Consider the following 106,949-nt stretch of genomic DNA (forward strand, 5'->3'; position numbering starts at 1 on the left):
TTTGGGCAAGTCACTGCTCTCTGAACCTGTTTTCTCATCTAGAAAATAGAAAGAATTATCTCAAGTAAAAATGGGGTAATGTCTTTAGAGAGCCAGGTGCATTGAACGTTTTGTTCTCTCCTTTCTTCTCACCCGCAAATGTGGTCTCTGACCCTTTCCAGCAGGTGCTGGAGGGTGAGGTGTTTAGGAATAGCCCAGGGTCGGCCCTTGGTCCTGGGAATCATCTGGGGAGGGCCTGTGGGGAGCAGCAGAGCTGTGTTCAGATCCTGGCTTATTTGCTGTGTGACCTCAGAGAAGTTACTCGACTTCCCTGACTCTTGTATTGTCATCTGTAAAATGAGGTCCCTTCTGTACCTTGCTCAGAGGGTCATGGAGAGAGTTATGTTGGGATGCTTGTCACAGAGACAGTGCCTGTGTTTGTTGTCAGGCCTAGGCAGGATGGGAGGGAGGCAGGGCCTGGGGACGTGGGTGTGGCTCAGAAGGTCTGCCCTGGTGTCCTGGCTGGGCTGAAGCAGCAGTAAGGGTCTGGGATGGGGCAGGGGCAGATGGGGGCCTGGGGCTGCCTCGGAGACACCTCCTCCGTGGGCTACAGCACCAGCCAGGGCTGCCGCCTCTTCTTTCTGTTATTCACTAGTAATTACCCTAAATGCTACATCTGTTGTCATGGCAACATATTACCCATCCTTAGGTAAAAGCCCTGTTTGTAGGGGAGTCAGGCTGTCTCCAGCTCCCAGGGCTCCACCACTGTCCCCAACAGCCCCCACTCCGGGTTCCCCAGCTGGTCGCCCTCCCCCCTCCATCCCTCCCTCCCATTTGGGCTTTTTAGAGAGGCCACTCCTGGTTTCTGAATTTCCAGAATTTCTCTGTTGCTTTTGTTTTCTTGGTCTCACTTTGTGTCTCTGGGTCTCCCTCGCCTCATTCTCTCTCTCATCTCTCCTTCCTTCTCGCCGCCTTTTCCCTTTTCCCTGGGTCCTGAGCCTCTTTCTTATTTTCCCTGTCTCCTCTCCTCCTGTCTCTGTCTCTCTCTCCCTCCTTCTCCCCCACCATTGGGTGCAGTGGGATAGCATGAAAGTAGGTGGGGACAGGCAGGGCCTGCTGGCTGGGGTGGCTCTGCTGTGCAGGGGCTCAGGATCCTGTGGGGCTCTCTGCCATGGGGCAAGTGAGCCCAGGGTAGGCACCCCCCAAGCCTGTCTGGTGTGTGGCCAGGAATGCTTCCACCTGCTCCTGAAGAACCATGGGCCACGGGAGCTGCCTTAACCCCTTCACCCCGACCCCTGCCTGTTCCTCTCTGGAGCTCCAGCTTGGATGATCTGACTGGGGCCTTGCACACTTCTCGAGTGCTCACTACATGCTCAGCACCATCCTAAGAGCATCCACACAAGAAGCCTTGCAACAGCTCCAGGAGGTAAGTAGCATTGTTCCATTTTACAGGCCAGGAAATGAAACATCAGAGGGGTCAAGCAACTTGCTCAAGGCCACACAGCTGGTCAACAGAGGAGGCAAGACTTGAAATTCTGTTCCATAACCAATGCTCTTACCCATGGCGCTCTAATAATAATACTACTTCTTGAGTGCTCACCACGTGTCAGGCATGTGCATCTAGTCCTAGTTAGAACAGTATAGCCCTCATAGCAACCCTACTAGCTGGGCCCATGAGCATCTGTTTTACCAATGAGAGAATCGGGGCACAGAGAGGTTAAGTATCTTTCTCAAGGTCACACTGCAGTCAGGAGTATGCCAGGATTTGAACCCAGGTTTTTCTGCCTCCAGAGCCCAGACCCTTAACCCTGAGTGCTGTTGCCACTCTCTTTCTCTCCTTTGGGGAGGGGCCATAGAAGAGAGGGACAAAGACATGGGCTTCACATGCCCTTCTTCTCCCTGATTCCCTGTAAAGTCCTCTCTGGGCCCAGGCAGGGACATTTTTGAGACTCAGAGGAGGAAGCCCCATGGTGATAAGCAGTGTCCTCTTCTTTGCTGGGTCCCATACAAGCAGGGAGGGAGTTCCAGGTCACCAGGAGAGGCCCACAGATCCTATAGCTCTTTGCGTGTCTCCGCGGCAACCGCAGCACCCCACAAGCACCCCCAGGGCTCTCATCACTGGACCCGACCCCTGGGATCTGGGGAGGCAGGAGGGCTGATGTGTGGCTGGGAGCCTGAACTGAGTCATGAGCCTGTGGGGTCGCAGGCTCTCCTGGCCTGGGTCGGCCAGGAACATCCACGGCCCTCCTTGCCCTGTTGCTCCAGTCCCTGGAGAGCAGTTCCGGGCCTCGGAACACGCTGTCCCGGAGTAGGGCTGTCGGCATGATGGAGAGGCGGGTTATTTTTAACAGCCAAGACTTATGGACAGAGCCTCTTCCAGGCCAGGGGAAGAGACTTCCACGGAGAGTGAGACCACAACTCCAGGTCCTCCTACCCTCTCCCCGCCCTCCCTGCTCCTTCCTCCTTGCTCCCATGCCTGAGAGCCCCATAGGCTTCGCGGCCGGCCCTGGGGTTGGCAGGATCTTTGGGCAGAGGCGGCTGCCTCCTGGCTGTCAACTCCGAGGGAGGGCCTGGCAGCAGTGGGAGCCTCAGAAGTGGGCCCCCCTTTCTCTAGAAGCTGCAAGCCTGGGAGCTGATCAGGACTAACGTGCCACACCAGGACTGCAGGGAGCCCAGGCCCACGACTGGCCTGCTGGGTCCAGCTCCTGCCAACCCTGGACCCCCTCTCTGTCTGTGCCTCTGAGGGAAGTAGCTCATTCTCCAAGCTCCCCAGGCCCTTCTCTTCTTGAGCTGGAACCTCGGTATGGTGGAGCGTGGGCCCCATCGGGTCCCCAACTTCTTTGGACAGCTCAGAGCTCACTCCTACTGGTCCTCTCCTACTGACACCCCGTTTATTAGGTCTTCCAGGGAGCCAGGCGTGTGCTGAGCGCTGGCCTGCATTCCTTTCTCTCTGGGAGGTGTTCCCCTGCTGAGGATGGGTGGAAATGCCTTACCCACCCCCATCTGGATTCCGAATTTTTCAGTCCGTGGAATGACCCTCTCCTGCCCTCCTGTGTCCCTACGTGGGAGTGTCCTTCCAGGACTTTCAAAGGGCACACCATCACCTCTCACTAGAGCGTCATAGGATGGCAGCCTGCTGCTGGGAGTGAGCACTGGGCTGAGGGGCCAGGACCTGGCTTCTGCTCTGCTCTGCTGCCCCGTGCGCGGGGCAAGCCTCTCCTCCGCTCCTCTCTGGGCCCGAGTCTTATCACCTAGGCCGGGGCAGTGTGGGAGAAAATGCTCCCCAAGGCCCTTCTTGTCTGAGGCCCTGCTGGCTCCACTCCGGGGTTCAGGCCTGACCAGCCAGGTCAGGGAGATGCTTGCCGGATGAACGTGCCGGTTTTAACACACCCTCCACTTCTGACCTTGCCTCCTCCAAGCCTCTCTCCACTCTGCACTGGGACAGGCCTTTTTATTTTTTATTTTTCGGTTATTTTATTGAGGTCATGTTGGTTTATAACACTGTATAATTTCAGGTGTACATTATTATATATCAGTTTCTGTATAGACTGCATTGTGCTCACCGCCAATAGTCTAGTTTTTATCTGTCACCATATATACGTGCCCTTTTACCCCTTTCGCCAATGCCCCCACACCCTTTCCCTCTGGTAAGCACTAACCTGTTCTCTTTGTCCATATGTTTGTTTATCTTCCACATATGAGTGAAACCATACGGTGTTTGTCTTTGTCTGGCTTATTTTGCTTAACATCATACCCTCAAGGTCCATCCACATTGTTGCAAATGGGATGATTTTGTTTTTTTTTTTATGGCTGAGTAGTATTCCATTGTATCTATATACCACATCTTCTTTATTCACTTATTCATAGAAGGGCACTTGGGTTGCTTCCACGTCTTGGCTATTGTGAATAATGCTATAATGAACATAGGGATGCATAAGTCTCTTTGAGTTGTTGATTTCAAGTTCTTTGGATAAATACCCAGTAGTGGGATAGCTGGGTTGTATGGTATTTTGATTTTTAATTTTGTGAGAATTCTCCATAGTTTTCCATAGTGGCTGCACCAGTTTGCATTCCCACCAGCAGTATGTAAGGGTTCCCTTTTCTCCACATCCTCTCCAACGTTTGTTGTTATTTTTTTTCTTGGTGGTTATAGCCATTCTAATGAGTGTAAGGTGATACCTCATTGTAGTTTTGATTTGCATTTCCCTGATGATTAGTGATGTTGAACATCTTTTCATGTGCCTGTTGGCCATCTGTATATCTTCTTTGGAAAAAATGTCTGTTCACATCCTCTGCCCATTTTTTGATCGGGTTGTTGTTGTTCTTTTCTTTTACTATGTAACTTACTTTTTATTGAAAATAGCTTGCATTTGTGATTGATGCTTTCTGGGTTTGCCGCACGTTTTAATGTTCAAGGTTAAATTATGTTTTACATGCAAGTAGTATGAATAGTTTTCCCCATGTGGCATCACTGATTATAAAAGGATGACATACCACATGAGTTAAGTTTCTTTTTTAATTGAAAAGCTAACAAGCTGTCCTTATATTTCCCCCCAAACCATAAACTGAGTAGTAACTGGGTCTCTAGCCAACATATTCAAAGCTGAGAGGATTAAAAATGCAAAAACAAGTCCTCAGATCCAATTAAGGGAGCCCTGCTCCATACAGGCTAATCAATACCAGTGGCGCTCCTCGACTCCAGGAAGCTGGAAGACATCCTAATAACCCCACTCAGAACATTTACCTCAAGTCACCTTTTTCCAGTTTCCAACTCATGACTAAAGATAATACATTGTTAATTCTATTTCAGAAAAGTTTTTGCAAGTTGTTTTATTTACAGTGCCAACTTGTATTTAAAAGATCGCTAAACTAGGGGCCGGCCCGGTGGCGCAAGCGGTTGAGTGTGCGCGCTCCGCTGCGGCGGCCCGGGGTTTGCTGGTTCGGATCCCGGGCGCGCACCGCCGCACTGCTTGGCAAGCCATGCTGTGGCGGCGTCCCATATAAAGTGGAGGAAGATGGGCACAGATGTTAGCCCAGGGCCGTCTTCCTCAGCAAAAAAAGAGGAGGATTGGTGGATGTTAGCACAGGGCTGATCTCCTCACACACACACAAAAAAAAAAGATCGCTAAACTAAAGTTAACTGGACAATAAACTAGGCAGAAATCACTTTACAAAAAGAGAGAAAGCCCAAAATGCCACTGTCTGTAGAGAACCCGCAGTTTAGTTTTATTCAGAGCAAAGAAAAAAGAAACTTTTGATCACACTAGAAGAAACTCAGCTGTAGTTTGGAATCTGTACTCAAACTACACATGCAATGAGGGCGATATTCTGCTCATACAGTCGACTTGCTGCTGCATTTGTCTACTGTTTGTCTAGTATTAACAGTTATAAACAGAGCAGTGCAACTAGTATTTGGAACAATCCTTGCAGTGTCGCAGTGTCCGGCACAACATTTCACTTCTCTTCACACCACTGGTTCTCTGTGCGTGCCTGGGCTTCCTCTTCTCTAGTGAAGTCATTTTTGATATTGAAGGTCTTGCGAATTTCCTCAGGAGCTTTCCCCTTGATCATAGTGGCAACAGTCTTGCATGTAACATCAAGCAAACCTTTGATGTGTAATGTTTGCAGCCAGAATAAGTTCAAAAAGTGTTCCTTGGTCAACTTTCAGGGATTCTTGGTCTCAAACAGGGATATCATCTGCTCACTTTTCTTCGTTCTCATCATCCTCAGGAGGAGGAGGGTCCTCCTTGTGCTGGGTGCACCATTGAATGACCTTTTTTAATATTGCTGCATTAACATTTAGTAGAGGAACTGGGTCATCATCTCCTTTAGCCTCCATTCCCCAATCTTCCAACATGGTCTTGATAATCACAGATTGTTTGGCAATTCCCACATCAACTTCAAATATCTCTCCGTCAGAAGCCTGCAACTTAATTGAAGGCGTAGTGTTGGCTCTCAAGGAGACTGCGGGCCAGAGGTTGACGCGAGCAGGGCGGTGTCAGCACACAGAAGAGAAAGGCCGAGAACAAGGTCACTACTGGGTTGTTTGTGTTTTTGTTGTTGAGTTGTATGAGTTCTTTATGTATTTTGGAAATTAACCCCTTGTCGGATATATGATTTGCAAATATTTTCTCCCACTTGGAGGGTTGTCTTTTCATTTTGTTCATGGTTTCCTTTCCCTTGCAGAGGATTTTTAGTCTGATGTAGTCCCATTTGTTTATTTTTTATTTTGTTTCCCTTGCCTGAGTAGACATGGCATTTGAAAAAATGCTGCTAAGACCGATGTCAAAAAGTGTACTGCCTATATTTTCTTCTAGGAGTTTTATGGTTTCAAGTTTTACATTCAAGTCTTTAATCCATTTTGAGTTAATTTTTGTATATGGCGTAAGATAATCATCTACTCTCATTCTTTTGCATGTGGCTGTCCAGTTTTCCCAGCATCATTTATTGAAGAGACTTTCCTTTCTCCATTGTATGTTCTTGGCTCTTTTGTCAGAGATTAGCTGTCCATAGATGTGTGGTTTTATTTCTGGGCTTTCAATTCTGTTCCTTTGATCTGTGTGTCTGTTTTTGTGCCAGTACCATGCTGTTTTCATTACTATAGCTTTGAGGTATATTTTGAAGTCAGGGACTGTGATGCCTCCAGCTTTATTCTTTTTTCTCAAGACTGCTTTTGCTATTTGGGGTCTTTTGTTGTTCCATATAAATTTTAGGATTCTTTGTTCTATTTCCGTGAAGAGTGTCGTTTTGATTCTGATTGGGATTGCATTGAATCTGTAGGTTGCTTTTGGTAATAGGACATTTTAACTATGTTTATTCTTCCAATTCATGAGCCTGGAATATCTTTCCATTCCTTTATGTCTTCTTTGATTTCTTTCAATAACGTCTTATAGTTTTTGGTGTATAGATCTTTCACCTCCTTGGTTAAATTTATTCCTAGATATTTTATTCTTTTTGTTGTGATTGTAAATGGGATTATATTCTTGACTTCTCTTTCTGCTAGTTTGTTATTAGTGTATAGAAATGCAACTGATTTTTGTAAGTTGATTTTATACCCTGCAACTTTGCTGTAGTTGTTGATTATTTCTAACAGTTTTCTGGTAGATTCTTTAGGGTTTTCTATGTATAGAATCTGCAAACAGTGAGAGTTTCACTTCTTCCTTTCCAATTTGAGTACCTTTTACTTCTTTTTCTTGCCTAGTTGCTCTGGCCAAAACCTCTAGTACTATGTTGAATAAGAGTGGCAAGAGCAGGCACCCTTGTTTTGTTGCTGTTCTCAGAGGTATGGCTTTCAGATTTTTTACCATTAAGTATGATGTTGGCTGTGGGTTTGTCATATATGGCCTTTATTTTGTTGAGGTACTTTCCTTCTATACCCATTTTATTGAGAATTTTTATCATAAATGGATATTGGATCTTGTCAAATGCTTTTGCTGCATCTATTGAGATGATCATATGATTTTTATTCCTCATTTTGTTAACGTGGTGTATCACATTGATTGATTTGCAGATGTTGAACCATCCCTGCATCCCTGGCATAAGTCCCAGTTGATCATGGTATATGATCCTTTTAATGTATTGCTGTATTTGGTTTGCCAATATTTTGTTGAGGATTTTTGCATCTATGTTCATCAACGATATTAGTCTGTAATTTTCCTTCTTTGTGTTGTCCTTGCCTGGTTTTGGTATCAAGGTAATGTTGGCCTCATAGAATGAGTTAGGAAACGTTTCGTCTTCTTCAATTGTTTGGAATAGCTTGGGAAGGATAGATATTAAATCTTCTTTGAATGTTTGGTATAATTCTCCAGTGAAGCCATCTGGTCCTGGACTTCTGTTTTTGGGAGGTTTTGATTACTGTTTCAATCTGTTTACTTGTGATTTGTGTGTTAAGATTCTCTACTTCTTCTTGATTCAGTTTTGGGAGGTTGTATGAGTCTAAGAATTTATCCATTTCTTTTAGGTTATCCAATTTGTTGGCATATAGCTTTTCATAGTATTCTCTTACAATCCTTTGTATTTCTGTGGTATCTGTTGTAATTTCTCCTCTTTAATTTTTAAATTTTATTTATTTGAGCCTTCTCTCTTTCTTTCTTGGTGAGTCTGGCTAAGTTTTTGTCAATTTTATTTATCTTCTCAAAGAACCAGCTCTTAGTTTCATTGATCCTTTCTACTGTTTTTTTTTAGCCTCTATTTTGTTTATTTCTGCTCTAATTTTTATTATTTCCCTCCTGCTAACTTTGGGCTTTGTTTGTTCTTCTTTTTCTAGTTCTGGTAGGTGTAGGTTAAGATTACTTATTTGAGATTTTTCTTGTTTGTTGAGGTGGGCCTGTGTTGCTATAAATTTCCCTCTTAGAGCTGCTTTTGCTGCATCCTATAACAGTTGCTATGTTGTATTTTCATTTTCATTTGTCTCCAGGTATTTTTTTATTTTTCCTTTGATTTCTTCATTGATCCAATGGTTGTTCAGTAGCATGTTGTTTAGTCTCCACATACCTGTGACTTTCCCAGCTTTTTTCTTGTAGATGATTTCTAGTTTCATAGCATTGTGGTTGGAAAAGATTCTTGATATGATTTCAATATTCTTAAATTTATTGAGGCTTGCCTTGTTTCCCAACATATGGTCTATCTTTGAGAATGTTCCATGTGCACTTGAGAAGAATGTGTATTCTGCTGCTTTTGGATGGAATGTTCTGTATATACCTATTAAGTCCATCTGGTCCAGCATGTCATTTAAGTCCACTATTTTGTTGTTGATTTTCTGTCTGGATAATTATCCATTGATGTAGGTGGGGTGTTGAGGTCTCTAGAAGGGCTTTTTAAAAGATTACTCAAGTCAGACAGAGAAGCACATCCCCCTACACGTACAGCTCAATGACTGTTTACACATGTATATCCCACCCAGATCAAGGTGCGGAGAATTTGGTTCACCCCAGAAGGTCTCTTGTCCCCCTTCCCAGTCAATATTCCCCAGGGGAGAACATCATTCTTATTTCTATCACCATAGATTAATTTTGCTTGTTTTAGAACGTTCATATAAATGTAATCAAAACATATATACTCTTTTGTGTCTGGCTTCTTTTGCTCAATATACTGTCTGAGAGAGCTGTCCATGCTGTCTCAGTATTGGTTCATTCCTTCTCATTGCTGAATAGTATTCTGTTTATGGATGTACCACAATTTATTTATCCATTCCCTGTTGATGGACATGTGGATGGTTTCCAGTTTTGGGCAACTATGAATAAAACTGATATGAATGTCCATGGATATGTCTTTTGGTGGACACATGCACTCATTTCTTTTGGGTAAATATCTAGGAGTGGAATTACTGGGTCATAAATAGGCAAATATTTAGCTTTAGTGGATATTGCCAAACAGTTTTCTGAAATGATTCTACCAATTACACTTCTATCAGCAGTGTATGAGAGCTCCAGCTGCTCCACATCCTCATTAGCACTTGGTGTTATCAGTCTTTTTGCCAGCCTGGTGAGTGTGTAGTGGTATCTCCTTGGTTTAATTTGCATTTTCCTATTGACCAATGATGTTGAGCATCTTGTCATGTGCTTATTGGCCATTTGGATAACTTCTTTTGTGAAATGCCTGTTCAAGTCTTTTGCCCATTTAAAAAATTGGGTTGTTTGTCTTTTTCTTATTGGTTTATAGGAGTTCTTTGTGTACTCTGAATATAAATATTTTGTCAGAAAGTGTATTTTTTTGTTGAGATAAAATTCACATAACATAACATTAACCATTTAAAAGTGTACAATTCAGTGGCACTTAGTACGTTCACAATGTTGTGTGACCATCACCTCTATCTTGTTCCAGAATATTTCTTCACTCTGAAAGGAAACCTCATCCCCATTAAGCAGTTGTTCCCCATATTCCCCTTCTGCCAGTCCCTGACAACCCTAATCTACTCTCTGTCTCTATGGCTTTCCCTATTCTGGACATTTCATATAAATGGAATCATACAATATGTGACCCTTTGTGTCTGATATCTTTCACTTAGCATAATTTTTTCCAGGTTCATCTACGATGCAGCAGGTATCAGAATTTCATTCCTTTTTGTGGCTAATTGTTATTCCATTGTATGGATATACCACATTTTATTTGTCCATTCAGCAGGTGATGGGCATTTGAATTGTTTCCACCTTTTCTCTATCGTATATAGTACTTTTATGAACATTGGTGTACCTGTTTTCAATTATTTTGGGTATATACCTAGGAGTTGAATTGCTGGCTCATATGGTAATTCCATGTTTAGAATTTTGAGGAACTGCCAAACGATTTCTAAAGCAAACTGCACCATTTTACATTCCCACCAGTAATGTATGAAGGTTCCAATTTCTCCACATCCTCAACAACACTTTTTATTGTTTGTTTTAAAAATTCTGGCCATTCTAGTGGATGTGAAGTGGTATCTCATTGTGGTTTTGATCTGTATTTCCCTGATGACTAGTCACATTGAACATCTTTTCATATGCTTGTTGGCCATTTATATATATTCTTTGGAGAAATGCCTGTTCAGATCCTTTGTCCATTTTTTAGTTGGGCTATTTAACTTTTCGTTATTGAATTGTAAGTGTTCTTTGTATATTCCGGGAAACTAGACTCTTGTCAGATCTATATGTATTTGATTTGCAAACACTTTTCCTCATTTTGTAGGTTTTCTTTTCACTTTTTCTTTCTTTCTTGTTCTTTGATGCTCAAAAGTTTTTAAATTTTCATGAAGTCCAATTTATCTTCTGTTGCTTGTGCTTTTGGTGTCATAGCTAAGAACCCATTGCCAAATCCAAAGTCATGAATATTTATCCCTATGTTTTCTTCCAAGAGTTTTTTAGGTTTAGCCCTTACATTGGGATATTTGATCCATTTTGAGTTGATTTTTGCATGTGAGGTAGAGGACTACGTTCATTCTTTGGCATGTGGGTATCCAGTTGTCCCAGCACTGTTTGTGAAAAAGACTATTCTTTTCTCATTAAATGGTCATGGCACCCTTGTTGAAAATCAGTTAACTATAGGTATATGGGTTTATTTCTGGACTCTTAGTTCTATCCCATCAGTCTATATGGCTATCCTGTTTGGATTGTAAAAAGTATTTTTGTTCCCTGAAGAAGCTTGTCTTCTTTGCACTTGCTGTTCTCTTTGGCTGGAGTGTTCTTCCCTCCAGTTTCACGTGGCTCCTTTTTATCATTAAGATCTTCTGGAAATGTCTCCTTAGAGATCCTTCCACTTGTCACTCTGCACCACATACTCTGTTTTATTTTCTTCATAAGAATTATTGTGTTTGAATTTATGAACTCCACGAGAGCAGTTTTCTGTCCTAGTTACTGGGCATAAGGTGCCAGCACAAAACAGGCACTTAAAATATTATCGAGTGGACAGTCACTGTTCCCTACCCTGGTATGCCCTTCCTCACCTTCTGCACTGATTTAAATACTCCCCATCTTTTAAGATGCCATTCAAATGCCACCTCCTCCTTGAAGACTTCCTAGTCTGTCTTTGTCAGCGGAGCTGTTGGCTCCTCTCCTCTGTCATTGGGAGGGTCGGACAAGCCGACCTCCTGCATTTGATTGGAAGCTCCCTGAGGGCAGGGACCCAACCTCTGCAGCCCCACCTGCATCCCATAGCTCACACAGAATGGGCCCTTGCCATGGACAGGCTCTGGTCCTGACCTTGTCTGAGTAGAGAGCACTGGAGTGAAGGCGAATTTGAGTGAGGGACTTACCAGAGCTTGGTGACCATTGAGTAGAAGGATTTAAACCAAGAGACAAAGTCAAAGATGGTTTCACAGCTTTTAGCCTCAGCACCTGGGGTGATCATCATTCTAAGGTCAGAAAGTGGAAGGTAAGTGGGGGACCCGGTGTGGAGACCAACAATGAGTTCAGTTTTCCATAAGTTGATTTGGAGGCCATGGCAAGATGGACAGACAGAAGTGCCCTGAGGTGGCTGGGATCCTGGGCAATCAGAGTGGGAGATGACAGAGCTAGTTCCCAAGGACTGTGAGCCCAGGTCTGTGCCATAGGCGTGGGATCCTAACAACCCTGCAAGTTAGGCTCTATTTGCCTATTTATACACCAGGAAACTGAAGCTCAGAGAGGTGAAGCGACCTTCCCAGGGGCACCCAGCCCCTAAATTAGAGGGCCAGAATGCACACCCAGGTCTCTGACTCTGCCTGCCCTGGCAGGGCTAGTGCTACAGGGTTACCTCTGCCAGAGAACTGCCCTGGGCCTCTGCCCCTGGACGCACCAACTGAAGACAGACGAGGTGGGACAAGGCTCAGATATGGAGGAGGTGGTGAAGCCACACTTCAGACACCTGCAGAAGCTGTTTGTGAGGGAATTAGAATATCAGTAATTTTCATTTAGGCACAAGCTTGAAGATGAAACCTCGTTAGACTAAGTGGCTGAAGTGAGTAGAGATCCTAGACTAAGACAGCACTGGGCTTCCCTTTGGCCTTTTCACCTCTTTCCTGTCCTCTTCTGAAGTCCTTCCCAGCCTTCACCTTCCACTTTTCCACTGCGGGCAGAGTGCCCTGGGCCCTCTTGCGGGTAAATCTCTCAGCTGCCAGCCTTCTCTGCTTCCCTTCGGAGATTCTCTCTGGTTGCGTCTGCCAGTAGAAGGCAGACATCTGGTTTCCCAGTGTTTCTGGGCCATCAGGGAGGTGTGTGTGTGGGGAGGTTATAACATCCTTGGCTCTCCAGGCACCAGCCCACTGTGTGCAGCTCCCTTAGATGGAGGCTGGTTTCCTTAAAGTTACTGCTGCCGTCTCCCTCCTCCTGTGCAGTGGGATGGAGCCCTGAGGCCACCCATCTGCTGGTTTCTCTGCTCCCAGACCTGAGGGGGAGGCTCTGTCCACACACATTGCTGTACCCACCAAGGAGCCTGAGCTCTCCTCCCCAGGGAAGGAATGAGGGGTGGCTGGAGTGGGAGAGAACCCACAGAGGGCTGACGAAGGGGCAGGGGCAGGAGGGGAAGGGGTAGCAATTCTGGCTCTACCCCCTGTTGCTGTGTGACCTCAGGGAAGCTCCCTCCCCTCCCTGGGCAGCAGTCATCCTCTGTGGATCGGGGAAGCACAGTGCGCACAAGATTGTTTGTGAAGATAAGGTGAGACAATGCAAGTCAAACCTGAGCACAGGTTTGCCCGTGGCCAGCTCTGGGGAACGGGGGTGGTTGTTATGGCAGCCACTGTGGTTAGCTGGGAGGCCCGTGATGGGGAGTGAGGACCAGAGAGGCGAAGAGCCAGCAGCCGTGGTCAGGGTCAAGGGGCTGGGGAGAATCCTGTGCTCCCACCTCTCCTGCGAAGCCTGGAAGGGGCTGTGGAGAGGAGAGGGTGTAGAGAGGGCAGAGGAGGGAGAGGTGTTGTCACCAGGTCGTGCAGGGGCAGGAAGAGGTGTAAGGAGGTTTACAGGAGCTGGCATGTATCTGGGCACCAGGTGGCCCCTACACATCAGGAGACAGAGACACCTCCCCTTCTCCCCAGTCAATGAAGAGCTGAGACCCAGGGCCAGATTATCCACCTACCCCACAGACACTTCCCTCCTGGGGAGGGGCGCCTCCCCCCCACCAGCCTCCCCAGTGGCCACATCACACCCATCCTCCCTGTCCATCTCCACTGCAAGGCCCTGCCCTGCTGAGGCTGCTGGGAGATGGTTTCCCTGCAGGCACACTCAGTCTGGGCTAATGGCTCCTCCCTGGGCCTGAGGGATGTCCCTGGTACCTGCAATGAACAAAATGTGGTTCTTGGTCCCTCTGACCCTGGCAGCTCCCAGACGCTTGCAATAAAATTGCAGCCTCACATCTGCCCTCCCCTGCCCTCAGCTGTTCCCTGGGGTGGGGTTGGGGTGTCCTACCTAGGGCCCCTGCAGACACCATGTGGCTGAGGATGAGGAGGATGAGCCCTGGAGCAGGGGTCCAGAGACTCAGCTCTGGGTCACCAGGGACCCTGGGCCGCTCACATGACCTCCTGGCCTGGTTTCCTTACCCCTTGCCTCCTCCACATCCCACTCCTCAGCAGTCTTATCTCTTTGGAACCCAGACTTGCCCACAGCACTTCCCTGCTTACAGCCTGTCAGTGGCTCCTTGCTGCCCAAGGACAGAGTCCAGACACCTTGGCTGGAGCTGGGAACCCTCACATTCGGCCCCATAGCCCTGTGGGGGCTATTTCTTCTCCACCCCTGTGTTGGAGCTATACCGGCTGCTTGCCATGCCCCCAAGGTGTCCAGATCCTATAGGGTGTGTGGGTGGTAGTAGCCTATGCTTAAGGATGTGGGCTCAGGGCCAATTGCTCAGGGATGAGCCATCCAGTGCCCCTGACATCCTCGGTCTCCTCTTCGCCCTGAGCACCTGTTAGACCACATTTCCCAGCCTCCTTGACCTAGGGATGAGTTGGGCCAGTGGGAAAGGGACAGAAGAGACATGTGTCACTTCCACTTGGCCCAGAAAAGTCTCCCATGTGCAATCCTCCACTCAGTTTCCCGTCTGCAGCAACCTCAAAGGCAATGGGCTAAAGATGGCGGCAGCAGAGGATGAATGGAGCCTGGGTCCTGAGTCACCGCTTGGAGGAGAGCTGCCTGACTCACAGGGGACTGTGATATGAGCAAGAAATCAGTTTGTGCTAAGCCGTGGAGATTTGGGCCTTCTTCGTGATAGCAGTCCTGTAGGAGTAACTGGGCAAGTCACGTAACATAAGACTCAGTTTTCTCATCTGTGAAACGAGGCAATAATACCTAGCTCACTGAATTACAGAACGAGGTGACGTCAGGCGCCCGGCACTGAGTAAGCTCTCTGTAACCAAAACTATTTGACATTATCACTAGGCCTTTGCACGGGCCAGCGCCCGGCCTTTTCTTCCCAGCCTTCTCCATTCTGGGCCTCCTTCCAGGCCCCTGCTCTGGGGGCCTTTCTGAGCCCCCAGCTAAGGGCTTCCATGCCTGGGCTCTGCAGCCTGAGGACAGCCTCTGCTGGGCACTTTCCTGGCTGCACTATTCTCCGTTGTCTGTCTGTCTCTCCCTGGACTGGGCACCACCAGCAGCCGGTGCGGAGCTTGGCACAAAGCAGGACCCACAGATGGCTGTTTTGTTTGTAAAACGAGGCTTGTCCCACCTGTCCCTTGGCTAGGGGCACTGAGGCCTTGCGTGTGAAACTGCTTTGGAAAATGGGGAAGCCTCTTCAAGACTCACAGGGCCGGTTCTTGACCCAGAGCACCCCACCCCCTGCCCTCGCCCCGGCTCCACTCCCCCGAGTGCCGTCCACTGAAGTTCCTCTGCTTGCCTCGGCTCTGTCTGTCTCTGAGGCCTAAGGACAGCAGTTGCCAAGGCAACTGGCCCCAAGCAGAACTCAGGTGAGGCCTGTAATCGGGCCAGGGCCCTGCCCTCTTCCCCAGCCCAGCCATGCTCCAGCCCTGGCCAGCTGGCCAGATGTGGCTAAGAACAGCCGAATTTGATGAACAGAGGCCACCAGACTGCTTGGGGGCTCTCACAACCAGAGCCCGGCCATAAGCCAGCCCAGGGGCTCCTAGGACAGCGGCCGTGCTTGGCCCTCCCTCACTTCCTTCATCTCCTGGCTCTCTCCTTTCTCCCATGTGCAGGGGGTCAGGAGTGTGGGTGAGAGGGGTGTGGCCAGCCTCCTTTGTCCCTGTGAAGTATGGGGTGGGGGTGAGGGCCCCAAGGGCTTGTAGGGAGCCACCCCCTGGAGGCACGGGGTTGGGGGAGGGGAGAGAGGTGGGAACTTGGCCGAGGTGAGGAGAACCTCTGCCCACCGGGCCCCAGGGTTCTGGTTCAGTTGTGACCTGGCCTGTGAAAGGACAGGAGGAGAGCTCTGCTGAGTGGGCACTGGGCCAGGCCCGGCATGGCTGGAGAAGATGCCCAGCCAGTCCCTCCACGCCACTGCCCCTGTTGCCAGGTGAGTCTGGGAGGGGGAGCCCCCGCCTGGGGCAGTGGGGACATGGGGTGGACCACAAGCCTACATTTCCCACCCGCATTTCCTCCTCGCCCCTTCACTGATGCTTCGGTGACAGGTAGAGCCAGAGTGGAGGGGCAAGGACACAGAATGAGCCACCAGGGTCTTTGTCCAGGAGACGTTCTCAGTTTGGTACGGGGCAACGGTTCACCCCAGATGGAGCCCCAGTTTCTCCTAGGGGGCTAATCCAGCTGGGTGAGGCTGCTCTGCAGGGTGTGCAGGCAGGATTCGCCCACCAGAGCTCACTGTGGTCTGAGGGAGCTGCTCCCTCGGGGAGCCCTGCTCATGGGGGACCCTGTCTTTGAGGCAGCCCGGGAAGTGGCCATGAGCCACCTGGCTTCCTTGCCCCCAAGTCCACCTGCCCCAGTGGGCAGCTACGGTAACCTGTCCCACAGATCGCTCACCGAGGAACCGATTTCCAACCTGCAGTCACACAAACATGGTTACAGTGACATTGATGGGCTTCTAAATAGAAGAGGGAGACGTGCTCGGTGTCCCCATCACCCCAGCTCCACTCTGTCCCTGTTCCTCTCTGGTAACATTTAAGTGGCCCACAGCCCACTGTTCTCACTCAGTTCCGTGTCCTGCTTTTCCACCAAATGTGACAGCAGCGGCATTTCCCCCGTCAGAGTGTTTCCCGGCACCGTTTTAAAGGGCACAACTGCAGTTTATGTAACTGTTCTCTTGTTGTTGGAAACTTAAGTGGCTTCCAGTTTTACAGCACTGCAGAAAATGCTGCGCTGAATATTTTTGAGCACAGAGCTTTCTCCTGCATGAGGACAGCTCTCCAGGCAAGATTTCCAGAACTGGGGCCGCCGGCTCAAAGGGCTCGGCCGTTTTGAGTCATCGCACATCAGCAGGGAGACAGGCCCTCAGAAATGACCTGGTCCTTCCGTCTTGAGATGAGGAGATGAGGTCCAGGGAGGGGAGGTGCCTGGTGAGGGTGACCCGGCAGGTGTGTGGTGCTGCTGGGGTCTGAACCCAGAATCTGCTGCTCCTTCCTCTCCTTGAAGCCTTGTGGCTTGGGAAAGAGGAGTGAGCTGCTGCAAATGCTCCTCCAAGGAGATTTTTTAAAAAATGTCTTCAATGAGATATAGTCTGCATACCATATAATTCACTCATTTAAAGTACACACTTCAATGGCATTCACAGAGTTGTGCGATCACCACCACAAACAATATTAGAACATTTTCATCACCAACAAAAGAAACCCTGTACACTTTATCTGTCATCTCCTAACCTCCCACTCCACTTCCTACTCCTAGCCCCTGGCAACCACTAATCTACTTTCTGTCTCTATGAATTTGCCTATTCTGGACATTTCATATAAATGGAGTCATACAACATGTGGCCTTTTGTGCCTGGCTTCCTTCACTTAGCATAATGTTGTCAAGGGTCATCCGTGTTGTACGAGGTGTCAGTACTTCATTTCCTTTTATGGCTGAATGATATTCTGTTGTGTGGATATACCGCCTTTTATTTCTCCATTCATCAGTTGCTGAACATTTGGGTTGCTTTTACCTTTTGGCTATTATGAATAATGCTGCCATGAACATGTGCAAGTTTTTGGGGGGCCATACGTTTTCATTTCTTTTGGGTATATACCCAGGAGTGGAATTGCTGGGTCATATGTTGTAGCTCTACATTTAACATTTTGAGAAACTGCCAGACTGTTTTTCAAAGTACTGCACCATTTTACATTCCCACCAGTCGCGTGTGAGGGTTCCAATTCTTCCACATCCTTGCCAACCCTTGTTATCACCTAGTTTTTTATTCTAGCCATACTAATGGGTGCGATTTGGTATCCTATTGTGGTTTTGATTTGCATGTCCCTGGTGGCTAATGATATTGAGCATCTTTTCATGGGCTTAGTGCCCATTTGTATGTCTTCTTTGGAGAAACGTCAATTCAGAACCTTTGCCCATGTTTTAACTGGGTTATTTGTCTTTTTGTTATTGAGTTGTAAGTGTTCTTACATACTCTAGGTAAAAGTCTCATCAGATAAATGATTTGCAAATATTTTCTCCCACTCAGTGGATTGTCTTTTCACTTTCTTGATAATGTCTTTTCAAGCAAAAACGTTTTTAATTTTCGAGAGGGCACACAGCAGCTGTGGACTTCTCTCTGTGAGGAAGGACAGAGGCAGAGTTAAGGGAAGGGCTCTGTTTGCTTGTCTGAGTTGAAAAGAGCAGGCCTGCTTGAGATGAGGAGAAAGGCATCCACGGAGAAATGGAGGGCAAGAGAGACAGGAGATAGCTCATGGGGAAGGCAGAGTGGTTAGGACCAGAGGACAGAGGGCCAAGGCCTCCCCAGGTGCTGGGTAGACCACTGGCAGGGCTTCCTCTCCTTATGTGCTGGCCCACCTCCCTCTCCCTTCACTCGGCTCCACTTCCAATGAACCCTCCCCTCCACAGCCTGCAGGGAAGTGCCAGGAAGCTGCCTCTCATGGCTTCATTTCCCTGGAGTGTGGGTGGAGGGCAGAAGTACCTCCAGGGAAGGTACAAGACAGGTAGGGACTCAGCTGCAGAGCTCTGGGAGCAGCTGCACCAAACATGCAGAATCCAGCACTAAGTATGGGTTAATTTGGCAGTCTGTTTACTCATTCATTCATTTATTCACTCATTCATCTGTTCATCATTCCCTAGATGAGCAGCCCTGTGCACTGGACCCTGTGCTGGCATGAGGCCCTTGAGGAGCCATGGTCTGGTGGGGACACAGGCCTGTAACCAAACCCTGGCCACATAGTGTGATGCTGCTGGAAACCGGGGTGGCTCATGGCCACATCCCAGAGAGGAGAGACCAAACAACAGGAGAGGAGGAGGGCACCAGAATCTCCTTGGAAATCTATACACTTGCTGACAGTGAAATTAAGAAAACAATTCCACTTACGATAGCATCAAAGGATAAAATACTTAGGAATAAATGTAACAAAAGAAGTGAAGAACTTATACTCTGAAAACTACAAAACACTGCTGAAAGAATTTAAAGAAGATCTAAATAAATGAAAAGACATCCCATGTTCATGGATCAGAAGATTTAATATTGTTAACATGGCAATACTCCCCAAATTGACCTACAGACTCAATGCAATCTCCATCAGAATTACAGCTGGCTTCTCCAAAAAATTGAAAAGCTGATCCTGATATTCATATGGAAATGTAAGGGCCCCAGAATAGCCAACACAATACTGAAAAAGAACAAAGTTGGAGGATTTCTGATTTCAGAACTTACTGCAAAGTGACATTAACTAAGACCGTGTGGTACTGCCATAAGGTTACATTCTGATCAAAGCAATAGAATTTAGAATCTAGAAATAAACTCTCATATTTACAGCCAGTTGATTTTTGACAAGGGTGCCAGGACAACTCAAAAATAGTCTTTCCAACGCATGCTGTTGCGACACTGAATATTTATATGCAAAAGAATGAATTTGGATCCCTACCTCATGCCACATATGAAATTAACTCAAAATGGATCAAAGATTTTAAAGTAAGAGCTAAAATGACAAAACTCTTACAAGAAAACAGAAATAAATCTCATGACATTGGATTAGGCAATGATTTCTTAGGTACAACACTGAGAACACAAGCAACCAAAGAAAAAAATGGATATATTGGACTTCTTCAAGATTAAAAAGTTTGTGCTTCAAAAGACCCCCATCAGGAAAGTGAAAAGACAACCTAAGAACCCAGAGGGAGGTGGACACCCAGAGGCCCCCTGTGACATCCTGCACACTCGTGAGAGATGGCCTTGAAGGTGGCCTTGGGAAACCTGATTAGTGACACCATGTACAATTCATTAGCTCAAAACAGAGTGAGGCTCAGGAACAGCACAGGTAACAATGGGGCAGAGGGCGGTTTCTCCCGAGAGTCCTCGGCGGGCACTCTGTGATGTGGGAAGCAATATCCTCAACAACGCCCACACCTGCCATGTGGCATCACCCAGGCTTCAGGAGCACATCCCTGCCCTTGGGGTCTAGAAAAGATCACCATGAACCTCAAATCCCATGGTCTGTGGGGGCCTGAAGCCCTCTTGGAGGTCTTTGTTACTACCAGGGCAGAGCTCATGAACCCCCATTCTTCCCAATTTGGCTCCCACACTGGTGTCTGGTCCACACCACAGCTACCCTCTGCAGGTGCCTAAAAAGTCCCCTCACACAAAGCATCATGGGAACAGTGGATGCTTCTGAGCAGCTGATTGTCCTGAGGAGGTGTCTCACCAGACCCTACAGAGCAAATAACTTTAAAACGACGTTTGGACAACCCCAGATTTGCCCATGGGACTCTTCACTTGGCCTCCCCCCATAGCAGCTCAGCTCATACCCCCGCTGTCTCCTTCCTTCCTTCTCCCTCATTCTCACCTTCTCTTTGGAGACACCACCACAGCCTCTCCTGTCTCCTCATCCTAAGCCTGCCTTCTTTCAAACTTCAGCTCCTGCCTCGGCAGGTAGCAAAGACTTTTTCAAACAGGTGTGTCCTTTCTCCTCTCATCACACGAGCTGGTGAGAGTGTAGACTGGTGTGGTCACTCTGGGAGCAATCTGCCAGCCCCCAGGATATTAACTATTCATATCTCCACAAGCCACCATTCCACTGCTGGGTATTTCTCCCAGGAAGCTGCCACAAAGGTCTGCAGGAATCTGCACGAGGATGTTTCTTGTAGCGTTATTTATGGCAGTGAAGAGTAGGATTAAATTAGTGGTCCAACATTTGGAGAATGGATAAGTGGGAGCCACACAGCTGTCAGGAGCCACGAACAAGGTGACACGCAGTCACCGGGAGATTCTAAAAATACAGTGCTGAGTAAAACCGTGTGATGGATAGAGGCTCTACCATGAACCCACTCCTGTAAACTGAAAATACAAGCACACGTGAATCATACTAGATGGTTCTAAGGATACATGGGTATTTTAGGACAGCCATGGAAGGATAGGAGGAGGAAGGGGGATGAAGGGAAAATGGAAATAAATCTTATGAGTGACACCTCACAGGGCCTGCAGGTGAGGGTGGGCCGTGAATGGAGGCATGTGCCTACCTCGGGCACTCAGAATGGAGGAGGCTGGAGTGGGGAGGGCACTGTGGCTGCAGAGAGACGGAGAGCTGCAGCAGGGCTGAGAAACAGTCACATGTGGACCTGCAGGGAGGGGAAGTGCAGGGGAGCCCAGAGGGGCAGCAGCCTTAAGGGTCAGGATTCAACCATGCAGGCCCCTGGCTGTGCTCGCTTGGGACGGGGCAGAGTCCGGAGGGCTTGGAAGATATGGGCTTCTACGTGCCTCTCTGCTGAGATTGGGGCGTGAGGCTGAGGCAGCCAGAATTCTTGGGCCACCTCTGCTGAGCGCAGAAGGCAGCTGTCCCCAGTGGAGGGGTGGGGGCCTTGGCCCCTGGAAGCAAGCCAAGGGATGTGGATGCTCAGCAATGTGCGGACGTGAGCAGCTCTGCAGCCCCTGGCCTCTGGCTGGCCAGCCGGGAGCCAGGCCTGGACTCTTCCTCCCCCACTTCCCAACATCCAGCACCCTGGAGGCCAACGGCTCTGCATGGGCTGGGCTGGAGCAGGAGGGACCTCCAGGGCAGAAGGGAGGGGAAGTCACTGTGAATGCCTTGGCATCTTGACCTCATCTGCCTCCTAGTTGGAGTGACACTGCACAGTGTGTGCCTGAGCTCATTGGGCACTGGCTCCAGGATGTGGCAGCCTTGCCAGGGCTGGGGGAAGAGGCAGGTGGGCTTCCCACGTGCCTACTGGCAGCACAAGAACTAGCCCATGAGTGGGGTGGGAGGGAGGGCAGCTGTGGTGCACTGGGCTCTGAGAGACAGGTGATGTGGGTCCACGTCCCTTCTGTCTCTCACCAGTGATGTGGCCTTGGGCCGGTTGCTTCCGTCCTCTCTAAGGAAATTGTGAGGTCAGATACACTCCCGGAGGTGGAGAAACTTTCTCCCTAAACTGTGAAGTGCTGCCTGAGTGGGAGATGGAGTGGAGAGCTGGCCTTTGAGCCCATGATTCAGTGACCTCAGCTGGGCAAGCAGAGTGGTCCCAGGAGCAGGCAGGTATCTGAGCTGCAGGCTGAGCCCTTCTCTTTCACGTCCCCTCCGAGACCAGCACCTGGGCTGGGGTGAGTGTGAGTCCAAGACTGGATCCCTGCTCCAGCCAGGACACGGGGTTGGAGCCTGTAGAGGCTCTGTCAGTTTGCATTTTGCAAACTGGAAAGGACTATCCTCATGAGAAGGGTTATTACAGTGGCAAGATGGGCCTGATAGCTTTGGGAAGCAAATCAGCAATGAGAGAGCAGCCAATCTCTCTACATAGCAGGCTCACCATAGGAGTGTGGCTTCACTGGAACAGCCTGCTCAGCGGTGAGGCCCTGAGTGGGTCGTGGGACCTGCACCGGTCGGCTGGCCAATGCTCTTACCGCGTGGCTGTGGCAGATGCACTAGAGACATGGAGATGCAGGCCAGGCCCAGCTGCTTGAGTTGCTTGCAAGCGCACTAGTTCACCACCCCCTCTCCTGCAGCTAGGCCCCTTGCCCAAGGTCACAGGGAGGGTCAGTAATAGTCTTGGCCAGTATTCAAGGTCTCAGAGCCCTGGGCACCTGCCCAAGGCTGGAGGGTTTCCGCCTCACAGCCTCTCCCAGAAAGCTTGCTTGTTTGGAAACCTTGTGATGCAGCAGCTCAGCTGATACTCTGTGCTGGTGATGGCCAGAGGGAGCTCCCTCCGAAGGGTACTCTAGGGGGAGCCACACTCTGGTCTGACCTCACCCTCCCAATGCAGGGGATCCATCTACAGCACTGTCACATGGCCATCCAGGCTCTGCTTACATCCTTCCAGGAACAGGGAACTCACTGCTTTGTGGGCAGCTGGGCCCAGTGTTTTCAGGCGGATAGGGAGGGTGGAGTGCAATAATATCTTCCAGTGCTGGGCCCATGGAGGTGCCCAGGTAATGTGTGCCCTCCTTGATCCCCATTGCTGGGCAGTCCTTCTTGTTAGAAAAGCTTCCTGTGGTGACCCAAAGCCAGTCACTCCCAGACATTGGAAATACCCTCAGGCTACCCTCTAGAGCTGTGCAGAGGAAGTCTCATCCTGTTTCCCTTCAAGTGTCTGAAGAAAACCATCATGTCATCCTTCAGCCTCCTCTCCCCCTGTCCACTCACCTTTCCCAGACCTCACACCATCCTGATGGAGTCCTTGGGGTAGAGCAGATCACTGGTGACCATAATCTGCTGTACCTCTCCCTGCAGGAGGATGGGGCATCCACGTCCAGCTGACTCACAGTGTAACCATGTTACTTGTTTTGGCCAATGATATGTGGGCAGAAGCATCATACGTTCTTTTCAGGCAGAGCCTGTAAGAGTCAGCCTGTGGTTTGCCACGTGTCTTTTCCATCTGTCACCAGATAGAGACACTGTGCCATACAAAGACTACTTGGTCAGCTTGAGTCCCAGAGCAAAGACAACATGGATCGGAGCCACAACCAACCCACAGTGGATGTGGAACATGCGAGAGAAGCCACGGAGATTTGGGGATCTTTTGTGACTGCAGTAGAATGCAGCCTATCCTGACTGATATACACTCATTGCTAATGTTTCTTTGAAAGTGGGCTCTCCAGTCTCAAGGGGATGTGAGCAGTGTGGAGTAAGATGGGACGCCCTCCATGAGCAGGGATTATGGAAACATTAGTTCAGCATCTCTTACAGCAGCAGCACATGTGCTCATAAGAAACTAGGATTCAACCCATCCCTAGTGAACCTGAACAGCTGGGAAACCAGGGCTTTCTCATTCCCTGCTTAAGCGAAGGAGCATCTACACCTGCGGAGACCACGTGCCCTTCACTGGCATTCATTTTCACCCTCTCAGCCATCTCTCTATCCTGTTGGGTTAATTTTTTTAAACATGTTTTTATGAAATTGTCAAACACGCAAAAAAGTTGAAAGAATTGTACAGTGAACACCTGTAAACTCACCACCTAGGTTCTACAATTTACATTTTACTGTGCTTGCTTTATCACCTCTCTCTCTAGCTATGCGTTGTTCTACCCATCTATCAATCCATCTTATCTTTTGATGACTTACTTTTTTAAAAAATTTTGTTTATTTATTTTTTTTCCCCCAAAGCCCCAGTAGGTAGTTGTGTGTCATAGCTGCACATCCTTCTAGTTGCTGTATGTGGGATGCGGCCTCAGCATGGCCAGAGAAGCGGTAGTGTCGGTGCGCGCCCGGGATCCGAACCCGGGCCGCCAGCAGCGGAGCGCGCGCACTTAACTGCTAAGCCACGGGGCTGGCCCTTGATGACTTTCACAGCAAGTTGCAGATATCAGAACACTTCCTCCACCCCCCAAACATATCAGTATGCGTACAGTGACTAGAGATCAATATTTCTTTATGTTTTTTTAGGTATATACAATGAAATGCATATCATAAGTTTTGACAAATGCAAACATCTGTGTAACCCAAGCTGCTCTCAAGATAGAGAACGTTACCATCATCATGCCCTGTCCCAGGCCATCTCCATCTCAACCTTCCGGAGGCAAGCACTGTTTTGATGGGTTTTGCCTATTCTAGAAATTCATATAAATGGAATTTTTCAGTGTCAGACGTCTTTTAATCAGCATAATATTTTTGAGATTCACCCAGATTGTTGCATGTATCTGTGCTTTGTTCCTTCTTGTCGCTGAGTAGTGTTCTGTGGTCTGATTGCACCACAATGTGTTTATCTGTTGTCCTGCTAATGGGGCACCTGGGCCATTTCCAGCTGTTGGCTATTATGAATAAACCTGCTAAGAACATTTGCTTACGAGCCTTTGTGTGGACACAGGTCTTCATTTCTCTTGGGTCAATACGTAATATTGGAATTGCTGGCTCATAGGTAGATGTATCTTTAATTTTATATATAAAATATATAATATATAACAGTATAAGAAACTGACAGATCTTTTCCCAAAGTGGCTGTAATCTTTTCACTCCCACCAGCAATGTCTGAGAGTGCACCCACTGCTCCACATTCTTGGGTTAATTTTGAATCTGGATCCCATCATTCAATGATCCCATCATCCTTTCCAGCTAGTATGATCCTTGAGGTTCGTTAATATGCATACTATGGCCCATCCAACTCACTGCCTAGATTTTTTGACAGGATGGAGCCCTGTGGCTGAATATCAGAGACTCACTCTGTGAATAATTAGTTGTTCAGTCATCTATAAAAACGCACCACTGCGCTATAATCTGTCTACATCACCTCTAGGTATCATGAGATGGTTTGTCAAATGGAGACATGCTGTGCTTCTAACATCCTCCTCCTAATTGCCGGTCAAATATCAAAGGGGGAAGGGGCAGGTTGGCATGAGCAGCGGAGGAGCCCTGATGGTTGGTGCATTGCTTCCTCTAGAAGAGCATGCAGATGCTGTTTCTCAGTTCTTATAAATAAAGCTGTTGAATAATTTAAGAATCTTGCTAGAGATAAAATTCAAGCGTTATCCGTGTGCAGGTTCCTGAATCTCTGCTTTGAAAACAGGTACAAAATTTCCCCATCACTTATCTGTTGCCACTTTTCATCTCCCTGATTTTTCAAAGGTCACTGAAGGTGGGTGCTTGATCATGTCTGCAGGTTTCTGTAGTTCCTTGGGCCTGGGGGAGGGGAGAGAAAGGAGGGAGGCAGACAATGGACGCTATTGAATACCTGTTTGTGCATTGTGTGTGCATTATACATGCACTGTGTCATCTCAGGTGTCATCATCATCCCCATTTTCAGATGAGGAAACTGAGCCCCACAGAGACTAAGTGATTGTTCAAGGCCACAGGGCTGATAAGTGGCAGAGCTGGCATTTGCACAAGATCACATGACCCCAAAGCTTTCTCATACATACTGGTAAAGAGCCCTCTGGTGGCCTTGAGCACTGGTTGTGAACTTCAAACCTGTGTTTGTGGGGAGGGGAGCTGTTCCAACAGAACAGCAGGACAGCTTTCCCATCACTGAGGAGCAGTGCCCGGGGCCATCTTGGACCTGTCTGAGGTCAGTGGGGGATGTGGGGACTGGAATTGATCCCTCTTTTCATTACTGGGGCATCTGCTGCCCATGCCCCGGTCTGTCCTCACTGGGGGGCCGGGAAAGTAGGAAGCAAACACCCAGCTCACCAGTCAACAAGTGGGGCGACTGGGATCCAATCCAGGCTTCTCTACTCCAAAGCACCTATTGAACTCACGCATTCTGCCCATGATGTGAATTCTTTAGGGTCATGGCAGGCCCAGGTATCTGATGTTGGGACCCCACAATCAGTCCCATTGGGAGCACAACAGGCTTGCCTGAGGGAGGCATCCCAGGATGCTCCAGGGAAGAGGTGGAGGTGATGCTCCGTCCTGGGAGATGGGATCATTCATTGGATTTCAAGGTTGTCAGTCACCACCACCCTGCAAATCAGGGAGGATCTTGAGGCATCCTTCATTTCCAAATCTGTAAGGGGAGGTGGAATTTGGGAGGGTAGGGCTGGACCATGTCAAGAATTAATTTTGGGAAAGTGACCTTCTATATCTAGAAGGACAGGCTCCAGGTGCCCAGAGGACAAATGGCCCTGGAGATAGCATGTCCAAGGGACTGGGACTGGGAGGGAGAATGTTTGCAGGCATTTCAGGACAGACATTTGCAGAGTTTGGCCAGCTTGCATATTAAGATGAAGGATTGAGGCATTACTGCCCAAAGCCTGGCATACAGCAGGCACTTAATAAGACACTTAAGATCAAAATTGTATATGTTATAAATGGAGCGATTTTCTGTGGGGTGTTACATTTCTTGGAAGGAAAGGTACAGCAGATGAGGACTCAGTCACCAGAGAGTGTCCCCTGGTCCAACTATGATGCCTATGTGGAAGTAGCTGTGAGCTGAGCTCTTGGCCCTGGGAAACTGGGTTTAGAGGGTTTAACTTAAGTGCTTGAGGATGAAGATGCAGGGCTATTTGGAGCCTTGATGGGACCAGAGTACAAGTTGTGCATGTGTCTTGAAGGATGAGCCAGGCAAGAGTACAAAGGATACATATAGCCTGCCCCTATGGTTTCTGAGGAGGTCCTGTAGGCTCCTTCAGTTTGGGGGCATCCAATCTTTGCTGGCTTGAGCCTTCCTTTCAATCTGAGAGAGAAGCAGTGGGCACAGGGACTGGGCAGGGCCCAGCTCTGTGCGATGGTTGATAACCCGCACGGACCTGGGAGGACAAGGAGCCTAGTTACATGAGCAGAAGCCCCATGGCAGGGAAGGGTGCTGGGCTGGGGGACTGTGGTTCTAGGCAGGCTTCAGTATATCTTCTGAGCATTCATGAACCTTCTGGTCCTTTGTGACCTCAGCTGTGAAATGGGGATGAGTATGCCAATTCCTGACCTGACCAATTCACAGAGCTGATGGGAGGCTGAAAAGAGGTAATAGATATACAGCTCTGGTAGGATGTAGAAGATTATGAAAGACCGTTGTTCTTGCCATAGCAACAAAGATCAGTGAATTCAAAGGCAGACTGAAATAAATTATCCAAACCGAAGAGCACAGCAGACAAAAATTTTTAAATGTTTTCTTTAAAGCCATAGGAAAGCTGTGGACACACACACAGAGCCTAAATGAACTAAATTACAGAGAAGATCAAGCCCTTCTGGGGGAGAGGAGACTGGCAGTTGCTTTCATACTGCCTAGCAGGGGTGTTGGCCTACACAGGGTAGTGGAGGAGCTGGCCTGACATAGGCGAAGGGACTTTGCTGGGAAAGGAGAAAACATCCAAACTTTCAACAACCAGGTGAACTTGTGTGGTAGATTGGAATCTAGAGGAGCCCCAAATATAGAGCTATCCCCTAGTAGCTAGCTTTCCAGTTCTCCTTCATGGGGCTTTGGCTGCATAAGCATCAACTGGGGGCAGGGCTGGAAAACAGAGAGAGAAAGAGAGAACAATCTATGGTCTCACAGCATTTAGATCCAAAGCCTTGCTGGAGGGGAGGGTGCTGAAATTACTCTTGAAATATTGAAACCTCAGTGAAATGAAACTAACTCAGCTTCTATCTAGCTCAACTCTTGGTAAGATTAATGAGATAACCCCCTTCATGCTAGCAATCTGAAGAGGAAACGGTGTGGCCTCTTCTGGTGGGGGGCTATACCTACTTCAGCGTCTATTATTCTTTTGTATACAATGTCTGGCGTGTAATACAAAATTATGAGACATACAAAGAAGCAGGAAAATGTTAACTCGTAATCAAGAGAAAGAGTAACCAGTAGAAGCAGATCCACAAATGACCTAGATGTTGGAATTAACAGGCAAGGACGTTAAAAGAACAATTATAAATATGTCAAAGCATTTAGAAATAAGATGAACAAACAACAGAGAAATGGAAATGCTAAAAAACATAAGCAGATGGGACTTCTGTTTTCCAATCTGGCACGTAAGGAGCTTGGAAATTGTCATTCCATTCTAACAACAAACAAAAAATGGAACAAACGGAAAAATCAACAACTCTTCATAGGTCGGTCAGCAAAGTGAGGCCACAGGGCAAACTGCTACCCCCCAAATTGGAGAGACAGAGAGGCAAGTACGATGAATCACAACATACAGGAGCAGAAACCTCTGAGCAGAAATCTCCACGGGAACCAGTGTTGGGGTAGGAAAACCTACACGATAATTAGTGAATTGCTGGAGGCTCAATGTGGACAAGTCTGACAGACAAAAACTCCAGGGGAACCCAGTCATAGGGGGCGCCCACACTTTTGTGAAGTTTACCTCCAGGAGCTCGGCCAAGTTCTCACAGAAAATATCAGAGAAAAATCCTCTTGTGCCTCTAGCAGAAGGAGTTAACGGGAAGCATTTTGAAATACACCAGAGCACTCTGTTCTTTTTAACAAGGTCTGCCCTCCAAAGAAACTATTTTACCAAAGCCTAAACTATTATGGTTTTATCAGAGCCTAACAGACCTGGAGGATTCAAAAAGAAATGCTAGAAATAAAAAACACTCTAACAGAAATGAAGAATGCCTTTGAGGGACCCATTAGTAGACTGGACATGGCTGAAAAAACAATCTCTGAGCTTGAGGATATGTTAACAGACACTTCCAAAATGGAAAAGCAAAGAGCAAAAAGACTTTAAAAAAAGTACAGAATATCTAACAACTGTGGGACAACTACGAAAGGTGTAGTGTACACATAATGGGAATACCAGAAAGAGAAGAAAGGAAGAGAAATAAAGAGAAAAAATATTTGAATCAATAATGACTGAGAATTCCTCCAAATTAATGTCAACTACCAAACGACAGATCCAGGAAGGTCAATGTCTTAGTTGGTTTGGGCTGTGATATAACAAAATACCACAGACTGGGTGGCTTACAAACAGCAGAAATTTATTTCTCACAGTTCTGGAGGCTGGAAGTCAGAGATCAGAGTGTTAGCATGGTCAGGGTCTGTGTCTGGTAAGGGCCTGCTTCCCCGTTCATGAACAGCTGTCTTCTTGCTGTAAACTCACATGGAGGAAGGGGTAAGGGATCTTTCTAGACCTCTTTTTACAAGGGCACTAATCCTATTCATGAGAGCTCTGCCCTCATGATAATCAAAGCCCCTACCTCCTAATACTATCACATTGGGCATTAAGTTTCAACATACGAATTCTGGGAAGACACAGACATTCAGACCATAGCACTCAACACCAAGCAGGATAAATGCCAAAAAAAGAAAAAAAAAAAAAAAAGCAACCAACCCAGGTATATCATGTTCAAACTGCAGAAAATCGAAGATAAAAATTCTGAGAAGAAGTCAGAGGAAAAAAAAACACCTTACCTATAGAGGAGCAAAGATAAAAATTGTGGCTGACTTCTCTTCAGAAATCATGCAAGCAAGAATAGAGTGGAGTGAAATATTCAAAGTGTTGAGAAAAAAACTCCACAAACCTAGAATTCTATGAAATTATCCTTCAAAAGTGAGGGAGCAATAAAGACTTTCTCAGACAAACAAAAAATTGAGGGAATTTTGTTGCCAGTAAACCTGCCTTGCAAGAAATGTTAAAAGAAATTCTTCAGAGAGAAGGAAAATGATATAGGTCGGAAACTTGGATCTACATAAAGAAAGGAAGAGTATCAGAGAAGGAATAAGTGTAGGTAAAACAAAAACTTTTCTTTTATTCTTAATGATCCAACAGGTAACAGTTTTTTTTTCAAAATAATAGCAATAATGTATTTGAATATCACTTATGTATAAGTGAAATGAATAACAGCAATGATACATGGATGGGAGGGAGAAATTAGAATTATTTTGTTATTATAAGGTACTTGCACTGCCCATGAATTGCTATAGTGGTATTTGAAAGTGGACTTGGGTTATTTGTAAATGTATATTGCAAACTCTAGAGCAACTACTAAGTGTATATATATATATATATATATATATATATATATATATATATATAACTGATATGTTAAGAGAGGCGAGAAAATGGAATCAAATAAAATACTCAGCTAAAACCACAAAAGGCAGAAAAAGAGTGGAAGAAGAAATAGGAACCAAGAACGAGGGCAACAAATAGAAAACAGTAACAAATATGGTAGATATTGATCCAACTATATCAATAATTACTTTAAATGTAAATGGTCTAAATACACCAATTAAAAGATAAAGATTGTCAGAGTGGATCAAAAAACAGGACCCAACTACATGTTGTCTACAAGAAATGCTCTTTAAATATAAAGACACATATAGATTAAAGGTAAATGGATGGAGAAAGATATACCATGCTAACATTAATCAAAAGAAAGTGGGAATAGCTATATTAATTTCAGACAAAGCAGACTTCAGAGCAAGGAAAGATGTCAAGGATAAGGAGAGGGATTATATAACGATAAAGGAGTCAATTTTCCAAGAAACCTTAACAATCCTTAAGGTGTATGTGCTTAACAACAGATTATCAAAATATGTGAGGCAAAAATTGATAGAATGGGAGGAGAAATAGATGAATCTACTATTTTAGTTGGAGGCGTCAACATTTCTCCATCAGAAATGAACAGATTCATCAAGCAGAAAATTTATATACTATTCCATTCAACAGCAGAATGCATATTTTTCTCAAGCTCACATAGAACATTCACCAAGATAGATCACATTCTGGGCCATAAAATACACCTTAAACTTAAAATAATAGAAATCATACAATATCTGCTCTCAGACCAAAACCAAATTAAACTAGAAATCAGTAACAGAAAGATAGCTGGAAAACCCGAGAATTAAACAACACACTTCTAAATAATGCATGGGTCAAAAAAGAAATCTCAAGAGAAATTTAAAAATATTTTTAACTAGATGAAAGTGAAAATATAACATCAAAATTTGTAGGATGCAGTGAAAGCAGTTCTTAGAGGAAAATTTATAGTATTGGATGCATCTATTAGAAAAGAAGAAAGATCTAAAATCAATCATCTAAGCTTCTATCTTAGGAAACCATAAAAAGAAGAGTAAATTAAATCCAAATTAAGCAGAAGGAAAGAAATAATAAAAATTAGAGCAGAATCAATAAAGTTAAAACCAAAAAAATCAATAGAGAATGAAAACAAAAGCTGGTTCTTTGAAAAGATCAATAAAATTGATAAGACTCTAGTCAGTCTAACTAAGAAAAAAAAGAGAAAAGGCACAAATTACTAGTATCAAAAATGAAAGAGGGGACATCACTGCAGGTCTTTTATTAAAAGGATAAAAAAGGAACAACTCTATGCCCACAAATTTGATAACCTAGATGAAATGAACCATTGTGTCTTTCCTTGAAAGACACAATCTGCCAAGCCTTACACAAGAAGAAATAGACAATCTGAATAGTCCTATATCTATTAAAGAAATTGATTCAATAATTAGTAACCTTCCAAAACTGAAAGCACCAGGCCCAGTTGGGTTCACTGGTGAATTCTACCTGACATTTAAGGAAGAAATTATTCCAATTCTCTACAATGTCTTGCAGAAGATAGAAGCAGAGGGAATACTTCCCTAACTCATTCTGTGAGGCCAGCATTATCCTAATACCAAAATTGGACAAAGACATTACAAGAAAAGAGAACTACAGACCAATATCTTTCATGAACATAGATGCAAAAATCTTCAATAAAATATTAGCAAATTGAATGTGATGATGTATAGAAAGAATTATACACCACAACCAAGTGGGACTTATCCCAGGTATTCAAGTCTGGTTCAACATTCAAAAACCAATTAATGTAATCCATCACATCAACAGGCTAAAGAAGAAAAATCATATGATCATATCAATAGATGCAGAAAAAGCATTGACAAAATCAACACCCATTCATGATAAAAACTCTCAGCAAAGTACGAATAGAGAGGAACTTCCTCAATTTGATAAAGAACATCTACAAAAAACCTACAGCTAACATCATACTTCATGGTGAGAACCTAGAAGATTTTCCACCAAGATCAGGAAGAGGGCAAAGATGTCCCCTCACACCACTCCTTTTCAACATTGTACTGTTTTTTGTGAGGAAGATTGTTGCTGAGCTAACATCTGTGCCAATCTTCCTCTATTTTGTACACGGGACGCTGCCACAGCATGGCTTGATGAGTGGCGTGTAGGTCCGCACCTGGGATCCAAACCTATGAACCTGGGGCTGCTGAAGTGGAGTGTGCGAACTTAACCACTACGCCACTGTGCCAGCCCCATCCAAGTGGAATTTGAAATTAAAAATACAATACCATTTACATTAGCACCCCCCAAAATAAAATACTTAAGTATAAAGCTAACAAAATATGTACAAGATATATATGAGGAAAACTACAAAACGCTGATGAAAGAAATCAAAGGAGAACTAAATAAATGGAGAGGTATTCCTTGCTCATGGATAAGAAAACTCATTATTGTCAAGATGTTAGTTCTTCCCAACATGATCTGTAGATTCAATGCAATTTCAATCAAAATCCCAGTGAGTTATTTTGTGGATATTGACAAACTGATTCTAAAGTTTATATGGAGAGCCAAAAGACCCAGAATAGCCAACACAATATTGAGGAAGAACAACAAAGTCAGAGGACTAACACTATCTGACTTCAGACTTATTATAAAGGTACAGTAATGAAGACCGTGTGGTATTGGTGAAAGATCAGACAAACAGATCAAGGGAACAGAATGGAGAACCCAGAAATAGACCCGCACAAATAGAGCCAACTGATTTTTAACAAAGGAGCAAAGGCAATACAATGGAGAAAAGATAGTCTTTTCAACAAATGGTGCTGGAACAATTGGACAGCTACATGCAAAACGAAACAACAGCAAAAAAACGAGTCTAGACACAGACTTTACACCCTTCATAAAAATTAACTCAAAATGGATCAAAGACATAAATGTAAAATGCAAAATGATTAAACTCCTAGAAGAAAATATAGGAGAAAATCTAGATGACTTTGAGTAAGGTGATGGCTTTTTAGATGTAACACCAAAGACATGATCCATGAAAGAAATATTTGATAAACTGGACTTCATTAAAATTGAAAAATTCTGCTCCATGAAAGACACTGTCAAGAGAATAAGATAAGCCACAGAATGGGAGAAAATATTTGCAAAAGGCATATCTGATAAATAATTGTTATCCAAAATATAGAAAAAACTCTTAAAACTCAACAATAAGAAAATAAACAACCCAATTTTTAAAAATGGACAAACGACATGAACAGACACCTCACCAAAGAAGATATACAGATGGCCAATAAGCATTTGAAAAAGATTCTCAACATCATAAGTCATCAGGGAATTGCAAATTAAAACAACAATGAGCTACTACTACACACCTATTAGAATGGTCAAAATCTAAAACACTGACAACACCAAATGCTGGTGAGGTTGTGGAGAAATAGGAATTCTCATTCATTGCTGGTGGGAATGCAAAATGGTATGGCCACTTTGCAAGACACTTTGACAGTTTGCTACAAAACTAAATATATTGTTACCATATAGTCCAGCAATTGTGCACTTTGATTTTAACCTAAATGAGTTGAAAACTTATGTCTACACAAAAACCTGCACATGTAGGGGCCAGCCTGGTGGCACAGCGGTTATGTTAGCGCACTTTGCTTCAGAGGCCCGGGGTTTGCAGGTTCGGATCCCGGGCGCAGACAGATGCACTGCTTATCAAGCCATGCTGTGGAAGCATCCCATATAAAGTAGAGGAAGATGGGCACGGATGTTAGCCCAGGGCCAATCTTCCTCAGCAAGACGTTTTCAGACAAATAAAAGCTTGGAGAACTCATTGCTAGGAGACTTACACCACAAGCAATACTAAAGGAAGTCCTTCAGGCCAAGAGAAAGAATCCCAGACAGAAGTCCAGACTACCGGAAAGAAATAGAGAGCACAGAACTTGTAGACACGTGGACAAATATAAGAGACTAATTCTCTTTTTTTACTTTTTAAAAAGACTTTTGGGGCCAGCCCCATGGCTTAGCGGTTAAGTGCACGCGCTCTGCTACTGGCGGCCCGGGTTCGGATCCCGGGCGTGCACTGACGCACCGCTTCTCCGGCCATGCTGAGGCCGCGTCCCACATACAGCAACTAGAAGGATGTGCAGCTATGACATACAACTATCTACTGGGGCTTTGGGGGGAAAAAAAAGGAGGAGGATTGGCAATAGATGTTAGCTCAGAGCCGGTCTTCCTCAGCAAAAAGAGGAGGATTAGCATGGATGTTAGCTCAGGGCTGATCTTCCTTACAAAAAAAAAAAAAGACTTTTGACTGTTTAGAGCAAAAATAATAAGTGAATTATATGGTAACACTAGCACAAAAGACAGAGAGGGATAAATAAATTATCCTTTTGCAAAGGTCATTTATTACTTTGATGTGCGCAATGGCTCCGGGGTGTACACATTTGTAGAGATCCATTGGGCCGTACACTTAAGATCTCGGTACTTCATCGTATGTTAATTATACTGTACTTCAACAAAGTCCTGTTCACACAAGCAGAAATAACGCACATGACAGAGCTCTGTAAGCTGTGCGAAACTCACAAGTAGAAGGGATGTTTATCTTTGCCACAGGGGAGTCAGGTCCCGCTCCCTGGAAGAGGCTAAAGACTGAGTTGGGCCGAGGCTTCGCTCCACTTCCTGCTGGCGGACAAGGCAGGAATTTCCTGTGCGACTGACCCCTGCTGGAGCCTGTCTTCCCGACTTCACAGAGCACGGTAGCAGGACTTGGTCCATGAGGTGAAGGGCCTCGAGGCCTGGCCTTCCTGTCCTGGGCCTGGCAGGGGGCTGGAAGACTGCTCACCCCCCTCCCGGGACCCTCTCCTCGCGGTGGGGAAAACTAGAAAGCCAGCCCGGAGGGGCCTTCTGATTCACTCACTGCACTACTGCCATTTGACAGAGACGGCACTCGCGGCTCGGAGCAAATAGATTCAAGAAACTGGACTTGAAATCAGGCCTCCTTTTTGTACCCATTTAAGCTTGTCCTTCCTGAACAAAGCTCGAGGATCCACAATTACCTCTTTCTCTGCCCCTTTCTTAAAAATCTTCATCTCACCAATGCCCTTGCTTTGTTAGTTCTGGGGAAAGCAGCTGACAAAACTAATTGATACTAACGTGTGAGTGACTGATACCCATTTAAAGCCTGCCTAAAAGGGCATGCATATTAACCACCTCCAAGAAACAGTCCTAGTGGTGTGATTCCATTCAGCATGGCAGGCTGAGGAGAAATATTTTGGGGCAGGGGCAGGCAAAGAAGGTGAGAAAAGAGTGGCCAGCCTGGAGACGGCCTGGTGCAGGAGGGAAGGCACGGCTCTGTCTCTGCCCTAACTCACTGGCTCATCTTAGGTACGTGATAGAACCTCCATGGGCCTATTTCCTCCTCTGTAAAAGTGCAGGCTAGACACGAGAATAGCTAGAGGCCCCCCGTCGCTGACATCCTACCTTTACACTTACCTCCTTCTCGTGCGTTCACTTCACAAGAGTGAGCTTGTTATCATCTTGGGCTCTCATGACGACCGAGGGAGATTAGAGCCTCCCTCTAATGGTGTGGGGGTCTCCATTTTACAGGTGAGGGAATGGGGCGGAGAGGGAAGGCCACTCTGTGGGATGGCCTCTGAATTCCTCCCTCTCCCCCAGGCTGCCTCAGGAAAGGGGCTGGAAAAGTCTTCTATTCACACGAGAACACTGGTGCTTCTCTGGCCAGCCCAGGGCAGCAGCACCCTCTCTGGACAGGGGTAGGAGTGGAGAGCCAGCCCCACCTGAGGCCCCAGAGGGAAGTAGGGGCCCCCTGCCAGACGGGCTCTCCCTCTCAGCTCCTCCCCAACATCAGGCATCAGAGCCGCCTCCAATGCCCTCACCAACTCCCAATGCCCTTCACCCTCTGCACCTTTGCCCCAGCGTCCCCTCAGCCTTGGCTGCCCTTTTCTCCTCTGCTTGCCACGCCCTCGCTGAAGTGGCTCCCCGTGGCAGGGTGCAGTTCACCATCACTGTGGAGGACAGCCATTTCGAACTCACTCGAGGCTCTTCCTTGCTCCCAGGGAACTCCCTGGCGGAAGGACCACGTCTTGCCCTCTTGTCCACCCACTCCCCAATGCACGGGGCCTGCACACAGTCGGGGCTCAGCACGTGCATTCTGATCACCTCCGTGGGCTGGTGCAGCACAGTGTCCCTGAGCGCTGGCCTGGCCTGGCCCAGGCACACTCTGGGGAGACTGAGGAAAGGACAGACTGAGAAGCTACAAACGCAGACAAATCTGGGTTCAAATCCCAGCTCGTCACATAAGAGCCGGTGAACTGGGACACTGCCTAAGGCCGCTGAGCCTCACCATAAAATGACAGACTGGCGCCTCCATCGCAGCCGTGGTGATGAAGAAGCGAAACGGCATACATGAAGAAAACACTCAAGTAATGACCATTCTTATTCTTACCGTTAATGTTGCTGTTACCACCTGAGAGCCCCGGGGCAGGCCACCGAACGTCCTCTGTGTTCTCACTGTGAAGGGGAATAGGGTCCCGGCAGTGCCCCCTCGCCAGGCCGTGGCGCAGGTTAGAGGTGGTGGGGTGATGACGATTGCGGGGCCAGCAGGAGTGAGGAGGGCCAGACGGGCCACGGCAACTTCCCAACCTCACACGGGGGCCGGAGACAGCCGGCCCTGCTGCTCCCCCTGCTCTGCACCCACCGGGTCAACAGGAGCCTCAGCCCGCACCTGCACGTCCCTGGTGAGAGCCCCAAGTTGGTGTGCTCCTCCCTTGCTTTAGGGATTTAAAACTGTTTTATTTCCAAAATAAAAAGAACAAAGCCGCTCTAATGGTGATAATTATGTGGTTTTAATAAAAGGAGGCTTAATGGGCTCTCACTAAGAGGTGCGCTTGGGGAATGAGACGTGACAGCTCTGACAGCTGCCAGTGGCGACTGCCACAGATTCACAGGTGCCACTCCCTAAGGGACCAGGAGGAGGGGAGGTGACCATGGGAGACAGCCTGGAAGGCACGCCTGCCTGGCCCCTTCCCCTGGGCTGCAGATTCTCCTCCAGGGAACGGGATTCCAGGAAACAAGGCTCGGGTGCAGACCCCTGGGGCCACCAGCTCCTCCTCTGGTCTCTCAGAGTGGTCTCTGGCAGCCTGTGGCCACGTTTGTGGCACTTGGCATGCGATCAGAGACGCAATGAACATGTGCCAGGACAGGATCTTAGACGCTATCTGGACTAGGTCTGGCAAATCCTTGACCACATGTAACAACTCCTGTGCCCATCATGCATCTTTTCCTGCTGGGCCTAGAGACAGCCTCAGGACTCTTCCTAAAACAGTGCTCCAGACTGCCACGGCCAGCTGGCCTGTGAGTGGAGGCCCGAAGAGCCGCAGCCAGATCTGGAATGTCCTCGAACCCTCCCGTAGTTGGATCCATTTCCTCAGCTCAGTTGTTCACGGGGGAAAGCAGTGACTTAGGCCTAAGCGAGAGACCTGGACATCTACTTAACATATTCGTCCTGAGCCCTGTCTCTCCTAGCTCAGGCAAGGAGTCTGCATTGAACCCTCGCGTCTCCACGAGTCCGCGGAAGCCCACGTCAGAGTTAGCTGGAGCTCCAGCCTTGTTCTAATGGAACATCTCTTCCAAAAGTTTCCTGGGAAAAGGCGCAGAAGAGGAAGGAAGGTCTGAAAATGTCTTCAGTTCGCTGTCACACTTAATGGACAGTTTGGCCAGCATCTTCATCCAGGTTCTCGCAGCAGATGGCCGGGTCCACGGAGGAGGCGACCTCCCTGCTGGCTGACCCTTTCAGCTCCCAGCTGCCGGGGCAGCTCCTCCTGACCTTGTGGACACACGTCCCTCTCCCGACCTCCCCTGTAACATCTTGTCACTCAGAAACCCCCAGCAGCGATTACAGACCAACAAAAAGGCCCATAGGAAGAAGAAACACTAACAAATAGCAACTTTAATTACCAGCAAGGCACCTGGAGACCACATTCCAGGAACGTATTTTAACTAGAGGCACCTCCTGGGGAAAAATTGAAAATACTAATAAGAAAAAAAGCCCACTCCGGCCTCTGACAAACTCGGCTCTGGCAGCAGCTGCCTCCTGTTTGAGAAAACCTACATCCCAGGAGTATTAAATTTGTAATTAATTTATTTATTTTTGGTGGAGAGTGTGTTTATTTCTTGAACTAGTAGCAGCAGCAGTAGAGGGAGAAATGGGGGCACAGCAAAGCTGGCTCAAGGTGTCATTCTGCCTTGGCTAGGGGTGGTGTGTGTGTGACACCCAAGCCCCCTTTGCTGGGCCCCTCTGGCCACGCAGACTCCCCATCTCTGACATGGCTTCTGACTCGTGGTATTAGAAAGAATGGAGAAGAAAAGCGAAGGGGGGGTGGGTGCAGTGGTGCCCCAACCAGGATTCTGGCTGGGGGGTTTCTGGAGCCAAGCAAACAGGGCTGGTGGGCCCACATTGTGATGGAGGGGCCATCTGCTGGGAAGGGCACAGGGAAGGAGAGGTGACTCCTTGACCAGCCTTGGGGAGGCTGGAAAGGGCTGGATGGTCTCCACCCCCACCCCCACCCCCCAACTCCAGTGGAGGAACTCGAGGCTGGCGGCTGGCCTGAGGTCACCAGCAGCGAAGCGGTGGCGGGACCAGCCCAGGGCTGCTTCAGGTCCCCACAAAGGCCACCTGCCTGCCTAGCCACCCCGGCCCCTCTGAGTGCCCATCGTGGACGCACAGCCAGAGCGCTGACCGCGCCTGCCCACAGGGCGCCGGGAACTAGCGTCCCTCGGCTCCTCCCGGGAGACGGGCAGCACCTCGGTGGTCCCCCCAACAAGAGAGAGGGTTAAGCACTCCCAGCAGGCGCAGAGGCGGGGGCGCTTGGTGTGCGAGGAGAAACAGCTGAGCGCATGCGTGACAACGCCAAGGGGCAGGACCGCGTGCAGAATATGACCCTATTTGAGTTGAAAAGCGAGTATATATTTTAAGAGGAAACCACGAATATCTTATGCCTGTATGTGAATTTTAAAAGATCCAGAGCAGTACCCAAAAAATTGTTAGTAATGATTATTTGGGGGAGGGAGACGGTTCCTCTTAGACATTTGGTGTTTGCTGGAATTGTTTACCATGAACATGTGTATCGTTTTACATGTGTTATTTTTATTAAAAAGAAATACTAGCTGAAATAGTTACCTCTGGGAACGGAAACTGGTTTTGGGGAGGGGGAGTAGTTAAGAGACACATTAACATTGTCTGGAATATTTTAAGTTTATTTCGTTTTTGATTTTACAAAGAGATGTTCTTGCAATTTTCAAAAATGCTAAAAACCTGGCAAATAAATAAAAAATAAAACTCCTGGCTGCAGCTTCTTAGCTTCCACTTACCCACCCACTGCCTCCACTTCCACCCTGCCTGGGAGGCCCAGGTCTTAGGCAGGCGAACCCCTGTCTGCACCTGGAGGAAGGCCTGCAGAGCCCCGCTGACTGGATCCAGCAGGGGCCGGGCCCAGAGAGGCTGTGTGCTGCGGCCAGGGCAGCTCAGCGCTCAGGATCCTGGCTCCATGGGGCTCTAGGGGGGCTCCGAGGTCTGCACTTACCCAGTCCTGCAGTCAGCTTCAGAGGAGCGGGCTGGACCTAGCTCCCCAGAAATGGATGGTGCTCTTGACACTGATCCCAGCCCGCCACATGAGCAAAGCACCGTGCCAGTCTCCGAAGCCCTCTGAGCCCCTCTCTTTGCGTCCCAAAGGGGTCCTGGTGGGTCCTGAGCCCACCAGCCTGAGGATCCACACCTTTGCCCAGTGTGAGGCTTGACCCAGCATGGCCTGAGGGAGGCGTGTGTACTTGGGGGAGGAGGTCTCAGGCCCCTCCCAGCACCAAGCTCCCTTCCCTCCCCACCCCTCTGCTCCTCTCAGTGGCTGGCAGGCGGCATTGCTCAGCACCTGACAGCCCCCTCACCTCCCTCAGCTCCTGCCTCCTGCACTGTCATGTCAGTTTGAACAGCTGTCATGCCAGCTCTGAAACACACCCCGTTTTCCCCACTTGGTTCTAGAAAGTGCCCTGGACAGGAGCCAGGAAACCCAGCCTGGAGTCCTCCCTTTGCCCCAACCAGTCTGGTGACCTCGGGCATCCTTCCCCCTGGGGAGTGAGAGCTGCACCACCTTCCTGTGATAGCTGGGCAAGGACATCAGGAGAGCCGAGGGCTGGAGGAGGCAGAGGGAGCAGGGTTTTCATTCACTCAGTATTCAGCGTTTACTGAGCACTTGCAGCACAACAGGTGCAATGCTAGGGGAGACCTGGATAGAGGAGAAAGGGTCTTTACCACTGAGGAGCTCACAGTGGAGTGGGGTGGCCAGCCGACAAGTGAACAGAGAATTATGTGGCAATTTCACAGTGAAGGCATTCAGAGGAGCCAGACAGGGCCTTGAGTTCTGCCTGGGGGAGCTCAGAAGCTTTGCAGAGGAGGGGGCATTTGATCTGGGCTTTGAGGGATGGCTAAGAGTTCATCAATTAGAAGAGACCAGAGGGGCCTTGTAGGCAGCAGGTAAAACAAAGAGAAAGCAAATCATATTTCACCTAGAGATGCATTAGAAGGGCAGTGATGGAAGATGAGACTGAAAAGGCACGTGGGCACCAGATAGTGCTGGGCCTTTGTGTTAGAGTGCTTTTGGCCACAGGTAAGAGAATCGCCCAATTAAATTGTGTAAACACATATAATGTTTTATATAATGTTTTAAAACAGAGGCAGGGCATGGCCAGGGCTGGCTAATTTAGCAGCTCAATGGTGTGATTACGGACCATTCTTTCCACTTTGGGCTTGTCTCCTCATGGTCACAAGATGGCTGCCACAGCGCTAGGCAACGTGACCTCACACATTGGGGCAAAGGGGCAATTTCCCCAGAAGCCTCAGCAGACTTCCCCTTCAGTTCTGCTTATCTAGGATTGGTCACATGACAAGGCCTTAGCTATAAAGGGGGGCTGGAAAAGCAAGCGCTTGGCATTTTCTCTCTCTAACGGAAGGCTGAGTGGGCCAGTATGGAAGGAGTACGGAAGTAGAGGACCTGCGAACGGCCGTTGTCAGATAACCAGCAGTGCCTGCCAGGGTCTTGAATGCCAAGCTTACGAGTAAGGACACCATCGTGAAGCAGTGAGGCAGCCATCAGAAGCCTGCGGCTGGGGTGGTGGTGGTGTAGCCTGAGTGCTGGGAAGCTCACACGACACACAGAGCCGTTCTCACATTATCCCCCAGAGGGAGGAAGGAAGGGTAACTGGCAGGGGGTCACCCTGTTCCGGAAGAGCAGTGACCCAACTTGCTCATGATTCCCTGAAGGCCGGTGGCCTATGTGAGGAGTCTGCAGATGGCAGTGGAGAAGGCAGGGGCCTTGGAGCGTGGACAGGCTCGGGACACATGATGGGGCAGGGCCACCAGGCTGAACTCTTCCCCACCAACGCCTGAAATCCCCGTTAGAGCTTCGTTCCTTTGGGTCAAGCACCGCCCTCTTCTATTTTACAATGCAAACACCCACAGCAAGCAGAGACACTCGGGCCACAGTGCGAGTAAGTGGACAGAACCATCAGTAGCCCAGAAAGGGCCCAGGGCCCAGGGCCCAGGGCATCTGGATGGGGAAGAGGCTCTAAGAGTGAGGGAAGAGGCCATCCAAGGCTAGCTCTGCTGAAGTCCCCGGGTGCTCCCAGCACTTCCTCTTAGAGTCCTCACTCTGCCATTGAGGAAGAAGCAGCAGACCCCTGTCACAGTTGTGGCCCCGGAGGCGCAGGCTGGGGATGGGTCTTTCAGGGGAGCAGTGGGGCCAGAGGCAAAGCCTTGTGGTCCCCAGCCTTCCCTGAGTCCCTGTGAGAGGGGACCGTGCTCCCTGATGTATGGGTGCTGTCATTCCGTCCTCTATACAGAAAAGGCCACTGATGCTCGGTGATGCTGGGCACACAGCTGATCAGTGCAAGCAGAGGAGGGAAGGCAGGACTTCTACACACGCCTCCTCTCACCTGGGACTGTGGGTTGGGGTAGGGGCCCTCCCAACCTCTGAGACCCCCTCCCTCGCAGGGCAGAGCCGCTAAGTTGGAGAGATGGAGAGATGGATGGGTGGGTGGGTGGGTGGATGGATGGATGGGTGGATGGAGAGATGGATGGATGGATGGATGGGGAAGGAAAGAAGTGGGACCCCCTGCTCTACTCCTGTGAATGGATTTCCATCTCATGACAGAGTTGACTGGATGGCCAGTTCCCCACAGACAGATGTGAGAGAGAAATAAACTTCCATCTTGTTCAAGAGCTGTCACTCACAGCAGAAACGAATCCCAACAGACACAAGCCCCTCACTCTTTGGTGTCCTGCTAGGTGGTCACCAGCATCGTCTCCCATGGGACTTGCCCACCCCCTGGGATTCTCTGAGTGCCCCTGTTTGGCAGGGCAGTGAGGTGCCCTGCCCAGAGTTAGACCCACAGGGCGGCTCCAGCCATGGGCCCTTTGCAGTCACTCAGCCCTGTTTTCCCAAATGACTGAGCAGCAGAGTTGTGAACTCACGTTCCTCAGCCCTCCACAGACATGTTGGACGAGAGTCTCTAGTGACAGGTCTAAGAATGTGCATTTGCAGCATTTCTGGGTGATTCTGAAAAGCAGTTCTAGCCCAATACCCTTGTTTAACTCAGGGAACAGAGAGGGGAAGTGACCTGTCCAGGGCAACACAGCCGGCCAGTGTCAGAGTCAAGATCAGAGCTAGGTCGGCCTGGCTCCCAGACCGTGCTGGCTGAAGGGGGAGGGGCAGAAAGGCCTGAGGTCCGTGGCTGGGCTTGGAGTGCTGCCCAGTTGGTGGTTAAAGGCCAGAGCCTGCCCATGCTCTCTGTGGCCACGTTGTGATGCCAGCTGAAGACTTGACACTCCCCTGGGAAGATGGGACAGCTTTGCCATCCAGTGCCTACTCTTTCCTATTGCCAGGCGTTTCCAAACCCACCTCAGGCAGGCCCAGCTCAGAGCAGGTTTCTGCAGCATCCTCCTGGTGCAGCCTGGCTGTACCTCTCCTCTGCGGGCCCCTGGCCCCAGCCCCCAAGTTTGTGCCCCTGACTCTGACTTCTGGCTCACCCCCAGGGCACTAGGCTCCTGCTGCTCTGACCTCAAGCACAGCGTCTGGCACAGGACTGGGCATGCAGGAGGCTCTCAATGGTTAGTGAGGAGAGCACTGATCTGGGAGAGGAGTCCCTGGCAGGAGACCAGGCCCTGCTCTTAGCTCCATAGATGGCCTTGGGCAAGTCACAGCCCTTCCCTGGGACTGGGGCTCTACCTCTGCATGGCCAGGGAGCTGACCTGGATCATCCAGAGTTGTAGATGAGGGCTGGGGGCCCTTCTCCCATTCTCCAGGTGAAGAATCTATCCATTCATTCTTTCATTCGTTTGACATTCAACAAATATGTATTATACACTGACTTTGCGCTGACTTCTAAGCACGGGGGATACCACAGAGAACAAACCAGACAGCAATCCCTGCCCATGTGGAGCTGATGTTCCAGGAGACGCACATGCACAGCGTGACATCATCAAACATTTTGAGGTACTACTGGATTGATGGATCGTTGGATGGATGGATGGATGGATGGATGGATGGATGGATGGATGGATGGAGAGACGGATGGAGAGATGATTGGATGAAGAGATGGGTGGAGAGATAGATGGAGAGATGGATGGATGGATGGGGAGGGAAAGAAGTGTGAGCCCCTGCTATAATCCCTGTGAATGGATTTGCATCTCAGGATGGAGTTGACTGGACAGCTCTGTCTCCCAGATGGGGAGTGAAGGGGGCAGTGGCATGGACGGAGGCAGGGCTGGGTGGGGGGTAGTAGTAAGGTTGGGAGGAGACTTGGTGATGGCTGGATGAGAGGAGGGTGTGGAGGATGGGGCTGAGCCCTATGGCTGGGGACAGGGGATAGGGAAGGCACAGGCTGAGGCCAATATTCAGCCACATCAGCCTGCCTCTCTCCTGCCTCCACCTGGGTGGGAGCCTCTCTTTGTGGCTTGAGATCCCACAGTCCGAGCTGTGGCTGAACTCCTGTGCCCCACCAGGGCCAAGTGCTGTAGCATTCTGGGGATACAGGGTGTCGGTGAGGATGAGTCAGGCAACCACAGCCACGGAGCGCAGCACAAGGCATGGGTGAAGACGGTGCCAGGGAGCAAGAGGGCCCAGAGGTGCGGCATTTACTGTTCATGCGAGGTGGTCTCAGAGGGGGTGTGCAGTGGGTTGGGCTTGCCTGCAGCAACCCTCCAGTCTTCAGCAAGTCTGCAGTGAGAGCCTGCCAGAAGCTTTGCTGTAGGATGGGCAATTGGCCCTGTGAGTCGGGGTCTCTGCTCCAGAGCCAGGCAGCAGGGGCGAGATGGGAAGTCACTCACCATGCCATGTGCCAGCGGCCGCTGAGAAGCTGAGAGCAGAGGCTGCCCCATAGCAGAGCAGCTCTGGGGAGCAGGAGGGAGACGTAAGGCAGATCACTCCACGTGCACAGTGCTGGGCGCAGACAATAGCGGCTTCCAGGGGTGAGCTCTCTCCCCTCACACCCCCTCCCCAATTGTCCTTGAGTCACCAGCACCCTTCCCTTCCACTTGGTTCTCTGAGACGCTTCCTGTCCCCCACTGTCCTGTGAGTCACCTCCCCCCACTCAGTGTCCCTCCCACACAGTGCGATCATCATCCCTGCCTCCCCAGCCTGCTCTCCCTGCATGCACGAGTGCTTTCAAAGGCTGACTTGAGGTGGGGGTGGGCAGGTGGGCAGGGCGCTCTGCTTCTCACCTCCCAGTCCATCTCCCAGGTGGTCTCCCCTGGTCTAGGGGCTCTCCTCCGTCAGGTGCGGAGACTGGGCAAGTTGGAGGGGTGAGGGCAGGGGCAGGGTTGGGGGAAGGTGCTGGGCTCCCAAGGATCTCAGACAGAGCATGAGGATTCGGAGGGGTGTGACCTGCCATGGCGCCTGGGCAGGCCCTTTAACCCTCCACATTTCCACCATTAGAGGTGTATTCCTCCAGGCCACAGCATTGGCTCTCCAAGAGAGCCCCTCTGAGATGAAGAAACCCTGGTAGGGCTTCTGGGGTCAATCTTCACTTCTCTGCTGTGAGTTCATTCCTCAGTTGCTGCGGCCAGCCGCCCCCAGCTGAGGACAAGGCCCCACTGGGCAGCAGTCTGGGAACTGCGCCCGGCGGGAGCGGGCAGAGCTGGTCATCAGTGCTGTCTGCTCTCCATCCTGCTCTGTGGCCACCTTCCTGGACCTCGGGTCCCCTTTTACAGCATGAGGTGGATGTCCTTTGAGCTTCCTCCTGTCTCCAACGTTGGAAACTGACACCTACTTCTGTTTGCAGCTGTGTGACTTGGTCAAATCGTTTGACCTCCCTAAGCCTCAATTTCATCCTGTGTGCATGAGACGGATAGTGAGAGGCCCTGAAGATTAGATTTTTGATGGAAGAATCGTAACAGCAGTGACCCCATAGCCCTTTACCATTTGCAAGGTGCTTTCACACAAAATGTCTCGGTGGACCCTCCCAACAACCCTGCGAGGTGGGGTTACTTTCATCCCCAGCTTACAGTTTGAGAAACAAAGGCCCAACTACAGGGGTCAGGAGCAGAGGCGGGCCTCTGCTCCAGGTCCACTGTCACCAGATGAAAGGCCGGGTCCTTGGGGGAAAGCCCAAGTACAGCTTGAGCAAGTGGTGGTCCAGAATGTTCTGCCTCCTCCCCTTTCTCTCCCGGGTTGGGCATCTCTCTGGGAAGGCAGATGAGCGGCAGCCCCTCTCCACGTGTGGGCACGAGGGGGCAGGGAGAGACTTCTGACAGCTGTGCAGATAATCGGCACTTCTCCGTCGCTGCTAATAGCATGTTTAGCTTGCCGACTCCTCTGTTTGCCTGGCGCCTCCCACGGGCCTGGAGCTGGGAGTCGCTTAGCTCCTGCTTGGGGTGGGACAGCTGTGGCAGAGAGGGCCTCCCTGCTCCTCAGCCCTGGCCACAGCCAGCGGCTCCATGTAGGACCCTGGACCTGGGGGGGTGGGAACCCCTGCAATTCCATGCCTCGGCTCCTTCTACCCCAGGGAGCTCCCTCCTGGCTCTGGGAAAGTGGAAAGGGCCTCCTGTCCCTGGAGACCTGAGTGCCCCATTCCTCTGAGCTCCAGTGCTTTATGAATCTCTTGCCTCTACACAGGACCAAGTGAGGGAAGGTTCTGGGTCCAAGTGGGTTCCTTCTGCAAGGAGAGGGCCTCATGGAGCGGGCAGGACTGGGGCCAGTCCACCTTCAGATTACATTTCCACCCCTCCCTCTGACCCCCTCACCTCGCCATGGGACACCATGGGACACATCCTATGCACAGGTCTGGCTGTGCTGGGGGCAGAATGGACCCCCAGCCCCTCAACAGGCACCATCACTCCTGAGCCCACTCACCAGGTTAGTAGAAAACCCAGCTCACACTCTCAGGGGCTGCTTCTCCCCTAGCTCATCCACAAATCCCCAAGGGTTCATGGGCTTCCCACAAGTGGCTGGCTGGATTTCCCTCCTGGGGGGAGATGACCCTTAGGGCTGGCTGTGCCCACTGTCCTTGGCCTGGTGCCACATTGCCACACGGTGGCCCTGGCTTCCTTGCTCCTGGGCCCAGCTCCTGCCTGACGAAAGGCTTCTCCCTTAGGAGTCACTCCCTGGTGACCCACCAGCCCAGACAGGACGGACCCCACAGTGGGCAGCTGAAGGAAGCCAGGGGTAAAGAACACTTGTCTGTCTGTCCGACTCCCGTCTTAGGGAGGCATTGACCTAACAAAGCGATGACTCATTGTTTACCACATGGCTCACCACTGGAATGTTCCCCCCAGGAGGGCAGGGGCTTGCTCGCATCCACAGGGGGTCCCTCCAGTGCCTAGAGCAGTCGAGGGCCCAGACGGTGCTCAGTCACCATTTGCAGACTGAATATGTACAAGTTTGTGTTCTCTTTTCCCTTAACCTTATTTCATGAAGACTTTTCCAAGTTTACCATTTTTCTTGGCTGTGTAATAAATATTCTGCCTTATTGAGACATCAACCCCTCCCCTCCACGACTTGCAGAGCATTTTGGCTCATTCCAGTTTTGTACTATTATAAATAATGTTGCTATAAACAGCTGTGTACATATAGCTATTTTTCTCTTGCAATTATGTCTTTGGGAGGAATTCCAAACAGTGGGATTACTGGGTCAAAGAGCATGGCATATTTATGGCCCTGGATATGGTGGGACTATCTAATTCTCAGCTCCCAGGCTGGCCCTGTTGTCCTCAAGGTTTGTCTCTGAGTGAACGCCCACAAAGGCCCCTTCCCCTTGGAGCCCATGCTCTCTATGGCTCCTGATGGATGGCTTTGGGGCCAGGCACAGTGGCAGGGGAGCTGGTATGGGGTTTGAGGTGGGGGTCAGGAGCAGGTAGCCGTGGGAGTGGTGGAGATGAGACGTGTCCCCCAGTTCCTGGGGCCAGGAGCCCTGTTCTGGGAGCACAGGAAGGCCGCTTCCTCTCCCAGACGCCTTCCTTCTCTAGGATCAGCTCTCTCTGTCCTGGAGCACCCACACCCAAGTCTCTGAGAGGGGAGTGGGATCCTCCAGGGAGCTCTAAGAAGGAAGGAGGAGACCCTGGTGCCTCAGCTGTGTCTGACTCCCCTCCTCAAGGCCCTTTGGTGGAGGGCCGTGTCTGGGGAGAAACAGGATGTGTGGAAACTGGTTTTGAGCAAAAGCATTGCGTCACTGTAGCAAATGGGTCTGAGATCCAGTCTCCCCCAAGGGGCTCTATTTGCCTTCTGCCCTCTCCCCAGCCTCCAACCCTCACTTCCTCAGCTACCTGAGCCCGTTTAACCCACCCTCAGCCTCCAGGCCCAGGGGCCCCTTTTGGTCCCCGCCAGAGTGCACCCTCTCCTTGGGACACCTTCCCCCGGGGAGGCTCATTCACAGTTTGGGGAGCTGGCCTGCTCAGCTGATACCTGCATTTAACTGGGACCCCAAGGTGATGGAGTTGTGCATTGTACAGAGGAGTGGGGTGGGAGGAGGGGCCTGCTGTTTCCAAGATCTGGCTGAGTGCTGGCCCAACAGTGATGGGCAGCAGAGGCTGGTGAGGCCAGTGCTGGGAGGGAGGAGTCAGGGCTCCCTGTGTCCCACTGGCTGTCTCCTCCGGAGCAGGGAGCAGGCTTTCTCTGTCCCTCCTTCCCTGGCCTTTCTGGATTTTGGGACTTCAGTGGCAAGAAGTTCTGGGAAGCAGTGCAGAAGAAGCAGAGGAGTTGGGAGTTCTTGTCCCGTCTCTGCCACTAACTAGCTGTGTGACCCAGGCCCTTGCCCTCTCAATCCTCAGCGGGGACGCTGACACTCCCTCCTGCCTCGTGTGGCTCCTGCAGCAGCTTGGATCAAGGACCCGGCAGGGTGGGCCTCGGGTGGCAGATCTGACACAGAGCTAGCCATGTGGCTGGACACCAGATGGGGTGGGAATCTGGAAGAAGCCTGGTTCCTGCCTCCTGATGTCAGCTCTTGGCCTGGCGCTAGAAGCCTCTCTACGGTTAGGGGTGTCAGCCCCCCTTTCTCCAGCTTCCCCCTCCTCTTCCCATGCCTCACTCTGCTTCTCAGAGATGGGGAGCTTTTTGCTGGCTGATGAGAGAGACAATGGCTGTGGGAGCGTGTGGGTGCACATGGGGGGGCTGTGTGGGTTGCGTGATTTTCCCGGACAGGCGGGCGTGAGACGGAGAAGAAATTATTCTGTCTAAAAGCTCAGAGATGAGCCCTTCTCCAGAGCTGGCAGAGCGAGAGTGTCATGGCACTCATGGTGGGGAGGCACGAGACAGGATGGGCCATTCCCAGGGGCAGGAGCGAGGTGGGGCAGGGCCAGTCCCCAGTGAGGATCCCGGGAAGGCCAGAACAACAAAGATGATCTTTTATGTTTGCCCAGGTGTCACCCCTTACAAAGAGCCGTGACACCCACCGAAACAGCCAGTCCTCACAAGAATCCGGAGGGACCGTCAGGTGGGCAGACATTATAATTAACCCAGTTTACAGATGAGGAAACCGAGGCTCCAAGGGGTTAACTGACTGGCCCAGGTCACAGAGCCAGTTGGTGGTAGAGCCAGGGCTTGAAACCAGGCCTTTGGATCCTGAAGTCCACATCTGCCTGTCACTTCCTCCTAAATGACCCCGTGGAGGCAATGCTTCTGAAGGTGAGGCATGGAGGGACCCCCAAAGCAAACAATGGCTGCAGTTTATTTCCAAAGGTCCCCTCATCACCCCCCAACCTCACTCCCACAGAGCCTCCACCTTCAGAAGTGCGTCTCTCCTGCTGGAGGAGGAGAACGGTTGGACTGGGGAGAAGGCTGTCCTACTGGGACCCCAAGTCCCAGGGGGTGGGCTTGGCAACTCTCTGGGATTCACAGGGAATCTCCAGGGATCTGTTGGATTCCTACCTCTCTGCCATGATGATTTTTGTTTTTCACCGTAAAAAAGGAGCTAGCTAACAATGGCTAAAAACTGCATCTTCCCCAGGAATCTCTACATCCTTCCCTGGCAACATTTCATTTACATAGTGGGAATTGCTGTGATGGGCCAGGTAGAAGGAGAGCGGGCAGGGACTCTTGGTAACAGGTCATTATGGTAGTCATTGGGGCCGTTCACAAATGTTCGAGTCTCTTTTACCCCACGCCCATCATACACGTTAACTTCTCCATCCACTTCAACTCACACTTGGCCATCTGATTAGCTTTTACCAATAAAATGAAATGGAAAATGAGTAGAAGTGATGTGCATGTGACTTCCGGCAGCTTTAAGAGCCCATGTATGGTCCACTGTGTTCTCTTTGTCTCTGAGGTCCTGGACACACCTGTTGAGATGAAGCCTCCGTCAAACTGGGTCACTGAGTGACTATGCCCATGGTGGACATGTTGCACGTGCAAGAAATAAATTTTATTGCTTTAAACTGTTGTGATCAGTTTGTTTGTTACAACAGCATAACCCAGCCTATTGGGACTGATACAGTCACCAAGCTGGCCAATAACACCCTTGCCTAGGACTTTAGAATTAGGACTTGGGTCTTTCTAGTGGGCTGGGCCCATATTGTGTAAACCTGGCTGCTATGTTTTCTACCATGGGAATGTGGACGCAGAACACTCATTTTTTAGAGAGAGAGAAGAAAGCAGGCACACAGTAAGGAGAGATGGAGAGACATCCCCAGCATTCTATTTCCTGCCTAAGACCTGGATTCATAAAAATCCCGTGTCCCTTCTCTTATCCAAGCTTGGGCTGGTTTAGGTTGCTTCCAACCCAAAGTCCTAATACAGAGTGAAAGGGGATTTGGGACAAGCCCCCGTCGTACTGATGAGGCTGCTGAGGCTCAGAGAGGTCAAGTGACTTGTCCAAGGTCGTAGAGCCATCAAGGACAAATGTTCACTTGCTCCCTTTCTTGGTAAAATAATTCAAACAGTAAAGATAAACATCTTAGCCTTCCCTTCTCGCTCTCCCAACCCCACTCTCCAGAAACAACTACTGTTTTCAGTTTGGTGGGCATTTACCCAGACCTTTTAAAAAAATGTATGTACCAACACATATGTTTGCCCACACTCAAAGAGTTTTATTAGAAAATGGGGTCGTATTACACCCATTTTTCTGAAATTTGCTTTTTTCACACATCAGATTGTTGATACTTCCAAATTCTATCTGCGCCTGGCCAATCTGGTGACATGCCAGGGAGAGAAGTGGTGCATGAGGTCAGGGCCCAGACTCAAAGGACTGATGTCAGAAAGCCCTCCAGGCGGGGGAGAGACTTGGCAGGCCCCAGGCGCAGCCCCTTTTGAGGCTCCAACAGCCCTTCCAGTCTGTGCCTCCTCCGGCTGGCTCTGCACGATGAGCAGTTTGGCCTTTTGTTTAAGTTGAAACCTGCTCTCCCAGTGGGTCCTCCCGCTGGCCCAGTGCCTCTCCATTAGTTCCTGGGGCACGTTGCGTTAACCGCCTCCTGCCTCCCACAGTAGATCAGGCGGGCGTGAGGCGTCTCCTGCCGGCTGTGGGTGCCACTCCCCGACTCTCACAGCGGGGCCTCAGCAGCCCCAGTGACCAGCTCTGTAGAAGGCGGTAACAAGCGCCACTGTCAATCAGGAAGAAATCAGGAGCCCAAAGGTAGAGAACCAAGGACCCAAGGGAATGGTGGGAACCCAGAGGGAGCTGAGACAGCCGGAAGGCGGGCGGGCAATTAAAGGAGGGGGCTGAGCTTTCAATTAACAGGCTCCTCCACCGGCAGTGGATAATTAACCCATTAGTAAGGCTGTTAGCAAGGCTGTTGCCAGCGAAGTCTGGGGCAGGCACCTGGGGGCAGGGAGGATGGGGGCTCCAGATTCCGCAGGAATGGACTGGAACCTGAGGGCAGCTGAAGGTCGTGGGACTGAGCAGGGACATAGCGTGCAGGCTGGAGGGTGGGAGGGCAGGCCCAGAAGGGCAGGGGTAGTGTCATTGGACTGTCCCCTGGCCTGAAAGGGACCTTGGTTTGCAGAGCCCTCTTTGCCTGGGGACGGGCTAAGGAGGCAGTTTATGAGAATATCTGGGGGTCATGGTGTTGACACTCCTTGAATTTGCATATCACCATACAGCTCACAACAAGCTTTCACAGTCATTTGAGGTGAAGCTGCATAATGTAGGGGTGAGAGCAAGGACTTGGACATTAGACACTCCTGAGTGAAAACCTTACTCCCGCTTCCTAATTGGGTGAGGCTCATCAGACATCCCAGATGCTCTCCCAGAATTCTCAGCTTCTTTCTACTTAGGCGAGATCACACTAAAGCATAAAAGAGCCCGTGTGTGACCCTCCAGCTGTGTCTTCCCCTGCCACGGAGTTTGAAGGCCACTGTTCCAGAGAGCAGAGCCTTAATCAGCCTGAATCCCTGAGTGACCCACGTGGAGCAGATCCCCTAGCCTGCCCCTGGGGGACATGAAGTGGGAGTGAGAAGTAAACCATTGTGTTAAGTCATGAGATTTTGGAGCTGTTTGTTACAGCAGCATAACCGGGCCTACCCCGGCTATTACACAGGATGACCTTCACCTCCCTGAGCCTCTGTTTCCTCATCCATAAAGCAGGTAAGATTGGTACTCACCTTGAATGATTATTGCGAGATTCAGTGAGATGATATATATATTGTCTGAAGGGTACTCTCAGCTCCTGGATCCCACACCCCCTCTAAAAAAACAGAACACTGCCATGGCCAAGGTCAAAGCCAAGGACGTTTGCTTGGCCACTGCTAGTGGTTGGAACTTTTACAATGCTGAGCAAAAAGCTTAAAGGTTGAGCCCACATAGGGATGGGCAAGGTCCATGGGATGCTGGGGGCCAGGCCAGCTCCCTCCCTCTCTAACTTCTCCAGCTGTCTTCTGTCTGCAATGTGGGGAGAGAGGCTGAGGGCTGCTACCCTTGAGCTTGCCTGGGGAGGGCTGGCTGGACCAGAATTGCTTCTCCCAGAGCTGCTGGGCTCAGGCGGACTTCCCTTGGTTCTTGAAGGCCCCAGGCTATAAGTGACTCTTGTGACCTGTCAGCAGCAGGCTTTCCCTCTGCCCCTCTTCTGTGTAGCCCCAGCTGTGCATTCTCTCCTGCCACCCCCTTACCTACCACCTCTCCGTCATAACCTTCAGCCCACTCCTCAGCTGGTCCCACTTTCCTCCATAGAACAGGAGCAGAGTCACAGCCATGCAAGCATCTGATTATTCTCCTCCACTCCATTTTTGGCCTGTTCCCCACTGCTCCTGTTTGGTCTACAAGATCAAACCCATTTTTTTTTTTTTTGAGCTGATCTCATTCTTCCTGGAGTTTCTGATGCTCTGCGTCCAAAGCCTGAGTAACCGTTTCTGTTCACTTTGCAAATATGCAGCCCCCTCACCCTCTCTCTCTAGTTGGCTCCCTGCTCTGAGCTCACTCGATTCTTTACAGGCAGAATGTTCCCAGCACAGGCTTGTAAAATTTTCTTCTTAGCCTGTGCACATTCCATCGGGACTCTTCCCCACTCAACCCAAGAAGCTGCCATGTCCCCCCAAAGCCGGCAGCCACAACCCCTCTTCTCTAGGCCGTCCTGCCCACAATGACTGAGCGCACAGCTCTGGGCTCTGAGATACACAAACACGGTCAGGAGTGACCTCATGTCCACTGAGGATCCCCGATTAGGAAAGAACTCGACTCTCAGATGTCTTACTTGTAGCCACAGACCAGCAGGGGTTGGCGATTTCCCTTGTCTCTCACAAATGAATCCCTGTTCCTGCCAATGCCAGCTGCTGCCACTCTAACCACCAGAGGCACAGCCACTAGGCCTGTGCCGTCCAACACAGCAGCCATTGGCCACGCGTGACCACTGAGCACTTGAAATGTGATCAGAAAAATGAAGATGTGCTGTGAGTGTAAAACACACACTGGATTCTGAAGACTTAGGTTGAGAAATGAACATAAAATCTCATTACTATCTAATACTGTAAATTATCTAGTATCATAAAATATCTCATTAATTTATATTGGTTACATGTTGAAATGATAGTATTTTAAATATATTGAGTTAAAATATATTATTGAAACTAATTTCACCTGTTCTTTTTAAAGTGGCTACTAGGAATTTAGAGCGACATTCACTGCGTGCATCACATGTCTGTTGCACACGCTGCACGGCTGTCCCTCCATCGTGCCTGCCTGTGGCAGGCTGCCCCTGAAACGCCATGGATCAGTCCCCTATTACTGCAGTAATACCTTCCCACCAGCTCAGTGGATTAAAACAACAAAATTATCTTACAGTTCTAGGGGTCAGAAGTCTGCTTCTGGGTTAAAATCAGGGTGTCACCAGGGCTGTGTGCCTTTCTCAAGGCTGTAGAGGAGAATCTGTTTTTTTGCCTTTTCCAGCTTCTGTGAGCTGCCTGCATTCCTAGGCTCACGGCCCCTTCCATCTCCAAAGCCAGCAATGGCCAGTCAAGTCTCAGATCACATTGTTCTGATACTGACTCTTCTCCCCCCTCTTCCACGTTTAAAGGACTCTCGTGGTTACCTTGGGACCACCTGGATAATCAGGATAACCTCATTAAGGACACCTGATTAGCAACCTTATTTCCACCTGCAACCGTCATCCCCCCCCTTGCCGTGTAACCTAAGACAGTCACAGGTTATGGGGATTAGGATGTGCACATCTTTGGGGGCCATTCCTCTGCCTCCCATATGCCAGTACCCCGTACATTTGTTTTCTTGTCGTGTTCAAACTGGTGAGATTTTGGAGATGACTGGTGTGGAGACACTTGCCTCATTTTCCCCTTTTCCTTTCCTATAGCCCCCTGATATCTGTTTGGGGATCATGTGACCCCAAAGAAGGTGATTCTTCCCTGAAGGGGCTGGGGATAGGGAGCATGTGACTTGACTGGGCCAATCAGCAAATTACCCCCATCTGCTCCCTACACACACAGGAATTGATTTGTTCAGGTGGGGGCATGTGGCCCAAGCCAGGCCAATCAGAGCAAATCTCAGGACTTCATTGAAATACTGGAATAAAAAAGCTCCCTCTGAGATAGAGATCGAGTCCAGCTGGAAGCTTTGGAACAGCTGGAGCCATTTTTGCCACAAGGGGAAAGTCAGCCTGAAATGATGCTGATCTGCAGAGAATTGCATGGAAATGGTGCCGTCTTGAACCTCTGGATGAAGCCATGCCTGAGGCTCTCTCTAGCTCTAACTTTTCAGTTAGGTGAATCAACAACTTTCCTTTATGGGCCAAGCCATGTGAATTAGATTTTCTGCTATTTACAAAATAAAGATTTGAGGTGACACGGAGTAAGGTTAAAGTAGTATTTGATGAGGACACATAAGGACACCTAAAGTCTGTCCTCAACTAGCCACCCTTCCCACGGGGGCCTGAGGCATAGGTCCACAACGGAACACCCCCCTCCCTCCCTCAGATTTCTGAGAGGACTCTGCCTCTGCTTCTCCCCAGTCCTGGAGTTGTTGTTTTGGGTGTGTTGGTCAGCCTCGTCCAATCCCTTTTTTCTGGCAACAGCTCTAATCCTATGGCTGGATTGATGGGGCAAGAGATGGGCACGAGGATGAACTGGACCATCAGACGTTCTCTCCCAGGAATTCGAAATAAGAATTCAGAGGTGTCAACAGTTCATTGTCTGTGGGAACTCAGGAGCTGTGGGCTGAGAGAGCTTCCCTTCATCCAGAGGGAAAGAGGTGCAGATGGGCGCGGGGAGAAGAGCAGAAGCAGGCGACCCCGAGGCCAGGAGAGCCAGAGGGAGCAGCTGCTTCTGTCTCCAAGGGCCTGTGGCTCGGGGGCCAGTCCTTCCTGAAGTCTGACTGCTTCTCTTGCCCGTTGGATCTGAGATGTACCACACATCCTCAAAATAAATCCCCGCCCACCCCTTTTTCCCTGAAGATAAGTTGGATGAATTTCCGTCACTTGAAATCAAAAAGCCTTGAATAAGCCACCTTCCCAATCTCACACCTGCCCTAGGTCCACAAACGAGCGCTCTGGGCTTCTGGGGACCCTCGTGCAGGCAGAGGAGGCTGCCAAGCTTGAGGCATTGACCGAACTGCCAGCGTCACAGAGGGCAGTGGGGAGCATTGCTGGACTGAGTCCCAGGTCTTCTGACCCAAACCTGGTGGCCCATGTGGCTAGTTATCCACCCAATAGCATTGTCCCCTTCCTTTCGCTCAAAGCCCAGGATGGCCACACAACACAGTACTACCGATGACAGGTGTCCCCCGAGTGGGGCTTCTGGGACGACGACTGCTCTCCCGTCAGACCCAGTGGCTCTCCACCTTTGCCCTTCCCCTTCCCTTTATTCCTCTCTGGGGCCAGGTGCTCTGCCTGAAGGGGCATCAGCCATCTTGTGACCCTGAGGACGAAGGCACCTGCTGAGGATGGCAAAGCAGGAAGCTGAGAGGACAGTGGTCCCTGAGAACCTTGCGCCAGCCCCAGAAGCTTGACCACCATTGTCTCCTCCTGTCTCTGGACTTCCTTTTACTTGAGGGGAAAAAAACCCCCCAAATCCTATTTGCTTAAGGCACTGTTGTCAGGTTTCTGTGTTTGTGTCATATGGAATTGTAACTGATCGTCACCCGTGTCCTTTGGGAATTTTCGTCATGGACGGAGTTTCCTGGTGGGAAAGGATAGGGCTCAGGGACTCGCTCATCTCACCATTTTGTCGTCTCAAGTTTTCAAGGACAGATGGAAGGTCAGCAGGAACTGGTCTTCCCCAGTGCCCTGGTGGGTGAATTCTAGGAGGATTCCCTCATCATAGAGGACAAGAACCCAAAGGAGGATGGCCACCATTGGAGCCATTCTTGTCATTTTACTGATGAAGAAACTGAGCTCTGTGTCAGTTAGCATATGTTCAGCTGCAAGTAAGAAAAATCAACTAATGGGAGCTTAATTGAACAGGAGTTTATTTTACTCACATAACAAATCTCTGTGGTCCCAGAAGTGTCTCACAGCCTAATCAAGTGAAAGCATGAGGTTGGCAAATCTGAGATTTTCTTGGTATTTCCCTCATTGTTGGAAGATGGCTGCCATAGCTCCAAACATCACATCCTCACTTAATGGTGAAGAAAACTGAAAAGAAGGGAAAAGGACAGAGGGGAGAAAAGGAGAGGGAGTTTTCCTTATAGAAGGAAATCTTTCCCAGAAGGACCCCAGTGGAGTCCCTTCTTTCTCATTGCCTGGGAATAGGTCACATGGTTACCCCTACTTGCAGTGGAGGCTTCCAGGCAAGTATTTAACAAAGGGCAGAGGTGTTGGCACAACTGTTTGTAAAGTCATGATCCATCCCCAGGCTGGTCACAGCGCCACCAAGCCAAATCAGCGTTGTGTTGGCAAGATGTGAAGAGAGAATGCCTGCCAGGTGGGTGACTGGGAGGGGACCTGACTTGTCCAGGGCCAGACAGTGACTGGTGGAGAAAGCAAGACTAGGACCCCAATCCTCTCTCCACTGATCTCTGAGTGAGGAGAACCTGTGCGTCCTGGTGCAGCAGATGCTGCCAGGACATCTGCTGGACTATCAGAATCCTGTGCTATTGGAGGAGTCCACGCCCTTTAAGCGAGTCATGGTTTTCCTGTGTCCTCTGCTGGAGACTGACCAAGAATGGGTGCATGATGCAATTCTGGCCAGTGATAAATGACAGAAGCTGCTAGGGGGATTGTGGGAAAAGTTCCCTCATTCTTAAAAAGACATATCCACGAAAAGGTGGTCTCCTCTGCTGGGTGTTGTCGTGTCTGGATGTGATGCCTGGAACTGTGGTAGCCATCTTGTGATCATGAGGGAAGCTGGCCTGAGAACAGAGCTGGCCCAATGGGGAGGGCAGCATGGAAAGGTTGAAGCAACCTGGGTCTCTATCCATGTCACTACAGCGCTAAATTAACCAGCCCTGAGCTGTTGCACCTAGGGGCTTCTTTGTGTAGGAGGCACATCTCCCTTATTGTTTAAGTCCCTTTGAGTTGGGCCTCCTGTACCTGGTAGCTGAAAGTGCTCTAATCCACACATTCCCCTCTGCTTGATTTCCTGCTCCAGAGGCAGGTGCAGATGAGCACCAAGCGGCCCCACTCTGGGGAAGAGCAACACTGCCCGTTCTTTGCCCACACAGTCGGAGCTCAGCCTCGTGCAGCTGGCTGCTCATTACATAACCACGCTGCCCAGCACAGCCAGGGAGAGGCTGAGAACTGTGTTCAAAACCACAGGTAGTGGGGAGGAGTGGTTTAGGGGGAGGTGTTGTGGGGGCCACATAAAGGAAGGCCATTCTCAACCCTCAGAGCCCCCGCGCCGCCCAGCCCAGCATGGCCCCCAGAAGCCCCGGGGACAATGCCAGCAGCCACCCACCAGCTGCTCGTGGGCAGGGTGGGGCAGAAAGGCTGGTGGTTAAGTGGCAGAGACTCCCCAGGCCCTGGGGCTGGCCCAGGGTGTGTTTTTGTTGAGCGAGTGTGACCATTCTGTCTCTCCGCCGCTCGCCTGGTGCAGGATGAATACAGGCCAGTTGAGTCCTTTTCTGGCAACTGATTACGTAGATTTGCTTCCACTGGGGCGCTCTCTTGCGGTGGCCCAGGACCCCGAGAGGGCCCCCCAGCCGTTTGTGTTGAGGACACTCTGAATATGCTGGCCTCTTTGCTCTCTGGAAAGGGATTCTTTGGCAGGGAGAAGGGCCTAGAGGGAGACACTTCTTGAGGCATTTTTCTTCTTGGAGGAAATGCTAGAGAGCCTGAGTGTCACTGCTCTCCCCAGGCCTCCCGCCACTAGCTGCCCAGTGACGTCTGCAGAGTGCAGATCCAATCAGCCCAGTCTCCCACCCAGAGACTCCGATGGGGCTGCTGCCCTGGGATTGCCAGGCCTGAGCCGGCAGCAGGGAGCTTCATGTTCCGCTGTTCTGGCTTCACGTGGCTGAGCTCCTGCCAGAATCCCCTTACTGTCCCAGGCGGCTATGCCACCCTGGTGTGGCCACCAGAGTCACAGGGGTTGGTTCGGGCATGGGCATGTGACTCTTTCTGGGCTAACGTGTGTCAGTCCTGGGGCTTCGGGGGACCCTCTGGAAAAGGGCTTCCCACACTTCTGGGTTGGTTAGCTGGAGAGGATACAACTGGCATTGCTGGGGACCATCTTTGTCATCCAAGGGGGTCAGCCTAAGAATGAAACCGACCCAGAGGAAAGCAGATTGGAAAGGCATCAAGGGCCATCTGGGTGACATTACTTGAGCACCAGAATCAAGCTATGCCTGAAACCCACCTCTGGACTTTTCCATCATTTGAGTCAATAAATTCCCTTTGTTTAAAACAAACAAAGAAACAATTTGAGTGGGGCTTTCTGTCACTCACATTAAAAGTCATTACTAACATAAGGCATAACTCCCTGTCAGGCAGAATTAATCTCTCTTCTGTTGCTCTCTCTATGCTGCTCTTACTGCGAATCCCCTTCTTTAGTAGCATTTGCCGATTCTTTCTCTACCTGCCCAGCTGAAGCGCCCCCTTCTGCAGGAGGGGACATGGTTGCGGCCTCAGCCTCCACTGGCTACCTCAGGTGCAGTTCATTCTTCTCAAGTTGAGTTCAACTCCTTGGTGCATTATCATCTTTGGTCCACATAACCCCCTCTCTGGTTTTATTCTCTTTTATCTCTCTACCCCACTCCCGTTCCCTTCCTCTGCGTAGGCAATGTGCTCATGGCTTTTTTTCCCCCACTGTATGTGTTCTTGAAAATGGATATTGTCTTTCTGTATTTTTTATTTCTGCAAATGGTAGTGTTTTGGTTCTCACATTGTTTCTTACTTTTTTGGCTCTCATATTGTTTCTTACTTTTTAAACTCAGCATTTTTTTGTGTGAGGAAGATTGGCCCTGAGCTAACATCCGATGCCAATCCTCCTCTTTTCGCTGAGGGAGACTGGCCCTGGACTAGCATCTCTGCCCACCTTCCTCTACTTTATATGGGACGCCGCCACAGCATGGCTTGATGAGTGGTGTGTTGGTCCGTGCCCAGGATCTGAACCTGCAAACCACAGGCTGCTGAAGTGGAGCGCACGAACTTAACTGCTATGCCACCGGGCTGGCCCCAAAACTCAGCATTGTTTTAAGGCCCATGCAGGTTGCTTTGTGTGCACTGAATCTCTCCTAGCTGCTGCATAGTTCTCCACAGTGTGAATCATTCCCATGTTTCTTTCCATTCTCCCTGAGATGGAAAGAGGATTGCTTCTAGCAATCCTTGCTTCCCACACCACCACAAAGAACTCTGCAGTGAACATCATGATATGCATGTCCATGGACCCCTATCCGTTTCTTTTGCATCTATACCTGGAGATGGCAGAATTGTAGGGGATGCGTACCATTGACTAAAATACCTGCACAGTGGCTGCCCTCCCACAAGCAGCACCCTCACCAACATCCCCATGTGTCCACCCAACACCAACTCGTGTCTTATCCAGCTAAGTTTGGCCTGTCTAATAGATTGCATTAGTTCTCTACTGCCGTGTAACTACTTACCACAAACTTCATGGCTTAAAATAACACACATTTTTGATCTCCCATTTTCTATGGGCCAGGAGTCTGCGCGTGGCTTAGCTGGCTCCTCTGCTCAGGCTGCAATCAATGTATCTGCCAGGCTGCATTCTCATTAGAGGCTCACCTGGAGAAACAGCAGCTTCCAAGCTGCCTTAGGTTGTTGGCAGAATTCATCCCTTCGTGAATGTAGCACTCAGAGTGACTTTCTTCTTCAAGGTCAGCAGGAGAGAGAGTCTCTGACCTATACATCCTTTTCTAAAGGGCTCACCTGATTAGATTTGACCCATCTAGGATAATCTCCCTGTTGATTAACTTAAAGTCAACTGATTAGGGACTTTAATTACATCAGCAAATTCCTTCACCTTTCCATATAGCATAACCTAATCAGGGGTTGACAGCCATCACCTTTGTTGTGTTAGATGCAAGCTACAGACCCTGCCCATACTCAAGAGGAAAGGATTATATAAGGGCTTGCGCACTGGGGCTCATCTTGGAATTCTGCCTACCAATAGGTGTAATGTGGTGTTTTATTGTTGTTGTTGTTTTAAATTGCGGGAAAATACACATAACGTAAACTTTACCATCTTAACCATTTTTTAAGTACAGTTCAGTAATGTTAAGTACATTCACACCACCACCATCCATCTCAAGAATGCTTTTCATCATGCTAAACTGAAATTCTGTACCCGTTAAACACTGACTTCCCATTTCCCCCTTCCTCCAGCCCCTGGAAATCACCATCCTACTTTTTGTCTCTATGATTTTGACTACTCTAAGTATCTCATATAAGTAGAATCATACTGTATTTGTCTTTTTTTGGCTGGCTTATTTCACTTGACATAATATCCTCAAGTTTCATCCATGTTGTAGCATGTGTCATAATTTCCTTCCTGTTTAAGGCTGAATAATATTCAGTTGTATGTATAGACCATGTTTTGTTTATCCATTCATCTGTCAATGGACACTTAAGTTACGTCCCTTTTCTTTTGCTTTTGTGAATAATGCTGTGACAAACATGGGGACACAAATATCTCTGAGATCCTGCTTTCAATTCTTTTGGGTATGTATCCTTAATCTTTTGAGGAACTGTTATACAGTTTTCCTAGTGTCTGCACCATTTTACATTTCCACCAACAGTGCATGAGTGTTCCAATTTCTCCACGTCCTCCCCAACATGTTGTTTTCTGGGTTTTTTTGGTAGTAGCTATCCTCATGGGTACAAGATGGTATCTCATTGTGGTTTTCATTTGCATTTCCCTAATGATTAGCAATGCTGAGCATCTTTTCGTGTGCTTATTGGCCATTTGCATGTCTTCTCTGGGAAAAAGTCTGTTGGGTTATCTTATTATTATAATCTGCATTTCTCTACTAATGATTTTGGCCATCTCCTCATACGTTTCTTGGTTTTTGGGGTTTCCGCTTCCAAAACTTGCCTGCTCATATCCTTTGTCCATTTATTTTTCTTGTTAATTTGCATGAGTTCCTAGCATATGGAGGCTCTACTAATCTTGTAAATTTTAGGCTTCGCACATATCTTCTCTCATTTTCTCATGTGTCATTTGGAACAGATATCTTTAAATTTTGACATAATAAAGTCCCCTCTCTTTTTGTGGCTTACAGACTGTGCTTTGTAATTTTGTCTAAGAAATCTTTCTGTCCTTCTGGGTCTCAAACATGCTCCCCTCCATGTTTTTTCCATCAATGTTATAACTTGGCCGTTCATATTGACTCTTTAATCCACCATCTGAGCTTCTACCTTCTATGGGATAACATCATTTTTCTCTATAAAGAGAGTCAGGGTTTTCCCAATAAGAACAACTCTTTCCCCACTGGCTTATGATGCATCTTTTGTCATATATCAAGCTCCCCTACAACCAGGGAACCATCTCTGAACTCTCCATACTGTCCCAATAGGCTGTCTATTCTTTCACTAACACCATACTGGATTTTGGTTAATGTTATTGTAGCATGTCTGAGTATCTGGCAGAGCGAGTTTCCTGCTCACCCTCCTTTTACTTAGGCATCTGTAGACTTGTATTCTTCCTCACACATTTTAGAGTAAGTTGACATAGCTGGAATTTTTATTGGGATTACAGTGCAGTTACAGATTAATTTGGGGACATCGTCACATATTAGGCCACCCCTCCCATGAGCACGAGATGACTCTAGTTGGGGAGTGTCTACATCCCCAATTTGCTCCCTCCCAGCAATTAGCAGGCAATGGATGGAGTTTGCTAAATCAGTGCCAAGGAGGAAATCTCCAAGGAGGAAAGAAGGATGGGCCTAGAATGTTCCTCAGCACCACTCCCTCCATTCCCAGCCAAGTTGGGCAGTAGAGAGTAGACACCCTGTTATAGAACCTATGTTTTCTAGGTAGGCAAAACCCAAGTACGATGGAGGAAATGCATACAGTGGGAAGTTGGGTCCCCCTGAGGTGGGGGCAAAGGGCAAGGGGACCACAGAGCAACAGAACAACTCCTGGCTTTCCCCAGGTGGCCTAACCCTCCTGGTCAGGATCACATGGTGGCAGTGGCTGGTTCACCATCATCCCTGATGTTTGGAGGATCAGTCGTGCTTTTCCAAGGCCATCTATTCCATAATCTTACTGAGCCACACCCCAACCATTCAAAGTAAGTAGACAGATTATCACCCCCATTCAACAGAAGAGAACTAAGGTCCACAGAGAAGGAAGTTCATTCATCATTCAACAAATGTTTATCAAGAGTCCATAGAGCTGGACCCTGGGACACAGCAGAGACCACACAAATGGCCCCAGCCTGGTGTTGGTAAGTCAGCGGGAGACCCCACAGTGGACATGTTGTTTTTGTCAGTCAGCACCCCTTCCCTGAGGAAACCAACCCCTCCATACCCCATTCCTGCTGAGGTGGTCAATCATGGTGTCCCACCCACTGCACACTGTCAGGGAAAGGGGGCAGTGGTCTGGGTGGAGCCAATATGTCACCATACCCCCTAGACACAATGACTGGTCCAGAGGGTAGGCAGATGATCCTAGCAGAACCAATCAGAGTCTTCCCTGGGGTTTTCATATGGATGCTGGGGGACAGAGATTTCTTTTTACTAAGGTTGCTAAGGTGGACAGATGTAAGTCTTGGGCTGCTCGCAGTCATCTTGGTATAGGATAGAGCTTTCAGGAAGAACAAAACCAAGCAGAGACAAGTACTGCAGACACATGACAGAGAATTAGAGACCTGACAATGTTGTTTGAGCACTGGATCTAGCCATGCCTGAAGCTCACATGCCTACATTTTCCAGTTATGTGCGCCAACCCGTTATCTTTTGGCTTAAGTTTATTTGAGTTGGAATCAGGGGAAAAGAAAAGAGTCCCATTGGACAGAGACCCCCAAAACAAGCCCAGCTTTCTGCCCACTCTACTGCCCTGTCATCCCTCAGGTATCACCAGACACTTTTAGCTTGGGGCTCATTTTGGTCCTAATTCCCCTTTTCTCAAAATCTCTTCGAATCCTAATTTTGTCAGCAAAAATCCTTTATTCCTTATTGTTTTACGCCATCTGCTAGAAGGCTACACCTGCCTTACGGATCAACATCCAAGTTGTTGATAAAGACGTTGGGGTGAAGGACAGAGCCCTGTAGCAGGAAACACCCTCCTCCCTCAGGCCATCAACCTATTAATTTTTCACACCATCCCTGGCCTTCAGAGAATCCCAGATTCCCATTATTATAAAGGACCTCACATTCCCCACATCCCACACCCCCTGTCCCTGCATCTTCTTGGCTCAAGTTTTCGTCCTTATAGCTGTCAACTTTGGCCAGGAAGAAAGTGGCCTGGGTGGTGAGTATCTGTTGGCAGCTTCCCAGCATCCGTTTTCCCACTCTCCTGCCACTAGCACCCAGACTTCACTTCTCCATTCTCAGCTGTGTGGTTTGCTGCAATATTTAACAAGACTTTACGAAAGGTCCTGGAATAGTGGAAGGGAACTACAACACAGAATAACCAATGGTTATCTCTAAAAGTGACTGTGCTGAGCTCTCGGACCTGGCGTGTATCTCAGAAAGAGGCCCTTTCCTCAACCCCCCTGGTGAGCCCCAGAGAGAGGGGCCAGAGCCCCCCAACCCAGATGAATGCCAGCCTAAGTCCTCTTTTCCAGATGCTGTACAGCAGGAAGGCCCATCGCATTCAGGGAACACCGAACCCCAACCACAGGGAGGGCCTTTGTCCCTCTGCGCCCAGGGAGTCAGTTACATGCCTCACGGCATTCTGGGTGATGCAGTCTGGCCTGAGCTCAGGGTGAGCCTCCCGAAGTCCAGTCCAGGTTGGGTGGGGCCAAATCCAAATGAGTTTCTCTGTTTCCCCCAAGGTGAAGTCAGCGGTAGTCAGTCTTCACTGCAGCCAGCCTGCAGCTCTTGCTGCACGGCAGCGCAGTGTTTTCTGCGCGCTGCTTGAAGAAGAACACACTGAATCCTCTGTACCTCAACTAAGTTCCACGCCTGAGAGGTGATGCTTCCTTTTAAATGTTCAAATTGCAGCAAACAGCAAAAACAAAACATTTCTTCCAAAGGAGCAACATGACTGAGGACAAAACTCTGCTATATGACAGACCCGGTCTCTGCCGTCACAATCTGTGTAACTTTCCAGTCCGAAGCATCTGTTTTGGGTTACTTCTCAGCATTAAATCTCCCTGAGAAGGAGAGGTGGGGACCTAATGAAAACTGCGAAACTCAACTGTCTATACAGCTCGTGTTCCCAGAAAAAAGGGGCATCAGGTAAATTCAAGTCTATACTCTTAGGAGGCAACTTACAACTTCTAAATAAAGATGGGTTTTTTTTTTTTTTTTTTCAAATCTCAGGGTCTAGTTGTGGCCCGTGTACCCTGATACAACACAAAGGTAAGATGGGGGGACAAAATGGATTCTGCAAGTGCTGAAAGGGCAGTGCAAACCTGTAAGGTGAGCGGACATCATAAACATACGGCCTGGGTAGATGGACACAGAGTGGCACAAAGAAGGTAGAGAGATGGCTACATCCTGGAGAGGAGGGTGGGGGCAGTCACATCAGGGGTGTTGAGTCAGGGAGAAGGGAAAGATGTGAACCAGTCTTCTGTTCTTGGGCCCAGCCAGACTCCAATGTGGCTTTGCTCATGCAGTCAGCATGATGTGTCACAATGTTCTGAAACTGTGGAATTCTCCGGCGTGTCAAGTGGGCTCATTACACGGGGAGCTGTGCAGGAACAAAGCACAGTCATTCCATCCTTCATTTATTCTACATGGCCTGCCTACTACTTGCTAGGCCCCTGCTGGATGCTGGGATCAGTCAAAAGATGAAGGAACCAATAAGGTCTTAGTTCACCTGGAGCTTAGGGCCGAGACAGCAGTTGCCTATTAATCAAATAACCACACGAATAAACAAACACACTGGTCACAGGGCCAGCTGAAACCCAGGTACTTTATGACTGCAGCACGTCCCTGACTATGGTCTAGAGGTCTTATCAACAGAGGAAAGGACACTGGGGAGACCTGACTTGTTTTTCATGACCCCAAACTGGCTTCTGGTGATTCTCTTTCTTTTCTAAGTGTTCCCAACTCAGAATCTGGCAGGACCCTAAACTCTAACATGGCACCGTGTGTACCCTGGGAACCTCTTTCATTAGAACCTTCCTGCGCACGAGTCCTTGTCCGACCTCTGGTACCCCCGGGTCTCGCGGACATCACCAGGGACCCCCACGTATCTGTGGGGGCTGCCTGGATGGCGAGCAGGGGCCAGCACACACCGACGTGGCGAGGGACACGCCACATGCTGCCACGTGGAGTGCACATCACCCCGCCCACACAGGAAGGCCAGCCAGCCCCATGGCGTGGGTCACGTGTTCACGCAACGCGCACCGCGGCGTGGGGCGGGGCGCCACGGGGGCGGGGCTTCGGGCCCAGCGCGCGTCCCAATTGGCTATCAGGGCTGCCTTCCGAACGGGCGCGTTTAAGTTGCCGGTCCGCGCCTTCCGGCCTGGCGACTGGGCGGCAGCTTTGGCGCGAGGTGGCGGCAGGTGTGAGGTGAGGCCCGCGCAGGGCGCTCCCGTGCAGGGCCAGGTCAGACCAGGCCCAGGATGGGCGAGGGGCCGCCCCGCTTTGGGAGCCGCCCGGACGGCCTTTGTGGGAGCTGGCGGGGACTGGACGCAGCAGCGGCCCTGTCGCCTCGTTGCGGGCCTGCCGCTTCAGTGGGCCCCTCTGAGGGGTCGGTGGTCTGGGGGGCAGCTTTGCTTGGTCCTTGGCCTCTGTCACCCTAGACCCGGGGCGGGTGTCCAGGACGACGTCTGACCCTGCCGCTGGGGCCGGCGCCCTGTCGTCGGTCTTGGGGCCGCTCATGGAACCTTTGCTGTGGTCTGCTGAGGGACGGAGTTCTGAGGGCCCCGGCTGGGGCCCAGGGGTGAAGAGGTCACGCTCAAGCTGTGGTTCTTCGTGGGAGCGGACATTCCAGACAGGGGAGCGGGTGTGGCTGGTGTCCTCTGATCGAGGGCTGTGAACTCAGATGTGGGCAGGGGCCGGCATCAGGCGTGACTGAAGTGGTGGCAGATAGGGAGGCACCTGGTGCGGCCTAAAGGGACAGTGGCCACTGGCCTCCGGCCAGCTGAGGCCCTGGGCGGTGCGTGCCACAGATGCCGGGTCTTGGGTTTTTTCTTTCTTCAACAACAGCCGCTGGAAACCCTTTTGTTTGGCTGAAGAAGATTAGCCCTGAGCTAACGTCTGTGCCAATCTCCCTGTATCTTGTACGTGGGTCACCGCCACAGCATGGCCACCAGCGAGTGGTGTAGGTCCTCGCCCAGGAACCCGGCCTGGGCTGCGGAAGCGGAGCCGGTGAAGCTCAACCACTAGGCCCGGGGGCGGGCCCTGTAACCCTGTTTTTTCTTGTGAGGAAGATCAGCCCTGAGCTGACATCTGCCAATCCTCCTCTTTTTGCTGAGGAAGACTGGCCCTGGGCTAACATCCGTGCCCATCTTCCTCTACTTTATATGGCACGCAGCCACAGCATGGCTTGACAAGCGGTGCGTTGGTGCGCGCCAGGGATCCGAACCCGGGCCACTGCAGCGGAGCGCGCACACTTAACCACTGCGCCACCGGGCCAGCCGCAACCCTGGTTTTTTTGTGTAACAAGCTCTCTAGTTATAAATGTTGATGTTAATTTGACAAGTTCTGGAATATCGTATGGCCAAAGAAAGTGCGTAGGTGAACCGCATTTGGCCCTCAGGACGCCGTTGTGTCACTTCTGCTCTGGGTGTCCTGAGGGAGGGGGCGTCCAGGCGGGAGCTACAGACTGACAGAGATCCCCATTTTGGGGGCTTGGGTGCTGGAAAGATATGTCCCAGCATCGACCTCTGGGTTGTGTGAGCTGAGTGGTTGGCCAGTAGGTGTTACCCCTTGCCCTGTCTTTTACTCTCCCCTTTGGGGTTAGCACGGATCTGCTTGGGGTTAGATCTTTTTTTTTTCTAATTTTATTTATTTTTCTATTTTTTTCCCCCAAAGCCCCAGTAGATAGTTGTACGTCATAGTTGCACATCCTTCTAGTTGCTGTATGTGGGACGCAGCCTCAGCATGGCCGGAGAAGCGGTGTGTCGGTGTGCGCCCAGGATCTGAACCCAGGCCGCCAGCAGCGGAGCGCGCACACTTAACCGCTAAGCCAGGGGCCGGCCCTGGGATTAGATCTTGAGAGTGGGGATGGTCTGAGGCTGGGGAGCAGACATGCTCCTTGCACAGCAGGCAGGACTCCCCAAATTTCAGCCTTGGCATGGGAGCTCCCTGTGCCAAGTGTCTGTGAATGGGGCTGTGAGAACGCCTTCAAAGGCGCACTTCTTAGGAAGTGCTTTGGGATGAGTCCGCCAGAGCTTGTGCACTGCAGGAACCGTGATCCTGGCACCGCTTGGCTTCATGGTTCTAGCATGTACAAACTGGGGGGAGGAGGAGAGAGCCTTAGGAATTCTGGGAGAGGAAGTGACAGTCAGTCTTCTGGCACTTCCTGGGTCCCTCCTCTGTGCAGGGCGGACTGCTGGGCATACAGAGTCAGTTGCAGCCCTTGCCCCCAGGACACTTGCAGGTGATGTGGGGAAGTAAAACCTCGGTTCTGGAGGAGGCTCCTTGCCCAGCAAGCTTGGGCTGATGGAACCAAGGAGAGGAGAAACGCAGAGGGTGATCCAGAGGCGTCGTGGACTTAGAGCCGTGGACAGAATTTGGTGGGATGGCAGGGAAGGGAGAAGGTGCTTCAGATGGGCATGTGGATTGTGTGGTGGGGGTAGGATAACGTAAGCAACTGGATCAGCCTACTGATCAGGGATCAGGGTAGAGGGGTTTTTAATGCCCAATTTCTGGGCCAGGAGGGCTTCAGTGCTGTTTTATGAAGATAAATGTTTGTTAGTTCAGGGGAATATTGTGGTGGGAAGGAGGGGGCTGAGGAGATACCAAGTGGGATCTTGTGTGCCAAGTGCTTTGTAAGAGGGAATCAATTGTGGAAAAGTCTCTCTTGACCCCAACAGATGAGCATTCCTTGGGAACAGGTCTGTGTGGCATTTCTCTGTCTTCTGACCCCCCAACTGTCCCCCATCTAGTAGTGGGCCCACATTCCTGTGACAATTGAGTGGATAAAGGGCGGTCTTCTGGTGCAAAGGAGAAGAGCAGCTGAGCAGGAACTGGTGGCTTTGTGGCGATGGTCCTGTTTGTCTTTGGCAGTCTCATACCTCCTTCCTGCCAACACAGCCTTGTTCTTTCCCTCTGCACAGAAGGGGTCTGAGTCTCCAGTACAGCCCCCGTCTGCACTAGGAGATGGGAGGGTGGGTGTTGATGGTAAGACAACCGATCTTCTTCATGTTAGCCTCAGGGAGCCCCTGATCTGGACACTGGAGACCTTTTGAGGACAGCTGGCTCCTTGGTGGGACCAGTCAGGTATGGGTTTGGGGCTTTGATCTGAGCCAGCCCCCAGGTTCTGGCCCAGTTTCTCATCACTGCTGGCCTGGGTGTTGTCCATCTGTTCTGGGGGTGGGAACTTGGGGGTTACCTCAGTAAACCCTGGTTGTGGCCCAGACTCCAGTACCCCCTCCATCCTTCTGCCTCTCCCCAGGTCAAGTTCCTGTGGAGAGAGGGAGCAAGGGAGAGGTGGCTGGTTCCCGGATCTTATAAACCCCATGGACACCGTTTTGGAAACCAGACTCCAAACTCAGCAGAAGAGCAGCCAGAATGGCCAGGAGGTAGTGCTGCCCCTTCCATTCCCAGAACACCCTCTGCCCTCCCACCCCCCCTCATGTGCCCCTCACTCCTGGAGCCTCCCTCCCTCTGCCAAGGACTTTGAGTCCTCTCATCTCTCCCTGTTGCTCTTTCCAGACCAGCCTGTGGTCCTCAGGCTTTGGGATGAAGCTGGAAGCTGTCACCCCATTCCTGGGGAAATATCGCCCCTTTGTGGGTCGTTGCTGCCAGACCTGCACCCCTAAGAGCTGGGTGAGTGACATAGGGCTGGGCCTCACCCTGACAAGCTTGGGGTAGCTTGGTTCTGGGAGCCACAGCTCTGGGAAGCAGCTTCCTTTATGTCTTTCCAAGCTTGGCCCTCCCTTGCCCACCTGCCTGCTCTTGTGTTTCAAGGGAATGGATGCACTGGTGTTGGTTGTGTTGTTGGCCTGGGGCTGGCTTCCAGGCCTGGGAGGGCTGGGTAGGGAAGTGCAGAGGGGCCTGAGAGGAAGTAGGGCGTGGCCAGAGGGCTGGGGTCTATGCCTGAATGAGTCCTGTTGTTCAGTTTAGGGGACTCCGCCCACTCAGAGTCACTCAGCACGTGCTTAAAGACCTCTTGTGCGTTCATGCCATGTGCTGGTGCTGATGGGACCCATGGTTCTGGTGGAGATCTAGGCTTCATGTTCTCTGTTGTTAATTGGAGAACTTCTCGGAGACTTTAATATGCTACCCTTCAAGAGGACGATTCTGTTGAGAATGCAGCCCTTCCATTCTGACCATGGAACCCTCTTCCTGAGTGAGCTTTAGGATAGGGGTCAGATCTTTTGGGAAACGCTAAGCTATAATCCTATCTCCTGGTAGACTCAATAGTCCATCAGGCAGAGACCTCAGGAGACAGAACACGGGCTTTCCTTTGCTGGTTTGTGAAGGCCCCCCAAGGACATGCTGTCCCTGCCCCCTTTCGGGCAGGAGTCCCTCTTCCACAGAAGCATAATGGATCTAGGCTTCTGCAATGTGATCCTGGTGAAGGAGGAGAACACCAGGTAGTGAGAGCTGGGGGATGGGCAGGGTGGTGGGCAGGGTCCTTGGGAGCAGGGCTGCTGGGGCCCTGCTTTGTGGTGTCATTTTCTTCCTCTGATGGAAAAAGAAGGGCTCCTGTCTTTTGCTCCAAAGCCATAGGCAGGGAGAGGTAGGCTTGGAGCTCTCCTAAAGTTCCCTCTGTGAGCATTTATAGATTTCCCACTGTGTCAGGCCCTGAACCTGTACCCCACTCAGTGGGGAGAGGGGTGGGAATGGGGCATAGACTGACGGGTTCTTCCTTTTCCTGCTCTGTGATAAGCCAAGCTCAGGTGTTCCCAGGCCGTGGGACTGGGGTGTGATCCCTTCCCGATGGAATAGTCCTCTGTGGACCCTAGTAGGGGATGGGCCCTCTGAAAGATCTTCCCCCTGCTCTGGGGGCTGTGTCCAGGTTTCGGGGCTGGCTGGTTCGGAGGCTCTGCTATTTCTTGTGGTCACTGGAGCAGCACATACCCCCCTGCCGGGATGCCCCAAAGAAGATCATGGAAAGCACTGGGTGAGAAGGCAGGAACTGGGGTCTGGCTGACACTTCTGGGATCCTTGAAGAGATGACAAAGGCAGGGATGGTTGAGAGGACTGGCTTCTACAATGTTAGCTTTGCCTGGGGCTCTTCCTTAAAGATGGAGGGTGAAGACTGGAAGCTGTGCCTTGGGGAGTCTGTGGGGCTGAAGGAAGTGACCTGAAAGACCTTAGGCATGCCCCAGCCTAATACCGCTCCTCCCATACGACAGGGTGCAGAACATCATCTCAGGGAGGGCCCCAGGAGGGGCTGGGGAAGGCCAGGTGCCCAGCCTTGTGAAGAAGGAGGTACAGCGCATCCTGGACCACATCCAGGCTCCGCCCTGCCCCTTCTTGCTCAGGTAACTCCGTGCTGCGGGGCACTCGTCCCTAGGCTGAGGCCTCTGCCCTTCTGGAGAGTGAGTGTTGACCGGGCTTGAGGAAGGACTGGACCTCCCTGCTGGGGAGCCAGATGGTGTGTTTACCAGAGGGCCTCAGGGAGCCCCTGATCTGGACACTGTGAGACCTTTTGAGGGCAGCTGGCTCCTTGGTGGGACCAGTTGGGTATGGGGTGGGGCTTTGATCTGAGCCAGCTTCCAGCTTCCAGCCCAGTTTCTCACCACTGCTGGCCTTTGTGTTGTCTGTCTGTCCTGGAGGTGGGAATTTGGGGGTCACCCCAGTAACCTCTGGTTGTGGCCGACTCCAGTACCCTCTCCGTCCTTCTTCCTCTCCCCTGGTCAAGTTCCTGCGGAGAGATGGAGAGAGGCAGAGGTGGCTGGTTCCGGGATCTTATAGGCCCCCATGCTTCCTCTTGCATTCATCCTGTTGTCACCTGTCCCCTCCCACATTCATCTGGCACAGGGCTGAGCTCCTCTTAGATGCAGGGCTTTAAGATGAAGGGGTGCACAGGTCATAGTGAACAGAGATACACACTGCTGCAAGAAGGACAGAACAAGGGCTAGGACTGAATACCTGGAGGGGAGGAAGAGACTTGTAAGCCAGGGACGAAAGAGGGGGAAAGGAGCCAGCCTTGAGGGGCCATGGATGGGAGAAACAGTGCTGCCAGAGGGAAGAGCATGAGCTATGGCCGCAGGAAAGGGCCAGGTTTCCTCATCAAGCTGATGTGGTTGGAAGCTGGCAAGTAAGGGAGAGAGTTGTTGGAGATGAAATTGAGAGGTGGAAGGGACCAGATATGCAGGGCCATACAAGAAGTTTGGATTTGATTTCTAAGTGCAGTAGAAACCAATGGAAAAATTTTAAGCAGGGAATGATAACAAGATTAATTGGGGTCAAGAGCAGAAAAGAGAAGACTGTTTGAGAGGCTGTTTTGTTAGTCCAGGTGAGATGTGATGATGGCTTGGATGGGGAGGTGACAGTAGAGGTTGGAAAAATGGATTGAGAGACCAATGTGAAATTAACAGGACACACTGATGGACTGGAGGGTGGGGGTGGGGGCAGTGAGGGCAAAAGGGAGAACTCACAGGAGAGCCAGCTTTCTGGCTGAGCACCTGGTGGTGTGGACAGAGAGGGCAGGCTTGGCAGAAGTGGGTTTGGCCCACAAAGGATGTTTTGGATATAAAGAGTTTCAGATACCTGACGTAGTGGTGGAGACACTGAGGAGGCAGCTGCTTATATGAGTCTGGAGCTCAGAAGAGAGGTTGAGGCCAGTGATGTACATTTGCAAAAGCTTTAGCGTATAGATGATGTTTAAAGCCAGGGGAGGAATGAGTCACTGAGGGAAAGAGGGCGCAGGGCTGCGTGTGTCGGGCTCAGCTGTCTTGAAAGTGCTGAGAACTCAGCTGAGCAAGGATAAGAAGTAGACGTTCTTGGTGACCTTGACTAGCCTTCCACGCGACAATTCTTTGACTTTGTTGACTTCCAGTCCTTTAGACCTGACCACCTTTATATCAGCCATCAGCCCCATCTGTTTCCTTCCTCCTGGTCTAGCTTTGATTCCAGGGCCCATCATCATAAAAATGTCCTAGTGAAGAAGTCACTTGGACACAACTGGTTCCATTTGAACCCAGCTACCTGCCTTCTCTGTACCTAAGCAGCCAAATGTTGCTAGAGAAAAACACACTGGCTGGTCCTGTTTTCCTTTATGAGTGTGATTCTCAAAGGGGCAGGAGACTGTGATCCAGACTGCTCCTCCTCAGCTTTACACATTGTCACCTGATGCCCCCCTCTCATGCTTCCTGGAGGAATGGAAGCTGTCAGATGAGGACATGCTGCTTGTCCACCACGTCTCCATGCTACTTGCATCTCCACTTCCATCCTCATTTAAAGCCAGTCCCCCTACTGGGCCTCTGGACCACCCCTCCCTAGGGACTTTGACCCCTTCAGTTATCCCCTTTCCTGCTTGTATCACTAACTCCTCCCTTTTTATTTCACCTTTCCCAGCAATTTGCAAAGACCAGACCAGGTTATGCCTGGAGAGAGTCTTGGTCCTCTAATCTCCTTTGGGGTAAATGGAGGCAGGGAGATGCTCTGAAGCTGATGTGAGGCAGCTGCACCATGAGGTCTTGGGAGACTATCAGCACCTCACAAGCATAGGCTCTGGCGTCGGGCCTGCCTTCCAGTCCCAGCACCACCACTTCTTAGCTCTCTCTACTGCTCAGCAGTTTCTGTAACCTCTCTGAGCCTCACTTTCCTCTTTTGTAAAGTGGGGACCATAATAGCGCCCACCATAGAGGAGTGCTGGGAAGCCCTCTGAGATGCTGTGGGACCCTGCCTTATGGGCGGTGCCCCTAGCACACCTCAGACTGGGTGTCGCTCTCCAGGCTGTTCAGCTGGGCACTGTTGCGGTTCCTGAACTGCCTCTTCCTGAATGTGCAGCTCCACAAGGGCCAGATGAAGATGGTCCACAAGGCCGCCCAGGCGGTAAGGCCCACCCTCCATTGGGATGGGGATGGCGGGAGCAGAGGAGCAGAGCTAGGCCGAGCCCTAAGTTGGGACCAGCCCCTTCAGCTGCTGGGAAAAATCCACTGATCTTTGACGACCTTCTCTTCGTGTCTCACGGTCCTGCTCCCACGGGGCTTCCTCTAACGTCTTTTCATCATGGTCTTAACAACCATTACGTCAACGCATTACCTTAAAAGTTGTCGACAGAGCTCCTCTACTTTTGGGAAATGTGCTCAGAGGAAGAACTGCTCAGCTGAACCCTCCCTCCCACTGGGGCTGCCCTGGGTCTGGAGGCGCAGGGTTTCAGCTCCCTGTGTCTTCAGGGTGGGGGTCGGGTTGGCACTTCCCTCTGGCTCTTCCTGGAGCAGGGCTCGCCGGTTGTCTTCCTCTCTACCCACAAGTCACTCCTGGATGGGATCCTGCTGCCCTTTGTGCTGCTCTCCCAGGGCTTGGGCGTGCTCCGTGTGGCTTGGGACCCCCGTGCCTGCTCCCCAACCCTCAGGTAAAAGCCTTGTGCCCCTAGACATACATGGGAGAAGTCCCCAGGCTGGGGCAGGGATGTGTGGGGATGTGCTGGCAGCAGCTCCCCAGAGGCCCTCTTGCTAGCCTCTCTGCTCCCAAACCCTCTGCCATCCCAGCCTGTGGGCTCAGATGGAGGGTCAGCTGTGGGCCCTAGGGCCATGCCTGGACTCAGGGTGTTCAGGCAGGACCCAGCTGGCCCTGGGTGGGCTGAGGCTCTCACTAGCCTTCTGCTTCGTCCCATCTCCTGAGCCCCTCCCTTCCCTCATCATGCTCTTTGCCCCACAGAGCTCTGCTGAGGAAGCTTGGGGGACTTTTTCTGCCCCTAGAGGCCAACCTCCCCCTGGACAGTTCTGAGGGAGTCCTTGCAAGGGCTGTGGTCCATGCGGTGAGTGGCCCAGTGGTTGTGTATGGGGCCAGGCCAGGGTACAGGGCCTGTTGCTGCTCTGGCCTTGACACCTGCCTCCTCTACCCACCTTTCAGGCTATGGAGCAGCTGCTGGTCAGCAGGCAGCCCTTGCTCATCTTTCTGGAGGAGCTCCCTGGGGCCCAGGGGCCTCGGCTGTCAGCCTTGGGCCAGGCCTGGCTGGGACTGGTGGTGCAGGCAGTCAAGGTGGGCATCATCCCAGATGCTATGCTGGTGCCAGTGGCCGTCACCTATGACCTGGTTCCAGATGCACCACGTTACGCACACCACGTGAGGCCCTCTTGTTCCTTGGGACTCCACCTCCATCTTTTAGACACTGTCTCCAGAGAGGAGGCACAATATTGTGTCCTGTGGCTGAATCCCCCTTAGGGCTGGGGTCATGGAGGGGGTGCAAAGGAATTCTGCCCCATATAATCATCATTCTGTGGCACCTGCCAAGGCTGTTATAGTCACCCTCTCATTTCTTCCTCAAAAGACCCAGCTAGGGAGGGATTTCTCCTGTTTCATGGGTGAGAAAATGAGCTTGGAGAGGTCATGGTCATGTACCAGTTTGGGCTGAGATAAAGTTGAGCAGAGAGTAGTGCCCCAAGCGAGCTGGTTCACTTGGCCCCTCCTTCCCTGCAGGCCTCAGCCCCACTGGGACTGTGGACAGGAGCTCTGGCTGTCCTGCGGAGCCTGCGAGGCTGGGGCTGTAGCCGCCGGGTCTGTGTCCGTGTGCAGCTGGCCCAGCCCTTCTCCCTGCAGGTACGAAGCCTGTTGGGTAAAGCTGGGAGTACCTGGGTCTGTCTTGGGACTTTTGGCAGCCTGGTCCTCAAAGTCACTGCAGGGATAGCCTTGCCTACCTCAGGTGGGCTGTGTGCAGGTTTCCTGGTGGGCCAGGGCAGGCCACCTAAGACCCTTGTCCTGGGCAGGAATACACCATCAACGCCAGAAGCTGTTGGGGTAGCAGGCAGACCCTGGAGCAGCTGCTGCAGCCCATCGTGCTGGGCCAATGGTAGGGGCAGGGGAGTGTGCAGGTCTCGGGGGCAAGGCAGGCAGTCCTTTGGCCCCAGCTTGTGAGCTGGCACCCTTTCCCCCATACCCACAGACTCATTACCAGCTCCAGCCCTGCCTCAGCAAATATCCTTGGGTCATCTGGAACAGTGCCAGGCACCCCTCCTTGCTTATAATCTGAGTGTGGGAAATGGCAACCGTGGAAGGGGCTGGGCTTACGTGAGCCATCCCCTGCCCTGGGGCTGGGATAGGGAAACACCCTCACTTGAGAAAGCTCTGGGTTTCCCCATGACTGTTTTTAGATTTGGTTCCTTCATCCTGTGATCTGTGTCTCTGTCCCAGTACTGCTGTCCCAGACACTGAGAAGGAACAGGAGTGGGCTCCAGTAACTGGGCCCCTTCTGGCCCTCAAGGAGGAGGACCAGCTCCTGGTCAGGAGGCTGAGCTGTCACGTCCTGAATGGTGAGGGGTACTACGTCTGGGCCTATTGGGGGAGGGTCCTGAGCAGTCCTTTCTCTCTGGGTTGGCCAGTTGTCAGGGCCCTCCATTCCAAGTGGGTTTCTGCACCTGACTCTCCCTCCTGTGTGGCCACTGGGATACGTGAAGAGGAGTGGAACCCTCTTCTGCCCCTGAGGAGCGGGGCAGTCAGGCAACACGTGAGGGAGCCAGTGAGTGAGTGCACTGACGGCCTCCTGAACCACGGAGGGTGAGCTGTGCAGAGGGCAGATGCCTGGTTCCAAGCCACCTACCCTAGGTCACACCGGCCCTGCTTCGGGCTCATCATGTCACCTCTCTGAGCCTGGTCTCCTTAGCTGTAAATAGGGATGATGTTAACAGAATAATGCATGCAAGGGACTTAAGACAGTGTCTGGCACAGAGCGGGCTCTAACAAAATTATCATTACTACTATCTTCTCAAGTGCCCCTCTGTGGCAGAGACTGTGTTGGCGGGTGGGACTACTGACTGAAAGCCTGGCTCTCAGTACGTATTTGATAAATGCCAGTTCTCCACTGGGAAGGGTGGCACCCAAGGACCAGGCCTGCTCTCCCCTTCGCTGGGGTGGAGTGTGTGTGTGGTGTGCGAGGCTGCTGCCAGGGAGGCAGGGGAGGAGTGTTCTTGGCCCATAATACTTGCCGAGTGAAGCCTGGCCCCTGACCAGCATCCCCTGACCTCTGGCCCCAGCCAGCGTGGCGAGCTCGGCGGTGATGAGCACGGCCATCATGGCGACACTGCTGCTGTTTAAGCATCCGAAGGTAGGGCACAGTGTGGTAGGGGGCTGGGGGGACAGGGTGTGAACCTTTTGCTCAGCCCCTGCACTGCCCACCAGGGGGTGTTCCTGTCACAGCTCCTGGGGGAGTTCTCCTGGCTGACGGAAGAGACATTGCTGCGCGGCTTTGACGTGGGCTTCTCAGGGCAGCTGCGGTGCCTGTTGCAGCACACACTGAGCCTGCTGCGGGCACACGTGGCTCTGCTGTGCGTCCGCCAAGGGGATTTGCTGGTGGTTCCACGGCCTGGGCCAGGCCTCATGCGCCTCGCACGCCTGAGCGCTGAGCTGCTGCCCGCCTTCCTGAGTGAGGCCGTGGGCGGTGAGTTCCGAGGGCTCAGGCTGGGTGGGGTGTGTCTAGAGGTAAGGGGAATAGCTTCCTTCCTCATGTCTGGCTGCCTCCTCCCCCAGCCTGTGCTGTGCGGGGGCTGCTGGCAGGCAGAGTGCCACCTGAGGGGCCCTGGGAGCTGCAGGGCATCGAGCTGCTGAGCCAGAACGAGCTGTACCGCCAGATCCTGCTGCTGCTGCACCTGCTGCCACAAGACCTGCTGCTGCTGCCGGTCAGGCCTCTCCCACCAGCCGAGCTTGGTCCTGGGCATCCCCCTCTCGGTTGTAGGAGGGGGCCTATGCCTGCCCAAGCCTCCTAAGACCTCCTGAGGAAGTAGGTCTGCCTTGCCCTGTCATTGCCTGGCTTTCCTGAGGCCACATGAATGCTTCTTTCTCCCCAGCCTTGCCAGTCTTCCTACTGCTACTGTCAGGAGGTGCTGGACCGTCTCATCCAGTGTGGGCTCCTGGTTGCTGAGGAGGTAGGCAGGGCAGCTGGAGACAAAGCCCCTGCCTGGGGCCTGGCCTCCTTTAGCCTCCCACCCTGAGTGACAGCTGCCCTGGGCTCCTCCTCTGCCCCACGTGTGCTGTGGGGGTGGGCAGCCCCCTTACCCAGCAGACAGGGAAGCCTGGGTCCTGCCTCTGCCAATGTCCACCCTCAGATCTGGCAGACCATATCTGCCCTGACCCATGTGTATCTATCATGACAGGACTGGACAAGTGTACCTCTGAGGTTCTTTGCACACCTCTCGTCCCCCACATTTCTTGTCCACATGGCTGTGGTCCTTGAGGGTGGGTGCCCTCTTCCCTTCACCATGCAAGTTGGCTCAGCAGGTGCCACGGTCTGGCATGGCCCCGGGTGTCCTCTTAGGCTCCTGAGGCCTGCTTTTACTGGTTTCATCTCCATGTGCCTAGTCAGCCATGTACCTGGCTGGGGGGCTCAGAGCTGAACCTTGGCCAGCCTGACAGGGACCAATGGCTCCCATGGTCCCTAGACCCCAGGCTCCCGGCCAGCCTGCGACACAGGACGACAGCGTTTGAGTGCAAGGCTGCTGTGGAAACCGAGTGGGGACTTCACTGATAGTGACAGTGATGACTTCGAGGAGGCTGAGGGCCGGTACTTTAGGGTGCGTTGGGAAAAGCCACTGGGGGAGGGAGGCAGTAGGGAGGTAGTGGGAGCTGCCCTCACCCTGACCTGTTCTCCTCCAGCTCAGTCAACAGTCGCGCTGCCCTGACTTCTTCCTCTTTCTCTGCCGCCTGCTCAGCCCACTGCTCAAGGCCTTCGCACAGGCTGCCGCCTTCCTCCACCAGGGACAGCTGCCTGATACTGGTGAGACCTGCACTTCTCTGGTGTCCTCAGGGAGAGGCTGAGAGCTCAGGGCAGGGGCTTTGCCTGTGCGGGGCTCCAGGCCTAGGTCTTCTCTTTCCCACAGAGTCAGGCTACATGGAGCAGCTGTTCCAGTTCTTGCAGGCCACTGCCCAGGAGGAAGGGTTCTTCGGTGAGTCCCAAGTAGCCAGCCCAGGCTCTCGGGAGGCAGGGGAGGGTTTGCTGGTTGCTGCTGCCCCCTGCTGGGCAGTGGCAGCCCAACTCCAGGAAGGACGGCTGCAGAGTACAGAGAGGGCCTTCAGGTCCAGTCTTGAGCCCTATCCTTGGGTGGTTACTTCTTTCAATAAGAGAGAGAGAGAAGCCTGTGCCCAATGGCTCTCTGCCCTCCCTACAGCCCTCACTTCTTTCTTCCCTCCAGAGTGTGTGGACCCAAATCTAGCCATCAGTGCTATCTGGACCTTCAGAGACCTGGGGGTGAGAGGGGCCAGTCTCGCCATCCTCCTGTCTCCCATCCCCAGTCCCACCCCCTGATAAAGCTGCTCAGGGAAGCCCAGCTGTGCCACTCTGGGATTTACCCAGTGTCTCCCAAGAATAGGTGTGACGGTAGTTGGAGAAGGTAGGATGGCTTTCCTGCCCCTCTTGGTCTCCCAAACCACTGCCTCATCCTTCGTCCAGGTGGGGTACTGGGAGTAGTTTGAGAGGCAGCATTTGCGCTCAAACACTGAAGCCTAAGGGGCCAGAGGTCTCACTGCAGTTTTCCGGGGGATGGCACAGCCCCCATGCAGTGCTCACAGCCTTTCTCCACGGCCCAGGTACTACAGCAGACACCTAGCCCTGCAGGCCCCGTGCTCCACCTGTCCCCTACGTTTGCCAGCCGGGACAATCAGGAAAAGCTGGAACAGTTCATTCGGCAGTTCATTTGTGGCTAGAACTGTGAGGTGGAGCCTGCGCTGAGACGTCTCAGCCCTAGAACACAGCCGTGCCCCGGGGCCAGAAGACAGAGGAGGCTGCAGACCCTTAGCTGGACTATAAAATCTTTGAGGTCTGATTGTCCCTTGTTGTCTCTTGCTTTCTCCATCCTTTGGTGTGATAAATGAAGGGACTGGATGAGTCCTTTTTTTCCAAGCCCAGCAGTGTGTGTGCGTGTGCGCGCGCTCTCCCTACCCACCCCATGAGAATGCCCTATCTTGCTCTTTGAAACATACCCTAAAAGACGACAAACAGGAGCAGAAGCCAAGTTGCTTTGGCCTGAGAAGTTTATTGAGGAGAGCTCCATCTCCTCTCCCTGGAAGAGGGAGACTCACGGGGGCATGGCCTCTCCCTGTGCTGGGCTGAGTGGGAATGGATGCACCCACCTCCTAAGTCCAGGGCCTGTGGCAGGAGCCATCACACCACCTTGTTGATGATGATGCCTAGTTCTTCAATCTCACACTGGACTTCATCACCTTTCTGCAACAGAGCAGGCCGCGAGGGTGTCAGTCCTTTAGTCTGACACACTTCTACACATACACAGGCCGGGATTTCTCAAATCTGAGCCAAGCCTGCCAGGCCTTCTGGGTCCTTCTCCCTTTCCTCCTTTTAGTCAACCTACCTTGAGAAAGACAGGAGGTTTCCTAAATACACCAACACCTGGGGGAGTCCCCGTCAGGATGACGTCCCCTGGGTAGAGAGTGACGAACCTAGGGCATAAAGGGCCAGGTGAGACCAGGGGCTGAGGTGGCAACAGCCAGGGATGGAGGGCTCAGCTCAGCCTCAGGTGGGTGTGTGGGGCAGGGCTCCATTCCACTTACTGGGACACCCAGGCTATCAGCTCTTCCGTCTTAAACACCATCTGGTTGGTGTTGCTGCTCTGGACCACCTCCCCGTTCACTCGGCAGCAGATCTTTAAGTTGTGTGGATCTGAAATGCAAAAATAACACCTTGGGGTTCTCCTTGTTTTCCCTCAAACCTCCCCCTACACTCAGCTGGAAAATGAAAGCACAGGGAGGCCTTGTGACTTGCCAGGTGAAAGGGCTGTCTGCTGGTCTCCCTGCACATGCTCCTGGCACTCTGCTTGTTCAGACTCAGCACTCCCTACTCTGGTACTTTCTATGTGGACATTGGCCTCCGCAAGTCTGTATCTACCACCTATCAGAGCACCTGCCAGTGGTCAGCTGGGTGAGTTAAGGAGAGACTGTGTCCCAGATCCTCCAGAAGAAGAGAAAAATGGCAGTTTTTTGCCATAAAAAATGGACTTCTGTCCACAGCAGAGGCTGAGAATTGCAGATCTAAAAATGACTTCACATCTGTAAAGCAACAGGGTAACAGCATGAGCAGGGGCAATGAAGCCTCCTGCACCTGATGCTGGCAGGGAATGGCTTACCCATAATAGTGTCCTGACTAACCAGCTCTTTTATCTTAACTTTTGTTTTACACAGTCACAAGTACACCCCTTAGAGCATCTGGAACACAATTTAACTTCAGTGACTACTGCATAGGGTGGTGTGAGGCTGAACTGCCTGGACACGCCCCCAACTGAATGGCAGCACCCTGCCCTCTGACCTGCCGTCTTTCCTCCTGGTTCACTGTGCTCTTGCTGCCTATAGCTGGTGCTGCCCTGGTAACACTGGCTGGGCAAGGTCGTGTTGGTGCTCTCCAGCTCCCTTAGTGTGGAAAATAAAGGGGCTTTGTGATAGCCATTCTCTGGTGCTCAAGGGCCAGCTTTGCTTCCTTCCAACTTAGACTCTCCCAGATGGTGGTGGCTAGAGGAAGCCAGGCCCACCCATCAGGGAGCACTGTTCTTTGTAATTTACTTCACGATTGCAGATTCACCACCTCTGGGGTTGTGGTCCTCTAGGGGGTGAGGGGAAATGGAGGGAGGCCTGCTGAGAACTTGTGGCCCAGGTTTAGAGACTTGCTGTCTAAGGAATCAGCAAAAGGCAGCCACGGGTGGCGGTGCTCTGCATTGAGCCCACGCCGAACACCCACTTCCTGAGCACTGCTTTTTCTTTACTCTAATGTATCTGTGCAAGGGCAGGAAGAGTCATCACGGGCTGTTAGAGACCTACCTGCTACACTGTCCTTGGTCACCAAGGCTGGGCCCAGGGGACAGAAGGTGTCAAAGGTTTTTCCCAGCAGCCACTGCTTTCCATTGCGTTTCATTTGCCAGTCACGAGCACTCACGTCATGTGCCACAGTGAAGCCGGCCACATGAGCCATGGCATCTGTGGCCTACAGGGGGCAGGGGATTTGGCCAGACTGGAGGTTAGATCACAGTGACTCCAAGCCCTGTAACAAAGCCTTTATCCCATGTTAGTAGGCAGAGCTAGCCTAACTTGGTGGGCGAGGGGCAAGGCAGGTGCCAAAGCAGGTAGTGCGAACTACTTCCCAATGCCAGGGAGTGTGCCAATGCTGGCACCACCCCTTCCACCTCACCTTGATGTGCTTGCCTTTCTTTCCAATGACCACGGCCAGCTCCACTTCCCAGTCCACCTGCTGTAGAGTGGGAGAGGAGCGGTGAACTGCCTGGCTCTGGGGCCCTTTCCTGTGCTGAGGCACTGCACACTGTGCGTCAGGGCCTGGGCCTCTAATGCGGGGGTCACTGCTGGCCCACATTTGTAATCACCAAGAACCAGAGTGGAGTGAACGAGGGGAGAGGTGTGACTTGTAGACCCATAGGCTTTGGGCAGTGGCAAGCAGCACCACTGGAGACAGGCACAGCTCCCCACTGTGACGTAGGGGAGCAACGCTAGTCTGGGGGACTGAGTTTAGAAGTCACTCTTGATACGTCCAAAAAAGGATGAATACCAAGTAATAATAGCTAACCCTACCGTGTGCCAGGGACCATGCTAAGTGCTTAATTCATTAACTCACTTAAATGATAAGAAAAAGATCAACATGCCAAAATAAATGTGGGCGAAAGGCTTGAATAAACAATTCACAAAAAGAAAACATAGGGCCACAAAAAATGAAAACATGCTCAGCCTTTCCCATAATCAGCAAAGTGCAACTATAAAATAGATACAATTTAGCCTTTCAAATTGGCTGCTCTTTCTAACAGTAACAACCAGAGTTGCTATGAACACACCTGACACCCCTTGGTCTCTTGCACCGCTCCCCACTAGAAAGAACCGGGTTCCTCGGGAGAAATGGCTAATTCCAGATCCAAAACACAGTACAAGATGAGCCTGAAATGTCTTGGCCACAAAGCAAAGAAGTGCTCAAAAAATGATGGGGATGGGGGCCAACTTGAAGCCCCTCACTGGCCAAATTGAGACCATTTGAATATCAAAAAGAATGTAAATGACAGATTACAACATATTGGATAAAAATAAAAATCAGGAATTCCCAGTGATACTAAGGGGACAGGGGTGAAAAAAAAAAAGGAGGGAGGCAGCTTTTCTTCCCAGAATGCTAGCTAGTAAGAGAAGGCATGATAGACAAATCACCTTTTCTAACCCCCAATGTAATAATGGATTCAAGTAAGGATGACCAGAGGATCCCTGGATGAAAAGCTGTGGTAATAAGATAGTCACATGGTCTCAAACTGTTACCTTATAGATTGATTATTAATTACCACAGTGAAATGCACCTTTACAATGGAGAGATCTAGTGAACATCAAGTAAACTAAGTGATCACGGACCACCTGACATGAGCCTCCCAATGGGATGCAACGTGAGTATACAACATCTGTTGCTATAAGACTGACTGCTTGTGTCCCCCTAAAACTCCTATGTTGAAATCTAACCCCCAATGTTACGCCATTAGGAGGTGGGGCCTTTGGGAGGTGAGTAGGTCATGAGGGCAGAGCCCCCGTGAATAGGATTAGTGCCATATAAGAGACCCCAGAGAGCTCCTTTGCCCCTTCTGCTTGCCATGTGAGGAAACAGTGAAAAGACAGCGGTCTATGAACCAGGAAGTGGGCCCTCACTGGGCACCAAATCTGTTGGCGCCTTGATCTTGGCCTTCCCAGCCTCCAGAACTGTGAGAAATAAATTTCTGTTGTGTATAAGCCACTCAGTCTGTAGCATTTTGTTATAACAGCCTAAACGAACTAAGACACCCATGTAGACAAAAATGTTTAACCTGAATCTAATCATGAGGAAACAACCAGGCAAATCCAGAGTGTGGGATATACTACCACGAGACAACTTGCCTGGATTCTTCAATAAGTCAGTGTCATGAAAGATAGAAAAGGGCAGGGGGACTGTTTGAGATCAGAGATCAGCAAACTATGGCCTGCCTGTGAGCTGAATCCAGCTCACTGCCTGCTTCTGAAAATCAAGTTTTCCTGGAACACAGCCATGTTCATTCAATTTTGTATCAGCCATGACTGCTTTCAGACTACAGTGGCAAAGCTGAGTTGTTGCAACAGACACTATATGGCATTCAAAGCCTAATATTTACTAACTGGCCCTTTGAGAAAAAGTCTGTGGATCCCTGTTCTAGATTAAAGGCACTAAAGAGACATAACCAAATACGATGCGTGGCCTTGATTGATCCTGGGCAACAAACAAAAACCAAACAAAACAGTATCCAAAATAAAGTCATCGGAGGGCGGAGTCAAGATGGCGGCGTAGGCAGACTCGGAACTCACCTCCTCCCGTGGACACAGCCAATTTACAACTACTCGTGGAAAAATTACCCCTGAGACAGAACTGAGAACTGGATGAGAGGAACTCCTGCAACAACGGACAATCCTAACTGAGGTGGAAGAGGCAGAGACTCCCTTCCGGAGAGGAAAAACGCCGCCTTCACAAGCCGCCAGCGTCACGACCACCGGGAGCAGCTCCCAGGTACGCAGCCTCCCTGGAGGCGCGGGGTCCTGAGCCGGGGAGCACCCCCGCTGTGGGCATTTTGTGGACCCAGCACAATTGACACCAGTGGCATAATATCTGACTTTGCCTGCTACTAAAGCATTGGGTAGCACCCCCAGAAAACCCGGTTCACAAAGAAACTAAAACTGGCTCTTAAAGGGCCCGCGCACAAACTCACCCGTTCCAGAAAGCATCCTAAAATCACCAGAAAGAAAGGTGCACAGTGCTTCGGTGACAAGAGACTCACCTAATAGGCCCTGAGTGCATCTCGGTGAGGGGTGAGAACTCTCCAGGGACTGGGACATTGGCGGCGGCCATTGTTGTGGCCTGGTGTGAGCATGCTGACACAGACGCCATTGGAGTTTTCCCTGAGACCTGCTAGCCCAGGGTCTGCTCCACCCGCTAGAGCACCGATTTAATCCAGCTCAGCCAGGGCAGGCAGCCCACCCTAGAGACTGGTCCTACCCAACAACAAGCCCTCAGGCAACGTGTGGGCCTGCATAGATTGGTGACTGGATTCTCTGCAGCCTGGCAACTGAGCTGACTTGAGCGGGGCAGGGTGTGCACAAGGAGCGGTTGGAGAGTGTGGGGTGGTGGCGGAGTGTGTGGGGCTCCCGCCGTGGAGAGACTGGGTCCGCTTGGGGAGGTCGGGGCGCTCACATGGGGCAGGACTGTGTTGACTGTGTGTGTGGACCTGTGGGCAACAGGGCTTGTCAGCTGCAGAAGACTTGTGCTTCTCAAAGACCCACATAGGAGGTTTGCCCCACCTTCCAAAGCCTGAAACAATTGGGTGCTCCTGTGCCTGAGGGCAGCCCCACCCAGCTGCAATCCTCAGAGAGCTGACAAGAGACCTAATAGGCTAGAGGCTTACAGCAATTGTAAGGCCCTGAGCCTAACAACCTGCCACACTGGGGGCCTACTCACTTAAAAGAAATACTGCAACACAAATGTGGTATTAGAACTTGCAGCCAACTGTGCTGGGGCTCCCCACACCTGATAGAGACTAAAGGGCCCACAACAACTACAAGCAGCTGAGCATTACAACAGCTGGCCAGGAGCATAACTCAGCCTCCCTGGGCGCCTACAGGGAGAGCTAACAGGCCACAATAGAAGGACACACGTAGCCCACATAGGGGTCAACCCTGGAACATTGAGAACTGAGGGAAGCACACTGGAAGCCTCCTAAGGCATCACTTACATAAGGTCACCTATCCAAGAGCAGGAGACGTAGCTGACCTACCTAATACGTAGACACAAGCACAGGGAAAGAGGCAAAATGAGGAGGCAAAAGAATACATTCCAAGTAAGGGAACAGGACAAAACCCCAGAAAAGGAACTAAGTGAAACAGAAATGAGCAACCTACCTGACAGAGAGTTCAAACTAAGAGTGTTAAGGATGCTCACTGATCTGGGGAGAAGAATAGATGGACTCAGTGAGAATGTCAACAAAGAAATGGAAGATATAAAAAAGAACCAATCAGAAACGAAGAATACAATACTGGAAATGAAAAACTCATTAGAGGGACTCAAAAGCAGAGTAGAGGATACAGAAGAACGGATCTGTGAGCTGGAAGAAAGACTAGAAGAAATTACCCAAGGTGAACAGGTAAAAGTGAAAAGAATTAAAAAGAGTGAGGACAGTCTAAGGGACCTCTGGGACAACATAAAGCGCACTAACATCCGTGTTATAGGTGTCCCGGAAGGAGAAGAGCGAGACAAGGGGGCAGAGAATCTATTTCAAGAAATAATAGATGAAAACTTCCCTAACCTAAGGAAGGAAACAGACATCCAGGTACAGGAGGCACAGAGAGCCCCAAACAAGATAAACCCAAAGAGGCCCACACCAAGACACATCATAATCAAAATGTCCAGAATTAAAGATAAAGAGAGAATCCTAAAAGCAGCAAGAGAATGTCAAGTTACATACAAAGGAAACCCCATAAGGCTATCAGCTGACTTCTCAGCAGAAACCTTACAGGCTAGAAGAGAATTGCACGATATACTTAAAGTGCTAAAAGGAAAAAACTTACACCCAAGAATACTCTACCCAGCAAGGTTATTGTTCAAAATGGAAGGAGAGATCAAAATTTTCCCAGATAAGCAAAAATTAAAGGAGTTTGTCACCAAGAAACCAGTGTTACAAGAAATGTTAAAGGGACTGATTTAAGGGGAAAAGAGAAGACCACAAATAGGAAAAATTATCTATTTCCACGATTAGAACGTAATGGATACAAATGCACAAAAAAGAGGTTAGATATGATATCAAAAACATAAAAGGAGGGAGGAGGGTAGTTAAAGAATACAGCTTTCAGACAGAGGTCAAACTAAAGTGACCATCAATTCTGTATAGAAGAAGTAAGGAACACAGAAGGACTACTAAAACACTGAGGAAAAAAAAAAAAAAGTTAAAAAATGGCAGTAAGTACATACTTATCAATAGCTACTTTAAACGTCAATGGACTAAATGCCCCAATTAAAAGGCATAGGGTGGCTGACTGGATAAAAAAACAAGACCCATATATATGCTGCATACTAGAGACACACTTCAGACCTAAAGACACTCACAAACTGAAAGTGAAGGGATGGAAAAAGATACTCCACGCAAATGGCAATGAAAAGAAAGCTGGGGTAGCAGTACTCATATCAGACAAAATAGACTTTAAAACAAAAACTGTAAAAAGAGACAAAGAAGGGCATTACATAATGATCAAGGGAACAATCCAACAAGAGGATATAACACTTGTAAATATCTACGCACCCAATGTAGGTGCACCTAAATATATAAAGCAATTATTAACAGACATAAAAACAGAAATAGACAGTAACACAATAATAGTAGGGGACTTTAACACTCCACTTACACCAACGGATAGATCATCCAAACAGAAGATCAATAAGGAAACATTGGCCTTAAATGACACCTTAGAACAGATGGACCTAGTAGATATATACAGAGCATTCCATCCAAAAACCGAAGAATACACGTTCTTTTCAAATGCACATGGAACATTCTCCAGGATTGATCACATATTAGGCCACAAAACAAGTCTCCATAAATTTAAGAAGATTGAAATAATACCAAGCATCTTTTTTGACCACAACGGTATGAAACTAGAAATCAACTATAGGAAGAAAATCAGAAAAGCCACAAATACATGGAGATTAAACAAAATGCTACTGAACAACGACTGGGTTAACGAAGAAATCAAAGAAGAAATCAAAAAATACCTGGAGACAAATGAAAATGAAAATACGACATGCCAGAATTTATGGGATACAGCAAAAGCGGTTCTAAGAGGGAAGTTTATAGCGATACAGGCCTATCTCAACAAACAAGAAAAATCTCAAATAAACAATCTAAAAATGCACCTAAAGGAACTGGAAAAAGAAGAACAAACAAAGCCCAAAATCAGTAGAAGAAGGGAAATAATAAAAATCAGAGCAGAAATAAATGAAATAGAGACCAAAAAAACAATAGAAAAAATTAATAAAACCAAGAGCTGGTTCTTTGAAAAGATCAACAAAATAGACAAACCTTTAGCTAGACTCACCAAGAAAAAAAGAGAGAAGGCACAAATAAGTAAAATCAGAAATGAAAGAGGAGAGGTTACAACAGACACCTCAGAAATACAAAAGATTATAAGAGAATACTATGAAAAACTATATGCCAACCAATTCGACAATCTGGAAGAAATGGATAAATTCTTAGAATCATACAACCTTCCAAAACTGGATCAAGAAGAAGTAGAGAATTTGAATAGACCAATCACCAGTAAGGAGATCGAAACAGTAATCAAAAACCTCCCCAAAAATAAAATTCCAAGACCAGACGGCTTCCCTGGTGAATTCTACCAAACATTCAAAGAAGACTTAATACCTATCCTTCTCAAACTCTTCCAAAAAATTGAGGAGGGGGGAAGCTCCCTAACTCATTCTACGAAGCTGACATTACCCTGATACCAAAACCAGACAAGGACAACATAAAAAAAAGAAAATTACAGGCCAATATCACTGATGAACATCGATGCAAAAATCCTCAACAAAATACTAGCAAATCGCATACAACAATACGTTAAAAAGATTATACACCATGATCAACTGGGATTTATTCCAGGTATGCAGGGATGGTTTAACATTCGCAAATCAATCAACGTAATACACCACATTAATAAAATGAAGAACAAAAATCACATGATCATCTCAATAGATGCAGAGAAAGCATTTGACAAGATCCAGCATCCATTTATGATAAAAACTCTGAATAAGGGGCCGGCCCGGTGGCGCAAGCGGTTAAGTGCGCGCGCTCCGCTGCGGCGGCCCGGGGTTCGCTGGTTCGGATCCCGGGCGCGCACCAACGCACTGCTTGGCAAGCCATGCTGGGTGGCGTCCCATATAAAGTGGAGGAAGATGGGCACAGATGTTAGCCCAGGGCCGTCTTCCTCAGCAAAAAAAGAGGAGGATTGGCGGATGTTAGCACAGGGCTGATCTCCTCACAAAAAAAAACAAAAACAAAAACAAAAACAAAAAAACTCTGAATAAAATGGGTATAGAAGGAAAGTACCTCAACATAATAAAGACCATATATGAGAAACCCACAGCTAATATCATCCTCAATGGTGAAAAACTGAAAGCTATCCCTCTAAGAACAGGAACCAGACAAGGATGCCCACTGTCACCACTCCTATTTAACATAGTATTGGAAGTCCTAGCCAGAGCAATCAGGCAAGAGAAAGAAATAAAAGGGATCCAAATTGGAAAGGAAGAAGTGAAACTGTCACTATTTGCAGATGACATGATTTTATATATAGAAAACCCTAAAGAATCCACCAGAAAACTTTTAGAAGTAATAAATGAATATGGTAAAGTTGCAGGATACAAAATCAACATACAAAAATCAGTTGCATTTCTGTACACTAACAACGAAGTAGCAGAAAGAGAAATTAAGAATACCATCCCATTTACAATTGCAACAAAAAGAATAAAATACCTAGGAATAAACTTAACCAAAGAGGTGAAAGATCTGTACACCAAAAACTATAAAACATTTCTGAAAGAAATTGAAGAAGACACAAAGAAATGGAAAGATATTCCGTGCTCTTGGATTGGAAGAATTAACATAGTTAAGATGTCCATACTTCCTAAAGCCATCTATAGATTCAATGCAATCCCTATCAAAGTTCCAACAACATTTTTCACAGAAATAGAACAAAGAATCCTAAAATTCATATGGAACAACAAAAGACCCCGAATAGCTAAAGGAATCCTGAGAAAAAAGAACAAAGCTGGAGGTATCACACTCCCTGATTTCAAAATATACTACAAAGCTATAGTAACCAAAACAGCATGGTACTGGCACAAAAACAGACACACAGATCAATGGAATAGAATTGAAAGCCCAGAAATAAACCCACACATCTATGGACAGCTAATCTTTGACAAAGGAGCCAAGAACATACAATGGGGAAAAGAAAGTCTCTTCAACAAATGGTGTTGGGAAAACTGGATAGCCATATGCAAAAAAATGAAAGTAGATCCTTACCTTACACCATACACAAAAATTAACTCCAAATGGATTAAAGACTTGAATGTAAGACCTGAAACTGTGAAAGTTCTAGAAGAAAACATAGGCAGTACGCTCTTCGACATCGGTCTTAGCAACATCTTTTCAAACACCACATCTGACCGGGCAAGAGAAACAATAGAAAAAATAAACAAATGGGACTACATCAAACTAAAAAGCTTCTGCACAGCAAAGGAAACCATCAACAAAACGAAAAGACAACCTAACAATTGGGAGAAGATATTTGCAAACCATACATCTGATAAGGGCTTAATCTCCAAAATATATAAAGAACTCATGCATCTCAACAACAAAAAAACTACCAACCCAATTAAAAAATGGGCAAAGGACCTGAACAGACATTTCTCCAAAGAAGATATACAGATCGCCAACAGACACATGAAAAGATGTTCAAAATCACTAACTATCAGGGAAATGCAAATCAAAACTACAATGAGATATCACCTCACGCCCGTCAGAATGGCTATAATTAACAAGACAGGAAACAACATGTGTTGGAGAGGATGTGGAGAGAAGGGAACTCTCATACACTGCTGGTGGGAGTGCAAACTGGTGCAGCCACTATGGAAAATAGTATGGAGATTCCTCAAAAAATCAAGGATAGAACTACCATATGATCCAGCTATTCCACTGTTGGGTATTTATCCAAAGAACTTGAAAACACCAATTTGCAAAGGTACATGCACCCCTGTGTTCATTGCAGCCTTATTCACAATAGCCAAGACTTGGAAGCAACCTAAGTGCCCATCAAGGGACGAATGGATAAAGAAGCTGTGGTATATATACACAACGGAATACTACTCAGCCATAAGAAACGATGAAATCCAGCCATTTGTGACAACATGGATGGACATTGAGGGTATAATGCAAAGTGAAATAAGTCAGAGGGAGAAGGCCAAATACCGTATGATTTCCTTCATTAAGTAGTAGATAATAACAACAATAAACAAACACATAGGGACAGAGATTGGGTTGGTGGTTACCAGAGGGGAAGGGGGGAAGGAGGAGGGTGAAAGGGATAATTCGGTACATGTGTGTGGTGACGGGTTGTAATTAGTATTTTGGTGGTGAACATGATGTAGTCCATGCAGAAATAGAAGTACAATGATGTACACCTGAAATTTTTGCAATGTTATAAACCAATGTTACTGCAATAAACAAAAAATTAAAACAAACAAACAAACAAACAAAAAACAAAATAAAGTCATCTTTGGGGACAACTGGGAATATACCCAATTGGACTATATATTAGATATTATTCAAGTTAATTTTCTTAGTTGTGATGATGATATTATGGTCATGTAAGACATTGTCCTTATTCTTAGAAGATGCATGCTGAATTTTATTAATTTTCTACAATGAAGGTATAGTACTTTTGTAATCCAAATGGGAATAATGGAAAGGTCTCTCTTCTAATTAATTTCTTTTTTCCTGAGGCCAGTCTTATTACTGTATAATCCCCTGAAGTTTCTATTTAATGCACTACTGAGCAACAGGTGGCTCCTTTAGGCTGGACGCTGAGCACTGAGTGCCCTGTGATGGGCCCCTGCGACTGGGGAGGGCAGTGGGGAGGCACCGACCTGGCTCTCTGGCGGGAGGACGACCTCATCGTACGGCCCCACGATTGAGCTGCCAAACTTGCTGAAGATGATGGGCTCCTTGGGCACGGGCACGTTCTGTTCTTTGCAGTGGTCCACATAATTCATGCCTACGCACACCACCTTGTCTGGCCGCGTGACTGGGGCCAGGAAGGTCACCTCTGACCGTGGTAGGACTGGTAATTGGGCAGCCAGGGCTCTGCAGAGACGAGAGCAGGAGAGAGGGGCTGGCTGGGAGGAGTCCAGCAATCCTGGGGCGTGCTGGGGAGACCCTACAGCAGCTACAAGTTTTGCTGTTTAAAATATATTTTCTAGATCTATCGACCATCAGAGTCAGTGTGAAAATCAAGCCCAGCTATTGCCCTCTGATATCAGAGCACTATTTATTATTTATCCAGTGCTGATTTCCTTTCCCCCCTTAGGTAATACATGTCCATGTAAGGGAATTCACAAGGTGCAAATGAGAATAACAGAGGTCCTTCCTCTTACCCCCTCTCCTAGTCACCCCACTCCATCCTTGGAGACAACCACTGTGGTCCTGTGTAGCTCTTCACAATGACCCCATGTATGCTCTTCTCCTCCCATTCTTTTTACGCAAATGAGAGCACACCATATATAGCTTTTAAATATATATATACATATATTTTGAAGACCTCTCCATAACAGTACATAGCTTTGTCTTTTTTTCGTATGGCTGCATATCACTGCACTGTAGAGATACACCCAATTCCCTAATGAGGGACATGGAAGTAGTTTCCAATCTTGGGAGAATGTGACAGTATGGGAAACGTGCTCTTACCAACACTGTGTGCTGTCAAACAGTTGCATTTTTGCCAGTTTAACAGGTGAAAATGATATCTCAAAGTGGTTTTTAATTTACTGTTCATCAACGTCTTTAGACCAGATTCCATAGGGCTCCTGGCTTCAGGGAAGTCCCTATCTAATCTAGCCCAAACCCAAGAACCATCTTTAATAAAATCTCTTGGCAGTCCTCTCTCCTCTAAGGAGCCAAGAGTCCAATCACTCCCCCAGCTCCCCAAGATGTCTCTTAGGACCCCAGGTCCCAGCCTCCTCAGGCAGGCAGCAACTTAATCCTCTGGGGAAGGCAGTGTGATGAAGCAGCATCTGGGTCCACCACCAAGTGTATGGCCTCAGGATAGTTAATCACCCTCCCTGGACCTCTGTTTCCCCTCTGTAAACTGAGGATGTTGTCATTTAAGACTTCTAAGGCTCTTCACTAAGAGAACAGCTGAGAAAGAAGAGGTGGGGTTACCCTGCTTCCTTGCAAAAGGGCTCCATGCTGGTTGTTTCCCAGGGCAGGGATGGGGATGGGAGGTAGGAGAGGGGCAACAGGGTAGTTGCTGCAGGACAATGCTGCCTGCTGATTTACCTTCTTGCCACTGAGAGCGTGGTCTCTCCCTGCTCCAGGAACTCCATCATCGTCTTGGGCAGTGTGGGGTCAAAGGCATTGAGGTTGATGACCCCTCCACCATTCCCTGACTCCAGTCCCAGGTGAGGTCCCATCAGGTGGGGTGCCTGGAACTGCACCAGTCTCATGTCTCTGGACTGTTGAAAGGGCCACCGCTGAGCCTGCAGAACGGTGCGCAACCTCCTTCCACCAGAGACCAGCATCAGAGTCTATGGAGAAAAAAGCAGGTTCTAGGGTACAGGGAGCTAGGAACCATCATCAGGATCCCCAGAGTTCCGCCAGCTGCAGCCCAAGCCCCTTCGCCCATCAGGCGTTCCTGGCACACCACATAGAAAGTGCTTCAGATTTATGTTTACACTTTACAAGGTGATTTTTTGCTCAATTCAATGTATGTAATGAAACCTTTCTAGAGGAGCGACTACCTCACGCCAGGCACTAAGCTGGTGCCAGGATTCCAGCATTCCTCCAACCAGCGCTTTCTGAAAGCTTACACTGTACCTGGGCAAACAGTGTCGATCAGGCGTGCTCCACCCTGCCATCCTGCTTGCAGGGGAGACTGATGTGAACAACTGATGCTGCGAGTAAGATTCAGCAATTGGGACGACTGCTGTGACGATCAAGGGTCCTGCCTTTGTCTAGTTTCTAGAGGAAGTAATACTGAGCTAAGCTGGGCTGGGCTAAAATGAGCAGGGCTAGGAATTTGATAAGAGTAGGGCCCAGCATGGGCAAGTGACCACTGGTGAAACTGGCTTCACAGCTGTCACAAGCAATTTTTTAAATGCCAATTTGATCCTGTTACCCTCCTACTTAAAATGCTTTTCACTACTCACATTGCCAAGCCAGAACCCCTATCAGGCTGTCCCAGCCTTCTAAGAGCAGCCCCCACCTGCCTCTCCAGTCACTAATTATCTAGTTTCTCCTGCTGGAGCACAGGCTGCCTGAGGGAAGAGGCTGCAAAGGGCAGGGCCTAGGCCTGAGAGGCATCACTGGGGTGTCACCCCTCCAGGTTCTGGGGCCACATCTGTCTCTTTCGCTGCTGAGTCCACAGTGCCCAGCACTGCGCCTGGCACACAGAAGGCTCTCAGCTACTCTCTACTGAATGAACAAATGCCAGAAGCAGAGGCTTGACTTTTCACTACTTGGGAAAGCTTGGTGATTGGCAACCTCAGGAGGTGCGGCTGTGCCTTCCTTCCTCAAATCACAGAGCTCAGGTCCTGTTTTGAGTTCCAGGCTCCACTCAAAGACAAACCCCATTCTCTTGTCTTGTTTTGTTTCTAATCTAAGTCCAGCCTCCATTCCAAACAGTCCCTCCTCTGCATGGTTCCTTGCTTTGAAAAACAGCCCTTGAGGCTCAGGCATGTGGAGGTAGTCCCAGACTCCTGATCCTCACCCCCACCATGCAATCTGCCTTGTTCAGTTCAAGACTCAATAGACCAGGTAACTGATCTGACCACTGTGCTGACAGATGAGTTGGACCAGAAAAACAGGGGCTTCAAGCCTCCTGCCCTCCTATCTTACACAAGCTCAACCATGCCACTGTCAAAAGGCCATTCAAGCCCAAGTGCATGCGCTCAGACACTCCACATGCTAAAATAACAGTAGCTGCTTCCACTGAATGCCAGGTCTCATTTTAATTGCTTTATCTACAATGTCTGACTTAATTCTTTTGACAATTGTGGAAGGTATGTATTTAATTCTTTTGACAATTGTGGAAGGAATCACCTGTCTCCTTTTACAGATGAAAAAGCTAAGGCTTAAGAGAGGTTAAGGGATTTGCCCATAGTCCCCAGGAGGGGAAAGAGCTGGGACTTGAATTCAAGTCCAGTGACATCGAAGTTCCTGGTTCAGAAACCAGGTGTTGTGCAAACAAGATAATCCAGCTTCAGCCCACTCCCACCCCCACCCCCCTAGGATACTTGAGCCCAGAAGGTTGTGGTGAGAAGCAGAGACCTCCAACAGGAGATCCTCTAGAGGCCCCAGACCCCCTGCCTGCCCTCAGCCATGCTCAGGGAAACTTGGTTGCCTGTTGGCTGCTGCCTCAGGGATAAGGCTGGTCACCTGCTGTCCAACATAACCCCGGGCTCCACTAACTGCCCTTCCCACATGACAGGTACAGGCAGGTTCTCATTCCGTCCAACAGCAATTCCCCCCCAGGCACTGCACCCCGTTTTACAGAGGGGAACACGGAGGCTTAAAGAAGAGAAGTCACCTGCCAAGGTACCAGTCAGAAAGTGGCCCCGGTGCTTCTGCATCAGAGCCCGAGCTCAATCCAACTCCGAAAAGGGGTCCTTAAGCAAAGAGCAGCGACGTGAGGCGACAACAGCCTGAGAACTGAGGTTGTAGGTGGGACGGCGTCCCGCCGACCACTCGCCTGGGACCCTGTGCCAGTCCCTCGCTTTCCCTATGAGCCCAGCTTAGTCCCCTGCACTCCGTGGGCGCTCACGAGCGGCCGCCTCGCCCCGTGGTCGGAGCGGCCGGGGACCTGGGTCCAGTCCTGCCCTCAGCGGGAGGCCGGGAGCGGGAGCGAGGTCCGGCGCCCCGCCGCCTCGTGCGGGGACGCCTCCGGCCTGGCCTGCACCCAACCTACCTGGCGGCAGCCGGCCAGGGATCTAAGGTCAGCGGGCGCGGACGCACTGCTATCACGTCCCGCCGACCGCGACACGCCCGCAGAACTACAACTACAGCGCGTCCGGCAGCTCCTCTAAACAAGACGTCGGCAGAGGCGGGCGCTCTCTGGTGACGTCACAGAACGACGGCCAATGGCAGGGCTCCGCGCTGCGTCCCGGGCGCCGAGTCGCGGAGGGGGCGGGCCCAGCGCTGAAGGGTAGGTCGTCTCCGGCGCGCACCTGCGGGCTGTGGGCGGGGCCCGCGCGGGTGAGGCCGCGGGCGCTCGCACTCAGGGCGTCCCGCGCTTGCGCGAACCGGAGAGAGCGTGCTCCCTGCTTCTAGGCCGGGCGCCGTTCTGATTGCTGGGCAAATGCGGTGGAAGAAACCAAATTATAGCGCGCTGGTTGACAAAGCCAGACGTTTTTTTCTTCTGATTCTAACATATCCTTGAGGAGAGGAGGGATGATTGCACCCATTTTATATACGGGGAACCTGCGGCCGGAAGAGTTTTGCTCAAGATGACACAGGCAGGGAGTAGAGGAACCAGCTTTCTTGACCCCAGGACCAGCTTTTACACCCAGTCTCAGCAGCCCTGCCTTCTTTATGCACCGTATTAGGCGCAGGGCAGGATAGTGGGAGGCGTAACCTCCAGCGTCAGAGAATAGGCTTTTCTAGTGGAGAGGTGGTTTAATTATCAGGCAGTTACAATCCAGCTCTCCAGGCCCCGGGCAAATGAAGACACATAGGGGTCTCTGGGCAAGAGGTCCAAGGACCAGATCATGAAGGGCTGTACTTGTCCCAGGAAGGAGTTTGAGCCTTATCTAAGCACACAGGGGGCCACTGGAAGGTCCTCACAGGGGGTACCATGGTTAGACTTGCGTCTGAGTAGTTTTACTCGGGCCACTCCTCCAGAGAAAGGTGTCTGGGTAAGAGTGGTGCAGGGGAGAGCAATGGTGGCGTGGCGTGCGGTGGAGATGGTGAGAGTCCAGAGATATTCAGGAGGTAGAGCTGACAGCCCTCAGTGATGACAGGAGGTGAGAGTGAGGGTGAAGGAGGTGCAAGGCCGAGTCCTAGGTTTCTGGCCTGGTAGATGGCAGTGACGTTCATGAAGACGGGTTCTGGAGGGGCAGCAGGTCTGGGGAGAGGATGTGAGCTCAGTTGTGGATGGTTTGTATTTAATGTGCCTGTGAGACATTCCAGGGGGTGCTGCCGAGTGGGCAGTTGGAGATAAGAGTCTGGAACTTGGGGCTCTAGTTTGGCTTGAAGATAGAGGTCAGCATAGAGATAGAAATGGAACCTGTGGGAGTGAGTGTGATCCGGGAGAATGTACTACAGAGCTTGGCGTAAAGCCCAGTCAGGAAACACATTATGCAAGGGTGGGCAGCACCAGAGGGGCAGCCAGAGAGACTGAAGGGAAACAGGGAGACAGGGAACACATAACTTAGGCAGAGGTCAGGGGGCACGCTTTCCACATGCCAAGGAGAGGAGGACTTGTGCTACTGGACAAGATGGAGGAACAGGGACAGGATTTACCCTCCTGCATGACCCAACCAAAGAACTCAAAGTATATGAAATAGTGGTTTTCAAGAAATTGGACCTCAAACAGTGAAGAACAGTGATCTCGGATAGACAGGAAACAAATGAGGCAGGCCCTATAGCTGTCCCAGCTTAATGCTTTGAGAGAGTTTGTAGGCTGTGGCACAGGGAGGAGGGGCTGAGGTGGAGCCAGCATACCTCATGAGTTGGAGCGATGGAGCTGAGGGCCCAGTGAGAACAAGGAAGCTAGACTTTGCAGGACAGTACTGGAGAGAAGAGACCTGGGCTGAAAGAGAACTCAGAGTTCTGTAGCGGTTCCCTCTCGAGTCTGCAACAGAGTACTGAGCAGTGCATGCCTGTGAGGCAATTACCTGAGACCAGGGAAAGAATCATCATAAAGAATTAGAGGGAACAGTGTCAAGAGATTGCACAAGGCCAGGAACAGTGCCTCTTCCCAAGCAGTGCTCCAGGCCTGCCTGATGAATCAAAAAATCAAGACCAAAAAGGACCAAACTGTCTCCAAGTAACTTAACTACGTCATAGACCAATCTCAATAATGTTTATGGAAAAAAAAATATCCAGCACTCACAAGGTAAAATTCACAAGATCTGGTATCTAATCAAAGATTACCCAGGCCTGGAAAGAAGCGGGAAAACATGACCCATAATGAGAATAATCAAGTGATTTAATACCAACTCATAACTGAAAGGTGCTAGAATTAACAGACGAGGACATTATAACAGTTATTAACTATACTCTGTGTTCAAAAATTAAGTAGAGACATGGAAGATACTTAAAAAAGACTCAGATCAAACTTCTTTTGATATAAACTACAATGTCTGAGATAAAAAATATACTAGGTGGATTAATGGCAGATTCAATGTTCCAGAAGAAAAGATTAATGAATTTGAAAACATAGCGCTAGTGCTTTGGCCGGAGCGTCCATCTTCTGGTACTTTGCCAAAATGATCAACATAAAGGGACAAAAGAGAGGTACCCACTGTATGTTCTCTAGGCCTTTTAGAAAACATGGAGTTGTTGCTTTGGCCACAAACAGGCAAATCTACAAGAAAGGTGATATTGTAGATATCAAGGAAATGGGCACTGTTCAAAAAGGAATGCCCTACAACTGTTCTGGCAGCAAAACTGCAACAGTCTACAGTGTCACCCAGCATGCTGCCGGCATTGTTGTAAACAAACAAGTTAAGGGAAAGATTCTTGCCAAAGGAATAAATGTACATATTGAGCATATTCAGCACTCTAAGAGCTGACTTCCTGAAACATGTGAAGGAAATGATCAGGAAAAGAAAGAAGCCAAAGAGAAAGGTACTTGGTTTCAGCTGAAGCACCAGCCTGCTCCACCCAGAGAAATTAGTTCTTCATTTGTGAGAACCGGTGGAAAGGAGCCTGAGCTGCTGGAACCCATTCCCTGTGAATTATAGGGGTAAAAAACATGAAAGAACTTTGGACTGTAAAAATCTCTCTCTTAATTGAGTAGAAGTGTAAGGTCCCCTCCCCAAAGAAGTATTTAAAACAAACTTGAAAAAGAAAACATAGCACTAAGAGCTATCCAAAATGAAACACAGAGTAAAAAAGAATTTAAACATGATGAAAAGATCATCAGTGAGCTCTGGGGAAAATTCAAACACCTTAATATATAGGTAATTGGAGTCCTTGAAGTAAAGGAGATGGAGGGGGAACAGAAAAAAAATATTTGAAGAAATAAAGGCCAAGAATTTTCTAAGCTTGATGAAAACTATAAACCTGCTATCCAAGAATCTCAATAAAAACCCCAAGAGCAAGAAAACTACATCATGGCATATCATAATCAAGTTGTTCAAAACTAGTGATAAAGAGAGACAATATTAAAATTAGCCAGAGGATTCTGTGTCCAGAAAAATGGAGAAGTACTTGTCCCTATTCCTCCTGCTAAGTACAGCTAAAAACCTGTGCAAAACAAACATAAGAAGACTCTGAAAGGTGGTGAGAAGAAGGCAGAATGGCCTGGGGTCTGCCTAGCAGTGAGATGACACAGCGTGTGAGTTTTCTGGGTTTTCTTTTCTCCTCATATATCCCAGACTTGGAAGAGATATGAAGAAGCTTCACCTATTGGAAATTCCAATGGATGTAGACAAAAAAAAAAAAAAAAAGCCCCAAGAAAATCCTGCTCGCTTTAGTCAAAGGACTGGGAAAGGGGCAGCCTAGCAAAACAGAAAATTTAGACAATAACTGCCGTACTCCAGCCAAACAACATAGAAAAAACTGTGGCCCTATGCCCTTTAGCAAAGGCCGAGTGGGGAGCCGAGGTTTTCATCCTTGCCAGGCTGTAATGAGGTGCCTCAACTCCTCTCCCCATGTCAGAGTGGTGAGTGGGATGGGTTGGAAGGGCCAGTGGGGAGCCTGAACTGTCCTTCCTGCTGGGTAGTAACAAGGTCACCCTCCACAATGGAGGCCACTGGGGAGCATTAACAAGGCACTCTTGACCTTCCCAGCCAGGGTGATATCAATGGAGGCCTAGCAGGGAGCTGGAGCTCCCACCTTGCTCAGCAGTAACAAGGAGCCTTTCCTCCCCAGGTGTCAATGGAGGCTCAGAAGGGAACCTGAATTTCTGCTCCCACCTGGCAGTAATGAGGGAGCACGCCCGCTTGCCCTGCTGGAGCAGTGTCAGAGGAGGCTTGCTGAAGAGAAGTTTTGAATAAGATCCAGAATCTCCTAATACTCTAAATGTTCAGACTTCAATTGAAAATCAGTCATCATACCAAGAATCAGGAAAATCTCAACTTGAATGAGAAAAGACAGTCAAGAGATGCCAACCCTGAGATGACAGAGATGTTAGAATTATCTGACAGGGTGTTAAAATCAGCATTATAGAAATATTTCACTGAGTAATTATGAGCATGCTTGAAGCAAATGAAAAGTAGAAAGTCCCAATGAAGATGTAAAGAGGAACAGAATGGGAATCTTAGAACTGAAAAATACAGTAACTGAAAAGATTCAGTGGATGGGCTCAACAACAGAATGGAGGAGATGAAGAAGAACTTGAAGATAGAACAATAGAAATTACTCAATCTGAACAGAGAGAAAATAAACTGAAATGAATAAAGCCACAGAGATTTGTGGGGCTATAACAAAAATCTAAGATTCATGACATGAGAGTCCTAGGAGGTGAGAAAGAGGGCAGTACTAAAAAAAGACTCTGAACGTATAATGGCTGAAATTTCCCCAAATTTGGCAAAATACATAAACCTACAGATTTCAAGAAGCTAAGTGAACCTCAAACAGGATAAACCAAAGAAATCCATGCCAAGACATTTCACAGCCAAACATCTAAAAACGAAACACAAAGAAAAAAGTTAAAAGCAATAAGAGGGAAACAACTTAGCCATTAAGGGAAAAATAATTTGAAATACAGTAGATTCCTCATCAGAAATTATGGGTGCCAGAAGAAAGTGGTACAACATTTTTCAAGTGCTGAAATAGCAATTGTCAACCCAGAATTCTGTGTCTAACAAAAACATCCTTCAAGAATGAAGGAGAAATTAAGACATTCTCAGATGAAGGAAAACTAAAGGAATTTGTTGCCAGCAGATCTGCTGTAAAAGAATGGTGACAGGATGTTCTCTAAACAGAAAGGAAATGATAAAACAAGGAATCTGGTAACATCATGAAGAAAGAAAGAATGAGGAATATAGTAAAAATATGCGTAAATACAATAGACTTTTCTTCTTGAATTTTCTAAATTATGTTTGACGATTGAAGCAAATATGTCACTGCCTCATGTGGTTCTCAATGTATATAGAGCAAATATTTAAGACAATTATATTGTAAATGGGGGAGTGCAAAGGGATGTAAAGGGGGGAAGGTTTATGTGCTTTACTTGAACTGGGAGAAAGTCTACACCAGTTGAGTGTGATAAGTATACATAATGTAACACCTAAAGAAACCACTAAAAATCAACACAAAGATAAGCTCAAGAGCACTGCAGATAAGTCAAAATGGAATTCTAAAAAATGTCCATATAGCCCACAGGAAGGCAGGAAAAGAAAACAGAGAGACAAAAACAAAGAAAATAAACAGAAAACAAAAAAATAAAATGGCATATTTAAGCCCTAATACAGTAATAATTAAATAGTTATATTAAGTGTAAATAATTATATTAAACATAAATGTATTATATATTGTGTGATAAAAACTTAAAGTAGATTGAATAGTTATATTAATTATAATAAATATAATTATATTAAATGGTCTAAATACACCAATTAAAAGGCAGAGATTGTCAGAGTAGATAAAAAAAGAAAACATGCTATCTCTATGGTGTCTACAAAAAACTCACTACAAATTTAACAGCGTAGGCTGACAGTAAAAGGGTGGAAAAGATATACCACAAAAACATTAACCAAAAGAAAGCAAGAGTGGTTATAATAATATTGGGTAACGTAGGCTCCAGAGCAAAGAAAATTACCAAGGAAAGAGGGGGCTATTACATAAGGATAAAGAGTCAATCCACTAAGAAGACATTGCAATCTGAAATGTGTTAAGTTCCAAACAACAGAGGTGCAAAATATGTGAAGCAAAGACTGACAGAACTGAAAGTGGTAACAGACAAATCCACAATTATAGTTGGAAACTTCAACATCCCTTTCTTTATAACTAGGCAGAAAATCAGAAAGCATGTAGAAGACCTCAACAACACATCAACCAACAGCATCTAATCAACATTTATAGAACACTTCATCCAACAATAGCAAAATACACATCCTTTTCAAGTGCCCATGGAACATGTGCCAAGATAGACCATATCCTGAGCCATAAAACAAACTTCAACAAATTTAAAAGAATTGAACTCATACAGAGTGTGTTCTTTGAGCAAATAGAAACAAACTAGAAATCAATAACAGAAATAAAACTGGAAAAAATTTTAAACACTTGGAAACTAAAAAACACACTTCTAAACAATCCATGAGTCTAAGATAAACTCTCAAGGAAAATGAAAAAAATACACTAAGCTTAATAAAAATGAAAAATAACATACCAAAATTTGTGGGATTCAGCTAAGACTGTACTCAGAAGGAAATTTATAGCACTAAGTTCTTACTTTAGAAAAGAAAAAAATTCTCAAATCAATAAGCTTAGCTCCCCCTAGCTCCTAGAAAAAGGAGAACAAAATAAACCCAAAGGAAGCAGAAGCAAAAAATAAAGTTGAGCAAAAAAATCAATGAAATTGAAACCAGAAAAATTAGAGAAAATCAATAAAACAAAAAGCTTGTTCTTTGAAAAGATCAATGAAATGACAAACTTCTACCAAGAATGATAAAGGAAAAAGGAAGAAAACACAAATTACCAACATCAAGAATGAAACAGACGCTGGCCCAGTGGTGCAGCGGTTAAGTGCACACACTCCACTGTGGTGGCCTGGGGTTCACAGGTTCGGATCCTGGGCACACACTGAGACACTGCTTGTCAAACCATGCTGTGGTGGCATCCCATATAAAGTAGAGGAAGATGGGCACGGATGTTAGCCCAGGGCCAGTCTTCCTCAGGACAAAAAAAAAAAGAGGAGGATTGACGACAGATGTTAGCTCTGGGCTAATTCTCCTCACAAAACAAACAAACAAAAGAATGAAACAGGCATATCACTACAGACCCTGAAGGCATCAAAAAGATAAGAGGAGGGGCCAGCCCGGTGGCGCAAGAGGTTATGTGCGCGAGCTCCTCTTCAGCGGCCTGGGGTTTGCAGGTTCGGATCCCAGGCGCGCACCAACGCACCACTTGGTAAGCCATGCTGTGGCAGTGTCCCATATAAAGTAGAGGAAGATGGGCACAGATGTTAGCTCAGGGCCACTCTTCCTCAAGAAAAAAACAGGGGACGATTGGCATCAGATGTTAGCTCAGGGCTAGTCCCCCTCACAAAAAAATAAAAAAAGATAAGAGGATACTATGAACAAATCTACACAAATAAATTTGACAACTTTGATGAAATGGATCAATTCCTCAAAATACAGATGATCACAATTTGCCCAATATGAAATAGATAATTTGAATAACACTATATCTATTAAGGAAATTGAATTTGTAATTTAAAAACTCCTGAAAAAGATATATCCAGTCTTAGATGGTGTCACTGGAGAATTCTATCAAATGTTTAAAGAAGAATGAACACCAATTCTACACAATCTATTCCAGAGAACAGAAGAGGAAGGAACATGTCTCAATTCATTTTGTGAAGCTAGGATGCCCTGATAGCAAAAAACAGACAAGGATAGTCCAAAAAAAGAAAACTACAGATGTATATCTCTCATGAATATAGATGTAAAAACCCTTAAAATATTAGTAAATATAATTCAGCAATATAAAAATAATTCTCTACCATGACCAACAGGGGTTTATTCCAGGAAAGCAAGGCTAGTTCAATATCCAAAAGTTAATCCATGTAATTCACCATATTAATAGGCTAAAAAAAAAAAATCACAAAGAAAAAAACTGGCAAAATTCAACACCAATTCATGATAAAAACTCTAAGAGAACTGAGAATAAAGGGGAATTTTCTCAACTTGATAAAGAACATTTATGAAAAAGCCTACAATTAACATTATAGTTAATGGTGAAAAACTGAATACTTTCCTCCTAAGATTGGGGACAAGGAAAGAATGTCTGTTCGCACCACTCTTCTTCATCCTAGTACTGGAAATTCTAGCTAATGCAGTAAGGCAATGAAAGGAAATAAAAAGCATATAGACTGGAAAGGAAGAAATAAAACTATCCCTATTTGCAGATGACATGGTTGTCTTCATAGAAAATTCCAAGAAATCTACAAAAACAAAACAAAATAATACTCCTGGGAATAATAAGTGAGTTCAGCAAGGTTACAGCATACAAGATCAACATACAAAAATCAACTATATTTCTATATACTAGCAATGAAAATGTGCATCCTGAAATTAAAAATACCATACCCTTTGCTCAAATAAAAATAAATACTTAGGTGCAAATCTAACAAAACATACGAAGGACTTGTATGCTAAAAGTTACAAAACACTGATGAAAGAAATCAAAGATCAAAACAAATAATGATACAGACTATGTTCATAGATTGGAAGACTCAACATAGTAAAGATGTTACTTCTCCACAAATTGATATATGGGTTAAACAATTCCTACCAAAATCCCGGCAAGATTTTTTGTACATATAGATGTGAGTACACTAAAATTTACATAGAAAGGCAAAAGAACTAGAATAGCTCAAACAATTTTGCAAAAGAAGAATAAAAAATGAGAGTAATCAGCCTACCCGGTTTCAAGACTTATTACGTAGTTACAGTAATCAAGATTGTGTGGTATTGGCAGAGGGTTAGACAGATCAATGGAACAGCAAAGAGAACCCAGAGATGGCCCACACAAATATGCCCAACTGGTTTTTGAGAAAGATACAAAAGGAATTCAGTGGAGGAAGGAGAGTCCTTTTACCAAATTGTGCTGGAGCAATTGAATATCCATCTTGTAAGAAAGGATCCTTGACCTAAACTTCATACACTATACAAAATTTAACTCAAAGTGGACCATAGATTTAAATTTAAAATGTAAAATTATCAAACTTAGAAGAAAATCTTTGAAACCTATAGCTTAGTGAAAGGTTCTAGACATTACATCAAAAGCATAATAAAAGAAAAAGAAAAAAATCAATAAAGTGGACTTCAAAATTAAAAACTTTTTCTCTGCAAAAGGATGTTAAGAGGGTGAGAGAACAAGTAGACTGAGAGAAAATATTTGCAAACTACGTATTTGACAAAGAACTCATATCTAGGATATATGAAGGACCCTCAAAAGTCAACAGGGAAAAAACAATCTAATTAGAAAATAGGCAAATGACATGAAGAGATGTTTCACTGAAGAAGCTATACAGATGGCATATGATCACATGAAAAGATGTTCAACATCACTAGAGATTGGGGGATGCAAATTAGGACCATGATGAGATATCACTGCACAATTATTAGAACAGCTAAAATAAAAAAAATAGAGACAGGACCAAATGCCAGAGAAGATATAGATAACTGCATCTCTCATACATTGCTAGTGGGAATGTAAAATGCTATAGCCACTCTAGAAAATAGTTTGACTATTTCTTAAAAAACTAAACGTGCATTTACTATATGGCCCAGCAATTGTACTCCTGGGCATTTATCCCAGAGAAATGAAAACCTGTACATGATTGTTCATAGCAGTTTTATTTGTAATAGCTAAAAACATGGGAACAACCAAAATGTTTTACAGTAGGTGAATGGTTAAACAAAATGTGGTACATCCATACCATGGAATACTACTTGTCAACGAGAAGGAACCAACTTTGGATATACTCAGTAACTTGGATGGATCTCAAGGGCATTATGCTGAGTGAAAAAGGCTGATCTCAAAAGGTCACATTTTGTATGACACCATTTAATATGACATCTCAAAATTACAGAGATGGAGAACAGATTAATGGTTGCTAGGGGTTACAGATGGGGGTTTTGGTTTTTATACAAGAGAGAAACAAAATCTTTTTTTAAGCCACTGTTCCTTTGGACCCCTGTTACTTGCAGCCATACATGGTCTGAACTGATAAACCCTCTGACACACCATGCTCTCTCGAATTTCCTCCTCTATCTCAGTCTCTTTTTCGAACTCGCCCTTCTCCACTCAACCTATAAGTGTTGGCATCTCTCAAGCATGGTCCTTACTGCTCCTCTTCTCACTCAGTAGGATCCCTAAGCAATCTTTCTCATGCTTGATGGCTTAATTATCACCTACAGAAAAAAGGCTCACACGTGTACATCTCCATAAACCCAACTGTCTACTGGACATCTCCATTTTTTTTTTTTTTGTGAGGAAGATCAGCCCTGTGCTAACATCTGCCAATCATCCTCTTTCTTTTTTTTGCTGAGGAAGACTGGCCCTGGGCTAACATCCGTGCCCATCTTCCTCTACTTTATATGGGACGCCGCCACAGCATGGCCTGCCAAGCGGTGCGTCGGTGCGCTCCCGGGATCCGAACCGGCGAACCCCGGGCCGCCGCAGTGGAGCGCACGCACTTAACTGCTTGCACCACCGGGCCGGCTCCTGGACATCTCCATTTTGATGTCTCAAGGGAAGCATTAACTCAACATGTTGGAGACTGAACTCATGATTTTTCCACATCAAATATGGTCTTCTTCTCTATCTCAGGGGATGCCATGACCATCCATCCAGCTGGGCAGCTCTCAGACCAGAATTCAGTCTTTGTCCCTCCCTCACCTCCACTCCCATTTCCAACCTATCTTCACGTCCTAGCAAACTTACCTCTCCAAATCTTCTGAATCCTTAGACTTCCCACCACCCCGGGCCAAACCACTAATATCCCGCCTGGCTGTGCTCCTGCTATGCCTCTGTGATGATTTTAAAGCACGTCCGTAAATTCTTTGACATTCCTTCCATCAACAAGTGATGTCTAATTTCCACCTCCTTTATTGTGGGCTGAACTAAATGACTCAGTTCTAATAAATAGAGTGTAATGGATGACCCTGCATGACTTCCAAGGCTGTGTATTAGTCTGCCTAGGCTGCC

General features: G+C 49.0%; 2 protein-coding genes and 2 pseudogenes across 4 annotated transcripts; 2 read left to right on the top strand and 2 right to left on the bottom strand.

The window, feature by feature from the left end:
* Positions 1-5,433: 5,433 nt before the first annotated feature.
* On the bottom strand, positions 5,434-66,651 carry LOC131399969 (S-phase kinase-associated protein 1-like; annotated as a pseudogene).
* GPAT2 (glycerol-3-phosphate acyltransferase 2, mitochondrial) lies at positions 66,314-79,946 on the top strand. 2 transcript variants are annotated; one of them, XM_058534556.1, is made up of 23 exons: positions 66,314-66,339; positions 69,146-69,216; positions 69,392-69,518; positions 69,652-69,765; positions 70,462-70,535; positions 70,961-71,065; positions 71,301-71,429; positions 73,848-73,947; positions 74,337-74,470; positions 74,776-74,875; positions 74,971-75,183; positions 75,538-75,657; positions 75,825-75,907; positions 76,249-76,367; positions 77,088-77,158; positions 77,233-77,491; positions 77,581-77,729; positions 77,898-77,975; positions 78,489-78,620; positions 78,703-78,823; positions 78,927-78,992; positions 79,239-79,294; positions 79,633-79,946. In XM_058534556.1, exons 3-23 carry the CDS (start codon positions 69,456-69,458, stop codon positions 79,747-79,749), a joined length of 2,403 nt encoding a protein of 800 aa, XP_058390539.1. In that variant the 5' UTR covers positions 66,314-66,339; positions 69,146-69,216; positions 69,392-69,455; the 3' UTR covers positions 79,750-79,946. The 2 variants fall into 2 exon arrangements, with proteins under 2 accessions (XP_058390539.1, XP_058390540.1); XM_058534557.1 differs by having other exon boundaries at positions 77,251-77,491.
* A 67-nt stretch (positions 79,947-80,013) lies between these two features.
* On the bottom strand, positions 80,014-95,919 carry LOC131399919 (fumarylacetoacetate hydrolase domain-containing protein 2A). 2 transcript variants are annotated; one of them, XM_058534558.1, is made up of 8 exons: positions 95,812-95,919; positions 93,186-93,433; positions 91,778-91,994; positions 82,235-82,294; positions 81,868-82,030; positions 80,611-80,719; positions 80,412-80,499; positions 80,016-80,269 (listed from the first exon to the last, which is right to left on the bottom strand). In XM_058534558.1, the coding sequence occupies exons 2-8, from the start codon at positions 93,425-93,427 to the stop codon at positions 80,207-80,209; spliced, it is 942 nt and encodes a 313-aa protein (XP_058390541.1). In that variant the 5' UTR covers positions 93,428-93,433; positions 95,812-95,919; the 3' UTR covers positions 80,016-80,206. The 2 variants fall into 2 exon arrangements, with proteins under 2 accessions (XP_058390542.1, XP_058390541.1); XM_058534559.1 differs by lacking the exon at positions 82,235-82,294 and having other exon boundaries at positions 80,014-80,269.
* Positions 95,920-98,329: 2,410 nt separating this feature from the next.
* On the top strand, positions 98,330-98,809 carry LOC131399970 (large ribosomal subunit protein eL21-like; annotated as a pseudogene).
* The last annotated feature ends 8,140 nt before the right edge of the window (positions 98,810-106,949 follow it).

Source organism: Diceros bicornis, chromosome 40 (assembly GCF_020826845.1).
Source record: "Diceros bicornis minor isolate mBicDic1 chromosome 40, mDicBic1.mat.cur, whole genome shotgun sequence".
Lineage (NCBI taxonomy): Eukaryota > Metazoa > Chordata > Mammalia > Perissodactyla > Rhinocerotidae > Diceros > Diceros bicornis.

Excerpts from the sequence above, each read along its gene's own strand:
- GPAT2 (XM_058534556.1), top strand. The coding sequence starts at position 69,456 with ATGGACACCGTTTTGGAAACCAGACTCCAAACTCAGCAGAAGAGCAGC. Across the intron at positions 77,492-77,580 it reads CCTGAGTGAGGCCGTGGGCG|CCTGTGCTGTGCGGGGGCTG; the intron begins GTGAGTTCCGAG and ends CTCCTCCCCCAG. Across the intron at positions 78,824-78,926 it reads GGGACAGCTGCCTGATACTG|AGTCAGGCTACATGGAGCAG; the intron begins GTGAGACCTGCA and ends TCTTTCCCACAG.
- LOC131399919 (XM_058534558.1), bottom strand. The coding sequence starts at position 93,427 with ATGCTGGTCTCTGGTGGAAGGAGGTTGCGCACCGTTCTGCAGGCTCAG. Across the intron at positions 91,995-93,185 it reads ACGCTCTCAGTGGCAAGAAG|AGCCCTGGCTGCCCAATTAC; the intron begins GTAAATCAGCAG and ends TCGTCTCTGCAG. Across the intron at positions 82,295-91,777 it reads TCCTCCCGCCAGAGAGCCAG|CAGGTGGACTGGGAAGTGGA; the intron begins GTCGGTGCCTCC and ends CCCACTCTACAG.